The sequence below is a fragment of the Lampetra fluviatilis genome, chromosome 12 (assembly GCF_964198595.1).
Source record: "Lampetra fluviatilis chromosome 12, kcLamFluv1.1, whole genome shotgun sequence".
In the NCBI taxonomy this organism is placed as follows: domain Eukaryota; kingdom Metazoa; phylum Chordata; class Hyperoartia; order Petromyzontiformes; family Petromyzontidae; genus Lampetra; species Lampetra fluviatilis.
The window spans coordinates 5145938-5290116 of NC_136286.1; the positions used below are offsets into that span (position 1 = coordinate 5145938).

At 41.3% G+C, this 144179-nt stretch overlaps 5 protein-coding genes across 7 annotated transcripts in view; 2 read left to right on the plus strand and 3 right to left on the minus strand.

Annotated features, from left to right (window-relative positions):
* Positions 1-19437: 19437 nt before the first annotated feature.
* On the minus strand, positions 19438-24129 carry SUCLG1 (succinate-CoA ligase GDP/ADP-forming subunit alpha). The gene is made up of 9 exons (XM_078861434.1): positions 24007-24129; positions 21933-22033; positions 21571-21687; positions 21238-21450; positions 21012-21069; positions 20743-20826; positions 20450-20601; positions 19764-19952; positions 19438-19608 (listed from the first exon to the last, which is right to left on the minus strand). The coding sequence occupies exons 1-9, from the start codon at positions 24038-24040 to the stop codon at positions 19582-19584; spliced, it is 975 nt and encodes a 324-aa protein (XP_078717560.1). The 5' UTR covers positions 24041-24129; the 3' UTR covers positions 19438-19581.
* Positions 24130-31939: 7810 nt separating this feature from the next.
* On the plus strand, positions 31940-96183 carry LOC144935076 (inositol 1,4,5-trisphosphate receptor-interacting protein-like). Of its 2 annotated transcripts, XM_078861433.1 has the most exons (4): positions 31940-31963; positions 81805-82025; positions 91734-91859; positions 92779-96183. In XM_078861433.1, exon 4 carries the CDS (start codon positions 92827-92829, stop codon positions 94447-94449), a length of 1623 nt encoding a protein of 540 aa, XP_078717559.1. In that variant the 5' UTR covers positions 31940-31963; positions 81805-82025; positions 91734-91859; positions 92779-92826; the 3' UTR covers positions 94450-96183. The 2 variants fall into 2 exon arrangements, with proteins under 2 accessions (XP_078717559.1, XP_078717558.1); XM_078861432.1 differs by lacking the exons at positions 31940-31963; positions 81805-82025 and adding an exon at positions 90427-90559.
* On the minus strand, positions 61063-77895 carry LOC144935075 (PWWP domain-containing protein 2B-like). 2 transcript variants are annotated; one of them, XM_078861429.1, is made up of 5 exons: positions 77663-77895; positions 71456-71700; positions 70176-70424; positions 68776-70022; positions 61063-64088 (listed from the first exon to the last, which is right to left on the minus strand). In XM_078861429.1, exons 1-4 carry the CDS (start codon positions 77812-77814, stop codon positions 68800-68802), a joined length of 1869 nt encoding a protein of 622 aa, XP_078717555.1. In that variant the 5' UTR covers positions 77815-77895; the 3' UTR covers positions 61063-64088; positions 68776-68799. The 2 variants fall into 2 exon arrangements, with proteins under 2 accessions (XP_078717555.1, XP_078717557.1); XM_078861431.1 differs by lacking the exon at positions 77663-77895 and adding an exon at positions 77339-77391.
* Positions 96184-98660: 2477 nt separating the features above from the next.
* Positions 98661-106505, plus strand: PSMD4 (proteasome 26S subunit ubiquitin receptor, non-ATPase 4). Its single transcript, XM_078861435.1, has 10 exons — positions 98661-98769; positions 101821-101961; positions 102276-102390; positions 102605-102691; positions 102993-103061; positions 103182-103397; positions 103525-103633; positions 103879-104022; positions 105147-105214; positions 105672-106505. Exons 1-10 carry the CDS (start codon positions 98744-98746, stop codon positions 105861-105863), a joined length of 1167 nt encoding a protein of 388 aa, XP_078717561.1. The 5' UTR covers positions 98661-98743; the 3' UTR covers positions 105864-106505.
* A 26326-nt stretch (positions 106506-132831) lies between these two features.
* HTR4 (5-hydroxytryptamine receptor 4) overlaps positions 132832-144179 on the minus strand; it is an 18271-nt gene continuing 6923 nt past the window's right edge. Inside the window, exons 4-6 of the mRNA XM_078861189.1 lie at positions 141249-141402; positions 139956-140602; positions 132832-132979 (exon numbers count right to left, since the gene is read on the minus strand). Of these exons, the coding sequence (XP_078717315.1) occupies positions 132865-132979; positions 139956-140602; positions 141249-141402 (916 nt within the window). The 3' untranslated portion in view covers positions 132832-132864. The remainder of the gene's footprint in view (positions 132980-139955; positions 140603-141248; positions 141403-144179) is intronic.

Sequence of the window (144179 nt, forward strand, 5' to 3'; positions counted from 1 at the left end):
GAAAATAAAGATATTGGGATAAATATTTAAACGGACGTTATTTTACTATTATTGAATGCAAACACTTTATCAGTTACTTTATATTTCTATATGTGTGTGATATGTTGCCAAATAGCTGCTATGAGGTATTTATATGCCAATTTAAAAACGTAATCATAAAACATTACAAAAATAAAATATAATTCTCATCAGGCCCCACGGTGTAGAGTGCAGTTTCCAACTCTTATCATTGAGGCTATCCCTCTGGCCTGCCTATTTACATACTATTAAAAAAAAATTACCACTGTCCAAAACGTTTGCCTATTTTATTTTTAAGGCCACGCTGTTATTGACGAATGCGTTGAGTTTGTTGTTGTTTTTCGATTTAAAGCTTTCGTGACTGCAGGGATTCATCTTCTTGGTTCTTTCGGTAAAGTCACGTAGAAGGGAAGTAATATAATAATAAAAATAAAACATAATAAAATTTGTTGTTGTTGTTTGCGATAGCATTGACATTCATTTTGGAGAAAGTCTTTAATGCCCCTCGGCTCATCTGCAGGTGCTAGGCGGATTATTGCATCGCGGGATCATGAGAGATAGAGGCACCTTAGGGATACCTCCATTCACCAGTGGATTGGCCATGGCTGATGATGATTTAACTCGCTTGCGAATACAGCTTCACTTACATATCAATCTATATTTACAATGCAGATAACCGCAAAATGCGTGTCGCCGCCAAATGCCAGATGTGTAAACAGGTTACCGGATAGACCTTGTCCGTAAATATGTGTAAATCAGTAAGCTGAGATGACCCGTAGCTAAACAATGAAGCAGCATTTACTCATGCATAATAATCAGTTTCCCACACACTACAAGATGCAGTGGATGGTGGTCTATGTGCATGTCATGATGGATGTGTACAAACTATCACAGTTGACAGTCCTGTGTATGTGATAGAAATGTGTGTACATGGGTTATTGGGAAGTAATGTGCAGCGCATATAAAAAAAAATCGTGAAACCATACTGCAGTTTCGTGGGATTACAGAAGCAGTTCTGAAAACGTGTACTGTACTAGTAGTGTTGGTTGTAAATAAATAACATTAATTTACTGCCCTTTGTCAATCCGCTGCTGGATGGAGGCCTGCCCCATACTCTGGTAGTCGTGGAAGGTTGCTTGGTTATACTTCACAATGCTCATCATGTGATGATATGGTAAAGAGGGAGTGTTATGTTTCGTTGTTTGGGTGTCATTGTCCGCGGTTCCTAACGTTATCTCACGCTTCGCTAGGAGCTATAAAGGACCGCGGTCCCTGGGGTTTGGGGGGGGCTTCCTGGAGTAGTTCAGTAAAGCACTACTGTAGTTCATGTTGAAGCTTCTCTGCCTCTGGTCTGATTAAGGAGTGAGTCTGGGGTTGACCTGGAGGGTCAAGACACAACAGGGAGGGTCCAGGAGCAGGTCACATCAGATGCCCTTTGCCACTGATGTTGGCTGTGCCCAAGAGTTCAGCTTAAGCTCTCTGGGTTTATAGTGCAATGCGCTAACCAGGGCGGGCTTCATTTCGGCCAGAGCTGTCTGGGGCTGGGGGCATGGAGGCGGGGGGATTTGGGTGCCGCAGAAAGTATTGAATGAAAAATATATCTCTGGTGCTAACTACTACACCACGACACCCACGTTTACAGGCCTACGTCAATGCTTATTTTCAAAAGGGGTGATGAATAGAGGAAAGCGAATTATAATGTATTTATTGTTATCACCTTTGCCAATTAAGATTATATAGATGAACATCATTTGAATGTCATTTTCCAACATTAAGGTAAAAAATAAATTAAATCCATGCAATGGTATGCTTTCAATGGTAATGTTTTTTGTCAAGAATGTTTTATAGCACAACTTAGTATTTTAAGAAGTGTTTATTTCATCCAGAATGTACTAGATAAATTCGTACATTCATGATTTTCAGAGTGTAGAGCAAAATAGATATTTTATAATTCCAATTAAATTATTTGACGATGAGTGGGCTTCCTTCACATGGTGAGGTGAAAATGGCAGTCTGTATATAGGAAGTCGAAATGTTAGTATTTATTTATATATCATCGTTTTTATCATCTGGAAAAGCAAGGAGACATGGGTCCAGGACCAGCTCAAAAGTTACTGTGAACTCAAACAACAATGGATGGCAGAGGAGCGACGCTCCCAGCAACGTGCGGAGCGCGGGGCGGCTAAAATGCAGCAAGTTGGTACAGTAGGGGGCATAGCTGGTGCATCTGCCAGTCATCTCAGTCAACCCATGGCACCTGGGTCTGGCCCGTGACCTCTTGTCAGCGAGCCTTTGACACTTCACATGGCCTCAAAGTGCACCTAGCATGGTACACGCTCCGTGGTGACATCACCGTTACTTCTTGGCAAACGGCAGGTATTGGTATTGGTTGGTACCGGCCACCCACCCCCTCGTGTGCTATTCCGGCCTTCAAAGATTCTCACTAACAGAACTTGCTCCAACAGTCTGTTAAGGGTCTTGTAAACGTGTTCAAATGTGGAACGAATGAAGCGCGCTCACGTTAAATACCAACGTGTCAACGAAATAACAGAAACACAATGCAAAACGTACAACAGAATGCAAACTGAATACATTGACCTCAGTACGCCCGCCCTGTCAACGTTGACACTCCACTCGTTTCTGATTGGTCGTGGGATTCTCTGCGGAATGTGGCTCCACCCATTCCGGATGGTAAATATGGGCAAATGCTCCTTCATAAATTTGCCAATCAATTTTGTGGAGATTCTTTATCATGCCGGAATTCCACTTAAATCATAAAAAAACACTTCATCAGTGGTTCGCAACATTTTTGGACCCTTGGACCACTCTCAAAGCTCAATAATAAATTTGGACCACCATGTACTAGCAACATCATTAATCAAAATTGAGATCACCATAAAAGGGTTGTAAAAAATCTTTATTAAAATGTTATAACATTTTAATCGAAATAGGTATGCAATGGGCAGTAAAAATGTGGTATTCTGTGAGAGAGAGAAAAAGGAAAGTATCTGTAATCGTTCAATAGACCATTTTACATGGCCTTGCAGACCACAGGTACTGCTCTTCATAAATCAGGCCTCCATTGTTGTCTAACGTTGCTAGAGGCCAGCTGAGAAGACAGATAGGAATACCTGATTCTGTAATCACAGGCAAAAGAAGAAGCACAAGCAGATGGGACCATCAATTTGAAGTTGAAACAACCAGAAGGTAAGAAGAAAATGGACTTAAACTGCACCAGGCCAGAGGCAATGATGTCAACAAGAACACACCTTTACCCAGCAGTGGATGGACAATAACTAATTGATAACACATTTCCAAACACATAAATCATTATTCACACTTCAAAAGCAAAGTGCAATATAAAGCCTGGATATCATTATTATTATCATTGGTATTTTATGAAGAACATTCATAACCCCAGCCCACTAATCGAGTGAGAAAAGATAAAAGTATAAACCTCGAAAACAGCTTCAGTGCTATAGAGACTTACCGTGTTTGACAAAACTCTCCTCTCAACCTCTTATTTGCGAATAGCGTCCCAAGAGGTCTATAATTGTATATGGAATTGCTTCACTGTTCATATCTCAGTCATTGCATACATCGTACAACATGCATTTTAACAAGAAAATAAATCACTCTTTACCTTTTCCCCCCAATATATTGCTGAACTTGGTACATGAATGCCAATGTATTTGCAGGAATACATCCACAATAAATGATCTCCTGTACAATTTTTTTCTCTCCAGGAATGTGATGCTCGGTCAAAAATAAATATATATTAAACATAAGCGTTTAGGGTCTTGTTTCATTTAAAATGACGGAATATTATTCAACTTGTAATAACGGCCCTCTGACTTTATGAAATGTATAATTTATCATTGCTCTCCAGCTGCAGTATCTAAAGCGTCACCCATACAGTTGCTACTGTTATCATAACCATTCATCATCAGCAATAGCAGCAGCAGTATAGCACGATTAAATAAAATCCATCTTTTATCGTTAAGAAAATACATTAGCTTTTAGCACTTTTTTTTGCCTTCCAATACAGCTACCACACCAGTGTTATGATTTATTGAACAGAAGGATAACAAGGTTTCATATTTCAAAATGACGACTCTTTAAATATCGACTGTGTACTATTAATGTTGCTGATGTGTGTATGTATTCACATGTCCTGTTACAGGTATACCTTCATTCAGCATTCACAGTTCCACACAATTCTTTAGTTGTTTTACACCATGCTTGTGTACAATCCAGAGAGTACACATAAATGAGTCAAGACTTGAATATGCTGTGTGCTGTATTTCCATTTACTCTCCACGAGGTGTATGTAATGTTGGATATTCATTAGTCTAATGCTTACAAAGCAGATTATTTACAATCATAATAAATTATAACAATGTACAGCCCTTTGCCAATCCATTTCTGGATAAAGGCCTTCACCACGCTGGTCAGTGCAGGTTTGTTCGAGAGAGGTCCATTACCAGTTCAGACATCAACCCACCACAGATATTAGCTGTGGCTAGAATTTAAACTCGGATCACCGTGTTCAAAGCACAGTGATATAACTGTAGATGCACCAAGTGTTTTCTTCCATTTATTCGTATACCAATCATCATATTATCCCTTATACTTCATAGATTTCTGTGGTTTTGGAGTATAACTTTGATGTATTTTCAGGTTGTACCACGTGTTTTCTTCCACATGCTGAGAGCTTCTTCAAGAATTTCATAATTCAGTTCAGCGCAGGAAGAAAAACGTGTGAAATGTCGGATATCATGCAAAACAACACGTGGTAGAAACCCAAAAATACATCGGAACACTATACAGTATCTGCTGGTGCATTCGCGTTGATGATGATGTGGGTAAACCTGTGTTCTTTTCCAAGGCATTGCTCAAAATATTTTTTTTTCTCTTCTTGTAAAGTTGATAGGGCAGAAAAACTGCATTAAGTTTGCCTGCATTGGTTATAAATCAAATGCCATGTATATGGGATGTGATTTACGTTGCATGGGAGACCAACTTATTCAAATGTAATGGCATCAGATAATTATTTGGCAAGAGAACAGTTGGACCAAAGAAAAATCATGTAAAGAATACATTTCGATTTAAAGCTTTCGTGACTGCAGGGATTCATCTTCTTGGTTCTTTTGGTAAAGTCACGTAGAAGGGAAGTAATAAAATAATAAAAATAAAACATAATAAAATAATTCTCACGACGTTTCGGCTACAACGCAAGCAGCCGTCTTCAGTGTCTTCCCTTCTACGTGACTTTACCGAAAGAACCAAGAAGATAAAGAATACATTTTAAAAATCTTGAGGAAAACCCTATTCTTTGGTTTACACAGATCCTGAATATATTTCAAAATGTATATTTCACATACACATTTAAATTGTAATTCATGTATAAAACATTTCCATGGTTTTTGTGTTACTTTACTGTGGCAAAATGTCTCTATTCTTTCAGCCTCTGAAAATATCCTATTTTAAGTGTTTGCTGTAGGTATGTATTTACATGAGTGGTACATTGCATTGAAAACAACACAATAATTGGTCTCCCCTAAGGGCATTCAGATGCTCTCATGGTTTAGCCCATTTGATAAATGTGCTTGGCTTTCATGGTGCTGTTGGGAATAACCTTAGCTGAGCCATGCACACATCCGGGGAGTCGTTCTGCTATCCATTACGTATAAAACCACATCGCGCCGTGTTGGGAAAACACTACTTGTTCCGTTCCTCCGCTGCCTGTTTAACTCATAAAAGCAGTGTCTCATTTCACAACATTGAAAAACAAATGCCATGAAACTGTCTTAAATTAAATTCACTATTTTCATTCCGTCTGGATGGTGAGGGAGAAGAGCAAGTCCACATCGACGTTTAATTTCAACAGGGTAATGTGAAATTCATACATTGCGTGAAATTCATACATTGCGTTAAATCTACATTAGGTTTCAGTAAGTCTCTTTAGTCCTGAGGCCACTTTTCAAATAAGGAGCGAATGAAAAATAAGACTTTGCTCTCTCCAATATTACTCCATCACATTCTAGCATAATTGTATTATTGTCAGGTGTTGAGGGAATTAAAATAATCCCATTATGCTCGTCGCCTTCACTTTGAGGCGCTGAAGTAAACGTATGTTAATCTCGATAAGCGGTTTACCCTAAAATGTATTTCATAAGTCTCCTTGCATTATCTCAAGGTCCGTGCTCTGGGCTAACAAGAAGCCTGGCTCATCCTTCACTAAATCCATGCAGAAAAAAAATGTTTGATAATCTTGTCACCTGCGGCAGATCTTTTGGCTAAACAATTTACGCACGATAACCCCCCCCCCCCCCAAAGTGCTCCAGGGTTGTGACATTAGCAGGAGAGAGGTCTGCTTCAATCATGTGCTGCATTAGATGAAATCTGTGCTGATATAGTATGTGAACCTTCAGAGAGAGAAGTTTTTTTTATATATATAAATCACTGATTCACACGTTAAAAACTACGTAAAGAAATTGCACAAAGACATTCCCTAATTCAGATTGCTTTTTACAACGCATTTTATTTGTTGTTATCTTAGTGATCCTGTGATATGCTAGAAAGAAAGTGGTCTTTATGATAGGACCACATAATTGGTGCCTTCTAAGATTTAAATTTCAGTTTGTCCCTGAAAGAATTTACTATGGCAACCCCTTCCATAATCTCGCTGCTTTTGCCTTCCCATGAAGTGAACATTGTCGCCATGTCAACGACAGGTGAACTACAGTCGAGTGCATGTTACGCCACAGACCGATCCTTGCACAAATGAATTGTGTTGAACAAATTGAAAAAAAAAATATATATAGAACAGCTGCCTCCATTATGGCAAGCATGTGGGGCGGGGGGGGGTGTTGTAATTTCTGGAACACGAAGTGAGAAAGCTGTTGTGTGGCGCTGTCTTCCTCTCCCTGTCTTTGTGTTCGAGCCAATACGTGGCTGTACACGAAACACCATAAACATTCCTGCAGCAAAGAGTACGTTTCAATAAAATATACATTGCGTATTATTTCCAGTACGATGAAGAAATCGCTCTTTTGTGCAATCACTACTCCTTGAGGTAATTTACTATGCATTTTTAGACACTATTTATATTTCCCGCGTGTACACAGAATTAACAAGTCTCATTTATCCCGCGTATAAATAAAATAGGAGTGGTGGGATGGCAGTTAGCGCATTAAGCTGTGACCCCAGTGAGTAAATTAGATTTCCGGCCAGAGCTGTCCAAATCGGTCATGGGCCCCAACTTCCCCAACCCGTACTGACCAGCATGGTGAAGTATGGTTGAAACACTACCTCTGATGACACCACATTATGGGACCTTCATCTAGCAGTGTATTGACAAAGAGATTGTAAATTATAATTATTGTTAAAACGAGTCAATGCCCAATCCACAAATATGAAGGAGACATCACAGCGATAAATTCCGCTGCTCCTGAAGCCGTCATCAGGCATTGACCACCTGAATGTGCAGTTGTTGCTCTGCATCAACATCAGCCGCACGAAAGAAGACAATTAATGTTTCTTTTTTATATACAGTATATGAGAGACCAACTAGTATACTACATATAGGACATTACAGTAATGATGAGAAATTTAAACAATTACTGTTATTTAAAATAATTTAATGACCCATTGATGGCAAAATCTAATTTACACGGGACATCTGGACAGACAAAAAGAAAGAATTGGATGAAAACTGATGGCATCTTGGGGAGGTATTGCCTCGGGTATTGGATAAAAAAAAACTAGAATGCAGATGGTGAGGAGAAATGTAAGGGCATGCTTACGCATGGGCATGCTCATTTCCTGCTCTGTCACATCCCATTCATCATGATACTCAGCCACCCAAGCATCAGATGCCATAGTTTGGCTTTCAATAAGCAGCCAGCTGCTGACAAACACCGGTGACTCACGAAACAGAGCACAATGGCTAAACTGCCGGCTGCTAACTCCTTATTTTAGTCTGGTATTGATCCATTGCTTTTCAATAGTGACAAAGTAAAGTGCTGAATTTGCAGCCAGCTGTACTTTACTGCCATATCGTTTGTGGTGTTTTTCTTCTGGAGTATACTGCATAACAAAATGTGTGGCATTGATGAGTTTTCAGAGTATAGCGTTTTGTCAGGATTTTTTTTATTCATGTCAGATTGGTATACACAGCACTTTTTTTAACGATGCACTGCACATTTGAAACATAGCCATTAACTTAAACAAATTTGTAACAAACATTAAAAGTGTGCAAAGGAGCAGAAAAGAGAGATGTACGTTCGGAATAACATTTAGAGAGAACACGTGGATTATAGAACATATGCAGGTTAAAGATACGATTCAAACTGTTAAGAAAAGTAACTGGGCTTGGCTTCGAAGAGATAATGGCTGGTGGTCATGGAATGGAACGCGTCCCAGAGTACGTACACCGAGGAGAAGGACCAATGAAATCAGGTTGTCTGCAGATGCTATGGGTGCATTACTCCATCTCGTGACAGATGGTGATGGCGTGCAGAGGCCATCATCTCATCAGCCATGGCCAATCCAGCAGCGGATTGACCATGGATAGAAATAATAATGACTGCATATTTAATAATGCTTCTAAAAATAACACATCGGGATAAAATGACAGCATTTTGTAGTTACGTAAAAATGGCATACAATTTGAGCTTTGTTCTTTTTTCATATTACATAGCATCTGCACCTGCAGTGTAAGTGTATCATGGGAATTGCTCGGTTTTAACAAATTAATAGATTGCCCTTCACCACTTTCTGAAAAGTATGGCTCTTTCATGTTTCATTTGTGATGAAAATAGCCACACCTGCCATGCGTAGTTCGTGCAGGAGTAAGCGCAGCCCCACCGCCTTCCGCGCAACCTTGCAGCCAGAGGTAATTTCTGTGTCGAGTCTTCAATCAGAGCATTGCAGTCCATCCAGCTTTCGTGCCACCCATCGCTAACGACCTCTTTGGCCATCAGACGTGTCTCCGCATGAGACCAGAAAGGTTTGGGGGATACTAAGCCGGCTCTGCGGCGCACGTTTGATGTCCTGGTGTATTGTTAGTCGTGGGCCGACCAGAATGTTTTTGTCGTTGGCTGCTCTCACTGGAATTCGGTAAATGTTTTTTCAGCCACTTCTGTGTAACCACGTCAGATTGAAGATTGGAACCCAATGTACCAATCGTACTATCGGGACATGCATTAATTTGTGAATCACCACCGGTCGATGCTGGCTATGAGGGAAGTCCACAAGTACTCATCTTCACGTTAATGGCATTTTGCTGCTGTCATAGTCTCGTGAAATAAAATGAAAGCGATTTTTTTTATTAACATTTTTTTATTGAACCAGGTAAGACCCACTGAGCTATATAGCTCTTGTTCAGAAGCGACCTGGCCACAAATGATAGCTCCACGAAGTGGCTTATCATGTGGATATTTAAAGCAGCCACGTACTTTCAACACATGTTTCTAAATGTGAAGGGAAAAACCGGCGGACCCGGACAAAAAATACACGCAACTACTTGGAGAACATTAAAACCCCAAATAAACAGGCGTCAGGGTCAAAATGAAACTCACGGCTTCCTGCATACTCGGCAAGGTACTTGGCATCTCGCCACCATGGCACCCTGACTAAACCCTAGGTCCAGGGTTTGCAGCTGGCTGAGCAGAAAGGGCCCTTGTCCCTGGCATCGTAGAGCAGGTGTCGATCTTTGGTAGATGCTCAAGATGATAGTTGATCACTTGCTCAGTTGTTAGTGCTGTAGCCCCACAAAGAATAGTGGCTGTTGAAGTCTCCGAAGTGAACCGTCGGGGGGAGTGATGGTGGCAGTTCTGATCAAGACTATCCATGCTTTGCAGCTTGTACACATTAACCACTGTGATGTCGCCGTACTTGATCACGATTGTGTAGCAGTCTTCTGAAAGCACTTGCACAGATGCATTGAGGTTGTCCTTGACAGAAGTGGTGAGTCCAAAGTTAGGGTGACGTTTTTCAGTGACAAGAGTGTATCTGTGTATCTCGAAACGCCACCTTCATTCTTCCATATGAGTTTCTTGGAGCACAATAACGTCAATATTCTTGATCTTCAGCACCTTGGCGAGGTAGTTGCATTTTCAAACCAAATATCACTTAGATGTTTAGGAATCTTATGCGAAGTTATGGTCCGATCGGTATACATTGACTTTGCCGTTATTGAGGCCAGTCGTTTTAAATGTTGCCGTTTTCTTTTCTGACGAGCACGATGAGCATAATTTGGTTGCAAATTTGATGACATTTGTTGTGTTTTCACATGCAATAAGGGGATTCACCTGCTTCCCAAGATAAGTCTCTTTATACTGGTAGAAACCTCCTGGTTACACCAGCCCACAGGGGATTATTGTGTCCGTCCGTCGTGCATCCAAAAATGGGAGGGGTGGGGCTGGGTGGAGAGGGGAGGGTGGGGAGGGGCTGGGTGGGGAGGGCAGGGTGGGGAGGGGCTGGGTGGGGAGGGTAGTGCTGGGTGGGGGGTGGAAGGGAGGGTTGGGGCTGGGTGGGGAGGGGCTGGTCACCCCGTGGTGCCCTTATAAAACTCAACGTTTAACCTACTCATGCCGGCTTGTGCCCGCCCTCACAGTCGGCCATATTTGCGGAATACACCACGCCACCGTTGACCCTGGCCATTGACCGAGCAACCCAATGTTCCTACCAGCTCGCTCCGCAGGAATGTGTTACTGTGGAGCCATCGCAAAGATTGAGTTATAAGGTCTGTTTATATACAAGAGTGGGATTAGTTGTAGCATGCTAAGACGATGAAGGATGACAATGGTATGTAGAGATATTCATCCAGCAGTGAGAAGACAATGGCTAAAGACGATTAAATACATTTTTGTTTGGCGGTTGGAGGATGACATCATCGAAAAGATCCTGTAAATTCAACCATGGTTGGAGAGCTTACAAGAAATGGTTAGAAGGCCACGCTAGCACCTCATACCTAGAACAAGATGATCATGACTAACGATGATAAAGATGATGAATATACAGTGGGAGGGTTTTATACATTGGAGTAAGATTCGATAAAGGGTATAGAGGTGGATTTTTTTTTATAAATAGAGCATACATCCTTAAGGTAGATATTGTGGATTTATTCTTTCGGGAATAATAATACGGATAAATCAATTAATTTTGTATAATTATCTATGCTGCTTATTAAATCATGTTATATTAAACCGCTTATGATATATGGCAGGGTTAGTACTTGGTCAAGGTTAAGGCTTACATTAAGATGCTAATTATCAGCAATGTTATGGCCGCAAGGTGTGATTTTAAAAACAATTAGTCCTCTTCATGTTGCCTAATATTATAACCTGTCAAAATTCACAACGTATATTTCATATGCTGCAAATTACATTGGGGGGGGGGGGGTATATGCTGCCACGGTGCATTAGTTGTGGTGAGGACGCTGGACTTGCAATTTCGAGGCCACCGGTTCAATCTCGTGGCACGGCAATTTAAACAACGGTGCAAGTTTCCTAAATTCCTCGCGCCCTTGTCCACCCAGCAGTTTGCCCGGGCACACCACACTTAGGCAATGGGCAGGTCGCTTGTGTGGGGTAGTCCCACCTCTTGCAAGATGTTTGGCCAGTGTGGACGAGGAGGCCAAATTTCTCTCGAGAAGGGCTCTCTAGAACTCTCCTCTCGTGGAGGTTAATTCAGCAAATAGTGAAAATGACCAAGCAATTGCAGGACTGAATCTTTACCTTTTGCATTATATTTACATTATATTCATTATTCTTTTAGAAATTAACAGCTTTATTTTACGTATATATATTGTTTTTATCATTGTACTCATTATACACATTATTACCAGGTTACATTATTTGTATGATTTTGGGACCCTAACATGAGGAATGTTCAAGCCTAGAACAAACGTCTGCACACTCAGAGATTTTTATGTGATTGTCCCACCTGATGACGGTTGCTTGTGTTGCGATCGAAACGGTCGTGATCTATAATTTTTCTACCTATGTGACTTTACCGAACGAACTAAAGAGTATGGATTACTGTAGTCACGAAAACTTCAAATCTAGATTGAATATACAGTATTAATTTCTCACTATTCTCTGGTTAAATCACATACATGTCTCAAACATTAGGCACACATTGTGACTCTACAGCTGTAGACATTGGGAAAGGTGCACGTTTTGTTTCAGTTCATGATTTACAAGATGCAAAGGTGCAACCCTGCAATATCTTACTCATGCCATTGCTCATGGCAAAAGGGTCTCCACTAGAGGGAGCTCTAAAGAGCTTCTCCCGACGGTAATTTGGCATACACTTCCATGCTGGCCAGACATCATGGAAGAAATAAGAGGGCCCACAATTTTTACCCCACCACGAACGGCTGGCCGATTGACGACAGTAACTGTGGTGTAACCCATTTATACTGCTGGGTAAACACAGGCATGGGGGTATTTTTAAAACTTGGCCATCGTTTCAACTGCCACATCGGGAGGACTCCACTAGTGACCTCTAAATTTCAACAACAGTGTGCTGACCATTGCACCACGGCAGCATCCCATACCTTGTAATTGTGGTAATCTTTTGAGGGCCTATCTTAATTGCAATTGTAAAATTTTGACTTAAAACTTTCGTGACTGCAGGAATTCATATTCTTTCGGTAAAGTCACGTAGATAGAACAAGGAACAATAAAAAATAAACTAATAAAAGTGAGCGTACTGGCAGTCTATAATGTCGACTGTAGCCTGGTAGGCTACATATTCTATGGGTCTTTCGGTAAAGCCACGTAGATAGAAAAATTATTTTAAAAAATATCACGACGTTTCGATCGCAACACAAGCAATCGTCTTCAGGTGAGAGAGCTAGTCTACAGTCTACCAGGCTACAGTTTTTTTTAATCTACGTGATTTTACCGAAAGAACCAAAGAATATGAAATTGTAAAGTGACAAATGGAGCACCCAGTGTGTCATAATTACATGCATTATCCTTTTTTAAACTCAGGTAGTAAGTTATTAAATTAGTTTCTATAAATATTTGCCATTTTCATGTTTACTATGTATCATTGTTTTCTGTGATTCCTGAATCACGGCAAATAAAGTGTTCGATTATAATTTGTAGTCGATTAATCTACAATACTTTTTTGTAATCGTCCTGTTTTTACAAAACAAAAAAAGCCCTTAAGTAAGTTCAACTTGATCCAGGGCCACCACTGATCCCACAAGGTCATGGCTCTCCCAAGGACAGCTTATGTAAGAGCATGCGTCTCCCTTATGAAAGCGAGCTCACGGGTCCACTTACCTAGCCGGTTTGGTGTCCAGACCAAGCATGCAAGCTCATTTCGTGAACGGAACGGCGTCATTGTTCTCTCTCGTGCTCCCTTTGGACTCTGATAAAACCTCCTCCACCATCACCACAGCACGCAGACCAGTCACCACGTCCTTGAAATAGCCAGATCCCAGAACAAATGTCATGTTGACACTCCCACATCTGCCGACCTATACAAGACCAACTGTTATCACCAAACTGGGCAGTTAATCTTTTGTGAATCCCGACAGGCTTGATGCTTTTCTTGACCACAAATTCAATTACACTGCTGTGTGTTCTACAGCAATGGACACTACTCACTGGGCCATTTAGGCGATAATCATACAGCTCTACATAAATGATTACACACCAAAATGTCCAGCATGTCACGATAACCTCCAGGGGAAAAAACCCCGCAAAAAAGAATTTAGCATTGCTTATATATTATGGGAGCTGTTAAAAATAAAGGCTAACTTTTAATAACGGAAAAGAGAAAACACTTTTTGTTCAGGATATTTATTTGCAGCTGACGTTTGAAAATACAAGTTCATGTGAAAATCGTAGAGCGTAGTACAGTATATGTTACATGTTTTGTCTGTTTCTTAAATCAGTGTGAAGTACAAGTTATGGTGGTCTATAAAAAGTTGACATTAAAGAGACGGTTAGCAAGTATTTTTTTTTCACATACCTATTTCTTGTAAAACTGTTTTAGGTTAATTTCAAAGGTCATGACTCTGAGCTAACTTCCCCCTTACTAACAGTTTACCTTTACTGTTATTTAATTTGCTCTTGTTCACCACGAACGTTTTTTTTTTCACCACAAACGTTTAAGTTTGTGGTGAACAAGAGCAAATTAAATTTTACCAAGCCAAAAAGTAAAGGATACTTATCTGGCTTGTTTTAAATGTAACAACTGGAATATGCGATTTTTTTATCAAAGGAACCAATGTTAACAATAATTACTTGGATTACCAAACCATTTTTGCTGTTCTGTGCGGTTATTTATTTCTTTACTTCACAGTACCATGCGTCTGTTTACATTAAAACAAACTGGGAAGGAGCAATTGGTGGCTGGCACACTGCTACGAACCCGGTGACTTGAGTTTGATCACTGGCCACAACTGGTATCAATGACAAAAGCTGAACCGGTACTGGGTGCCCCTTTTCACCAGCCTGCCTGCACTGACCTGGCGTGGAGAAACACAGTACCATCAAACAACCCTCATGACTGCCACGTCACGGGAGAGGACTGCATCCACCAATAGACTGGTAACGTTCTGTAAATTATTGGCGATAAAAAAAACTATCAGAAAAAGATTGCAAATTCATGAACCTCAGATTACAATTTTTTCCACATTGATTTAGTCAATTGTAAGGCATTTTTGGTGAGAGGATGAAGGCGTTCTCTACCATCGTCTATTTTCCAAAGATGTTGTAACTTTATCCATGAGAGATTTTTTGGGGGTTACATCGTGTAAATTATAATGTGTCATTAAACCCGCCACCACCTGACACAGCAAATTAGTAAGATTTGTCACGTTAACCCACAACATTTCCAATTCAAGTACGACTCATATTTACATTTCAGTTTAACGACACATTTATACGTTTATATTTACACGATTAAACCTAAAGCTTACCGCCCCCCCCCCCCATTATGGATATTGGTCGTGAATGCCTATGTGTTCAAACGTTATAAACTTGCTGAATTCGAGCAAAGTTATTACATTTGATCTATTTCAACTTTAATAAAGCCGTTTTATGCCGGTCACTTGGCATTTTGGACCTTTGGTGAGCAACCAAGATGTAAAAAAAAACACATTCCGAGCTTAATGCTGATGAGACGACAGGGATTCGTGAGAGTGGCTCATAAGCCTAATAATTGGCTGAAGTACTATCTCTACAGAAACGCAGCTCTTGCGTTAGGTCTCTCCCACAAGCATGGCACGAACGGTGGCTCGCTGCTGCTCCATCATATTCTACAAAACTGAGCGGAGCCAAGACATATCACCATTAAGGGCTGGTGAAAGAGGTTGTGACGGAATGGCACTGCCAAGAGTGATGGCGCAATGAGATCGGCACATGCGCGGGATCAAGGGATTGTGGCATCACAGGCCCATGAGGTATGGTGACATGGGGGAGGCCTTCGTCCAGCAGTGTATGGATAATGGCTAATGACAAAACAAAAATCTTTTCCAGTTGATTTGTGGCCTTGCCGTGAAGACTGCACGTACAAGCAGGATGGTTGTTGATGAAATGGATGAATTTTTAGCACTGGCCAGTGTACTCGTGACTGGTTCCAAACTGCCGTATGAAGTGCCTCTGAATTATCCGTGGTGTTATTTCATTGGCTGAACGATGCAGTGTGGGCGCTTGCCTGGCTTGTCTACGTACTTGAAGCTCCACGATGTATTTTTCCTGAACTACATGTGCATAATTGACCTTCATCAAAATGCAGGAACATTTATGCCACTTAACATTTATTCTACCTTGACTTTGCTTTGCTCGGGATATTTTCGATGGGAAATAATGAGTATTTTTACTACAACAGTTTAGGCAGTGGTATTTCTTCGTACAAGTGATTTTATAATGGATCAGTCATGTAGCCCACATCTTCTTCTAAATGTCAAAGTTTCTTATAGATTTTTTCAAATAAAAGGAGTATCTGACGAGAACTGGCTGATATAGAGTACACCGTTTCTTTGTCCGTTTTTGTTTAAGCATTCTGAAAATGATAATTGGTTGTTTACCCTTCTATCTGGCAACAAAACTGACACCTTTTTACAAGGAGTCCTGTTTGCATAGACCGCAATACCTGCAGTCATAATACAAACAAAAGTCATACCTCTGATAATGTGCACTGTCCTTGAAGTTGATTGGTCCACACCCGAGACAGCTTTCCTTAGAGCCTAGTCTCACATGGGTTGGACTAGATGACGCGTCATCTGGTCCATGTGAGACTAGGCTCTAAGGAAAGCTGTCTCGGGTGTGGACCAATCAACTTCCAGGACAGTGCACATTATCAGAGTTGTGTTCTTTTGTTTGTATTATGACTGCAGGTATTGCGGTCTATGCAAACATGACACCTTGTAAAAAGGTGTCAGTTTTGTTGCCAGATAGAAGGGTAAACAACCAATTATCATATTTTTACTGGCAAATGAGGTTCCCATAGTGTACATTCTGAAAATGTCTGTATCGGCTTTGTTTTCTAGCAGAGCAGCAACTTGTTCACTGCCTTATTCCATTTTAATGTTCATAACAAGGAAACTACCAGAGGCTATTTGTGTGGTATAATATTGTTTGATTGGCAATTATTCATAACACTTGTGATGGCTCAGTCTTGTGGTGTCAAAAAATATTTTAAGTCAAGTTTTCACAATGTCAAGTTTACATCTGTGGACAATGTGAAACATTTACATTAGGCGTGCAACAATGCATCCCCCGGCAAATTCAAGGTATCCATTACAAGTAGGAATTGAAAAACATGGATATGTATACACCAAATTCAATGCATGTACAGTATTTATGAATCTAGTCATTGATATTAACTGAAAAATGTATGCATGGAAGGCGGCTACAGTACCGCTGGATTGGCAAACTGGGGTTGTGGTTCTCATTTTTAAAAAGGGGACCAGAGGGTGTGCTCCAACTACAGAGGAATCACACTCAACGGCGTCCAAGGTAAAGCTTATGCCAGAGTGCTGGAGAGGAGGCTCCGCCCGGTGGTTGAGCCTCAGATTCAGGAAGAACAATGCGGATTCCATCATGGTCGTCGAACAATGGACCAGCTCTTTTCCCTCTCACGGATATTTGAGGGTCATGAGAGTATCCTTCTCCAGTCGACCTCTGCTCTATATACTTGGAGAAAGCATTTCCCCACAATGTCCTGTGAGAGGTGCTGCGGGAGTATGATGTACCGGTGCCCGTTTTTGTGCACTATCCGGTCCCTCTATTCCCGGAGAGCTGTGTCCGTATTCTTGGTGTGAAATCAAAAACGTTCACTGCGGGTGTTGGACTCCGCCAAGGGCGCATCTTGTCTCCACTACTGTTTATAATTTTCATGGACAGGATATAAAGGCGCAGCTGAGGTATGGAGAGTATCCAGTACGGGGGCATGAAGGTGGCATTGCTGCTTTTTGCTGATGACGTTGTCCTCTGCCTTGTCAGTCTTGCGATCTCCAGTATGCACTTGAACGAGGCTGAAATGAGGATCACCACCTCTAAATATGAGGTGATGGTTCACTCCCGGGAGGCGGTGGATTGTTCTCTCCAGGTGAGGGGGGGGGACAGCTGCCCTTAGTGGAGGAGTTTAAGTACCTCGGGGTATGTTTCGCGAGTGATGGTAAATGGGAGCGGGAGATCGGCCAGCGGATCGGTGCGGTGTCAGCAGTGTTGCGGGCATTGTACCGTTCCGTGGTCGTGGAGCGATAGTTTTCAAACAAACCTCGCGGTTTACCGGTCGATCTACACTACTGCCCTCACCTATTGTCATGAGCTATGGGGAATGACAAAAAGCCGAAATTAGGTTTCTCCCCAGGTTTTCCGGGCTCACTCTCCGTGATCGGGAGAGGAGCTCGGCAATCCGGGAGAACCTCAAAGTCCAGCCGCTGCTCCTCCGGATCGAGAGGCACCAGTTGAGGTGGTTCGCCAACCTGATAAGGATGCCCCCCGGTTGACTCCCCCTGGAATTCTACTGGGCATGTCCCACTGGGCAAAGACTCCAGAACCGGTCCAGGACACGCTGGCGGGACAATGTCGCTCAGCTGGCCTGGGAATTCCCCAGGAAGAGCCAATTTGTCACCAGGGAACGGGAAGTCTGGACCACCCTACTCAACATGCTGCCACCACGATCCCCAACATGGATGCAACGTTACCTCAATTGAATATATATATAGGACTGGTAGATGATCACGCATTGAGTCACCTAGTTACACAAGTTGTACGAGTCAGTAAAGTGTTTTTTTTACCCACCTGCGTCGTTATCCCTTCGTGTGCTTTTTTTTCTCAATTACTGTTTTCTCCTTTAGTTAAACGCATTGAAGGGTTTAACATCCCAATCTGGAGAATCCTGAAATTCGAGCAGTCAGTGAGGTTTTTCCTGGGCTTTAGAAACATATTTAGCTAAATTGATTTCCTTAAATATATGTAAATTTACAGTGTGCTATTTGTCAAGTCTGTGCGCACTCGGCATAATTAAACTGAAGCCATTTTGCAATGGACTTTTATTACCATTGGCAAATGGATCCTCTGCTCCTCCCAAGAAGTGACTGTACTGCATGTTTGTGGTTTGATATTGCCACCTTGTGGACAAAGGTATGGTACAAAAATAGGTATAAAAATATATATTTAGCAAAATGGTCTTAAGTTTGTAATCTTCAATTTGAATACAAGTACATTGACGTATTTGTGGAAGCTAAAAGCAAAGGATGTACATGAAAAAACAAGAGCTATTGTGTCATTTTTCATTTGAATACAAAATCGCATGTTCAGCAAACATTAGTTTAAAGTTTGATTAAAAGGGAAAATATTGCAATATATTCAAGTACGCAAAAAATATCGCAAGGACTTTTTTGTACTTTAAAAAACCTTTTTTCTCTGGTGAAAAAAATATTAAAATGTCAAGTTTATTAACTACACATGAGAAAACAATAATTTATTGAATTAATTTGGGTGATATTTGGAAATTTATTGTTCCTGTTTTTGACCGTTTGTGGCCTGAAAACAAATCTTCATTATATTGCATGTTAAAATACTTGCTGAAAGTTATACATTTTTGCGATACAATTACTCCAATTAGATTTACATTAAAAAAAACTAACCACTCAAGCATTTGCACGTTACATTTTAAAAAATCTCGCTAAATTGTAAGAATGGTCAGGAACAAAATTACATTTCCTGCATTAACATTTTTTGAGAAAAATATTTCACAACTCAAGTATTTGTGGCAGCAGTCTGCCCCCTGCTGTTCATAATACTTCCTCGTCGCACAAATTCCAAGAACACACGACAAATGGATTTAAGAAAAGAGCTCATCTTAATCATGTTAAAATGTGAATTAACGATTTGTGAAAGGGTAGGGGGGGGGAGATTGAAGACTAGAAACACCTCATAACCATTGGGATGTTTATTTGCTTGGATTAAGACATGGCATCTACAAATATAGTTTCAACTGTAATTAACATGTTGTATTGTCGACATAACATGAACGGTTGTGATTACACATCTGGAGAGCACCCTAACACCTCTTTGCAATTCATACCATCTTCCTCTTCTCAAACTCCTGAAAAACACACACAAACATTTACTACGCATTGTTTTGTCATGTCATCATTTTCAATGTCTATTTGCATCCGCATGTTTTCATTTGTGACAAGAGCCTTTGCACGAATATTAAAATGCATGTTTGTATTTTATATACATCTGAAAATATCTCACCTTGTACATGGTGTTGCCAAGCTGTGCAGGAGACATGCTCACTGCAACACCGGCCGCCTGTAACGCGGCGATCTTCTCTTTCGCGCCACCCTTTCCGCCAGCAATGATGGCTCCAGCATGGCCCATGCGGCGACCAGGTGGGGCCGTCAAGCCAGCGATGAACGACACCACAGGCTTAGCATTGGCACCCTGTGATATCACGTTTCGGGAAGGAACAAAAATGTCCATTAATTTAATCATGTACACAATTTAAAAGTTTCAATGGATAAGTAAACACTTCCACTTAAAAGTGGTAATATAGTGTCATAAAATGTAACAAAAAATATTGCATGCGAGTGACCTCATAAATGGGAATAAAATAAATGAGCAATGGCTACTTCATATATCTGTCTCTCCAAACAAAACTAAAAATATAACTCAGCAGCTACACGGCCTTCTGAAAGTGCATAATTTCAGCAGCATTGATTAAAATAAGCAAACTCTGGACAGGTTTTGACACAGACTCTCATCAAGAGTAAGGGTTGCTTGAATCAATATATGGAGACATTATTTGCTTATTTATTTTATGTATTCTCCCAAGTGATGCTTTTGCTTAGTTGGAGTTGTGATAAATGTGATGGTCTTTTCATGATTAAAAATGGAAAAGTACATTAAAATACAGTGATTGTGTTTTTATGTCAACATACTGTGTTGTGCTCTTTCAGATACTCTGCAGCATTCTCCTCTGCACTCCCACCAATTTCTCCAATCAAAATGATGCCTTCCGTCTTTGGATCGTTCAGAAATACTTCAAGGCAGTCAATGAAGTTTGTGCCATTAAATGGATCTCCACCAATTCCTACAGGATACAAGAACAATTTCAAATTTATGAATATAATTACATTATATGCCAGTTTACGTTATTTCAAACAATACAACTATATACGAACTTGTGATTATACTGTTTTCTAAAATGTATGTGAGCCACATTGACACTTACCCACACAGAGGGACTGCCCCAGTCCAACTTGAGTTGTCTGATGTACAGCTTCATAGGTCAATGTCCCTGATCTTGACACAATTCCTTCAAGAAGTTAATTTGCAAAGTTAATTACATACTTTAACATATTTGACTACATCTCTTAATTCACTGTCTTAAAACACATTAATCTGTCAATAACTAATGAAACATATTTCAAATTAATATTCATGAGTGTTAATACTGTTCTGAAATAAAGCAACGTATATAGTTGGGAAACTATGACTTACCTATCCTTCCCTTTTTATGTATATGTCCTGGCATGATACCAATCTTGCACTCCTCTGGCTGAAAATGTCAGTTAAAAATTGTTTCAATTGCATAAAATGCTATTGAAAGAAATAACAATTGATTCAATACAATCTGCTTCCATAAAAAGTAAAAAAAAAGATAAATGTCCTTTATATTTGCTTTATTGTATCAATTTTAAACACAAAGGTTGAAAGGCCAGCTTACATTGATGACACCTGGACAGTTGGGTCCAATGAGGCGTGTCTTGTTCTGCCTCAGCAGGCGATGCTTAACCTTCACCATGTCCAGCTGCGGTATGCCTTCTGTGATGCACACCACCAGTGGGATCTCTGCATCAATTGCCTCATGGATGGCAGCCGCGGCAAATGGTGGTGGAACATAAATCACAGTTGCATTCGCCCCAGTCTTATCTTTGGCCTGAAAAAGACAATATACATCACGATGCTTAATTGCACCATACAGCTTGAGATTTGTCACTAACTGCAATGCAATTTAAAAAAAATAAAACTCAAGCCGTAGATTGAAAACAAATCTTACCTCTTGCACGCTGTTAAAGACAGGAAGCCCTAAATGGGCTTTCCCCCCTTTTCCTGGTGAAACTCCTCCAACCATTTTCGCCCCATATTCCAGGGCCTGCTGGCTATGAAAGGTACCCTGCAAGATGACCAGTGTGACACATCACGTGTTAAAAGTCGAGGTATTGCTTATGTTGTACCAATAATGCCACCCTCACAAAAGCAATACTATACACAAGTGTACTTTTGTGAAAACAGAACTAAGTCGTTAAGAGCTCATATATATTGTAAAACATACTTTAAAAAAAATAATAAACTCTTCTTTGCACTTAAATAAACTCAAGAAACATGTGGTCAACTGGGAGTGTGTCGGTCGGCCTGTACCTGTTTTCCAGTAAAACCTTGGCAAATGACCTTGGTGTCTTTGGTGATGTACAGGTTTGATCGGGTTGCTGTGTAGCAGTATCTCACTCCAGTCCGCTCAGCTGCAGGTGACATGCGGTACCAACTCGTAAAGAGGAATTTACACGGTCTGGCTCAAAACTTTCCAGTGCATGGTGAAATCTCACCTTGAATAACACTAAACCCTTACCTTAAAAGTGAACCACATAACACATATGTTTTACTTAACAATATCACCAAATGGCATGTGCATTGGCAGAATAGAAATGTACACTATCAAGGTTACACTCATTGCAGTGCTAATAAAAAAGCATGGCATAACATGTCACCACCACATTGATAATATCTCAGTAGAGGCACATATCATACAATATGCACTGCTGGTGTGATGACTAAATTCCATTAAATGTCTCAGTAAAGGCAAACATCAATAGTGTGCCTCTACTGAGAATAGTTACAAACCAATGCGAGGACAGTCATCTCCAAGTAAGCATTGCTAAATAATAAAACGTTTAAATGTTTTGTTACTTGAAATTACATGTAAAATACAAAAATGGGCATACTACATAAAACTAATGTTCTAGTCTTGTCAATAATATCAACAAAAGCCGTTCACCACTAAGTGGCGGTGACGTCACAATGTCGCTTGTGCCATGTTAGGTGCACTTTGAGGCCACGTGAAGTGTCGAAGGCCCGATGGCAGGTCACGGACCAAACCCATGTGCCATGGGTTGACTGAGATGACTGGCAGATACATCAACTGTCAATTACATCACACCACCATCAACATACAATTTACAACAGATGGTCAGCCTTGTTAACTTTAGAAACGTCAACTCGTGGCGTCTACACTAGTTACAGTGGTCGACCGTAGGACCACCGCTGTTGTCCATGTTGCATTTAAGCCCATACCAGAAAAGGCAACTTATTTAGCTCAGCAATTGAGTGGCATGGCAAAGTCCACAGAAAAGGTTAACAACCAACCCTGGCCTTTTCTACAATTAAACTGTGCAGGATTTGTATTTATTTACTAAACACAAACATGAATAGGGCTCGACTAAAGCGCACTAATCGCCACATAGATACCCTCCCAGCCACGGACACAGCACAATATTAGCAACGAAAGTTGGCACCACCGCATACCAAAAGGGTTCACACAACCCTGGCAGCGCACACGAATCTACCGCAGTTGGAAATCAGAGACCCGGGGTCAATTATAATTGCGTCATTCGTAATAATTTGAAATGTCAATGTAACTTTATCATTCAGCAAACGGTGTTGTAGCTGTAAAAATAATTACCGTATTCTATCTAAATTGTGCCCGATATCAAGTTATACAAATATCTCATACACAAACATACCGATTAGATGCACCCCCAAAACACACCGGATTATAAGACGGATCTCCCAGCTTTTGCTTTAAAGTACAGGATAAAAGTGCGTCTTTTGTAACATAGACAATTGGGTAGTTCAAATAAACCACAAGCGTAAAAAACAGCATAGTTGAATTAGGCTATTGCAAACAAAATAAGTAGCTAAGTCGGGGTTCATCCAAAACAATCTGACGCGTTTTAATTTGACAATGGAAAAAGTTATTCTATTACAAACACGCCTACCGGATTATAAGACGCATTCCAACGTTGCTTTAAAGTACTTGCAGGGGGTGGGGGGATATCAGTGCGTCATAATCTCGAGAATACGGTAACACATTGACACCAGCTTCCCCGCGTTAGCACGTAGACTGCAGACATTTTAACTGCAACACAACGAAGCCATAACTCGACACAACACGACAGAGCAGCAGCACACATCATCATCCCATCTCTTCTCATCATCATCATAATCCTCCTCCTCCACTTGGCTCCGTGCCGCCACGCAGAGGTCACCGCCCGTCCTCAGGGCCCCCGGGGCTAAGTCGTAGTAGCAGCAAACTTCAACAGCCGCAGCAGCAGTGGCGGCAACGACGCTAATAACCGAGAGTGTGGTTGTGTTTGCAAAGAGAGAGAGACGCGAGCAGAGGCAAGAGACAGGGTGAGTTGATCGGTGTGAGACTCACAGAGCAGGCGGAACGCGAGGCGGACGCTGGACATGGCGACAACAGCTGAGCGGCGACCACAATGCAGCGCGCGCGTCGCTCGGGTGCGCTAGACACGAGTCGGCCGTGACCCAGTGACCCCGCGCGGCAGCCAATCAGCGCGCGCCGTCTCTTAAAGAGGGTGGGGCGGGGAGGCGTTGTGTGTGGCAGTGAAGGAATTTGCCTGGGCGGGTGGGGGGGAAGTGGGGGTAGTCGAAGGGGGGGGGGTTGAGGGGGGGATGGCGGTGAGGGGAAGACGGGGGGGAATGGGGTGGAGGGGAAGGCGGAGGATGGCGGGGGGGGGAAATGGGGTGGGGGTGGAGGGGGTAGTGGGGTGGGGGTGGAGGGGAAGAATGGGTGGGGGCGAGGGGTTACGGGGTGGGGGCGGGGGGGACGAGGGCAGGAAGGGGTCTTAAGGAGGAAATGTGAGAATCCAATACAGTACATGTTACTTTTGACTGAGAATAAAGGTCAAAAATATACTCACTTCTCAGTTCTAAGTGTCTATGTTTTTATTTCTCAATTAGAACGATAATAATCAAGTAGTTTAAGGAGGCGATTACATTCGGGATTGTCTCGTAATGACAAATAAGTGTCAATAACAGTTATTGAGATTTTATAAAAGTAAAAGTTAAGAACTTGGGACACGCGTGTCCAAGCTTTCTACAACAGCAATACAGTCCAGTATGTGTATAGAGGGCAACATGTCATCTCGGTCTGCCGTGCAAAAATCTGTGCATTCGTTACAGACATTCACCCTGGAAGCGATGACCGGTCCCTGACCTTTCGGAACTGGTAAACTGATTTTGAAAACTTATCGGTTTACGGCTTGTGATTTTAACAACCCGAATATTCCAACACAAATAAGTAATATTTTTAAAAACACGCTTTCATGAAATGTACCGTACTGTAATGGAAGAACTCCAGGAAGTGGCCCCAAAATGTACCATAACGTAAAGGACCATAGTGATTTACAGCCAACGTCAGTTGACCGTGGACAATTAGACCCAAGTCGAAACATCTAACCTATAAAAAAGATTGTTTACAAATATATTTATCTACTATTGTCATCAGTATGACATAAGTATACCAAGTGTGCAGTCGATACCACATTGGGAAGTGGGTTAAAATTGAGTTACAAGATTTGAGGATACAACAACAGACAAAGTGAGTTAAATAAAAGCGTGCAATAAAAAAAAACGGAACGCGCATTTACGCAGGAGCACGTTTCTACAGCGAACGTGAAACACATTTTGAGTTGAGCAAAGATCTTGTTCACTCGAATCTGCTCAACAAAGGTCAAAGTGAGATCTTGCTCAAAACATTTGCGTCTATGCGGTGCTCATCTCGCTCCTATAATCACGGCCCTGAACCAGTGGCGGAAATCCCATATTCATATGGCGAGGGTGAAACCCATCGGACATCCACTGTTGACTTCCCCACAAAGTGGTACCCAAGTTTTCGATTTAAAGCTTTCGTGACTGCAGGGATTCATATTCATGGTTCTTTCAGTAAAGTCACGAAGAATGGAAATAATAAAATTAAAATAAAACAATGGCATTCTCACATGTTAAGAAAAAAACGCCACGTAAATAAATTGCACGCAACTCTACGAATTTGAAGCATCTCTGCAAGTCCTTTTTGCAAGTCTTTGCAGAGATTACAATTGACCAGAATTGCTCTTTGTTGAGTTATTGCAGGATGAATGCAGAAGTCAAGCAAGCTGATATTAAAGGTTAACATTAGTATTGATATTCTTCATTCTTTCGGTATAGTCACGTGGAAGGGAAATAATAAAATAAAATAAATAAAATATCGCTGTGGTTTTCACACCTAATGACGATTGCTTGTGTTGCAATCGAAACGTCGTGGAAATGTTATTGTTTTATTTTTATTATTGTATTTCCCTTCTACGTGACTTTTCTGAAAGAACCAAGAATATGGTACGCAATTGTATCAACCTCGGATGGATGATGGGCAGAGTTAACCCACACACAGGATTTTAATTTGCAACCTTCCCCATTGCAATAGGCTCCTGCTAAACCACTGTACCAAGAACATTTACTACAACAAAAATTTGCGGTGTGCAAAGTATGAGCATGAGCAATGTTAATAAGGAAACAATTCACTTCCTATATCTGTCCCTCCACATGAACATAGACATATAAATTAATGTTTACACATCCCATCAGCCGGTAGACGGACTTCTGGGAGAGATAAACTTCACCTACATTGGTTCAATACTAGCAAACTCTGGATCGGTTTCAACATTTATTTACTCATCGGCAGTGGAGTAAACAAGCAAATGCACAATTACAGTATACAATTTGCAGCCATTTACCAATCCACTGCTGGATGAAGGCCTCCACACTGGCGTTAATGGGATTCGTTCGGTTTGAGCAAACTTCACCAGCTGGTCAGTGCCGCTTAGCGAAGAGTGGGCCAAGAACCGGTTCAGATATCACTCCGGATGTTGCTCGTGGTCGGGAAGCGCAAGGTTGCGTATAACCACTAAAGCTAACGACTAAGCCACCGCTTTACTTAACGATAAATAACCCAATTCATTTTTTTGTTTATCTAAATGTACATGTTGCTCTGTTGTTAATCCACTGCTTGATGAGATCCTCCTCGTAGCGTGGTAGTTGTAGGGGTTTAACACATTCCTGCAGAGCGAGCTGGTAGGAACGTTGGGTTGCTCGGTCAATGGTCAGGGTCAACGGCGGCGTGGTCTATTCCACAAATATGCCCGACTGTGAGGGCGGGCACAAGCCGGCGTGAGTAGGTTAAACGTTGAGTTTTATTAGGGCACCACGGGGTGACCAGCCCCTCCCCACCCAGCCCCACCCAGCCCCACCCTCCCCACCCAGCCCCACCCTCCCCACCCAGCACCTCCCCACCCTCCCCTCCCCGCCCAGCCCCTCCCCACCCTCCCCACCCAGCCCCTCCCCACCCTCACCTCTCCACCCAGTCCCACCCCTCCCATTTTTGGATGCACGACGGACGGACGGACACAATAATCCCCTATGGGCTGGTGGAACCAGGTGGTTCCTACCAGTATTACCATACTACCCCATACTCGTCAGCACGGGTTGGTGAAGGCAGGGAACGTACTGTGTGTGGGTTGTAGCACAGCAATGGATTTAACTGTATTGTCCTTTCTTTCCCACCACCTTATATAATTCCACTGCCGAAGAGCATATTTGTGCTTGGTGGTCCTGTAGGCATTCAAAACACAATGTAGGCTAATAATCTCTTGTTTGGCTTCTGAGATATGTATGTTGAACTTCTTTCGCACCGTACGTAGCCAACCGTGCTAATCTGATGACATTGGGCACATTCCAGGACATTTCGTCCGAGACGTTTATCCGATTAAATGCCGTTCAGAGAATGACATTGTTAAAATCGATATAAAGTGTATAAGTCGTTCCAAAAAAAGTATTCTACTTGCAAACAGGATGTAAAAATTTCGATTTAAAGCTTTCGTGACTGCAGGGATTCATATTATTGGATGTAAAATAGGATGTAATAGAATAGGATGTAAAAATGTCTACGATGTGTTTTTCTCTCTCCAATGAATCAATTTAAGAGAGAAGTGTGGGGCTCGCTGTGGTAAACGCTTCTGTCGTAGATTCTATTCCCGACGCTAGTTTGTGCCTTCTCACCCTGTTCTGATTTTCTCCGGGTTCACCGTTTACCCCACCAGAGTACAAAAAACAATGTGACCGGTATTGGCCAACATCCCAATGCTGGATGATTTTTTTTTACTTGCAAAGCACTGCATTAGGGGTTTTACGCATAGCAATCATCGCCGCCTACTGCAAAAACTTGGCAGGGCATATCCGGAGAAAGAAGAGTCTTCCGACTCTGTAGGCTTTTCTGGGTAAATCTACTCCGTCATGAGAAGCGTTTAAAGATGAATAGATATACACTGTACATGTACATAGAGACATTTATGTAAGACTAGGTGAGACAAAGTATATTCGAAGGTAATCAGAGCCAAAAAAATAGCACATCGTGGAGAGTAAAGAAAATAAAGCAACACTGGAAAATTTGGAATGGGGTTAAAGTTACAAACTGCTTGGTTACTGTAGTAATATACTGTAGTTACGGGATTTGGTTAAGCTGAGCCCTAAATCGGATGTAGAGCAGGGAGAAAAGCATTGTAATCATTGGTCGTCATTTGTAAGTGTATTATTAGGTGGAATTTAAGCATCAGCGATACTGAAAGCAAGCAATTGCACATTAACAATGGCAGTAAAATATGAATACTAGTTACATTCGTACTGAAATTCAGTCTGTAACTATCAGATCAAAATATTGTTTTACTCTTCGCGTAATGGATTGTGCTATACACTCTATAGAGTATGCTAAAGCTTTGCAAAGTGTAATATATCTCTGTATTTATAAATATGCCTACATTCTTCCATTACGAGCATTCTTATTGTCAAATTATAATGGGAGTTGGCTCCATGGCCCTGTGTGGGTTGTTCATGGCCAAGTAATTTTCAAATCAATCAATAAGCTTCATTTACAGTACAGTACTTGTAATTTGTAAATCAGATGATGAACATTGCACACGTTTGTCGATTGGATGACGAATCTGAACTGCATTTAGCTTGTACGGCTCTTGTGCGCTAACCCTTGTGACAAAACCACCATGCACGCCTTGTAGATTTTTTTTTATCAACACTAATTTTTCGATTTAAAGCTTTCGTGACTGCAGGGATTAATATTATTGGTTCTTTGGGTAAAGTCACGTAGAAGGGAAATAATAAAAATAAAACAAAATTCTCACGACGTTTCGATTGCAACACAAGCGATCATCATCAGGTGTGAAAACCACAGCAAATTTTATTTTATTTTATTATTTCCCTTCTACGTGACTATACCGAAATAATGAATAATATCAATACTAATGTTAACCTTTAATATCAGCATGCTTGATTTTTGCATTCATCCTGCAATAACTCAACATAGAGCAATTCTAGTCAATTCTAATCTCTGCAAAAGACTTGCAAAAAAGACTTGCAGAGATGCTTCAAATTCGTAGAGTTGCGTGCAATTTATTTACGGTTCACGAACTTCGAAGTGTAGTGATTAGCACGCTGCGCTATGAATCCGGTGGCCCAAGTTCGATTCCCGTTCATGGCCAACACCAGTAACGAATATCTGAACCGTTCCCTGGCCTCCCGTAGGTCGACTCAGCCTCAAATGAGTACCTGGTGCGGTGTGTAAACATCGCCACTAGGGAGACAAAGGCGGCCGGGCGTGGTGCTGGACATCCACTCCCTCGTGTGGCATTACGGCCTTCATGAGTGATCGCTAACATCACTTGCTCCTACAGTCTGTTTAGGCTATACAGGGGATCTTTGTTGTATTCTTGTCACTAACTTTTCTGGGGGACTATGATGGGTGCAATAACCAATGTGTTGACCAACCTGCACCCACCAAAGTGATGTCCAACCTGCACCCACCAACGTAATGAAGTATAAGATGATCAAACCATGTCAGTGGATTGAAAAAGAGCCGTAAAGTATATGATTATTACTACACGTAACTTTCTGTCACGACAGCTAAACAAAGTTGATATTCTCGAAGGCGAAAATAATATATTTAGCGCTATAAGCATCTGATCATTTACAGAAACATGTTTTGCAATTATTTCACGTTTCAGTTCTTTCCTGTCAGTGCCGTTTAAACAAAATTAATGGCACCATTAAGAATATGACCTTCCAAATATGCTGCTTTTAACATTAACATATCATGAAATTGCTTTTTGTTATACTTGTCAAGCTGTTAAACAATTCTCACAATGGCAAGCTTATATTTTGTAACATATACAGTACAAGTTCATAGATGTGAGGGACTAACATCACGGATTATCAAAAATGCTAATTGAGTCAACTTATCCACAAAAAAGCCATGGGATAAAGCAGATAGCGGGAGGAATATTGGCGCAGTTATATGATTTATTTCGAGATTATAACAGCTCCAAGAGATAACAGGAGTTACGGGATTGATAACGCATTTATTTAGAACTGCTTTTTGTGTTTAGTCTGTTGTTCTTTCCCCGCACATATAGTTGGCTACGTACGGTGCGAAAGAAGTTCAACATACATACAGACATACATTTTGTACTTCAGTAGTCTCGAATAAACTACAATACTGCATGTTCGAACAAAAAACACCTGGTCGCTATAACGCTAAGAAATCATACCGCTAGCAATTTACTGTTTTAACATTTCACAATGACTTTACACCATGTGGCTACTGATACTGTAAGTGGTTTCTAACAAAATGAAACCATGTGGTTTCTGAACTCTGACATTTGGTGTCTTTACTGCCATAAACCATACAGCGAGCCAACAGAGGGCACTGTTGCCTTGGCTGTCACCTCCCTTCCCTTATGAGGACGCTGGCAATAAGAAAGAAAACGAGCACGTACTCGGCGAGATCTGAATTTGGAAATAGTTTTACTTTCAGGATGTTCTTCCCCATTGTGCACAGGTGCTGGATGGAATTTTACATGGCAGGATCACGACCGATATCAGCTGGGGGAGACCTTTATCCAGCAGTGCATAGATTTTGGGAAATTATGGGATAATGATGGGGGGAGGGGGGGGTCACAGTGGTTTAACGCACAGCGCATTAAAATTGACCACATTAGTTTGATCCCAAGCCACGACTAACATCAGTTGCAAGAGATTTGTGACCCAGTCCTGGTCCCCCTCTTTGCCAATCATCACAGACCATATAATGGAGTAAGGTCAAAACAACTATCCTGACTGACACGGCATAGAAAGGCGTTTCATGCAGTGGTGGATTAATAACGGCATGTAAACTGTTATAATTGTGTGGTGCACTTCAATCCACTCTTGTGATTGCAGTGTTTATTAATTTCCAATGTTTTAAGTTCTTCAATCACAACCAAATAATTGTATTAAGTTAATACTTTTCATTCAGATAAGAATAAACTTCCTTAAGAATAATGCCATATATATAATGGCACTGGTTAATGCACCACTTACTACAATAATCATTATCAACCATTTTCTACCCACTGCTAGATGAAGGCCTCCCCATGCCACAGCTATCCAGGGCTCTACGACAATATGAATTAAACGTATTGCCCCAACTCCATGGCGGTCATCCTCTCGGGAGTTTTGTCCCATTTGGCTGCTGTTCAGTCACTAGTCTTGTATATCAGCCATAAGCTATAATCACTTAAATCTTGACTCAAAGCTTTCGTGACTGCAGGAATTCATATTCTTTGGTCTTTCGGTAAAGTCACGTAGATAGGTTCAAAGAAAATAATTAAAAATAACAAAAAACTATGACGTTTCGATCGCAACACAAGCGGTCGTTTTTAGGAAAAGGGGGGTTAGCTTCCAAGGCAAACTGTTCATAAGGGTTTGAAAAGGACGTAGCCCAAATATCATTAGCCAATGAAAATGTAAGTGGTGAGCAGCCAACCCGACAGTGGTTGGTTTTCCACCAATAAAAGGGCTGCCAGGTGAAAATTAGCATGTGAAAGAGAGATTAGCATGTTAATGGGAGTCGGCGCACGAAGTGACTGTGAAAGCACAAGTTTTAAATGGGCGTAAAGCACAACTAACATCGGATGGGGACATCATAGCCAATTATGACTTAAACTGGTTGATACCGTCCTTCCAATGATTGCTCAGTTTGTACCCATCTTCTCAGTTGAAATTGTGTCTGTGTCTATATACAGTGATACCTCGGTTCACGAACGCTTCTGTTCACGAACAACTCGGTTCACGAACAGAAAAGTTCATAAAAATATGCTCCTGTTCACGAACTCCGCTTCGGTTCACGAACAGGAGCCGCGCCCATTTTAATGCTATTTCCAGGCTGTCACATGGTCGTGACTTCCTGTAGGAAGATCGTGGAGAGAAGAAGAGACACAGAAAGAAGTACTGTGAGTACTGTGAAGACACTTTCAGTGACTTTTTGCTTTTTGGTGTGCTTTTTAGCACATACAGTACTGTACTGTACAATACTGTACTTACTGTATTGTACAGTTCACCCGTTTGAGTGCTTACTGAAGTCATCTCAAGCAAGGTTAGTGTTCTCTCTTTATACATTACTATACTGTACAGTACTAATGTGTATTGTAATTTGTTTCATATTTTTGTGCTTCAAAAACCAAAAAAAAAGGTCAGAACGGATTAACCGGATTTACATTGAACCCTATGGGAAAATGTGCCTCGGTTCACGACCAATTCGGTTCGCGACCAGAGTCAGTTCACGAATTAAGTTCGTGAACCGAGGTATCACTGTATATGGATGGCTTCATGAACGAATCTTTGTTGATAGCCAGTGAGCTTGCAAAGTACCTTCGTGTGAGCCCACCGCAATAAAACAATGATCAGACATGGCCGAGGTATTGTTCCTACTGTGTTTCAGATCTGCCTTATGTTCATGAACACGGTCCGAGACATGTCGCTTAGTTTCCCCAATGTAACTACTACCGTAGACACAGCTTAGTTTGTAGACGCCGGGGTATTGCATGTCAGGGATCACATCCTTCACAGATGGGATCAGATCACGAATTTTATGTACTGTGTTAAATCGAACCTGGGTCTTGTGTTTGCTCATGATTTTGGAAATATTTTTAGTGACCCTTGCTATGTATGGCAAGGTGATGGTTTTGATTGGGTCTTCAGATGGTTCTTTCCCAACGGTTGGGGTAATAGCTTTACGGATTGTGTAGTCTGAATATCCATTAATCTTGAGAGCTTGGTGTACGTGTTCCAGTTCACTGGCTAGGTGATGACGGTCAGAAATACATCGAGCTCTATGGTGTAGAGTTTTGATGAGGGAATTCTTCTGGGAAGGATGGTGGTGTGAGTCAGGTTTTAGGTAGGCATCCATATGGGTGACTTTCCTGTAGACAGTGTCCCATTGAGCCATCTGGTCTCTTTTCGATTAAAACATCCAAGAATGGTAACTTGCCATCCTTTTCTACCTCCATGGTGAATTTGATGGCTGGGTGTATGGAATTTATGTGGTTGAGGAATTGGTTCAGAGCTGGTCGGCCATGTAGCCAGATGACGAACGTGTCATCTACGTACCTCTTCCACAAGGACGGACGTAAAGCGGATGCCTGGATGGCATCTGTCTCAAATTGTTCCATGAAAACATTGGCTACGAGATAAGGGAAAACCCATTGGGGTACCTTCTTGCAATATGTCAAGGCCCACATCTACGAAGAGTCACGATGGTGTCTCTCACGTTTTTTCCTGAAGCACGTTTTTGAAATTAAAAAAATACCACTGTACTGCGATAATTTAATTTGCAGCACTTTGGAAATTCACTGCTGCATGAAGTTCTCCCCATGCTGCGCCATGCATGGGTTTTTCTCGTGCCATATTTCACCACACCGATCAGTGTGGGTTGGGGAAGAAGGTGGGGTGGACGAAAGTGTGGGGGGGGGGCAGGAACAGTTTAGATATCACTCACCACTGATGTTAGCTGTGGCCAGGAATAGAATTCAGGTCATAGTGAACTTGGGTTCATAGTGCAATGCGCTAAGTAGTGTACCACTGCTCCATCGACTAAATATTATTACTATTGTATATATTGGTAAACATATGTACAAATCGCTCTTTATCAGACTTAATGCAAACACATGCAACTCTGGTTACAACCTAAACGTAGAATATTCTGAATTGAAGTATCCCATTTCAGTACATGGCTGGTACTAAGCATTTACATAAAAACTGGTATGGCAGCCCAAATGCAGTCATGTACAACACAGTATTTTCTATACTGCAGTTTGGAGTGTACCAATACTGTATAAACAGGGTAGAAGCGAGTCAATTACAGTGAAAGGAAGCAATTTAGAAGGCTCTTGAAAAGGAACAGCTTGCTGCTCTTGCTGTACGCAACAAATACCACTGACTCAGGATTCATGGAACAAGCAGGTCATATGCCCAGAGGCAGAGACACTGCCAAGGGTAGAGCAACTGGACACATCCGCTTAACAGCACTGCCAGAGTCACGAGGCCCAGATTAATCTAGACTGTATAATTTGCTTGATGTTTTGACTTGCAGCTATTTTTTTGTCAAGCCACTGCTGGACAAAGGCTTCCCCACTGTCTGGGGATTGTCTGCCCACATTTCACCATACTGGTCAGTCTGGGTTGACGAAGGGGGGAGGGGGAGACCATGACTGGTTCAGATATCCCTCACCACTTAAGTTTGCCATGGCCTGGAATCGAAATCAGATGGCTGGGTTCATAGAGTAGGGTGCGAACCACTGCCTACTGCATCATCTTTCTATGCCATATAGTATAATTTATATACTTGGGGAAACATGGTCAAAACATTTTTTGTAGTCACCGTCGCGACTATCCTGGCCTAATATGATAATGCAATTATCATGGTCAAGCACCCAGAGACTCATGGGATACCCCTGGGTAAACTCAGAGGTAATCCGTGGGTATATTAAGAAACGCAAAGGAAATAATCTTCCGATGGATGTTGCTAAGAAATAAGGGCATTGTGGCCTTGGGAAGTGACGAATGAAGTGATCACAAAAACAAATGTAATCTCAAAAAGGAAAAGCTTTGTTTCTACATTGCACAATGACAGTTTTTCCCGGCTGGTATGTAATGAACATCAATGTAAAGCATACCAAAGTGGAAAGGAAATGTTAGGTGCACCACATGGGCTGCCCAAGAACACACTCTATGGTTTTTGGGTATGAATCAGTGTGTCCGGTGAAGCGTAAACTTTCCATCTGTACACTTGCTATGACCTGTTCTGCTTCCCAGAGGATTGCAAACATAAAAATAATCTTTGCAGCTTGATATAACATCCAGGCATCCGCTCCTGACCTAATCCACAATCTCCCAGCATGGTAAAATTCATTGACAGCTTCACATGTGCTCACATGAGACAATAACTCTTAATCCTGCTTATTGTAGTCTAGTTTCCTGCTTTAAAATAAACCGAGTACAGGATGTAAAATGAGGGCAATGTGACAAAACGTGTTTTATATTAGAGTCATTTGTTTAGCTATTTTAAGGATATATCAAGGCAAATCAAATTCTAAAAGTGATTGCATTAAAAGTCACCCAAGAACAACACAAAGTACTTAGGCACTTAATGAGGGCAAAAATTGCATTGATAAAATTATTAATTTCTGTACAATACTACATGGAGTGATGGTAGTCGTGATTGTGTGCGCCACAGCTTACATCAGTGACAAATGGTATCACCAACCCGTACTGACGAGCGTGGTGAAGTACGGAAATAATAAACTCCATGACCAACATGGTGTGAGATGAATTGATCCATTTGTGTATCGAGAATGGTTGGAAATTACTTTAATACATTTTCGCACGCGTTGTGTAATATTTACCAATGCATTTCATATTTATTGGATACAATGTGGCTCCATACATGTATATTGTACGTCTAAGCAAATTCCAAAAGGATATGAAGTGTCCATCGCACTACATGTGGGATGCTAACCATACAGTATTGTTGAATACTTTCTATACTATGACCCGTAAACTACTTGAACATAAATGTTGCTGTGATATTTAACTGGAGTCTATAGACCCCATACATTTTACTCATATGGTTTACTTAAATCCATTAACTTCACCCATTGTAAATGCTTCGCAATCGGTTGTTTTACTAATTGCCATATTTCCATGCTTGTTTTCATCTCATGCTTTAGTTATAATGTATTTCTTGAGTTATGTGATTGCATTTTACATCTACTGTATGTTTATAACTCTATACACCCCTTGTTTTCCATTGCTGTTATCTCTACATTTTACTTTGCTGGCCATCTTGACCAACCAGGTCAACCTTGTAAAAGGGTCCATGCAGGCTCAAGTTGTTATACCTGGTAAAATCGACTCCCTGGCTCTGACTATTGTTCAACCCCTCTGTGCTTTAGAGACCGCAGGACTTGGTTAAAGTACCACGAAATATGTTGCACACAATACGTCATTATTATTGGAGGGGGGGGGATAAATTCTACAGGCTAATGGAAAATTAACAGCTCGTTATGGCTTAGCTTCAGATTGATAAAGTACTCCGTGCTTTTACAGGTCCCAAGTGTTGCCCTAGTTTACTGCCCACTGTAATCGTTGTACTAAAACGAATGCTCAATGAACTTCAAACATTGTTTTAATGGGCTAAATTATTTCACAACACACTGTACATATAGTCTGTCACGAAAAAATGGCACAAAATGTCAGTTAGCTTTTGTGTCACGTTGGCCTTTCGTGTTGCAACCAGCAGTTGCACTGTTGTATTTTCGCTCTGCTGAGCAATTGAAGCCGATTACCAAATCACACGGAATGTGCCCAATCTCGTCAGATCTTGGAAGCTCTGAGTTGAATTGAGCCTGAGTAGAATTGAGTCTGTATAGTGCTTTGCAGGGGCGACCATCATGCATGATGGCAGGTTGTTGTTGTTGTGGTTATAGATTGCTGGGGGGAGGGGGGTTGTGCACGATGGGTAGAGCAGCACATTCAATCGTTGTTCAGTACTAAGCTTCTCTGCTCCCGAGTCTATGTCACCCCACCTTCACAACACACACTGACCATCGGGGTGAAGTATGGTTAAAAAAAACCTACCACAACTCGCTCGGCACCGATACAAATACCCCCTTATCCAAAAGCGGATTAACAAATGGCTGCACGTGGAATTGTCCATTTTCACTGAAGCGACGCATTACGATGTTATTACAATTAAAATACTTGTGAATATTGGCACGCAAAGCAGTACTAGCGCAGGGTTAGTCACTAAAGTACCCGACGTTTTTTTTTACCCTTCTATCTGGCAAGAAAACTGACACCTTTTTACAAGGAGTCATGTTTGCATAGACCGCAATACCTGCAGTCATAATGCAAACAAAAGACATAACTCTGATAATGTGCATTGTCCTTGAAGTTGATTGGTCCACACCCGAGACAGCTTTCCTTAGAGCCTAGTCTCACATGGATTGGACCAGATGACGCCAAAAGGCGCGCCTTTTGGCGTCATCTGGTCCAATCCATGTGAGACTAGGCTCTAAGGAAAGCTGTCTCGGGTGTGGACCAATCAACTTCAAGGACAATGCACATTATCAGAGTTATGTCTTTTGTTTGCATTATGACTGCAGGTATTGCGGTCTATGCAAACATGACTCCTTGTAAAAAGGTGTCAGTTTTCTTGCCAGATAGAAGGGTAAAAAAAACAATTATCATATTTTTACTGGCAAATGAGGTTCCCATATTACCCGACGTTTGTTAACCAAACTGTCGTCATTACCGTCAGCAAGAGGCATTGTACAGTACAGTACATTGCCCATGCTTATTTGACCAACAGCAAGAACTTAACCTTTGACACAATACAGTATACAACAAACAGCATTACCCTGCTGTATTGTGTATGACCATTCATCATAATTCACAGCCCTTTGTCAATCCACTCGATGGATAAAGGCTCATGCTATGTCGGTCATGGGAATTGTCTGACCATACTTCACCATAGTGAAGGGGGGAGGGGGGGTGGTCGCTGTCCAGCAAATGGTTCCGATATAATTGCCACCGATGATGATAGCCGTGGTCAGGCAGGAATATCGAAGACTACAACATGTTTGTTGTAGTACGGAGTTAGAATGATGGCTTTAATCGAAGTTGTCTTGTGGTTGTTGTTGTTTGACTTGCATCCCACTGGGATTTTTGCACAGCGTTGGTGTACGGTGCTTTTTTCTGGAAGACTTTGCAGTTTTTTCCTGGATTTTTCTGTTTGCGCATAGTCACTTTAAGATGTTTTCTTGTTCATGTTTTTATTTTTTGTTTGTTGCGGTTGCACCCGATTCCAGAGCCGAATGGCTCACATGACGATACCAAATAAATGAAACTGAACTGAACGGGTTCATAGCGCAACGCGCTAGGGGCCATCCATTGAGTTGGTACGCAAAAATCTGTCAAAACTTGAGCGCCCCCCCTCCCTGTACGCACACGGACTTTTTACTCCCCCCCCCCTCACCTGCGTACGTGCGATTGACCCCCCTTCCACCCCGAATCCTATAGAACGGCCGATATTTAATCCACGCAGAAACAATAAAGGATTAATAATATTAACGTGTTTAAGCAAACAGAGAGTCCACCGCCGGCTGCATTAAAGAATTAAGTTGTGGACCTTGGCCACTTATTTTGCTGAGCTGCGTGATAGCTGCAGTCAGGGGGGCACGGTGGCACACAAAGTGACACCTCTCACACAGTCCCACTTCTGGCAGTATTTGTCTGACCGCTGAAGAAACTGAACTGTGGCTCATTTGAAGGCCAATGTAGACAAATTATTGAGGCTTCACCCCCCCCCCCCCCTATTTCCTATGCGTACATACATTGTCAGTAGATCCCCCCATACGCAAGCGTACGCATTTGGGTTAACCCCGTCCCCCCTCGCTACGTACGTACTAAATGGATGGCCCCTAACCACTGTGCCATCACCCCTAACCACATTGACCCGTCATGCCTGCACGTTAAAGATTCAATACCAAGCAAATAATGCAAAGGGCTTTCAGCCCTGGTGAGGGCTAGTAAGTAGTGTGGGGGGGGGTAGAGAGAGTTGGGGATATAAAGGGTGGTAGTGGTGGTGGGTTTTTTTTGTTGTCGTTGTATGCGACATTTTCATCAGGTTCGCTGAGGTGGGCCAAGACTTGAGTGACGCTGAGCTAATTTCCATAAGAAACACGTAACAGCTGTCATGGAGACTGTTAGTAACGTAAGCCAGGATCAGCGATGCACAGTGCAGGGGTTGGGCAAGAGTTGTGCAGCTGACGACACGGAATGCTGACGGACAATGTTTCCCCCACCCCCCCCCCCGTGACAAGCAGCTTCAAAGCATTACGGTCCAAGCTGGTCCTCCTTGTGTGTGTGTGTGCCATCACAGGTGAGACTCTCTTAAACACGGCCCTGGGAACGTTTTTCTCTTGTGAATTACACCACGCCATCTTTGTGAGACTGTGAATAGAATTTTTCAATGGTTTCTTGCACAAGTGAACATTGAGGTTGGTGTTCATCTCCTGTTCACAGCTCTGATCCAATTTGTGGGGGTGAATTTCCCAAAAGGACAAGCACTGTATACTTCCCCACAATGTGGTTTGTATTTTATAGATCATACGGGGATTATTAAACTATTAACTATTTTTTTTCCTTTCACCAGGTAAGCGCCCACTGAGCTATACAGTGTAGCTCTTTTTCGGAAGCGACCTGGCCATAAATGATAGCTCAACGAAGTGGCTTATCACGTGGAAATGTATAGCAACTAAATACTCGAAACGATTATGGGCTGAATCAACTCCCAACCAAGATTTGAACTTGCATCCTTCTGATCCCGAGCCGCTCGCTTTACCGCAGAGCCAGATTATTTTATTTCCAATATTTTATAAGCCATATGTATTTGTCTTGCCATCTGTTTCAACCCAGGCTGTGAGCAGAAAAATATAAAAAAAATACTGAAGTAATTGTAGGAAAAACTATTAATACATACAACTTTGAAAAGCAGTGTGCCGTTAAGACATCAGCCATGTAAAAAATGTAAATGAAATCTTAAAAACACAATAGAATTTCAACCAATAATGCTCATCGGAACATAAACGAAAACCAAAGCACCAATCTTCCTCTACACATGGATGGATGTACTGAACTTTAGTGTTTGATTTTCCTAACATTTAACCATAGCTTTCATTTGGAACTATATATTTTTTTATAATTTGTTTGTAATCATAAAACCATCTGATGTATTCTCAAATCCCAGCCAGACTAAATGTGCTTCCACCACAGCCAACTAAACTCTTCCTCAATGACAGCACAAATTCTCACTTTCCCACATTGGAAGCCTTACATAAATTGACTCACACTGGCTTATCAAAGCCATTTCCGTAAGGTGTTTAACAGTGTCAAGCTGCTTGGATAATGCGCTTTAATACAGGCTGGCGCGGTGATGCGGTGCACCATGAACCTGGTGACCTGACTTTAATTTCCAGCCATGACACAGTGGCGAATGGTATCCATACCAGTTCTGGGCTTCCCCTTCATCAACCGCACCATCCAATGTGGTGAAGTATGGTAAAAACAACAGCCATGACCAACACCAGGTGGGGAGGCCTTCATGCAGCAGCTGATTGACAAAGGGCTCTAAATATTAATATGTTTAATTGTTATTATTCAGTTATACATAATGCTGTACTCAATACGCGTTCTCCTGCAATTTAAAGGTTTACATTCCCATGAGGCGTACAGTAATACTAATTAATCAATATTCACCTGGATAGGCCAATTGTTTTAAAAGCAAATGTCCACTAAAGTGTCCTTTTACTGCTCAGTGGGTGGGAGACGGTACCCTTGTCACAGCCCACCTGTTACACGTCTTCGTGTTACCTTAAACACAGCTAATACCGTCATCTATGTGAAATGGACGTCATTAATTTAAATCCAGATAGGAGAGGCAAATGTAAAACACACGCCATTGTTTGGGATATAACCAATCGGACGAGGTCTACGAGTGTATTAACTAAATATTTGAAGATTCTCAAAACCTACATTTGACGAGCTAAGGGAAAATACCATTTACACTGTCGCCTTACAGGTGACACACGTTGAGGACAGGACGCAGATGGAAAGTTACAAAAGAAATGGATATGTCTTTAAACACGACTTTGTCACCTTCATCAGGCAAAGCCAAAAGGACTGTGCTTTCAAGTCCATCACCACAAGTGCTCATGTGATGGTCATCAATGTATATAAGCCCCTGGACATGGAATGGCAATCACCACTTCTGGCAGCAGCCACTTACCCTGCTACATATGTGGGTGACTTCTATAGCCACCACACTAAATTTAGTCATTCAGAAAATGATGAAGCCAGAGAAATTGTGAGGAATGGTCGTTGGCATAAGATGTATTCCTTACGTAAAAACTCGAAACAGCCAGGGACATTTCACTCAGCCTGATGAACCGAGGACTATAAACTAGACGTATGCTTCATCTCAACAGACAAGAATGAACAGCCATTAATTGCTTCCCAAAAATGTTTAGGCAATTTTCCGAATAACCAAAACAGACCAGCAGTCACGCCTGCGTTGGAACTTTCGAAAGGCTACTTGGCCTGGCTACGACAAATAAACCAAAGCCGAATTGAAGAACTTGGCACCAAAACCTGAAAACTTGAATATATCAATTAAAATGATCACATCTGTCGTAGAAAAAAACCCATCCCGAGGGGGTACTGAAAAAAGCTATACACCATGTTGCAAACAAGAAACAGAACGCTTGAAAGAGTGTAGCAAAACTGGTGACTAAGATAAGGACACCACACTGCTGGAGTCCCTGAACTCTGCACAAAAAAACATTGGAAAGACGTCACTGCAAGTTTGTACGTCACTCACTCCAACCGCAAAAGCCTGGCACCTCCTCGGGAATCTAGGAGCCTCAAAACCCGCAGAGCACAAACCACAAAAAAACAGTGAATGCTGTGGCTTTTCACATGCTGTCCTGTTCAAAAGAGCAATCGGCAAGCTATCCAGAAACAACTCACCATCACCTTGAGTCAATTACATCAAGCAACAGACATAGCAAGACCATACACTGTGACTGAGGCAGAAGTGGTCCTCAAGGCCACAAAGTCCAACAAAACACCGTGATATGATGGCCTGTGTTCTGAGTTCCTAAAGAATCTGGGATTATATGGGCAACAATGGCTTGCAAACCTCTTCACTGTGACTTATACACAGGACAGGCAAAGTCATCACCATTTTGAAACACAGAAAGCCACAAACTCGCCCTCCAGTTACAAACCAATATTCCTTTTGTCTTCCGCCTCCATGCTGATGGATCGTGCAATGCTTTACAGACTTTCCCCCATTATCGACCCCAACTACCTCCAGAACTAGCCACATTTTTAAATGGCCGTAGCTGCTGCGAACAGATAGTTTCCTTCACCAACCTCATAGAAGCTGGTTTCCAGCGTCAACAGAAAACCAGCACAAAGAGACCAAATCAAGAATCACCCTGCTACTGAAACTTGCAAGAACTACCTGCGGTGCCACGTGCTGCATACTGCCGCCCTATCACTGATCTATTTAGTGGCAGAGTACGTATTGTGCTCCAGCTGGTCTGGGAGCTCGTACACAATAATCAGAAAACTGAAACCAATACAAATCCTCTGGCTCTCTGCCCTGGCAAACATTCTGCCACCAAATATTTTCAGACATACAAACCTGCAAGGGGGTTTACACGTTTTCTTGCCAATGACAACCTACCCATCAATCAAGACCTTAACAATGCACCTCACCGCCGACTCCATCCGATAATTTCACCTAGGAATGGAACAACACTGGCGAACAGAGTGGAATAACGCAGACGTTCAGAATAAGCACTTATTTCGAGACCCAAATATCGCACCTCCTGTCTTTAACATTCCTCTAAGACATTGGTGTACCATCAACCGCATCAGAGCATGAACAGACCGATGTGCACATTTCCTCCATAAATGGAACATAAAGACACAAGCCACAGTAGTGTGACTGTGACCATACAACTCCAAATATGGAACATACCATAAACCACTGTAGTCGGTGCTCTTTCATCAGAGAAATACTACACAAACTATCTCCTGAAGCCCTCTCATGACGGGCAGACATCGATATTTCCATTTAGTTCTTGAACATATTGCCATATGCAAGCATAGATGTCCCAATCTACATTGTTTAACTGCTGCATCTTGTCTATTATTTTCAGAAATTTTCACAAACAATAGCAAATGGTCAACACTTGCAATTTCAATTATTTTAGAAAATATATATATATGCAGCGCGACCAATAGTTAACTGTTAGTAGTGTATCTCTGTTGGGAGATAGACTTCACAATGGTCATGTATTGTGTATATTACTTTCGTCTACTCCGGAATAGGATATTGAGATTACTTTAAGCTGTGCAAAATGCACAGTGGATGATGAAAGCTACACGTATCACACCACCAAATTACTTAAGAAATGGCCACTTATCGACACTGCCGTTGCAGCAGCATAGAGTATGGTAACTTTACGGGATATGTCTTTAACACATTACAAATATCATCACTTGTAGTTCCAAATGAAATTGTCAGAGTGATAATCTATAACTTGCCATGTGATTTCATCTTCAGCCGCTTTAGCCAATTTAATCAGACTGCTGTAATGTGTCTTGTATGTAAGCTCACGATAAGACTAGTCTCAGTATAAAGTACAGTATAACTTCTCTTATCGATTACATTATTACCTGCGACTTATATTACTCACGGGACCTATAAGGTCTGTAAAAGCTGCCATTATCCATGCCGCTTATTCAATTATCTGTTTTTCTCAACCCGTGTTATGGAATGGCTTCCTATTATCGGAATTTTTTGTTGTGTGGCAAATTCATTTTATCCAGATTTGTTTGAATAAATAAGTTCACTCAATATACAGATAACGTCACGAATAATCAGTGAAGATTGGCCCCCACACCACCATAGGATATATGAATTGTATATACCAACCCAGCAACATAAGCTTCAAGAATAAGTTGGTTGTAGTTGTATCATCTCCAGTAATCCACAATAGCAATGCCATAGAATTGCAAATAATTGTTGGAGTGTAGCAATGTTTGCAGTGGTAAGCGCACTGCTCTCTGAAGCCCATAAACCTGAGTTCAAGTCCCAGCCATGGTTCACATCAGTAGTGAATGGCATCTAAACTGGTCCTGGGTCCTCCTCTTTCACCAACCTGCACTGAAAAGCAGTCGTGAAGCACTGTCAAACAACGCAATGATCGACACAGCGTGGGGGAAACCGGATCGACAGGTGGTTGTGAATAATTAAAATAAAAACATCGCTGTACAGTATGATTATGCTGCTGTTTAGTGGCCTCTTCACAAAGTGTACCCCGCCAACTTGTCACTTAGCCCCCCCCCCACCCCGTCAAGGCATCAACGACTTGTATAGATGCTCTCACTTATCACACAGTTTCCCTACAGCTTTGCACTAACACATATGTTAATGAACATATAACTACCCCCCGCTGCCTCTCTGTTTTCTCAACCTCAATAGAGAGTCATCAATTGGGGGTTCATGTCATTGACAAGGCAACGCCAGGACTCTGTAGATCTGCCTCGTGGCCCTGAGACGCTCTGCGGATTAATAGCAGCCGGCACTAACAAGATCCGACACGCCCCCATTTTATAGTCAGTACAGCACCAGGGTGCAGCTTCTGGGCTGCCAACAGCTGTGCTTAACTCAAACAAATGCTTACCATCGTCGTCAGTATGTGCACACTTGACTATTCATGATTAAACACTGAAGCATGCCGACCAGAACTTTATACATACCACAGTTAGTATTTACAATAATGACAGTACAGTACCTGGGAGTTTTCAAGGGGGGGGGGGGGTTCCCTTCAAAATGAGTAAGGATAAAAATGAGTATGATTTTTAAGTAAATTGGAAGAAAAAAAGTTATGCTGAGCCTTGCCTAAATTAGAAAATTATATTGTGGAAGGTGAGGTGCTTTATGAGGAGAAAAAAACATTGGAAACACCTACCTCCTCTGTAATTTTGCCACGGAGAGGAAATTGTTTATCACATATATGGGATGTTGGCTATCAACAACAAGGCAACTCCTATGACTAATTGGGCATGGGACGCAAGCGTAGGATTGATCACCCTGTCGCTGGCCGCCTTTGGGGAGGGTGTATAGTGTGAAAGGCCGAAAAACCCTAGGAACCAAAGGTACACTACTGACGATGCGCTCCCCAAATTTCACCAGGCTCACTGTTCATGGACTCTTGGAAGTGCTTGCACAAAGGATAGTAACATCTCATCCTGTGTTCTTGGAATCACAAAACCCAGTAGTCAAACCGATTTTTTTTTAGTCATCAAATTGTATGTGACCAGGCTGAAACCAACTGTCTACACGTGGAAACCCATTTTAATCCCAAGTGGCTTGCGTGTATTTGAACCAAGGATCTCAACGGTGCAAGCTCACTTGTCAATGCTCTGACCTCTGAGCCACCCGGCTACTTTCATTAACATACCATTTTAAAACCACTTGCATGCATGCCAATTTGCTGTCATGGCTAGGGAAGTATAGTTTCCAGTGTTTTGCTAAGATGGATGTAATATAACCTTTATACGTGGACACCATAACCGCGATACAATATGGCTGAATAACTTTGAAGTTTATCATCTCCATAATAGCTGTTTGTAAATACAGCATGTCAAACTTATTTTAGTTGGACGTCACCGACTTATAAAAAAAAAACATTCCAGTTTAACACGTAGGCTTTCGCAACCAATATCCATAAGGAACTAAACAGGTGGACTTCTCCACAAATCTGACTGTCGCCTGATGAAGCTAGTTGTAATTACTGGCGAAACATCATACTCAGATTGTAAATGTTGTGGCTTGGCTCTCCAACACACCGGGCAACACACCGGTGTGCTGTGCTAGTGACGAATTGGCCACGTTCTGTTTACATGACATCCCTTACTAGTTGGCTGTGTCGGGTGGTGGTGAGTTTTAACGACACATTTATATATTTACGCGATCTAACCCAAAAAACCTATATTATGAAAAAAAACACACTCCAGTCCACGATTCGAAAAAGAACCAACATTTTAATTATGATAACTGCCATAAATAATTATAATTACACAGTACTATGAGGTATTTAAGAATTAAATATTATAAATATGGGTTCATGAAGGTATGCGTAATTCAGTGATAGAAAAATAATATAACCTTTTTATGAAATGGCACAAGGCACTGCAGAGGCTGGAAGGTGTACAGTATCCCACTGGATTAACAGCATAGATGACAAAGCAATTATATGTTTGGCAATAACACTTTTGAAGAAACAATAATGCAATTACAACACATTTGGGATTTACATAGCATATACATGCAACTGCATCTCAAGAAGCTGTAGAGAAACATTGACCGGATTTATTTTAGACATGCACAGGTAGTCACAGCTGAAGTGAAGAGTGTAGATTTCACATCACACATAAGACGTGCGTTGCGTGTACGAAAGCTCTCATCAGCCTGATGCAGACGACCAGCTCCAATGAACTGCATGTGGCCATTTTGTTGTTTTAGACCAGGGGTCTGCAACCTTTAAGACATAAAGAGCCACTTGGACCCGTTTCCGAAGGAAAAAATAAACTGGGAGCCGCAAAACCATTGCAACATTTAAAACAAATATAACACTGCATATATTGTTTCTTACCTTATTGCTATATACAGGATCGTGCAGTCAGCTGTCAATCTGAATAAAAAAAGGACTTTTTCACTTAACAATGTAAAATATATTTTTGCAAATTAATAGCTAAATTACCTGGTTAATGGGATTTTTGCTCCTGAACCTCAGTGCACAGTGTCTGCACATCAGGGCTGTAAGACGTCACCTTCATTTTCACACAGGCTTGCAAGCTGTCATCTGTGAGGCGTGATCGATGTTTGTTTTTAATATAGTTCATGTTGGAGAAGACCTGCTCACATACATATGTGGAGCCGAAGATCGACAGGACTCCAAATGCATACTTTTTCATGTTTATATAAGTGTTGGGGATGGCATTCCATGTTTCGAATACAAGTTTGTCCTGTTTGGGAAGGTTTTCAATATCACTCCATTTATGATTCTGAGCCAGAATGGCCTTCTGACGGGCAACATCCTCAAGAGTAGCGGTCAAGCATTTGAACTTGGACACCCATATATCTTTGTCGGCTATATCGGCCAGTTCCATCTCAAGATCAGGTTGACTTACACCTGCAAATGCAGTCATATTCAATAGGGATGGATCGATCGCCAGGGGAGTGACAGGGAAGGATAATGTCGTTTTTTCCTCTCTGAACTCACAGAATCGTTTCCCAAACGAACTTTGCATTGTGGTGATTGCAGACTTGAAATATTCCAAATTTATCGTATCATGACTTTGTTTGAACTCTCTCAAAGAGGGAAAGTGAGACAGTGTACCTCTCTGTAAATCTTTGACAAACACTGTCAACTTGCGCTCGAATGCCAAAACCTCCTCCAGCATGTGCAGGGCTGTGCCTCCTTTCCCCTGAAGGGTTGTATTTAGCGTGTTTAGATGTGCTGTCATGTCTACCATAAAATGTAATTTTTCCAGCCACTCTGGCTGTTCCAGCTCAGCAAAGGTGAGCTCTTTGCTGCCCAGGAAGGTTTTTACTTCTTCCAAACATGTGACAAAGCAACGGCAACGTTATTGCCTGTCACCGGGCGGGCAGTGTGGAGCGGAGCGGCGACCTGTCAGCAGCGGCAACGCCAGAGCAGGTGTCACAGTGCGCCTCCTCCCCTCGCTAGCATCCGCCCCGGAGCCGCGGTCAAGGTTCAAAAGAGCCGCATGCGGCTCCGGAGCCGCAGGTTGCCGACCCCTGTTTTAGACCATCAACTCAACAAATTGAGAAAATGTGGCCAACCAATATCGATTTGTTTTCCGGCCTACACTTATTTTAATGATGTGTTTTTCTTGTAATTTACATATTTTAATTAGTAGAGAATGTGAAATTGATCTGTAATTGGATGGGGAGCCCGTGTAGGGATTGGAGTATTGGTGTGAAGTGGTCTCGTTTATGGTTGTGAGTGACAGGTCTGGCCATGGTATTTTGGGTCATCTGGAGTTTGGAAATTTAGGATTTGGAGAAGTCGTATAGGAGAGAATTGCAGGAGTCAAGATGGGATGTGATGAAGGCGTTGTTAAGGGTCTTAACGGCAGCTGGGGTTAGTAAATCATGAATGCAGCAGACGTGCCGATGAAGGTATGACGTCCTGCAGAGTTGAGATATATGGGAAGAGAATGAGAGCTTGGATTAATGAAAACGCCAAGGTTCCGTACACTCTTTGGCCTTGTGATGTCAGAGTTAAGGGAACGCACGTTCAAACTGAAGTCTTTGCAAAGAGATCATTATTGTTCAAGCCTACATGTTAAACAGATAATTATTGACCTAAAAGAAAATGTACATTCTGACAATAGTTAAAAATACTCTACAGCCGTATAAATACTCTACCTTGCTCTCAGCATGCAACACTTTTTGTAGATTATTCATATTATGTAGATAAGCATTCTGCAAAAATTGTTTACCAAAATATAAGGGGTAGAGTGGTGGTGCAGCAGTTAGTAAACTTCACTGAATGGGTGTTCGATATCCGGTCATGGTTAACGTCGGTGGAAAGAAATATCTGTATCTGTTCTGGCACCCTCTTTACCATCCTGCAATTAAATCAATTCTGTGCCAAATAAAGCATGGGGAAGCTTTTATCTTGGTGAATTATGCAATTACTATTACTTTGAGTAAACTAAATTAGCAACACCAATATTATTTTAATTCTACAATATGAAATGAATACACTTTTATTTTACGTATCATCAAGCATGACAATGTCACAAAATTCTGTGGACTTGACAGGATTAAGTATTTTATGAATAAAATAAGGAAAATGCATAGGCAACAATCGTACCTTTGACAACACAAAATAAACACTGCACTGCACCTTGACTACACACAGCACGTCAGTCGTCAGCAAATAGATCCCAAGTTGAACATACGACTTGAGTGTTGTAATATGAGGTCTTAACACACCCATCAGGGGTTTTACCGAAGCAGTGGGAAAGGACAGTAGCAAGTAACACAAAAAGGAATTTACACGAATCTAGGTTGAGCCCTCAATGTTTGATTCATTAAAGTTAAGTTTCATCTATTGACAATCATGATGGGCTTGGGTAGGATACGTTGCTGGAAGGGATTATGGCTGGTAGTTGATAATGATACTGGTAAAGTAGCAGCTAAAGGAGGGAACACATCCAAGAGGACGTCGACCACGGAGATGGAGTGATTATATATGAAACGTGTGTGTGCTAGGTGGATTGTTACATCGCAAGACTGAAGAATTGTGACAGCTTTGGGAAGTCCTTCATCCAGCAGCGGATGGATGAGGAATTCTAATACACTGTAGTCGAATGCAAGATTGTTTTTTAACAGGATATTTATATACCAAAACCTTATGCAGTTTTGTCAAAAAATGTTACAGTACCGTACAGTATTATATTACCATGAACATGCACCACTCACTGCCCTAACTGCAAACACAGACGGACAAATTTCATGGTGGGGATAAAATATTTTTCACTTCATTCTCAGTGGTATGTTAATCTCGAGGGCCATCAGTTTTCATTTCCTGACCTGCTGTTGGCTACAAAAATGGCAGTATGTGTGGCCGACCATTACTAAACCACACGTACACAATAGACGACCTCCAATACTTATTAAAAGGTCACTCAATGAAGCACGCATCTTTATTGTTTTAATATATCAATTCTACATCGGGTCAATGTGTGCAGTATACGCAGTGGTGGTGCTAACTCATTGAGAGCTCTCGGCAGAAATTATATTTCAGGTTCAACATTTCATGTATTTAGACAAGCTATGGATGTTATGGGCTAAGATAAGAGATATAGACAATATAGAGATGAAAGAGTAATTAGTGTTGTATGTATTTTGTTTTGTTTATTAGGATTTTGATCTGATATTTGATCCACAATTTCTGTTAAAGAATATGGGGCCCTAATAGGGGTTTTTCCCCTTTTTTCTGGCAACAAATCTGACTCCTTTTGCAAGAAATCATGTTTACATTAACCACAATACTTGCAGTCAAAATGCAAACAAAAAACAATACTCTGATAATGTATGCATTGTCCTTGAAACTCATTGGTCCACACCAAAGACAGCTTTTCTTAGAGCCTAGTCTCAAATGGTGATCGACCAAATGACGCCAAAAGGCGCACAGTTCAAAGATCACCATTTGAGACTAGGCTCTAAGAAAAAGCTGTCTCTGGTGTGGACCAATGAGTTTCAAGGACAATGCATAAATTATCAGTGTATTTATTATTTGGTTCTTTCGGTTAAGTCACGTCTAAAGATAAATAATAAATTAAATTAAATAATAGAATACGACGTTTCGATTGCAACACAAGCAATCATCATCAGGTATAATGAAATAGCGACATAAAATCTAACCAGAAAACTATAGACAGACATATTAGCAGACAGATATCACCAAGATACATAGCGGGAGCAACACAGGTAACAGAGAGGGGTGATCGTCTCTGTGGGGTGGCCTTAAATAGACAGAGGGGGGGGCGGAGGCAGAGAGAAGGAAGGGGGGTTAGAGAAAAAATTAGCATATAAATGAGTGGTCAACAGACGTGGTGCTGCACGGCAAGCAAGCCTGAAAATCAGGAGGACACACTAAAATTAAATAACCTAGTAAAATATCGAAATGTAATGTAATACAACACAGAGGGTCGGTAAACACACAATTAACGCATAGCCTGGTTGATTACGTATTTCAAAGATTGCTAAGTTAGAATTTAAGTGTGAACATTCTAAAGAGGACACAGGCAGAGAAAACAAGTCGCCAGAGAGAGAGAAAAAAGATAAGCTTAAAACTTCCCCGTAGAAGTGGTTCAATCTTAATTTTAGAACTTTCGTGACTGCAGGAATTATTATTTGGTTCTTTCGGTTAAGTCACGTCTAAAGATAAAATAATACATTAAATTAAATAATAGAATACGACGTTTCGATTGCAACACAAGCAATCATCATCAGGTATAATGAAATAGCGACATAAAATCTAACCAGAAAGCTATAGACAGACATATTAGCAGACAGATATCACCAAGATACATAGCGGGAGCAACACAGGTAACAGAGAGGGGTGATCGTCTCTGTGGGGTGGCCTTAAATAGACAGAGGGGGGGCGGAGGCAGAGAGAAGGAAGGGGGGTTAGAGAAAAAAATTAGCATATCAATGAGTGGTCAACAGACGTGGTGCTGCACGGCAAGTAAGCCTGAAAATCAGGAGGACACACTAAAATTAAATAACCTAGTAAAATATCGAAATGTAATGTAATACAACACAGAGGGTCGGTAAACACACAATTAACGCATAGCCTGGTTGATTACGTATTTCAAAGATTGCTAAGTTAGAATTTAAGTGTGAACATTCTAAAGAGGACACAGGCAGAGAAAACAAGTCGCCAGAGAGAGAGAAAAAAGATAAGCTTAAAACTTCCCCGTAGAAGTGGCTATTTCATTATACCTGATGATGATTGCTTGTGTTGCAATCGAAACGTCGTATTCTATTATTTAATTTAATTTATTATTTTATCTTTAGACGTGACTTAACCGAAAGAACCAAATAATAATTCCTGCAGTCACGAAAGTTCTAAAATTAAGATTTATCAATGTATTTATTTTTGTTTGCATTTTGACTGCAAGTATTGTGGTTAATGCAAACATGATTCTTTGCAAAAGGAGTCAGTTTTGTTGCCAGAAAAAAGGGGGAAAAAACCCCTATTAGTATATTTTGGCACTAGCAAAAAAGGTCTCATGATGTAATATGGGGCCCCTTGGTTTTTTGACGGGCCCTAAGCTTTTGCTTAGTTTGCTTATGCCTGGTGCGGTGACCAAATAGAAATACAAAATATTGAATTAAAATAATCTAGTGAAGTCATTTTTTCATTGCAGTGGAGATTTAACTGGTCATGCGAAATAGCCACGCTACAATACCGTACACAACACTATTCAATTAAAGCATTGCTTTAAATTGCATATTTCTAAATAAAAATTATACTCATAATACAGGAAATCATTCACAATGACAGGACTGTACTGGTGCATGACTTCAGTAACTAAGATGTGTGGTGCAAGACATTAATATAAAATGTTATGCACTTGATATGGAGATATCCGAAATTACTTCATAACGACTAGGATTTAATTAAAAGCGTTCAAGTACTGTATCGGATTACAACCATGTGGCTGCAATGAGGGCATTTTAGATTATGAGAAAAATGGTCGTTGTTGAGATGAAACGGTTCGCCGAGAAGTATCAATGGGCTGCACTTCATACCACAAAAGCATGCAGTAAATAGCACTATATTTCCTAGTTGATGACTTAACACAAATTTGGCTAAATCAAACCGGTTACACCTACATGTCCACAAAATGAATCATGAAACAATACACTCTGTAAGTGAAGCAATGTTTATAAATGAACAGTAGACAGTACTTGAGAGGTATTTCATGAGGAAATAACCAGATAACAGATTACATCTGTTGTCCTTGAAGTCTTTACAACCTTTAAAGTGCATGTATTTTCAGTGTGAAGAGTATCAGCAAGGTTGTTAAAACCAGCGTGTATATACAGTGAGGGAAAAAAGTATTTGATCCCCTGCTGATTTTGTACGTTTGCCCACTGACAAAGAAATGATCAGTCTATAATTTTAATCGTAGGTTTATTTGAACATTGAGAGACAGTATAACAACAACAAAATAAAAAAAAACGCATGTCAAAAATGTTATGAATTGATTTGCATTTTAATGAGGGAAATAAGTATTTGACCCCTCTGCAAAACATGACTTAGTACTTGGTGGCAAAACCCTTGTTGGCAATCACAGAGGTCAGACGTTTCTTGTAGTTGGCCACCAGGTTTGCACACATCTCAGGAGGGATTTTGTCCCACTCCTCTTTGCAGATCTTCTCCAAGTCATTAATGTTTCGAGGCTGACGTTTGGCAACTCGAACCTTCAGCTCCCTCCACAGATTTTCTATGGGATTAAGGTCTGGAGACTGGCTAGGCCACTCCAGGACCTTAATGTGTTTCTTCTTGAGCCACTCCTTTGTTGCCTTGGCCGTGTGTTTTGGGTCATTGTCATGCTGGAATACCCATCCACAACCCATTTTCAATGCCCTGGCTGAGGGAAGGAGGTTCTCACCCAAGATTTGACGAGACATGGCCCCGTCCATCATCCCTTTGATGCGGTGAAGTTTTCCTGTCCCCTTAGCAGAAAAACACCCCCAAAGCATAATGTTTCCACCTCCATGTTTGACGGTGGGGATGGTGTTCTTGGGGTCATAGGCAGCATTCCTCTTCCTCCAAAAACGGCGAGGTGAGTTGATGCCAAAGAGCTCCATTTTTGTCTCATCTGACCACAACACTTTCACCCAGTTGTCCTCTGAATCATTCAGATGTTCATTGGCAAACTTCAGACGTGCATGTATATGTGCTTTCTTGAGCAGGGGGACCTTGCGGGCGCTGCAGGATTTCAGTCCTTCACGGCGTAGTGTGTTACCAACTGTTTTCTTGGTGACTATGGTCCCAGCTGCCTTGAGATCATTGACAAGATCCTCCCGTGTAGTTCTGGGCTGATTCCTCACCGTTCTCATGATCATTGCAACTCCACGAGGTAAGATCTTGCATGGAGCCCAGGCCGAGGGAGATTGACAGTTATTTTGTGTTTCTTCCATTTGCAAATAATCGCACCAACTGTTGTCACCTTCTCACGAAGCTGCTTGGCGATGGTCTTGTAGCCCATTTCAGCCATGCGCAGGTCTACAATCTTGTCCCTGACATCCTTGGAGAGCTCTTTGGTCTTGGCCATGGTGGAGAGTTTGGAATCTGATTGATTGATTTCTTCTGTGAACAGGTGTCTTTTATACAGGTAACAAGCTGAGATTAGGAGCACTCCCTTTAAGAGTGTGCTCCTAATCTCAGCTCGTTACCTGTATAACATACACCTGGGAGCCAGAAATCTTTCTGATTGAGAGGGGGTCAAATACTTATTTCCCTCATAAAAATGCACATCAATTTATAACATTTTTGACATGCGTTTTTCTGGATTTTGTTGTTGTTATTTTGTCTCTCACTGTTCCAATAAACCTACCATTAAAATTATAGACTGATCATTTCTTTGTCAGTGGGCAAACATACAAAATCAGCAGGGGATCAAATACTTTTTTTCCCTCACTGTATACTGTATATATGCACACTCAATAACTTATTAACCGAAATATTGTTTTACATTCCATATGGTCTACAGGTAGTAGGCAATTTTGAGGCAATTTTTTTCAGTAAAAATTGTTAATGTGGATCAATGTATTGTTGGGTTTTTTTTACAGGAAAGGGGACCTCTTCAGTAAATAGATGGGAAATACATTATTGGTTCCTAAATGTTACGACTTTTGAAAAACATCATGCAATATTTTATTTCATAATGCATTGTAATGTAGTTGTACATTCCTTCTGTCAGCCCACTGCTGGATGAGAGCCTCCCAATGCCGGGCTGGTCATGGAGGTTATACAGTATGTCCATAATTCACTACGTTGGTCGGTGCAGTTGAAGGTGGGCAGCATAGACGTGGGAACATAGTGCGTACAGTATAACTGCGCTGTGGTGTACTGCCCTCTACTACACACAACTCTGCTCCCCAGTAATCTATAACACCTATTTATAGTCATTAGCCACTACCTGCTTAGCTTTTGAGATTTTAAACAACCAGGTGCATTCTGGGTAATTTCTTCACAGGTGCATTATAACTCGCTCGCCTGGTATGCAGAACGCATGGGTTCGATTCCGACACTGACCGCTGGAGTTTGCATGTTCTCCCTGTGGTCGCGTGGATTTTTCTCTGGGTCCTCCGCTTTTTCCTCCACATTTAGAAACATGCACTTAGATTATTTGGCTGCTATAGGTTTCCACGCGATAATCCACTTTGTTGGGCTATGATTTGTGGCCAGATTGCTTCTGACAACAGATATATAGCTCAGTGGGCCTTATTTGGTAAAAATGTTTTTACTAGTTTACAAAGTAGTTGCAAATAATTACTGCAGCTAGTTAAAGGCCAACCTGTACTGTATATTTCAGTCCCTCTTTAGAAGTAATACAAGTATTTTAACATTATTTCTCTTTTTATCACAACTAGAATTTACTTTGTATATTCTCAAGTGGAACACTTGACTTAGGTGTTACCAAATGGCTTAAGACAATGACTACATTTTAATATGTTTAACTCCATCTTATAGTCTTGCCCACATGGAAAGTATTGCACTTATATATACTGCATAAGAGCATGTATACCTTGGAATATGATTCAAGGCAGACCAGGATCAACATGAAATAAAGACACGCGAGAGTAGGTTGAAGTGATTTTGGAATATAGTACTGACATTGATCATGAAAAATACAGTGCCAACGTGCCTAAAGAAGAACGATTTCGTTTGTTCGTTTTTCGACCCGCTTGTCCTGGTGAGGGTCACGACAGCAGCATGTTTAGTAGGGCAGTCCAGACCTCCCTTTCCTTGGCAACAGACTCTAGCTCTTCCAGGGGAATTCCCAGGCGTTCCCAGGCCATCCGAGCAGCATATTCCCCCCAGCATGTTCTAGGCCAGCCCCAGGGTTTTTGCCCAGTGGGACGTGCCTTGTAGAGTTCCAGGGGGAGTCTATCAGGGGGCATCCTTACCAGGTGCCCAAACCATCTCAACTCCTCTCGATTCAGAGGAGTAGCGGCTCGACTCTGAGGCTCTCCCGGTTTACCAAGCTCCTCACCCGATGACGGAGCGTGAGCCCAGCAACCCTGCGGAGAAACCTAATTTCGGCACCTTCTACCCATGATCTCATGCTTTCAGTCATTACCCAAAGCTCATGAGTCCAACACCCACAGTGGACGACTTTGATTTAACACCAAGAACATGGACACAGCTCTCACTCTGGAAATAGAGAGACTGGATCGGCACCGTTACATCATACGCCCGCAGCACCTCTGACAAGACATTGCAGGGAACACGGTCATATGCTTTCTCTAAGTCTACAAAACAGAGGTAAACCGAAGAAGCATACTCCTGAAATGAGAGAGAAAGCCATCCAGGGGTGCCAGAGGGAAACGGGTACAGGCACCATTACGTAATCAGCATCCAATCCTAAGGGGGGATAATATCTGGGCCAGAGACGGGCAGAGTCGCAAAGAAAGGTTCGGGAAGGTTCCACGAGGGGGTGTGGCTAGAGGCGGAGCTTAGCTCCGCCGGGAGGGATATAAGGCAGATCGGAGGAGGACTCTGGGTCGGTGTGGGAAGCCTGGAGTCCGGACCGCGTCGCTGCTCATCCCCTCCTCGCCACGGGCCACGTGGCGGATCCTCCAACGGAGCTCACTTCTCCTTCCGGCACGCCATCAGTCAACGGCGAGGCCGGGAGAGCGGAGTGAGCCTCGTGGGTGCTCGGAGAGGGATGCCTCGTCCACGGTGGTGTGAAGAAGGAAATTACCCAGAGGGGCAAGGAGCAGAGCTGTACTGTACTACCGTTAATTAAAGATGCACTCTAACAGCATTGGTGTGGCAGTCATTTATTACACTCCCATGACCCCTCAAATATCTGTGAGAGGGAAAAGAGCTGGTCCATTGTTTCACAACCATAACGGAATCCGCATTGATCCTCCTGAATCTGAGGCTCGACCACTGGGTGGAGCCTTTTCCCCACCACTCTGGCATCGGCTTTACCAGAAACGTTGAGTGTGATTCCTCTGTGGTTGGAGCACACCCTCTGGTCTGCTTGTTTAAAAATAGGAACCACGACTTCAGTGTGCCAGTCCAAAGGGACTGTACCCACCTTCCATGCAACATTGGAGAAGCATGTTAACCATGCCATTCTGACAGTGCCCAGCGCTTTCAACAATTCTGGGCGAATCTTGTCCACCCCGGCAGCTTTTCCGCTACGAAGGCCCACGACCGCTGCAGCGACTTCAGCAACTGTGAAGGATCCGACCCCCCCAGCTGTTTCCAGGCCTGTCTGCTGAAAATAGGGCATGTCCACTGGGTTGAGGAGCTCCTCAAAGTTTTCCTTCCACCACTCGACTGTCTCCATAGTTGAGGTTAATGTTACACCACCCTTACTGAAAACAGCCTGGGCCACGTCCCGTCGACCCTCCTAAGGCATTCGGATGGTTTGCTAGAACATCTTTGAGGCTGCCGGGTCGTCCCTCTCCATGGCATCTTCAAACTCCTCCAATGTTTTCGCTTCAGCGACTGCCGGTACCTCTCAATCGAGTTGAGAACTTTTTCCGACCATAACTTGGAAAACCTCCTTAAAATTGACAGCTTCTCTCACCACTGATGTCCACAAGCAGGTCCTAGGCTTACCACCAAGACAGGCACCAACTGCTTTCAGGGCACAGCTTTGCACAGCTGCATCCATAATCGATTCAATGTCCACGACCTCCCCAGACATTCACAGAAAACAAGTACTATTCGCTTGGACCTTCCGCATCTATCTGGTCGGTGCCCCATGCACCGGATCCAACTTACCACCAGGTGGTGATCAGTTTACAGCTCTGCCCCTCTCATCACCCGAGTGTCCAGAACATATGGCCTTAGGTCCGATGATATAACTATAAAGTCAATTAATGACCTTCAGCCCAAGGTGCTCTGGTACCAAGCACACTTATGAACATCCTTGTGTTTGAACATAGTGTTTGTTATTGACATTCCGTGATTATCACAGAATTCCAATAACATCTCACCATTTGGGTTCAGATCAGGGGGGCCATTCCTCTCAATCGCGCCTCTCCAGGTATCTCTATCGTTTCCCACGTGAGCATTGAAGTCGCCCAGGAAGACTATGGAGTTGGTAGGCGGCACTCTGCCGAGCACTGCACCCACCATCTCCAAGAAGGCCGAATACTCTGAACTGCTGTTTGGTGCATAAGCACAGACAACAGTCAAGAGTTTTCCTGTCTGAGACCCAAAGTCTCATTGAGGCGACCCTCTCATCCACTGCGACAAACTCCAGCTGAACAGCACCCAGCCGGGGGCTTGTGAGTATTCCCACACCCATCCGGGGCCTCTCACCAGGGGTTACTCCGGATCTGAACTCAAATGGTTCCAGTTCCAATGCTGTGTGTGGAGGGGAGACCAACTATATCTAGTCGGTACCTTTCCTTTCCAGTGACATGACATTCCACATCCAAATAGCTCGTGTCCATCGCCAAGGTCCAGTCCATCTGAGACCATCCCTCTCCCTGCCATACTGGCATCGCAGCCGCCCTCACCTTTCGTTCTGCGGATGGTGGGCCCACAGGACGCCACAAAGCCATTTCAGGCTGGGCCCGACCGGGTTATGGCCACCAGGAGCTTGCCGGCAAACTCCAGCCCCAGGCCTGGCTCCAGGGGTGTGTCCCGGTATCCCTTGTCAGGGCGAGGTTCCCGGATTTTGGTATTTCGTAACCATTCATGAGGGGCTTTATTTTGGATCGTTACTTGTCCGGAATCTCCCCCCAGACCTGTTTGCCAAGGGAGACACTACCAGGAGTACAAGCTTCCAGGCGACATAGATCTGAGGGTCATTAGGACACACAGACCCCACGACCATGATATGGTTACGATCCTTTGGTGGGGAAGAAGAATTTCAACTGTATATCACCTGCGATTACATGGACACTTGACAAAAATAAACTAAACAAAATCTAGAAAGTTTGCAACGCATGTAGAGGTACGTGCTTGGAATTACATAAAGATACAGAAATGGAACACATGGATGAGAGAACAAATGCCAACGAGACATCACATCGAATAGAAACATCTAATAATCTAAAGTGGGCTTGGGCGAGACACTGCTAGAAATGATGATGGCCCGTGGTTAAGACTGACAACGAAGTGGCAACCAAAGGAGGAACCATCATAAGAGGAAGACCATTGTGTAGATAAAACGACGAGATAAGCTCTTGTAAAAAAGCGACATTAGATGGATTTTTTCATCATGAGACTTTGACGGATGGTGACTTGGAGAAGCCTTCATCCAACAATGGGTGCATCATGGCTGCTGATGATATGCTCTGACCAAGGAGGAAAAATTATAAATTACAACCAAACATAAAAAGTGCAGACCGGCTATTGGACAATCATATAAAAACGTGAATTGTTGAGGATAAAATACCTGAAAACACATGACGTTAATAACTTAAGCTTTCATGAGGCCCATGGCACATCATACAGCAAATTATATAGCACACACACACTAATACCCCATTAGGTCAATATATTCAGGCATGCTGTTCTTGTCAAATCCAAAAGCCAGGGAAAGTACACACTGCGGGCCTGAGGTATACTGTACACTTGAGAATGTTTAAAAGTACAAACCCTTAAGTGTTTTTACACTCGTCAGTTGAAGATTACACGTACAGTAATGTAATACAAACAGTATACAAGTATGCAAAGTATAAATAACAAAATGTAATTTAACTGTATAGCCCTGTCAGTCCACTGCGGGATGAAGTCCTCTCCATACTGTTGGTCCTGGGGTTTGTTGGGCCATACTTCACCATGCTGATCAGTGAAGCTTGGTGAAATGGTGGGGGGGGGGGGACAGGACCAGTTCAGATATCACCGAGTGAAATCACGGTTGACAGTGCAGTGAATAAACCACTACATCACGTGATTACTAGAAAGTTCTAAACAATCTGTAAGTAAACTTACCTATCCTCGATGTACACTGTACCTTGCAATTTGTAAAAGAACATTAACAATCACGTTAATACGCTATTTCAGTTATTGAATTAGCATTAACCGGTACTGTATGTGGCGAAATGTTAACTCCCTCGCGTGGTATACAGGTTATGGGTTCGACTTCAACCCGAGGTCGAATATTTGGAGTTTGCATGTTCTTCCTGTGTTCACGTGAATTTTTCTCCGGGTCTTCCCGTTTCTCTCTCCATATTTAGAAACATGTGCTTAGAGTATTTGGCTGCTATAAATTCCCACATGATAAGCCACTTCATTGAGATATCAATTGTGGCCAGGTCGCTTGGGCCTTACCCGGTAACATAAAAAAAGTTTTTAATAGTTTAAAATGTGACCAAAGTACCAGAACAAATTAACGTTTCATCAGATTCCAAAATATTTACTTTGCTCAAAAATATGTAAATACTATTCAGCGTTTTAAGCCACTACATAATTAAAAACAAGACAATGTCAAAACGGCATTAAATACCGCAGTGGATAAACAAACGAAGAGAAATGCAAACACATTTGACGTCGAGCAATTACTAAGAATTACACTGATAATATACGTGCAAAAGTAAAACGTAAATTCAGATATCACAAAAAAAAGATGGTGGAAGCTACATAAACTATGCAAAGCCCCATCCCCAAACTTGGCAACCAAAACCTCACAAAAGACCGTAATCCCAAACTGAGCTGCCAGCTGCACTGGCCAGGGATTTTTTTTTAATCCCATAAAACCTTGGCTTTTCAAACCCAGGTTAGTTCTGGCCACCACCAGTTACCATGTTGATTGAAGCCAAATAATGGAAACAGCTAGAGTAACTGGATATGCAAAATGTGTTCGTGGTGTATATTCTATTTTTTACCAGACTTCTCATACGTCAGTTAAATATATTGTATGGTAAATAAACAGACGATTATCTTCATCAACCATGCCAAATACACGGCTGGATAGTTTCCCCAAACCACCTCTCACAATCCTGCAATGAAATAATCCACCACTCCACCTCGCACCTGCACGAATGATATCACCCATCCATCTCTTTGGTGGGACCCTCGTCTCAGATGCATTATATTACTTTGCATGTTAAAAAATAAGTTTTGTGAATACTGTACTGGATGCATGTTGCAGCTACGCTGAAACTACTGTATATTGCTTCATAATTTAAAAAGTGATAAACAATTAAGATACTTTAAAGTCGTTAATTACATGAACCGCAAAGGTTTATTATAGTACCACTTGTTATATCTGATAGTGTAGTTAATTTCTATACTTAATAAAATACTGCCCTTTCCTGAGCAACAGCAAAATACCAAGAAGTCAAATAAGTACTTTTGACTTTATAATATTCAGTCTACTACAAATTATAATTCACCATTGCTTTGCATATGCATCCTCAATGTCAATATTAATTCATTTAGTTTTGAACAAAACAAATGGATGCAGGTTATACTTTCTGCATGTAATACTGATAGATATGTAATTAAATTAGTGTATTATACTCCAATGTTGGGGATCACCTACCAGCAAAAGTAGAAATGTTATGTTTTATCATCGACCTTATAAATGATCACAAAGCTACACAATTAATAATAGACATGTAACAACAGACCAAAGGGAAAACCCAATTAGCCAGAAGGTGGAAGTGTTTATTCTTGGTTCCCAGTACTTGCAAATGAAGCATTCATTATATGTACAGTTCAACCGAAACAAGATTGATTGGTACGGGAAAAAAAAACATTTTAAACCAGTGTTTTTAGAGAAAAGCTTCTGACAAAAGAAAAAATAGATATTACCATTGCTGCCTTTAGTGCATGTAATGTGTACTGCAGTAGTGTATATTAAAAGCAAAACAGAGGCTTGATAGTGGTATGCGAACACTAGTCATATTCTGCCTTTATAATTGATATACAGTTGTATAACTTAAAATACTTGTAACCATTTACAGATAACAACGCTACAGACAGTGATCCTCCTATGGCCCTATCTGACTTATCAAACGTTGGCATGTTGCATATTACTGAGGATTTTTTTTTACAATGCTTTAGTACTGTCAAGGGCTCTCTTTAAATAGAAACTAGAAAAATATCACAAAGCCATCAATTAACTTGTGCATTGTTTCGTATTTTTAGCTTTGCGTTTAAACCGCCTCCTCCTCCGCACAGCATGTCACACCGTCTGTGATAGCCCTCAGCTTCGTACACCTCGATACCTATGTTTAGATAATTGATGAGCTTTGTCGCCACGGTAACAAAGGTGCTTGTCTTGTCTCAGCATCTATCAGCAAGTACCGCATTCAGCCTGACATCATACCGATGTAGTCGATTCTCACATTGAGAAAGACTAAATAAAAACATACAACACTTGCATCAATACGAACAGCAATGTCAAGGGGAGATTATATTATCGTGAAAAAAATTCACAAAATAAAGCAATGCTTTGGTTGCAGAGTATATAACAGTCCACAATCAGTGGTTGCAACAAACAATAGTAAAGTCTGCCATACAATGGCATATAAATCATATTGGACTTGTACCCTGGCAGTACTTTAATAGTCAATACATTAACATTGCAAATCGCGAAAATTTTACATTATAAACACTTGAACATGAATTTGAAACAAATTATTCAAATTAACATAAAATAACCTCACCGGGTCCCCCCCTCCCCATACACTGTATAGCCAGCCATACATTTCCAATTAACACTGTGACATATATTAATTAAAATGTCCTCAAAAAGATGTTAAATGGGGATACAGTATGTCAGATTAACACACCTTAAAAGGAACACTGTCAAAAAGACTTCAAAAGAATGATGCAAAAATGTACTTAAAAGTGTCAGCTCATTACATTAACTGGAAGATTACAAAGCAGTTGTAACAAAATAATTAAGCACGTAAACATAGTATTCAACTAAAACCAACAACATTGTAGGATACTGCCTTATTACAAACAGCTCAAAATAAAATTAAACACCGTTGGAAAGAGCATACATTGAGAAGTTTTACCATTACAGTATATCACACTGCGAAGAAAATGGTGTGAAACAATTGTTAAACATATACAATAAATGCCACTGTGGTCCTCTACTGTATGTAAAAGTCCAGTCTGAAGTTCCAATCAACAACAGAGTTCAACAACAAAAATCCCCAAATAGTTTTTATTTTATTTGTATCTAGCTCAATGGAGTTCATACGTTCACAACTGCATACTTTACAAAAAAAGCAGTGGGAAGCCAACCAGGCCACTGAAATATTCAGTCGCATAACGATTCACCAGCAATTCGATTGGCAAATGTTTAATCTCCTGCACCAACAGCAACATATATTCAACAAGAAGCTGTCCAGCTCAAGAAATTGACCAATTACCAAATGGTTTCTCACTTAAAAGAGGTGGCATAAATACACTTCACAAATGTACTGCTTTCTGCTGATGATTATTAACACCGCAAACAACTGCTTTTCAGGTCAAAGTTACAGCTTATTAACTTAAAACGTATGTTTTCGTAATCTACTTAATGATGCATATTCGTTTTTTTTGGTGAGGTCACAGTAGTTCTATGGCCAAAATGTTGTTATTAATCCTCTACCAGCCAACAACATTGTCACTTTTATACAAAGGTAGTATTTAAATAAATAACTTCTTATGTTACCGTTGTGAATATATTCATGTTATAAAAAATTACATCTTTGTAAACTTGACAATCTTGTTGGGTGGAGGATTAATGACAAGGATTTGGCATAACATTACATGAACTAAAAAACAAATATGCATCAGCCTATTGACTTTTAGGGATGAAATTAATATATATTACCATTTATTTAGAAAGCACAGCCCAGCAATAGTCGGATAATAAGTCTGAGATGTAGATGTGTTTTTCTGGATGTAATTAGTGGAAATTTAATGGAAGATTAAATCGTCATCCCTTAAATCGGCTCCTTTTTATAGCACAGGATTTAAATATCAAAACATGCCAATAAAATATCACCGAGGTTTCTTATGTGACATCTGAATTCGTATTATTGGTACATACAATACAATTAGCATTTTTCAATTTAAATGCCAAAAAGATCACCACTTTAAACATACATTCTGCAATATCAGTATCTGTACATGATTGTAAAAAAGTGAGAAATGTTTCACTAATTTTATTTTTCCACACTTCCTGTGAAACTGTAATGAAAAAGCACACCATGAGAATTGATGTGCGGCTTAAGATGCCACTCGTAAAAATTTTGATCGTAACATTGCTTCGTCTTTATTGTACGAGCTGTGTTAATAAACTGAACAACAACGTGTACAGTACACTTAAAGCATCACGGACGAATGCTGCAATCAAATTGATTTGGATGTTTTGTCATTGGATGCATCCAACTGGACGACACTTGCCCGTTTGCCAACTGAATTAAGTGTCATCATTTGATTTCTTCTGGGTCCTTCTCACACACAACCAGTGTAGCATGAGCCATCCCTCCACAAGCCTCCAGTGTTTGTGTGAATTAGCAGCATCTCTTTAGCAGCCCCATCGTAATGGAGCAAGCTGGAATTTATAGGAGGTGCTGGGGCTCTAAATTACTTGTGAAATACAAAAATCTCCACAAATGTGACCAAATGAAGTCGAATGTTTCAATCTTGCTTCAATCATTGTCCAAAAGTCTCCATTCTGAAATGACAGTAAGAACACATTAATATTGTGAAATAAAGGTATTCCCTATTGTAAAAAATAGTTGCTTAAGATTAAATTTGCTATACAATTAAATACCAGGTAACATCACAGTCTAAAAATCACCAATGAAAGAACTCATTTTGGCCTGGCAATTTTAAGTGCTTATTAGCTGCACAGAACAGTGCATACACAAAAGACAATCATATTTCATATTGGTCATCTTCAAAAACGGCCATGTGTTTGTGGGATACACTTGTCAATTGTATCAAGTTCTTCTGCAGGTGTTTCCCTTATTCACAATGTAATTAATCATGCGAATGGCCACAAAGTGTGTTGGAAGAAATATAAAAAATATTGCTGAGATTTTAACGTAGGATTTTCGAAGCCAGCTTCGGCAAAACCGATATTTATCACGACTTAGTTTCATATAAATTAAGGCACATACACGTAATCAAGGACATCATATGGAACATGGACTCTTTAGCGCAAAATAACTTTAAGGATTTGTTTAGCTTACATGCCGATTTATATGCATCTAAGTACACTTATAACAATTAAATCTCAATTATTCTCGGGCAAATTAGTCAAGTTGTGGATGAGTCATGTTTGCGAAACAATGTATAAAATATAATTGCACGAGCGCTGGTTTAATTGTTTGCCGCTCCTCACTCGTCCGGGGGTCAGTGGCTCAGTGACCACCTCACCGCAAACACGAATGCCCTGAGAAAGAATGTTTAAGGGTACTTTATACATTTAAATGATTATTTAAGAAAAAAAATCAGGCAATGTATGGTGAACTTCTTTCGCACCGCATGCTTTCTATGCCTTCACTTACTTTTACATAGGAAAATATTAATTAAGATTTTACAGCCGAAATGAAATGTCTGGTATTGTCCGTGCTTTGTTTTATCTTGGCCGCTCCTCCACAACTGAGAGTGGACTGTACACTACAGATTATATTAGAAAATCATTTCTCTTCTGATGAAAGATGACATTTGTCAGCAACTTCACTATCTTTCCAATCACATATTTCTGTCATCGGCCCATTTTGGGTATGTCTATCCTCAAAACTTCACATTAAATGGCATTTTATATAATATGAAGAATATAGCAGCCAAGGCAGATATATAATAGAACCCGATCAAAATGAAAAAAGCGTTTTGACCTTTTCAATTAAAAATAGTGATAACTTCATAATAAAGTCAGTTATTAATAGTTTTATCCCAAGGCAATAACAAGCCAGACTGATTATGTATCACTGAAGGTCATTACTTAACAGATATTACGTCATGGTTGGCAAATTGCCTCCACAGTGATTGACATTTGGCATGTTTTAAGATTAAGTAATACTAGAACATCTTATTCAACATTCTCTAAATGTTGTTGATCTCCTAACAATAAAATGTTAAACTTTCACGAACATTGTATGGGTCTTTCTTAATTACATAAGACATCTCCAGTTATAACCATTGTTTAAAGGTATAAAATGGCATTTCTAATTATAAACAGACATAAAACGGTTCCCATAAACGGAGTCCAATATGAAACAGCTCAAGCCCTTTACACTATTGATTTTCAGGAATGCTGTCTCTAGAATATGCAAAAAAGCCTACCTATTTACCACACATTGGCATGTACCCACAAATGCACACCGAATCAAAGCCACATACTCTCGTCACCATACAAAGAACAAGGTATGCAACCCATCCCCAATGTCAAGAATTTTTCAAGGTTGTGTCAACAGTTGTGTTAACGTCTGACATACAGTACTAATACACCATTTATATGCAGTATTAAAACAAACACCACACGTAAAACTTGAATGAACAATAGAAAAAAATTTCACACAGCTACTAAAAACACGTTAGAAAGGTACAATTCTAGTTCAAGTAACAATGTCTATTCTATGAAACGTAAAAATGTGCTCATACAATACAAACTACTTGGATTCCATGACTTACTTATATTGTTGCTCAGAATCAAACCACGCCTCGGAATTAGTCTGCATGTCAGAATCGTGATTCATCTATAACGCACGATGACCTCATTCTGTATGTCCAATTAATGCCATATGCAGTTATGTTTTATAATCACAGATAACGTTACATATACGTACATTCGAATGATCCATAATGTGCACAGTCTGATACAATAACGAACAAAATGAATATGCATTCTTGATTTGAAGCTTTCGTGACTGCAGGAATCCATACTCTTTCGTTCTTTTAGTAAAGTCACGTAAGTATAAAATAAAATAAATCACGACGTTTCGGGCGCAACATAAGCGTCCATCATCAGGTGGGAAAGCATGGTCTGCTGCTGAGGCAACCTTTTAAAACAGTCTGCCTCAGCAGCAGACCATGCTTTCCCACCTGATGACGGACGCTTGTGTTGCGCATGAAACGTCGTGATTTATTAAATTTTATACCTACGTGACTTTACCGAAAGAACCAAAGAGTATTTATTAATTGTAGTAGCATGGTTCTTTCCCTACCCTTGAAGCGTATTAAACATGTATTGGGGTTGACGATTAATGGATTCAAGAAATATATATACGTCATTACAATGATACCATTCCCATAATTTCCATTTTTGAGCATGCTGACATTTCTAATGAAAATGGTTCAGTTTAGCTGTTTTGTTGTTTTTATGGTGTACAATTAGTAGATTTTCACGGAGTCTGTTTATGAAAGTAAGAGTAATACACTGGGCAATTATTTTAAAATTTTCCACAACTTTTCAACTAGCCTGTAATAATCTGCCCCAATTATTTGAACATCAGATGATGGGTTGGCAAGGTGGGTGTTTTTTTTACCGTCTTAAACATTTCACTACGAGTACAGATAAAGCAAAGTTGACCCCATAATAATTTCCACTCATAAATGCAAGTCTTAACATTCCCATGGTGCCATTAGCAAATTCACATAATGCCCTATGCAGGACTGGCCTATCTGCATACAAATGAAACTTACAAATTTTATTGGTATGAATAAGAAATCTACACTGGTAATATAATTATAAAAATGGACTATTTCAGAATCTTTATTTAAAATATTCAAGACTGAAAGAATCCGATGAGATTTATACTACTCCATAGGTTTTTGCAGTTGCGCTGTACATTATAGTTATCAGATGTGTTTTCAGGTCGCACTACATTATACTGCATATTGTTCGACATTATGCTTCTTCAGGAAACGGCTTGATTATTTACTTACATCACCTCACACGACTCTCTCCAAAAATGACTTTACATTCAAAGTTAAACTTCTCTTATCCATATTGTGGTGCAGCGCTATGGATGGCTCCTATGAGTAATCCTCAACTCCTCTTTGTGCACTTCAATTCAAATATTATTATATTTGCGCCAACCTAAACCACTTCCGGCCAATGCATTTTGTACTAAAGGACAAATAGCCTATGATTTCCACTTGACTCCTCTTATCGATACTTGGTGTATCCTTCATCACTCCGCCTCATCATCAGCCACATCAAAAAATGTCATCAAATGTTGCGAGACATTTTTTATGATGGTTAACTGAAACTTGAAATGATGGGTGAAATCTGCACCAAATATTATTTGCTTATGGATTCCTTGTACCTGTACAGTAGCACTGATAATGATTTCGCACGAATCCAATTGGGGAGAACTGATATAGAAAATAAACTAATATGGAAGAAGGCATTTCGCTGTTGTAATTTGTACAGCTAAACGACCGTGGAGATGATACTCTCTTGGTCCAAATAAATTATTTAAATGTCCAGAAAAAAATCTAGATTAAATTATCTGCATACATCATGGATAAGATCACAAATTTGAATATTTCATGTGCCAGCATTCCTATGGGTTACAGTACTTTTGCATCAGAACATGCTGCTGTATTCTAAATTATGTACAGTACACCTTAAGCCTTAAACGTAAAATAAAACATGCGTATATATTTACACAATTAAACATTGTACGTCCAGGTCCTACTCCAACAACATATCTTATCACAAGGAGACTATACTCCTTCACTCACACGGGAAGTATGGCTTCTATGGCCTTAGCTTAAGAGTTTTGAGTTACAAAGTTGGAATTAAAAGTGATGACGTTAGGCTTAGGTTCGGATACTTATTTGGCTATGTCTCAAACTAGACAACTTTAATGCAATCTTAGTGTAGTTAGGCAAAAGTCTCACTAAAACACTGTTATTGGATTATTGTTGTTGAACTACAATTATAAGAAGCAGTTCAAGCTCGTGGAATTGTAAAAGACGCAACAGACAACTGCACATGATTGTATTCTCAATTGAAAATTAGTTAGAACTGCCCTTGACTATAAATTGTATACATGTTGTCAACTGAAAAGGCTGACGCCTGAATTTGAAACTACAGCACTGCAAAACATTAAATACATTCTTAATTCAGCAAATTTTTAAAAATCACATTCACAATTTTTTACGTAGTTGACCTTGCATAATGCACGATCGTGAGTCGAGACAGAAACACATTGTTTGTGTAGTGCTGTGCAATGTCAAGTTGTCAACATAATTAAAACCAGCAACGATGATGACATTACTCTGTCAAGCAATTCAGCCTTTGACAAAAAATAAAGTTTGATGCAGAAGACTTTGCACCAACTTACCTCTTTACCAGCTGAAGCTATTATACGACATTTAACATATCAGACGTGAACAAATCTTACCCCGTTATTCGACGCTGAAACACGTCATGTCTTGTACTGAGCCAGCCAGGCCTTCACCTCAGCAGTCAGTCGCTTTGTAGCTCTTGCAGCTTCTGCCACGGCCTGCCGGTAGCGACCTTTTCTCTTGCGGTCAAGTCGGGCCCGGAAGCTATCTTGGAAGGGTGCCAGCTTGGCCAGGGAGACAGCCGAGGTGGTGTGCGAGCCAAACCATGAAACAAGTGCCTCGCCGCTCTCCTGCTGTCCGCCTGGCCCAAGCTCTGGGCTTAAGCCCAAAACACAGGCAGGCCACCAGGGAAAGCCATGGATTTTGGCCCAGACAACGTCTCCAACGTGTACCTTTCGTCCATCTGGTGTAAAGCACTCCGTTATGGCTGAATCGGCAGTGCGCACTCTCACCGTGAGTGGTGGCACAGCCCTCTGCTGCCTTCCGCCCTCTCTTTCACCATGTCCAACCATAACACCCTCAGGTGGGAACTCGTCTGACGAACCGCCATCTGAGTGAGATGCCGAATGCGATTCATTCTCACTTTCGTTACCACTTGCAGAGTCCTCAGACAAATCGGAGGCGCCAATTCTGGATGACGTCTCTCTGTCGCTTTCTGTCGCAGCCGATCGTCGCTTTATCCTCAAGTGAATGAACCTCCCTCCATCAGACTCCTCTCCACAAACACTGTCAGATTTAGATCGCACTAATGAATCCACTTCAGAAGGCGGGGAGTCCGTCACAGCAGCTCTGTCGCCAACTAGCTCAGCTGTGTACACTGCTACACTGTCCCCATTCTTGGGACCACGTGGTCTAAGTCTGATTTTTGGCGTTGTTAGCGCAGCATTTGCTGGATGTCGGTGGTGTGTAGGCCTTGTGATTCTCAGTTTAGGAATTGCTGCAGGAACATCAGATGTTGTGGGTGTTGTAGGTCTCCATTTTTCACCCTCATTTGGACTACCCTTACCATTTTGCTGCTGTTGCTGCCCTTTTTTATGTCCAAAAGTGTTAGCACTGTGCACTTTTGAAGGGATTTTTACCACCTCACCTTTTCCTTGTGGGGTATTGTAAGAGATTTTAATTACAGGACTCCTGTGCACTACGTCCGATTCAAAGCCATCATTGTCCGCCTTACAGTCTCTCCGCATTCTCTTGACTGTCGGGTCCATATCTTCTGGTCGGCGTTTCCGCAGCTTATCATCCACAATCAAGTCACATGGAGCACTGTTACGACGCCCAGAGTCTGCTTTGGATTTGCTAGTACCTACACATTAAAAATAAAACATTAACATAACCACATCAAGAAGATTCACTATACAATTTTGCAAACATGAATGTCACAATTTTTTTTATGAAATAGCAAAGCATGTAAGTAAACCTGTTAGGCTTTATTTGTAAGTCTGTTGACACTTCTTACCATGTCCACCACTTGGCTTTTCAGAAGTGATGCAGCTCTTGCACTTTTCACAGAGAACACGACGTGGCCGCAGAGTGATGGAGCTCACAATGAGCTTGCTTGGGTCATTGCGTGCAGTTCGTCGTTTGACACGCTTGATGCGACGTGGAGGTGGCTGAGGCACAAGGAATTGGCCGTACGACTGTCGCAGCATGAGTGGCGAAGGAAGTGGATGGCTCTCATGATATAGCAGAACCCCGTTTCCCACAGCTTGTCAAATGAGACAGGGAGTGAAGAAGAGGGAGAAGACCATAGGTAAATAGCAATGTGCAAAGCAAATGTTGACATTTTCACAATGGTTCCTATATATGTTAACACAAATTCATTCTACTATTAGTTTCAACATTCATTTTATGAAATACAAATCTGTAACTAAGAAGTTTTACTTTTCATTACCAACTACATTAATACATGCAATTAATACATGGCTTGGTAGCATTAGGGCAGAAACATTGTATGCCATTTACACTACAATATTTTTTTAAAAATATAACCATTAAGGTTTGCAAGATTACTTGAAATAACACTTCTGGATATCTAAAAAAATCTAGAAAATATTTCGTATGCCTGCTCCTGTACTTTAACATTTGATAATTCCAACATTGTTTTTAAAATGTTTGTCTACGTCACTGCTCCGCGTTTGTGGAATACCCTTGTTACTAATCTACAGCTTGGTTCCCTCCCCGCACTCACCCTATTTATATCCCTATTAGACCAAAACACAAAGCATACTTGTACCTAAACCTATTTTCTGGCGCCTCTTGCCTCCACGTTTGCACTGTCTTATTAAATTCACGTGTTTATACCACTGTTAGACTAACATTTAAAGCTTACTTGCACTTAGCTTTTTATAGCACCTCTTGCTGTCATTATGTTTGCACTGTTTTTTGCATGCGCGTGTTTAGTTTGTGACCATCAAATACCTTGTTTATTAGTTGTGCAATATTCCTTAAGGACCCTATACTTGTTCTCTGCAATATTGATGTTTTTATCTTTTGTTATTGTTGTTGCTGTGTACATGCACCATGGATATCCCTTGTAAAATGGGTAGGAAACTGGCTAAACAGGATAATCTATTAAAAATCAAATAAACTCAAGCTAAACAAACATGACATGTTCAATGGCTTATACTGCATACCAACATATCTACGTGCACAATGAAATAGGATAACGAGATATAACAAACTAATTATTATGACTTAAACACAAATACAATACCACCATAATACTGCAGCATGTACCATTGGCAGTTGGACACCACGGTAAGGAAGAAGGAAGATTGAATGCATGAGGTTGGCCATGTTTCACCACCGAGTCTTGCAGATGGGTCTGCTCCATTTCGGGTGCCTCTTTGGGTTGAGCTGCATCTGCTCCTGGAGAGTCTGGTGGTTGTGCCGAAGCCTGAGGCTGAGCCAGTAAAATAAGCTCGGATGGGCGCTGCTCACCCTTTGGGAATAATGCATCATACCCTTCACATGGGCCGACCCTGAAAAGATAGATGTGGAAAAAGGCCACAGTTAAGTAATATGACATAAAGGTCATTCACTGTAACGTATAGGGTATGGCACTCGTGATTCAAATAAAATGATATTTTCATGACTTTAACATTTTGCATCCTTACAAATTTCAACCAAATGAAACCACGTTTTTTATTAATGGCAGGACACTGTGCTTTAAATGATTATTACACTTCAGTATTCCCTCGTTTTTAGCGAGGGATACGTTCCGGAGAAGCTCATGAAGAGCAAATTTCACGGATTATAATGGCCTACGGAATCATTTTTAAAATAAATTACTCTAAATAAATCCATAAACAATTAAATACATGAAAATTATCTCATCAGTTCATCTCGTCACTTCATCTCATCACTTTCTCGCATCACATTCTCTTTAATCACTTTATCTCATCACTTTCTTTCCTCTCTCTTGATGCAGTCGTGTAGAGTTCCTGATATGATTAGTGGATAACCAAAATCAGGGATAGCAAGTTCGTGAATAACGAGGGAATACTGTAATGCAGTCTCAACTCTGAGCACCATATTTGTGACTTGCCCTTTACACTCCATTACATGGTGTACGGATAGCAACAGCGGTCAATCATCAGCACTATAGCAACTCTAGCACCATTTACTTCAGCAAAGAATGACAACGCCTATAAGGAAATGGTGACCAGGACCATCATACTTCTGTATTTTAACTCTGCTTACGATGTGTCTGAGTGGGATTATGTTCATACTGTAAATCAGACAAGGAGATAATGCCCAACTTTGCACGGTATTTTGACAAATCAGCAGTATCCTAGAGTATAGAAAAACTGTGATTGAACAGAAACTATGTTAACTTTGCAAAAAATATTGTTTGGTGATTCAATACATGTTGTTGTGAACAATCCCAAGAGTATCGTTCAAAAATATGTACAGATATAGCACAGTATATTGACAGTGCATAAATTATGATACTCTAGAACAAAATTCTATATACAAAAATTTACCAAACATGTAATTTACCACACTATGAAAAGTGATCCAAAGGTCTTCATATGCTTTCTCGTGTTCAACCATTTACTCTTCAAAGCCTACAAATTTGCCGATACAGCCACCTTAGGTTGTCAATGGAGGTCACCCCCCACCATGTTGAAATCAGCCATTTACATTAAACTAGCTGTCAATTGTCCACAAATTAAACTCAAACAATACTAGTGCAGTGTGTGTAAAGCAGCATATTTAAGGGGGTTATAGTGCATGGAATTACAGGCTCAAAATAAAACTAACTCATTATTTAAACTCAAGTTGTGATGGGTTTCCATGGTTTCAGATGGCAAGGATGACTAAAACCAATAATTCTACAATCTTAAGAGAGCAATAAAATCAAGAATGTTAAGACTGATGGAATATATGTAATACAATGAGAAACCGTTTTGGAAATCGTTTTTTGACTGCTATGGTTATAAAACAAACGAAAGACAATATAACTATGTGCCTCAAGTCAAAAGTATTCAATTAGAGCCCACGACTATAGCTACAGCACATGTAGGCCTCGGCAAGGTAAGGTAAAAGTTAAAAGGTAAAAACAACGAGCCTACCTTTACCCTACCTTTTACCTTACCACAATACAATCACTCTACCCTACCTTTTACCCTTCAGCAGGTAAGGTAAAAGGTAAAAAGCAACGAGCCTACCTTTTACTCTTACGCCATACAAATTACCCGATTACAGGGTAATTACTAGGGAACTACACATCAACAAGGTTTATAACGGTAAATGCTAGGTAGAGCCCTTTATTAATATAGAATTATCTCGATGATTCCAATTTTACACGCTTTCTATTAACTCACTGTCTGTTGTTGTCGTCGTTGTTGTCGTCGTCGTTGTTGTCGTTGTATCCTCAAATCTTGCAACTCAATTTTTACCCACTTCCTAATGTGGTATCGACTGCAAACTTCGTATACTTATATCATACTGATGACAATACTATATTCTATCATTAAACAAATATATATTTCTTAACATTCTTTTGTATATGTTATGTTTCGGCTTGGGTCTAATTGTCGACGCTCAACTGGCGTTGGCTGTAAATCACCACGGCCCCTTACGTTGTGGAAAGCCTCGGGGCCACTTCCTGGAGTCGTGGAGTTCTGCCATTATTCGTACATTTAATAAAAGCGTGTTTTTTAAAAAGTAAAAAAAAAATTACTTGTTAAATGGAGGCCACGGACTGCGCCACGGAGCTTCTAGCGGTAAACAAGGTACCGTATTTACCGGGTAATACTGCGCGCTACCTTTACCCTACCGGGTAATTCTTCCGAGCTACCTTTACCCTACCCTTTACCTTACCCCTTGGCATGTCGACACCTTTACCCTTTACCTTTACCCTTTTAGCCGGTAAAAATGGTAAATTACCTTACCTTGCCGAGGCCTAAGCACATGGATGAAAAAAAACTACTTTTAATTAAATAAAAGCTGAAAAGTGTGTAAAGAAGTATGCTTGGAAATACATTGGAATCCATAAAGATGGGCTTATGAATCAGGGAATAAATGCAAAAAGAGAAATAATATAGACCATTATTCATATATAGAGACTGAACATTTTGGCAGGACACACCATGATAACAAATGATGAACGATGGTCCGATAGACAAGACTGGTTAAGAAAACGCAATTAAAGGTTAAACAATTCGACAGAGGATGACCGCTACACAGATGAAGGGATGTGACCACTTCATGTGTTGGAGTGAGACGGATTATGGAATTACTGCCCATGAGGCACACCAACGGTGTGAACAAGCCTTCACTAAATATATAAACATTGGCTTATGATGATGAGCAAGAACAGGGCAAGTCCCAATCCCAAAGAACTGTAACGAGACTAACACATATTTTACGACAACTTTGGGTACAAACTGTTTCATAACAGGAATAACCACTTTATTGTAAAAAAAAATTGGAGGTGGTGCCATGGCACAGTTGTGCACACTTTACTATGAATCTGAGTTTGAATCCCAGCCATACTAACAGGAGTGGCGAGTGATATCTGGACTGGTCCTTGGTCACCTTTCACTAACTCACACTGACCAGCACAATGAAGAATGATCAAACCTCCCCCAACACTAAAGTTTGTCAAAGGGCTGTATTTATATTGAGTGAGGATATGGAAGTCTTGTTTCATCGTAAATATAAAAAAATCAGATTAGATAATTTGAAAAAAAAAATACTGCTTGCTTGTTCCATAGTCACCTAAGAGTCCAAAAACAAATGTAAACATGTTCAAGGTTTTGTGTAACGATCTGACCTTTCAAAGCTCACAAGATTTGGCAATGCCTATACAATGGTAAATTCATGTTCTATACTTAAAGCTTTCGTGACTGCAGGAATTCATATTCTTTGGGTCTTTCGGTAAAGTCAGGTAAATAGGTTGTCGTAGTTTTCCTCCTGATGACGAACGCTTGTGTTGTGTTCAAAACGTCGTAGTTTTTGGTTTATTTAATTTAATTATTTTGAACCTATTTACGTGACTTTACCGAAAAACCCAAAGAATATCATGTTCTATAATTATACAAAATGCTTATGTAAATTGAAGAACTGAATAAGAATTCAAAAACTTGTAAAGCATTTATATTTAAAATGATAAACATATAAATCGATCGTAATCAGTAGCTTTGATCAACCCACTACTAGAGGAAGGCCCCCAAAAGCCATCACTCATCTCTCAATAGTCCTTCGAGCAGCTGTGCACGAACCAATTTCATAATTCCACCTCCGTCGTGATCATCCTCTCATATAAGTTCCCTGCTTTGGCTGCCACACCATGCGTTTACAATATTTGGCTGCTACAAAATTCCACATGTTAAGCCACTTCGTTGAGCTATCATTTGTGACCAGGTCACTTTTAATAAAGAAGCTAATAGCTCTGTGGACTTTACCTGATAAAATAAAAATTGTGTTTTCTTTGGATTTTTTAGTGGTTGCTTCTCTTTTCTATACTTTGCACTCTGGTGTGTTTTTGTATTGTTTGTTGTTGTAACGTTCTGACCTGCCCCTACTGGACATCTGTGAAAAAGAGCTTCATAGCTCATCAAATTCCTCCAGAATAAATATTCTGGTTCTACCATTATCACTTCTAGAAATGTGTCATACCCAGGCCCACACCCACATATTTCTTCACAGTGAAATGTTCATATCTGGTGTTTTATTCTCTAATCTAGGTGTTCCAGCACAACTAGATATTAATGTGTAGATATGAATTGGCTCAAACGTGGCCTAATTTTAACTCTCTAAACGCCAAAAAAAATGTCTACCTGTTATGTTAGACTTAAATTAGTCCTGTTAGCCATACACTGCTGGCATCGTTAAACTGAGTTCTAAACACACAAGCGAGTTGATGAGAGGAAACAATGACAATGGACGAGAAGGCAGCATGTGGCTGTAATCGTTTTAACCTTTAAAAATATTGCTGTTTAAATGGTAAACGGGCCCTGAAATTAAGTCTTGGAACTTCATGAAGTATCAATTAAATACACTAATCAATACTCTCAAACTAGAAAATGTCCAATTCAAAAACATCCCAAAACTATTTAGTTTTGAAAGCTCTTCATTATAGGTAATTACGGATTAATGTTACTGTAAATCACTTTGTAAAATATGCCAACATCACTGATATTTCAAAACCAAGAAATAACTTAAAAAAATTATTAGTGACTGGGATCACATTTAAAGTAAAAAAAATGCAGATCTTTGGATATTTTAACGAATTCAAGTTGTTAAGTTTGTTCTAATAAGGCTTACCTATCAAACATACCAATTATGGCCAGATAATGGTTCACTTTGTGCTGTCATAGCACCAATATTTCTGTTTGGTGGTTTCATAATTCTAAGGACCACACCCAATTTGAGTTATGAATTCACAAGTTGGGCAGGTCACTCATCCTTTTTTAATGTGCTTAAATGGGACAACGTAATTGCAGCACGTATAAGACTACTATGTATATATAGATGATACTTTCCCAAAGGACTGTACTGTAATAACATGAGCCGGTCTCTGAAAGAAGCAGCTTCCAACATTATAAACAGCTGATCATAAACATAAAATGTTTGTGACTCATTGAAATGTATTATATTAAAATTATCAAGTGCACATTATGTAATGTTTTATTGGCCATATTTTAAATGAAGTGATTTGCTGGATGCAAAATAATGACCACGGCACATGATGTATTGAGATTGTCACACAGTGGTAAACCAGACACAGGAATTGTTTACACATTTAACTTTATAAAAAAATAAACCACGTTTTTTTAAACATTCAAAATACACACACCAATATATGCACTTACCAAATATTATGGTTTGCCTTTATTCATGTAATATGTATTGATTTTATCTCGTCAGTCAACTTTAAAAAAAAAATACGTTACCAAGTCAAATTCCAAACAGGATTACATTTAAAAATCAAACACATCGCCCAAGTTACCTTAAAAACCTCACAAAACGCACAAACGAGTATAAAGAAGCTGCTTTCAGATTAATTGTTGTCCATCCTCCAACTTGAGTTTCTTCCCACTTTTATTGACACACAATATAACACCACACCACAAGCATACACACTTCTTCACTGCGACCGAAACTCACCAATGTATCAACATTCATTTAAACGTTACGAAAGAGCATGTATTCGTTCAAAAAAAAGAAAAGCCACGGCTGACGATACTTGTCAAAATGGATTAAAACACAACAGTACCCTGCCTGCGGCCTACAGACTGCGTGCTCACTCGAGGCGCTCCCCACCACCGGCCTCGGATAGCTCACCCTGCCGGCCTCCACGCAACGAAGGCCGGCCAAGGACCTAGGCAAGACCGGGGTTCGTGGGCAGCTTCGCATCGGGAGCCCGTCCCGCCCAGCCGAGGCGGACCCCCCCCCCCCCCGGCTCGCAAATCACCCAGAATGGTCGCTCACCTCTTGGCCACGTCCATAAGTACCCCGGAGAAAGTCCTAGCGCCGAGCGTCACGGACACCACGAGCACCTCGTTCACGATCATCTCCACGGTGGCGGGCAACACGGAGCCCTTGAGGTGCGGGCCCACGTCGCCCTCCTCCGCCTTCGCCATCTTCCCGGGGCTGGAGGCCGAGGCGCGAGCGCGGCCGACATCAGCGGCGGCGTCGTCGGCGTCGGCCAAGGGCCCCGAGCCCCTGGGGCACCGACGGCGGTCGGCAGCGCCGCCTCGCGGTGCTGCTGTTGTCACTGCGACGATTTTTTTTTTTGGGGGGGGGGGGTCTCTCACGGTTGCTGCTGCTGCTTGTTGTTGTTGTCACTGTGTTTTTCTTCTAGCTTTGAAGCTTTCGTGTGACTGCAAGGATTCGTACTCTTAGGTTTTTTTCGGTAAAGTCACGTAGGTAAAAATAAGTAATAAAAATAATAGAAATAATAATAGAACGTCGTGATTTAAAATTGTATTTCTATTATTATTTTTATTATTTATTTTTACCTACGTGACTTTAACCGAAAAAACCTAAGAGTATGTGTTTTTCTTCTTCTTCCCTTGATGTTGTCTTGGTCTGTTGTCACTTCTCGCTGGCGGTGTTCTTCAAACCACCGTTTCAACTGCCCGGTGGCCATGTGCGTGTGTTAGTGCCACCACCACTGCTGTTGTTGTTGTCGTCGTTGGTGGTGTGTCACCGTCTGTGCTTACTGCTGTTGCCACTTTCTGTTGGGACTCTGATGTTGCTGCCACCGACATGGCCACTGAGTTTTCGGATGCCACTTTCAACTGCTGCTGTAGTTGACACCTCGGTGTACTGGTGCCACTTGCTGTCGTCGCTTTTGTGTTGCACTGTTTCTGTTGTTGCCACCGTGTGCCAGCGACACTGGCGTTAACTCAGCCTCAAATGAATAAGTGCCTGGTGCGGTGTGTAAACATCGCAACTAGGGAGACAAAGGCGGCCGGGCGTGGTGCTGGCCACCCACTTCATCGTGTGCCATTCTGGCTTTCGTAGGTGCTCGCTAACAGCACTTGCCCCAACAGTCTATAGAGGCCAAACGGGGGGATCTTTGTCTTTGCAGTAAACACTATCGTTGTGCTGAACTATGGTCCCCACCTTCACCAACCTGCACTGACCAGCATGGTGACACGGTGAAATAACCCGGAAAATCCACTGTGCGGAGAGGCCCTCGTCCAGCAGTGGATTGAAATGTGAAGACGACTGCGTTTTCTTACTGCGTGTGCTGGTGCCAACACTGCATGTGCTGGTACCAACACTGCGTGTGCTGGTGCCAACACTGCAGGTGATCTGGTTCAATCTTAATTTGGGAGCTTTGGTGACTGCAGGAATTATTCTTTGGTTCTTTTCGGTTAAGTCACGTCTAAAAATAAAATAATAAATCAAAATAAAACAACACATTACGACGTTTCGATTGCAACACAAGCAATCATCATCAGGCATAAAAGAAATAGCAACAAAAATCTAACTAGAAAACTATAGACCGACATACAAGCAGACAGACATCACAACGGCACACATAGAGAGGAGTATACAGGCACACGAAAATTAAATAACCTAGTAAAATATTGAAATGTGATGTAATACAACACAGAGAGTCGGTTAACACACAATTAACGCATGGCCTGGTTGACTACGTGTTTCAAAATTTGCTAAGTTAGAATTTTAAGTGTGAGCAACAAATATCTAACTAGAAAACTATAGACAGACATACAAGCAGACAGACATCACAACGGCACACAGAGAGAGGACACAAATCGGCTGTGTGAGCAACAAAAATCTAACTAGAAAACTATAGGCAGACATACAAGCAGACAGACATCACAACGGCACACAGAGAGAGGACACAAATCGGCACAAAGAGATGGTCGTTTCTGTGACGGTCCCTTAAATATAGAGAGGAGGGGGAGGGGACGGGGGGAGGGAGAGGGCGGGGAGATCAATGGGTGCACGCCAACGTACTCCTATTGTAAGTGAGATGATAGACGCGGCACGGGAGGCAAACCTGAAAATTAGGACAAACGCGGCACGGGAGGCAAGCCTGAAAATTAGGAGACAAGCACACGAAAATTAAATAACCTAGTAAATTATCGAAATGTGATGTAATACAACACAGAAAGTCGGTTAACACACAATTAACGCATAGCCTGGTTTATTACGTGTTTCAAAATTTGTTAAGTTAGAATTTTAAGTGTGAAATTTCAAGGAGAGGACACAGGCAGAGAGAACAAATAGCCAGAAAGAAAAAAGGATAAGTTTAAAACTTCCCCGTAGAAGTGGTTCAATCTTAATTTGGGAGCTTTCGTGACTGCAGGAATTATTCTTTGGTTCTTTTCGGTTAAGTCACGTCTAAAAATAAAATAATAAATCAAAATAAAACAACACATTACGACGTTTTGATTGCAACACAAGCAATCATCATCAGGCATAAAAGAAATAGGCTTGCCTCCCGTGCCGCGTTTGTCCTAATTTTCAGGTTTGCCTCCCGTGCCGCGTCTATCATCTCACTTACAATAGGAGTACGTTGGCGTGCACCCATTGATCTCCCCGCCCTCTCCCCCCGTCCCCTCCCCCTCCTCTCTATATTTAAGGGACCGTCACAGAAACGACCATCTCTTTGTGCCGATTTGTGTCCTCTCTCTGTGTGCCGTTGTGATGTCTGTCTGCTTGTATGTCTGCCTATAGTTTTCTAGTTAGATTTTTGTTGCTCACACAGCCGATTTGTGTCCTCTCTCTGTGTGCCGTTGTGATGTCTGTCTGCTTGTATGTCTGTCTATAGTTTTCTAGTTAGATATTTGTTGCTCACACTTAAAATTCTAACTTAGCAAATTTTGAAACACGTAGTCAACCAGGCCATGCGTTAATTGTGTGTTAACCGACTCTCTGTGTTGTATTACATCACATTTCAATATTTTACTAGGTTATTTAATTTTCGTGTGCCTGTATACTCCTCTCTATGTGTGCCGTTGTGATGTCTGTCTGCTTGTATGTCGGTCTATAGTTTTCTAGTTAGATTTTTGTTGCTATTTCTTTTATGCCTGATGATGATTGCTTGTGTTGCAATCAAAACGTCGTAATGTGTTGTTTTATTTTGATTTATTATTTTATTTTTAGACGTGACTTAACCGAAAAGAACCAAAGAATAATTCCTGCAGTCACGAAAGCTCCCAAATTAAGATTGAACCACTTCTACGGGGAAGTTTTAAACTTATCCTTTTTTCTTTCTGGCTATTTGTTCTCTCTGCCTGTGTCCTCTCCTTGAAATTTCACACTTAAAATTCTAACTTAACAAATTTTGAAACACGTAATAAACCAGGCTATGCGTTAATTGTGTGTTAACCGACTTTCTGTGTTGTATTACATCACATTTCGATAATTTACTAGGTTATTTAATTTTCGTGTGCTTGTCTCCTAATTTTCAGGCTTGCCTCCCGTGCCGCGTTTGTCCTAATTTTCAGGTTTGCCTCCCGTGCCGCGTCTATCATCTCACTTACAATAGGAGTACGTTGGCGTGCACCCATTGATCTCCCCGCCCTCTCCCTCCCCCCGTCCCCTCCCCCTCCTCTCTATATTTAAGGGACCGTCACAGAAACGACCATCTCTTTGTGCCGATTTGTGTCCTCTCTCTGTGTGCCGTTGTGATGTCTGTCTGCTTGTATGTCTGCCTATAGTTTTCTAGTTAGATTTTTGTTGCTCACACAGCCGATTTGTGTCCTCTCTCTGTGTGCCGTTGTGATGTCTGTCTGCTTGTATGTCTGTCTATAGTTTTCTAGTTAGATATTTGTTGCTCACACTTAAAATTCTAACTTAGCAAATTTTGAAACACGTAGTCAACCAGGCCATGCGTTAATTGTGTGTTAACCGACTCTCTGTGTTGTATTACATCACATTTCAATATTTTACTAGGTTATTTAATTTTCGTGTGCCTGTATACTCCTCTCTATGTGTGCCGTTGTGATGTCTGTCTGCTTGTATGTCGGTCTATAGTTTTCTAGTTAGATTTTTGTTGCTATTTCTTTTATGCCTGATGATGATTGCTTGTGTTGCAATCGAAACGTCGTAATGTGTTGTTTTATTTTGATTTATTATTTTATTTTTAGACGTGACTTAACCGAAAAGAACCAAAGAAGGTGATCTGGTCCCAGGGCTGCATGTGCTGGTGCCAACACTGCAGGTGCCAACACTGCAGGTGCCAACACTGCAGGTGCCAACACTGCAGGTGCCAACACTGCTTGTGCTGGTCCCAGGGCTGCATGTGCAGGTGCCAACACTGCAGGTGCCAACACTGCAGGTGCCAACACTGCAGGTGCCAACACTGCAGGTGCCAACACTGCAGGTGCTGGTGCCAGGGCAGCGTGTGTTGGTGCCAACACTGCAGGTGCCAACACTGCAGGTGCTGGTGCCAACACTGCGTGTGCTGGTGCCAACACTGCAGGTGCCAACACTGCATGTGCTCTGGTCCCAGGGCAGCCTGTGCTGGTGCCAGGACTGCATGTGCTGGTGCTACTACTGTTACCAGTACAAATACCATTGCGATATGGCATTGTGCTTTTTGAAAACGGATGTAAATTATATGCCTGCTGTTTGCTCAACCGTAAATGTAAGAAGAGGTTTAGTACATTTAAAACATCTCATGTAGGAAGGGCGGGTGATTTGTCAAAAACATATAACCTCACTTTTGAGGTGGGCCATAATTTGTAATAGTTTTAGAAATGTTTTTAATTATGGTTTTAGGCAGGGCCCTATTTTACAATGTTTGGACATTTGGAAGAAAACTAGAATACTTGAAGATACCGATTAGCACAGTTGGCTATGTACGGTGCGAAAAACGTTCAACGTACATGTGTACGAGGAAATACTGTAACGTGCAAAGGTCAGCATAGGTGGTTTCGTGAACCCACCTGATACATTGTCATCTGGCAACCTCAGACTCGAGTAACTAATATGTTCATAATAAACGTTTTTGGGTTATATCGCGTTATTTCTAAATGTGTCGTAACCCTCCACCACCCGACACAGCCAATCAGCAAAAAAGTGTCACGTTGACAAAAGACAAATAGTTCACTGCTTTAGCCCACCGGTGTGTTGAAGCGTGAAACCACAACATTTACCATTTTTGAGTATGACGCTTCGCTGGTAATTGCATCCAGCATCATCGGGCAATTAGCCGATGATGCTGGATGCAATTCGCCCGATGATGCTGGATGCAATTACCAGCGAAACGTCAAAAAATGTAAATGTTGTGGTTTTACTCTTCAACACACCGGTGGGCTAAAGTAGTGAACTATTTGTCTTTTGTCAACGTAACACTTTTTTGCTGATTGGCCGTGTCGGGTGGTGGAGGGTTACGACACATTTAGAAATAACGCGATCTAACCCAAAAACGTTTATTATGAATAATATTGGTCGCGATAGCCTACGTGTTAAACTAACTAATATGTCTATGCAGTTTTTGCATTTGCTCTCTGATCATCTCAGTGTAATTTCATTCATGGATCACAAACATGGACACCGAAAAAGCTTGAAAAAAAGCTGAAAAATGTTGAAAGCATGGAGAGGTGAATATTTGACGAAGTGCCATGATTATGTGCTTGATCTGTGATGTCTATTTACTATTGAAGCTTGAAATACACGTTAGTCTGAAATACATAGCATAGGTATGTGCATTCCGGGGTATCTACAAAATATGACCTTTTTTTTTGTTGTCTATTTACTGTACAGTATTCCCTCGTTATTCACGAACGTGCTATCCACGATTTTGTCTATCCACCAATCGCATCTGGAATTCTACGCGACTGCATCAAGAGAGAGAAAGAAAGTGATGAGATAAAGTTTTGAGAGAGAATGTGATGCAAGAAAGTGATGAGATAAAGTGATGAGAAAATGTTAATATTTAATAGCTTATTTATGTATTTAAGGTCATTCCTTTCGGAGGCCAATATCCGCAAAATGTGATATTCACGAACATCTCCGGAATATATCCCTCGCAAATAACGAGGGAATAATGTCTTTTATGCAACTGGCCAGCAGTCGATTCTTCAAGCCCATTTAATCAACATCTGGGATTTTCCCCCCATTAGAATTTCAGTTTCTTGTGTAATTTCTCCTTGAATAAGTGGCGTTTATTCAGTGTATAAAGTTTGGATAATCGATTGTATCAATTAAACACTATACATCAGTGGGAATAGGACACATTTTTACACGTCCTTTCCAAATTATGTTAGTACATATATTAATATTTCAGAGTTTTTTTTACAGGGGAAAGAAATGTCAAAGTTAAGGGGTGGCAGAAATAGCTATTTCAAATCTCAGGCAATGGGTTATAAGCAAAATAACAGCCAACAAAGTGACCGGATTACACTGAAATGTATTTAGGTTTGACCCGCAGTAAAATGAGATGAATGCAGCAACCATGGAAATCCATACCAAATAATATAAAATACTAGAACACTTATAATTAACATATTTCAAACAAAAACGTGCGTGAACAAGCAACATAAGCATAACATGTAAAACGTGATTGTCTCCATGTGACTTAGGTAGGCATACTTGACAATACAGAATTGTCTATGGTGTGAGAATTTACAAAATATTGAATCCCTGATGGTCAAGTTAAATTGAACCGTCTTCATAATTTTTTATATTTTTAATGATCACAAAAGTAAATTTACAAAACATTACCCTAAGTGCTATCTGAATATCGATAATGCTCTTGGTTGACCTCTAAACCCAGAGGAAAAGGCTTATATTGTATGTTCCACAAACTGGTCAGACTGTGGTGACCTTCCTGACCACTATAAGCAACGAATTAACCCTCCAAATACACAAGTCTGAAAATGGGGAAACCAGTTATCCATGCATAATAAACAATTCTGGATGTTTTCCAAATGAGATGGCTGTCCCTTACCCTATTCAGACAAGTTTATCAGCCTTGTCAACGAGCTCCCCATCTGTCGTCTTACACACACGCCCTGGGCTTCGGAAAACAGGCACATATCTCTGTCAATGCTTGCATAACGTGTATCAACCGCAGTCGTCTTTAGACTTAGGATATTTCAAACATATCCCCAGCAATTAACTTTACTAAGCTGTAAACCTTGTTGATACATCCAAACTAGTGCTCGCGCATCACAGTTCATTCGTGAGTATGCAACCCTATTGTGTTTTGAGTGCCTTAAATGCACGGCTGAAATAGCAGTTGTCAACCAAGCTTCACCATCAGCTCCTGGTGCGCAACAGGCGTACATCACTATGCACCTTTACTGCAGAACATTGATAATTGCATAGAAATGCATTTCAATTGATGCAACGGTTACTACGACTTATACAGTAATTGCAGTCACAGTAACTTCTGGTCTTAAAATGTACTGTTTGGTTACCTTTTGGAAATTGGTCAATCAAGATAGCAAATTACAAATAAACTGCAGAACATATATGTTTGGCTTCAGGTAACCTCCGAGTATTCGGCACAACTAGCAAAAACCACAGTCAGTTTGCATGATGGATTTTGCCTGGTGGTAAGCCGTCTTATTATTGCCCCGGGGCTATAGAAGTAGGCACATCTTTAATGCGACGGATTACGACACCATAAAAAGGCAACAACAAAACTCTAGCAAAACGCTGGGCAAGTAGCCAAGAACGAGTGGGTGTTGAACAGTCGCATGCCTCTAATTCAGTGCTTTGGAGGCGGTGGTGGTTGGTGGATCACAGATTTGTGAAACTCCCAAACATGCTGGCCTCCGATGTTGCCGTGAGATGGCATTACAAAAAGTGGTTTGTATTTGAATCCATGTGCGTGGAGCTTTTAATATTTTTTCACTTGTGTTGGTGGATTTTATTTTCCAGGAACTGTTTTCCTCCCACATGCCACTTAGAAATGGACTTTGTCAAACATCCAAATGTGGCATGACTTCCTGAATATACAAATAAATTACGTAATCATTCATCTTATTAACTTGACAGCATTACACTACCACCGTTGATTGCACTGCAAGGCGTAATTGCAATTTGTGTGCGTGTGGAGGCAACAGGGATTTCTCACGGAGCCTCTCCACATGGCCCTTTTGTGAATCTGATGAGCCAAGGGGTTTTCAATCATGGCTCAAGAATAAAAGAGACAGTAAATCATTCTTTCTGCTTCCCGGGGATAGGGCCCTGTGAAGTGCGATAAGTGCAGCTTCATTAAATAATAAGTGGTCACCCAGGAGCGAACAACACTGACTGGTTACTGTATTTGGTGTCAAATATCCGGTTACATTTTTCTCAAAACGTTCCAGTACAATGATTTTCTAATTTAGTGAGTGCAGCAGTTCAACGCACTTAATTATTCCTTTGTATGGATACTTGCACCATACAATGTATCCAAGCGTTATTTGAAAGGGGCATTTGAGAAACATGCAACTCTCATTAAAATAATGTAATTCCTTCTTGTTGAAATATATTAAGATACATTACAGTCGTTCTAATTACTTAGAGCATCGCAATCAGTTATTATACAGCACAGTGTATCCAATTACAATGTTTTGCATATTATATTAAGATTTTTTATCCTCTCGTGAAATTAGGTGTGCTGTATCACATTACAATAAAGTATACATTGAATTTGTTGTGTCATTTTAGTCAACCAAATAGGTGTCGTGATAAAAGTGTGAACTATGTCCATCCTTTTTTCTGTTGGAAATTGTTAAAACAGCTTTGAGATTTAAAAAAATGGTACCAAATGTGTTGTAAACTAGTTCAAAACGATTGTAGCACCAGATACCAGCTTCTGAACAATAACCTGATGACACATCTAATTTCAAGAGTTCCATGACACGAGAGTGATTAACACTGCCAAGATAACTTTTATTTTTAATGGAACTTTAATTTGTATATACCAGGGGTCGGCAACCAAAATAACAAGAAGAGCCATTTCTTTCCAATTCGGTACAAAATTCAGTATTTCAAGAGCCGCAATGCATCTGAGTACATACTGTACATACGTACATATCGTCAAGAAGCAGCCCGTAAAGAGCCGCATGCGGCTCCGGAGCCGTAGGTTGCCGACCCCTGGTATATACAGTACTGTCTTGTGATTTTTATCAATAATTATTATTTTAGTGATTTGAGTAGGTAACGTAGGTACCACGTAGGTACCTACGTGACTTTACCGAAAGAACCAAAGAGTATGTATGGATCCCTGCAGTCACGAAAACTTCAAATCTAGATTTGCGTATCTTTTCTATACTTTGCACTCCGATCTTTTCTGTATTGTTTATTGTTGTAACTTTCTGACCTGCCGCTACTGGACATCTGTGAAAAAGAGCTTCATGGGTCAGCGGATTTCTCCAGCATAAATATTATGATTCCGATTCACTGGGAAGGTTCTGGTACCGACAAAACACGTCATTACTTTATGTACGTTGTTTATGTGTCCAACCGACAGTGCAGTTCGTGGGGTTAGTTTGACCATACTTCATTACGCTGGTAAGTGCGGGGAACATAAACGTGGCAGTATCGAGGCACATAGCAGAGTACAACAATGAATTATGCTGCACCGCTGCCGAAAGACGTAGCGCAACATTGAAGATGCCTACGACAACCGTGAACATTGGTAACCCATTCAACCACTAACCAGGCTCAAACCTGATAATTGGTTTTTTACCCTTCTATCTGGCAACAAAACTGACACCTTTTTTACAAGGAGTCATGTTTGCATAGACCACAATACCCGCAGTCATAATGCAAACAAAAAACATAACTCTGATAATGTATGCACTGTCCTTGAAGTTGATTGGTCCACACCCGAGACAGCTTTCCTTAGAGCCTAGTCTCACATGGGTTGGACCAGATGTATAACCAACTGAATACGTAATAACTCGTTATTTACAATTATAAATTAACATTAACTATTGTAAACGTTTTGCTCTCACCTGGTTTAGATGTTTTAGAAGATTGCATATACAGGTACCGTATGTGCCATTCATCAAAGTGATGTGTTGATCAAATGAGCATTGGGGACGATGCTCGTCTATTTACAGCCCTGGGCCAGTGGTGCAAATTCCACATTTGTCTGGCGGTGGGGGGGCGAGTTTATCCATAAGACAACGACAGTTGACTTCCCACCCCCCCCCCCCCAGAAAGCGGTTGTCGATTTTATGGACCCCATCAGGGATGATGGGCTGAGTAAGTAGCCATGCGTTCATTACATTCGTGGATGGAGTCAGGATAAAGCTATCCGAACATAGCAAGCGTTGTGACTTGCGTGTGTGTGTTAAAACCTAAAACCAGATTGATCCCGGTGGTCGTTCAGGGTCAATCGGGGGGCAGGAGTGGAGCAGTAAGAGCTACGAACTCGGCGACCCGAGTTAAATTCCCGCTCACGGCCCAACACCAGTGACGATTGTATGAACCGTGTCTGGGCCTCCCCTAGGTCGACTCAGCCTCAAATGAGTACATGGTGTGGTACGTAAAGACAAAGGCGGCCAGGCGTGGTGCTGGCCACCCAACCCCTCGTGTGCTGCGCCGGCCTTCATAGGTGCTACTCGCTAACAGCACTTGCCCCAAGAGTTTGTTTAGGCTACACGGGGGAACTTTATCTTTGTTGAAACCTAAAACCCGATTGACCTTCGTGGTCGTCCCCTAGCCCATTGATCAGGGGTCGGATATTGTGGCTCTGGAGCCGAATGCGGCTCTTTGGCTGCCCCCTTGTGGGCAGCCGTTTAAAAATAAAATCTTAAACACAATTTAACGTAAAGATAATGTATTAAATATGGCATGGAATGGGTCACTATGGAATGTCTTGGTGACAAAATGTAGTCAAGCGGTACTGTTAAAGATTAACTAAGGGGTGTGGGGGTGGGGACTAAACAGACGTAGTTTATTCCATCACCTAAATTGTTGTTTATAAAAGTCAGAATTGAGTTGTGTCATGTTGTATACCCGCTGCTGTGTTTGTGTACAAGTCGCTCTGCGTGTGCGATGATGCTCTCGATCTATTCTGGATCAAAAACAAAACCCCAAACAAAATTCGCTCTCCTTCTTCTTTGAACGGCTGCCGATCCCCCTTGCCCTAATCGAGTAATTGCTCCCATGGGGGGATGGTGGTGGCTTTGATGATTGGGGGGGTTAGATCGCGTAAATATAAATGTGTCGTTAAACCCGCCACCACCCGACACAACCAATTAGTAAGCTTTGTCACGTAGACATAAACACATGCCAAATTCGTTCCGGGCACAGCACCCCCGGGTGTGTTGGAGAGCAAAGCCACGACACTTAGTTAATCTTTAACAGTACAGCTTGAGTATGTATCTCTACAGTCACGAAAACTTCAAATCTAGATTTACAATCTCGGCTCCGACATTTACAATCGACTCGTCCCTTTCGGTTTTTTTTGCTCGTTTCCGTCCGTGAGTCGCAGGAACTCATGCGGAGAGGGCCGCTCACCCCCTTATGATCTGCGTGGAAGTTGAATCACCATCACCACCACCACCCACCCACACCCACCACCACCCACACCCACCACCACCCACACCCACCATCACCACCCACCCACCACCACCACCATCACCAACCCAACCACCACCACCCACCCACCATCGACACCCACCCACCATCACCACCACCCACCCACCATAACCACCACCACCCTCCCACCACCACCCTCCCACCACCACCCACCATCACCAACCCAACTACCACCATCACCACCCACCACCATCCACCCACCACCACCCACCCACCACCACCCTCCCACCACCACCACCCTCCCACCACCACCACCTACCATCACCAACCCAACCACCACCACCCATCCACCCACCACCACCACCCTCCCACCACCACCACCTACCATCACCAACCCAACCACCACCACCCATCCACCCACCACCACCACCCACCTACCATCACCAACCCAACCATCACCACCACCACCACCCTCCCACCACCACCCACCATCACCAACCCACCCACCACCACCCTCCCACCACCACCCACCATCACCAACCCAACCACCACCCAACCACCACCATCACCAACCCACCCACCACCACCCTCCCACCACCACCACCACCCACCATCACCAACCCAACGACCACCATCACCACCCACCCGCCACCATCCACCCAACCACCACCACCACCCTCCCACCACCACCCACCACCACCCACCCACCACCATCCACCCACCACCACCCTTCTCACCACCATCCACCATCACCACCCACCATCACCACCCACCACCACCCACCCACCATCACCACCCACCACCACCCACCCACCACCACCCACCACCACTAACCCAACCACCACCCACCCACCACCACCCACCATCACCACCCACCCACCACCACCACCACCCCCCACCCACCCACCACCACCAACCCAACCACCACCCACCACCACCCACCATCACCACCCACCCACCACTACCACCCACCATCACCACCCACCCATCACCACCACCCACCACCACCCACCAACCACCACCCACCCAACCACCACCCACCCCCCACCCACCCACCATCACCACCCACCACCACCATCCACCCACCCACCACCACCCCCCACCCACCCACCACCACCCCCCACCCACCCACCCACCACCACCACCCCCCACCCACCATCACCACCACCCACCAACCCAACCACAACCCACCCACCACCCACCATCACCACCCACCATCACCAACCCAACCACCACCACCTTTTCACATCAACACCCACCATCACCACCCATCCACCCAACCACTCCCACAACTCCTTTGTCAGGGAAGCGTTGTTAACGAAACAGGAAACTGGGGCCGTCGCCTCTCTCTCTCACTCTTCTAATGGGACGCATCGCCATCCGGCCTACAGCGAGACCGCCGGGGCAAAAGTTTGTTGTTATTATTGTTGTTATTTCCCGTGGTTATTTCGCCTAATTTGGTCCCGTGTAATTTGTTGAGACGAAGAAGAAGAATAAGAACAAAATAACCGCGCAAATTCAAGCGTTATTCGATTTAGTTTTGTCGGAGATCATTTTGAAAATATAATCGTAAGAAGATAAGGCCCCCGTTTCGTTTACGACGCGAGATTGCCTTTTGGGTTGATAATTACATCGTTTACAGCTTGGTTGTTAGGCCCGGATGAGTTTTTAAGTCGTTTAAATAAGTGTCTAATGTAATAACTTTTGAAGAGGTCTATTTAAGTTGGGAAGCGTTTACGTTGTAGGGTTTTTTTTTTGGGTCACTGATAAACGCACGCAGATTCGCGAATCTTCACACTTCCCTATCTGTTGACTACATAATGAAGTGATTCTAACAACGTGTCAATTGTAGTGGTTAAGCTTAACAGTCGGAACTAAAACGCACCAAGCCTAACGTTATAAACCGGGAAGAGATTTTAAAAAGTAGTAACCGTACTGTATGTAAGTGTCCACCATTGTTGATGGGGGCCACATGAGGCCAGGTTTATCCCGTTTTATTCGTGGAAACATTAACATGATAATTGCTTTATTCACTGGAGTTATCTTACGTTTCGGGTATGAACGTTGTTTAGAAAATCCATGAGTGTACAATTTGTCATAAGACATCCATTTATTTTGCTTGTTTTAAAAACATCAGAATCGATTGTGTGATATAACGTGGAAATTACTGCATTGTGCATACTAATTATAAATATGTATAACGTACAACAATTTGCTAATCCACCGCAATTCTGTGTTGATCATGGGGCTATTTGGCCATACTTCACCATGCTGCTCAGTGCAGCTTTGTGAAGTAGGTTCAAGAATGATTCGGATAGCATCATGTTAACCGTGACGGGGAATGAAGCTCAGGTTTTCGAATTCGTAAAACTACGATTATCACTCTGCCCCCCCCCCATCAATGCGCATTCCTCATTTAATTAATGTTACAGGGTGATCAACTTATTTATGAATACCCACGTATTTCTAATGACCCTCTTCTCAACAGGTGATTGAATGTTGTGAAAGTGATGTCGACTTTATAATATAACCGGCTTCGCCCGGGACTTGGATTCACGACGCCCGGCCGCCTTTGTCTCCCCAGTGGCGATGTTCACACACCACAGCAGTTACTCGTTTGAGGCTGAGTCGACCTAGGGGAGGTCCAGGACCAGTTCAAATAATCGTCATCAGTGGTGGCCGTGAGCGGGAATCGAACTCGGGTTGCCGGGTTCGTAGCACAGCACGCTAATCACTACACTACAGCACCCCCCCCACACACACACAGGCGCGTACACATACACGCGCTTGCTGCAGACACGCAACTTTCAGGGTGCGTACGGCAGTAAACGACTGAAATAATAAACCAATGCTGCGCGAAAAACGCCTTAGACCTGCAACACATTTGTATTTCACTTTACCCTCGGAGGGTTGGGGGGGGCATGACATCAGCAGGCACACTGCGTTATGCTTCCGCATACGGGTCACATGACAGATGTGACGTCACAGCTCACTTGCCGTGCAAAATATATGCATTGATGCTGCTAATCCTGCATAATGCACGGGCATAATGACTTTAAACCCCCCGCTAAACCTACGCATTTCACAAGTAGTACTAATCGCATATCTGTATTTCCCATAAATATGTTAAATTCCTCTTGATATGCAAATTATTTTGTCAAGGCGCTCTCCCCCCCTCCATCCCAGCTTAAATTGTCGCTCCAAGCCTGGGGTGTGTCATTCAGACTCTCTTCTCGACAGACCTGTTCTCCACCTGAGGACGGCTGCTTGCGTTGTGGCCGAAACGTCGTGAGAATTATTTTATAATATTTTATTTTTATTATTTTATTATTTCCATTCTACGTGACTTTACCGAAAGAACCAAGAAGATGAATATATGCATTATTGCGCCCCCCCCCCCAAAATACAAAAGTCTATTATAATTTTTGCATGGTGTACAGTCTGGAAAGCACCCACATGGCAAATTTCACGTTTGTTGCATGTCAGGAAGTACGCTAAACATTTTGAACAGACACACATTCACAAATTTCCCTTTTTATATATATAGATGGAGACATCACTTGAACAATAATGAAATCAATTAGTGGGGTAGCTAGTTATACATCGCCCTGTGTCTTGTGTTTTCCCAGCTGCAACGCCGAGAGCTATCATCACATGGACGAAGTTACGAAGTGGCGATGAGGACTACATGGAACCTCTGCGTGCTGCTGGTGATGACCTGCTTTCAGCCCACCTTTTGGGATTGGAGACGAGAGGATCTGGAGGGGAAGATGGATGAGCGAGCCAGGCAGATGGAGCTGCAAATGGAAATTTTCGAACAGGAATTTGCATCCAAATCGTATTCTGTGGATGCCACTGGAAAAGTGGAGAAAAAAATGACGGATATCTATGTTAATATACTTGGCCTTGACAGTAGTTTGTTGAACAGAATACTTCTACTGATATTTTTTCTTATCTATTTGTTCTTTCCAGAAGCTTACAGTGTCCCTCATGATGATGTGCCTTCTTTCGAATCAGATTTAGTGCTGAAGCTAAACGAGGATAATGAAGTTACCCAAATATCAAACCTGCCCAACAGTGACACTTTGCAAACATTTTATGATGATCAAGTGCAGTCTAAATTGGATGAAATTACAAACAATCGAGAGTTCGTGGAGAATTTCCTTGATGACTTGGTAGATGAAATGTCTTTAAAGCATTGCATTAATACAGACTTGCTTATTGGAACATGTGTATCTCTGGCAAATTCTGGAGATTTTCAGAGCCCTCATACTTTCAGGTTTCTTATCCCGCTGTCTCCACCAGAACCATATACATTTCAGATAGATGTGGAAAATGAAAACAAGTCCCTCACACATGTCAGTGTAAAGATTGATTCAAATGACTGTTCTAATTCGGCACAACAAAAATGTGCTTGCTGTTGCCATGATTGCGAAGATGATGATGACACATTGTGCCTTTTAAGCACACACAACAGTCCATCTATGGACAAGGGTGCTAATGGATGTAGCTTAACAGCTGATGAGTCACTTTACAATATGAGAACAAATCGACTGATTGCAGGAAAGGTACTACTTTGGTTCGCATCCTTAATCACACAAGGTTGGAAAAACATTGCACGTAAATACGATTTTGATTTGTCACTGCGAGATATTAATTCTCCCTGCGCACTGAAAATGATCTTCAAATCTGGAAGAAAGGTGTTTTTTGATGCTATTCCAGCTATAAGGTACAATGACTCTGAAATATACCTGGTGCCAAGCATGTATTCAGAGATTGCAATTGACTTCCCACAACTGCACTGGAGTCCTACTTTCTTGAAGTGTGAAGAAGTCTACATGAAATATCTCGTCAAAAGGCTCCCTACAGATTTAGGTCACTTGCAGAGTCTGAACATTTTGTCTTACCTAATTGAGCAGCAGAGGCTGAACACCGCGCATCGTTCATTCCAGCAGGAGGCAGGGCTGAAATTATTCCACCTGCGCACAGCTCTGCTCCACATGTTAGCAGACAATAGCCTGACACCTGAAAACTCTGGAATGGAGCATCTGCGAGAACAGTTAAGCAACTTGCTGTGTCTACTAAAAAGGTGTCTTGAAATTAGGCACCTTAGCCATGCAATTGTTGGAAGTGCAGAGGCTAGCAAGTGCTTGTGTATTCCGGAGGTATACTGTGATGGCCCATCTCCGAATGTATTTGGTAGACTCCTCATTGGGGATCATGTTTTCCAACAAACGCGCACCTTATTTCAAGAGATGATGAACAAATTGTCACTGATTATTCCCGAAGAATGTGACTGAAGCTACTTGGTGATAAAACCGTATTACATTAAGTTAGGATTTTTCAGCAATGTATTATTTGAAGTTCTAACACTTGAGTACAGTATTACATTTTAATGGACCAGAGTACATTATTTTCCACTGAAAGAAGTAAAAATTGGATGTTTTTAATTCTTACATTCCATTATTGACAATTGGTAATTGGCAAATATGCCAGTAAGCATTGAATTGTTGGTCTGGAAACTGCACAATTAAGAGAATAAACAAGATCTTGTAACCTCATTTACATGAAAAAAATAAGTTTTGTATAGATTGTACAACGTAATGGTATCTTATTAACTGGTTTCCCAGGTCTGACAGAAATTATCAAATGACTTCAATAGTTACAGAACTTTAAAGAAAACTACCATATACAGTCATTAATAAAAGTTATATTTCGTTTCGTTCATGGTACTTTTAGAAAACTGAACTTGATAATGAAAAGGAACATAACAATGTGCCTAAAAATAATATAATCATTGTATGTTACCTGTTATGACATGGATAATAAAAAACATGGACTTTGCCAATTGAACAAAGGTTAAAAGATGCACAAAGATGCATGCGCGACTATGTGCTTGACATGTATTGCACTGAAAAATAGAGGAATGCGTAGGATTGGAGAAAATATGCGAATTAGAGACATTGTATTTAATATGGGCTTTGTCAGGAATATTCAACATAGGATGGCTGGTGGTTAAGATTAAGCAATGGTAGCCAAAGGACACTGCTGGTGTGCAGTATATAGTTGCATTGTGACACCTTGGGGGATGAATGATTGGGCAGGCCTTCATCCAGCAGTGGAGGGCTGATGAATGGTACTTTTGCAGCAGATGATACTATACGTGTGTGGTTAAGAACATACTTAAACTTATAATACAATTATGTATATCACTGAAATGGTAAGGTTGAATTTCTTAAGTGGTATGCATGTTTCAAACGTGTATTTTGCTGGTTTTCCACTTAACGTGTTGCACAAGTGACTACTAGTTTTATGTTTTTTTGACATTGTGCTCGTGAGTAAATGTAATGAAGATCAAAATAAAGTAGCACATAAGGCAAACAATACTACAGTATGTATCAGATCATGCGTATTGGCTCTGAGGAAAGCTTGATGCAGTGCCAAGTATTCTATGTCTGCAATTATGTACTACTTTAATTCAATAAGGTTAACTCTATCCGTTGTATTACCTTTCTGATGGTTATATATGGTATTTTAAAATCACAATTTTAACGCTGCTCCATGAATATTGCTACAATGTAATGTAACGCTTTACAATTACCTTTTGTAACGTATGTTTACCTATATTTTACATAAAAGTTTGTGCTGATAAATTACCTTTTTAGAATACGGTTTTCTTTAAAAAAAAAATCAAATGTCAAATTGAAATTATCTTTTCTAGGGGTTTTTTAACTGTATTTTTTTTTAAAATCATGGATTGCTTTCAGTCTGGATTATTTTAGTCAATTAAGTTGGCTTTGAAATGCTGCTTGGTACAATAAATTATACGCAACATACTGGGAAATCCTAACCTAAAAGTACAATACAGTACTGGTATATTAAATAATTGTCTTGTAGTCTTGTAACACTGGTACTTGCAGTAGCTTTTGTGTATAAAACTGCTGTTATTTTACAAAGGCACAACAAATGCTTATGTTATGCATATTGAAATCAAGGGTTTTGCACTGTTTTTATGCCCCAATAAAATAAAAACTATTCAACATGTATTTGTATTGAAGTTTGGAATAAAATACCATTTCATAAATGCATATACTGTTTAAAGCATGGAAGAGTGAATTCAGAACATTGCATTCCCATTACAACATTCGTTAAAAGCATTGGCTTAAAAACGTTTAAGGCAGTGTTTTTGTCAGTGGTGCTTGTGCACCACTGACATGTTGCATGATAAAAAAAATCCAATATTGATTTTAAGCTTTCGTGACTGCAGGAATCCGTACTCTTTGGTTTTTTCGTTAAAGTCACGTAGGTAGAAACATAATAGATAACGACGTTTTGATAGCAATGTACATTTCCTCTTGCCTAAGCAGTCTGCCTGCTGTATTGTTTCACCTGAGGACGATGGCATGTGTTGATATCGAAACATCGTGATCTAGTATTTCTACCTCCGTGACTTTACCGAAAGACCCAGAGAGTAATATACAATATGCCCGTTAGATGGCGCTATGTTATTGCATTGTCCAAATTACTCCCAGCCCGCATTGAGGTCAAGCGCAAACTCAAGTGTCCTCATTCATACTGAGAGCTCTGTGGAGACCAACATGGGACAATGGTAACTTCCCTATCGCGCATTTAATTTCCAACCGCACAGAAGAACCTCGTGGTTTCAATGTATCCCACAAATAATGGTTTGCATTGAATTAAATCACATGACCTGAAGGATTCCGTCATCTCTGATGTATCGTTGGCTTGTACTTCTTTTCAATGCGCCGGAATGTTTCTAAATGTAACTTCGCCTGTAATCGTGTTTAAAACCAAGTTTGCTTGATGTAACATCTGATGTTAACGCAGGGCTACCGCATTTAGAGCGTGTTAGCTCAATGGGAAACAACTGCAGTAATAGCTAAACTAACTACAATACAGTATTCATGAAAACCTAAGAATAGGCTGCAGTGCTTGTGGTCATCAATCTGAAACAATGGATCACGATTTCAGATATTCCAAGAACGGCCATTTACCGAAACGTTGCCTATAACAGTCGTGTATATTCAATGTTTTCTGCAGTCATTGGTGAGAACGCAGCGTAAATCAGAGGCGGCTGGTTGTCTGGATTTAAACCCTGGATTTCAGAGGTGACAAACTCAGAATTGTGATCTTTTATCCACCGATGTAGCAATTGATTTTGCAACCTGTGCATGAGCTGATTTCATCACCCCATCTCTAGGATCACACCCTTGGCTACCATTCGGTCGTCAGTTTTGACCATGTGAGTGTCCATTCTTGTCACCAATTTAATTCCACCTCAGAATCAGAATATTTATACTCTACTGGAGGAATCCGATGAGCAATATAGCTATTTTTCACATATGCCCAGGAGGGGCGGGTCAGAATGTTACAACAACAAGCAATACAAAAACACAATAGGAGTGGAAAGTATAGGAAACGTAAACAAAGCCCTTTGATTTGTGTAGTTGCAGTTGCATGTCTTTTCTCCTACATTAACATTAGCTGCCCCGCCCATGCTGCTGAGTGATGTGGACTCGAGTCATGTGACTTGGACTCGAGTCAGACTCGAGTCATGAATTTGATGACTTGCGACTCGACTTGGACTTGCATAACAATGACTTTGTCCCACCTCTGCTGCTGACACACGGGTTACGCCCATCTCTAAACCTCTATAAACAGTTTTCCTTTAGAGGCTAACCCCCTTTTTCCTGATGACGATCGCTTGTGTTGCGATCGAAACGTCGTGGTTTTTGAGTTTATTTTTATTTTTTCTTTATACCTGAAAGAACCAGAATAAGTCTACATTATAGACTGCCAGTATGCTCACTCAGGTTCAGTTTAATAACCATTGCTACAGTCTACATTATAGACTGCCAATACGCTCACCCAGCTTAATAACCATTGCGATAGTCTATATTATAGACTGCCAGTACACTCACCAAACTTAATCAGGCTACATATTATTGGTTCTTTCGGTAAAGTCACGTAGAAGGGAAATAATAAAGTAATAAAAAATAAATAAAACACCTGATGACGATTGCTTGTGTTACAATCGAAACGTGAGAATTTTATTGTTTAATTTTTTTTATTTTATTATTTCCCTTCTACGTGACTTTACCGAAAGAACCAAGAATATGAATCCCTGCAGTCACGAAAGCTTTAAATCGAAACCAGGCTACAGTCGACATTATAGACTGCCAGTACACTCACCAAACTTAATAACCAGGCTACAGTCCACATTATACACTCACTCCGAGTGTTGATTTATTTTCGTGTAATTTGTATTAACTTTATTTTTTATTCTTATTTTTATATCTACGTGACTTTACCGAAAGAACCAAAGAATAAAACAAGCTCCTTGTTTTCTTTCTCTCACTGCCCTAAATAAATAAATAACCCTAAACCCAATCGATGACGCTCACAAGTCGCCGTTATGACGTCACATCCGCGAGAGCGCGATTCGTGAAACCTCGACCGCTCATTGGTCCGCCGGACGACGTACGACCACGCCCACCCCTCCTCCCGTCCGCCAATCGGCTTCCCGCTTATTAGCTTCGGCCGCTGAAACATTCGCAGAGAGAGGCCGCAACGATGGGGCTGGAGAGCACCATGGTGTGGTGAGTCCGCTTGCGATCTCTTCGCAGGCTCTGCACCGCACGATGTTTCACCCTCCTCACACTCGAGCGACTTCTCTCCCCCCGCCCCCCACCACGTCCGACGGGCTGGTTCGCTCAGGGTTTATCGTGAAGTCAACTAGGCCGAGGTCTTGAGGGGTTAGGCCTCTCTCAAAAGTGCCTTGTAATGGGGGGGCATCTGGCACTGTTGTTGTCATCCCTCCTTTGTTTTAATTCGTTTAATTTTTCTGTGCGCGTGTGTTTGTCCGTCCATGTTTTAAATGACGACTGCTTTTTTATTATTATTGCGTGCACGTATCTGTACATCGACTTGCTTACGAGCGTTTATTTTGGGCGGTGCGGTGGCAGCACCGTTCGCCCTGAAAACCCCCCACGACCATCCGAGTTTGACTCCCGGTCGCGATTCCGACGCTGTCCTCTGTCGAGTGGTGTCCTAATCGGTCCTTCATCACAATCACACGTGTGCTCCAACTAACCACATCACCCCCTGCATGGTGGGTTGGTGGGGAGGCCTTCATCCAACAGGACTGTGAATATGTACACAGTTGTATTTAATAACCTGAGGACCCATAGAAGTCATACGTCACGCCATAATTATACAGGACCGGTACTTTAAAGGCGTTTTGAGATGCAACCGTGCATCCCAATTAGCGTTACTTATGTTGATTGACTTGCATCCTTTATTTACTAGGAAAGGGCCACGTTAGAATATTCAATAGATGTATTACTTCCCCGTATTCAATCAATGTGAGGGCCCACTGAGAGAGGTTATGTTGTTTTGTATCAATTATTTAACCTGGCGAGGGCTCTTTGAAGTACATTTTAAAGATCCTATTATATTTTTTTGTCAATTCACGGCCTCATCACGCCATGTTTGTAATGGGTGTTGTTGTTTGGCTTTCCTTCACGCTGGTCATTGGGGTTGGTGAAGGGTTGAAGCCAATTAATATGCAATACAATATTTTCTGGAATGAGCAGGTGAAATTAAATTTTATTTTTATACATTGATTGCCCTCGTATTTAAGCTACCGATGAGCCATTGATGTGCGGACCCGTTGGTAAAATTAAGTACCTAATTAGATTGCATTCTTCATCCATATTTACTGGACATCTGTAAAGTATAACTTAATAGCTCATCGGATTCCTCCAGTCAATACAGATTCTGATTCAATAAAGTGAGTCAAGTTCCATCACTACTCTTGACTGACATCATTGAGGCATTATTGAGATGCAACACCTGCACTGTATAGTTATTAATTGTCAAGATAGTAAATCTGTTGATTCCTTAGACTAGGTAAAGATCCATTGGAATTAATTATCTGTCTCGATTGACTGACATTTAACCAGGTAAATACTCATTTAGAGGCAGGAATGATATTATTTTAGACTGTTCTACTTCCTTTGACCAGAGGAGGGCCCAATACGACTATCTGTTGGTTGGTTGCAGATTGTATTACACGACGTGAGAGCCCATTTAAATTAATCTTGATATTCTATGCTGAAATGAGCAGTGAGGTTGCATTTGTCACCACCGATGGTCATGAGCCACTGGTGGGAATTGCCTATTCCCCTGGAAGGTTTGGTGTAACTGGAAGAGACCTCCACTGTTGACATTCCGCATTGGTAGTTTATGGCTCCCAAGGGAAATGTCAAGTCGATTGCCAACGAAAATTTAAATTCACTATTTTTTCATTGAAATTTGAAGATTCTGATACAGCGCCTCATGACTGGACTACATCTTCAAATTGGTGCACCCTTTATTTAACCATGAGAGCGCTCGTAATTGTACAACTTTTTTTCATTGGTTGTAGTGGATTTCTAGATGATGATGCATTCTATGAGAAGAACACCTTCATAATAACATTACATTTACTGTAGTTGCAGTGCTCTTGTATAAATACTATGCACTATAATGCTGGATACATCTTTCCTTTTTGTGTTTTCCACTGCTCAGTTTCAACAGTGTTCACTTATTATGGAATGCTATTTAGCGACAGGATGCTTTTCGAATGTTTAAATCCCATCTTCGTGTGCATAGGGGCCATACATTTAGTTCATACGCATGGAGGGGGAAGGGGGGTTTAACCCATATTCGTACGCTTGCGTATTGGGGGTCTACTGACAATGTACGTATGCATAGGAAACGGGGGGGGTGGCGTGGTGAAGCCTCGATAATTATTTGTCTATATTGGCCTTCAAATGAGTTAGATAGTCCGGCGGTGGACTATCTGTTTGCTTTAAACGTTAATATTATTAATCCTTGATCGTTTCTGCGTGGATTAAATATCGGCCGTTCTATAGGATTCGGGGGGGGGGGGGGGGGTGCGTCAAGCGTATGTACGCAGGTGGGGGGGGCGATAAAAAGTACACGTGCGTACAGGGACAGGGAGGGGGAGAAGGGTCAAGTTTTGACATATTTTTGCGTACGTAATAAATGGATGGCCCCATATCGGATTTCAAATTGCAATGAAAGCCAAAACCACATTGCTTCCCAACAAGGATAATTTATAATCTCGGAATTACGTTGGTGCATTGTAGATTCCAATCAGTCCATTATTGAGCAAAGATTTTGCCTATCCACGAATCGCATCTGGAACTCTACACGACTCCATCGAGAGAGAGAAATAAAGTTTTGAGAAAACGTGATGTTATAAATTTATGAGATTTAGTAATGAGATATAGTGATGAGATAAAGTTATACAATGAAGAGATGAGAGAAACATATCTAGGCTTTAGAAGCATCTGCAGATGTTGCGACATTTGGTATTTATGAGCCTCTCCGGAACATATCCCTCGCGAATAATGAGGGAATACTGTATGCAACAATATTACATTTACAGAAGGATCATGTACCTGATGTGCATTGTGTATCATTTAACTACTGCACTTGCTCTTATGTCCAGCATTATTCATTTCTCCGGGTGTTGTCTAACTTATGATCAACATAAATGTGCCTGACCTCACTGTCACATGTTCTCAAAAATGACATTGCTTTTCTGCCACACTCCCCTTTTTTTACATTGAATTGAGCAGCGTCGACAACAGCGAATACATGCGGAATGGGGACTTTGTGCCGACCCGCCTGCAAGCACAGCAGGATGCCGTGAACATCGTGTGCCACTCTAAAACCCGCAGCAACCCGGAAAATAATGTTGGGCTTATCACACTAGCCAAGTAAGCAAGCAGGGGTGCACTCAAATGATACAAGAAACTAACTTAACTTTTTAATTGTGAATTAACGTCAATATATGGCAAAGCTGGGGAGATTACAGTATATCATTAGATGAGAAATAATCGGCACCATTAATAAATCAAAATATAGTGATAGCTGTGTTGCTATTTTTAAAGCCCCCAGGAATAAAAATGTATATTTATTCTAAGTTTCTGACAGTATAAAAAACAAAATTGTCAAAATATTTGAATGTTTTTGCTTTTACAGTAATTTGCGAATATATTCATATCAACTATATTTGCTCACTTTTTGGCAGCAACTGTGAGGTGCTGACAACATTGACCTCGGACACGGGAAAAATTATATCCAAACTTCATTCAGTGCAGCCCAAGGGAGATATTAACTTCTGCACAGGGATTCGTGTGGCTCACGTGAGTGTGCAAAAGTTATTTTGATGGGAGCATCGCCATTACTTGTGTCCAAAGATTCTTAAATGTTATGAAAACACTGGTATGCTCTAATTAATTTAAATTAAATATTGGTTTAACAAAGTGTATTTTTTTGTAAATTATACTACATTCAAATGTATGGATTCATATCGTATGAGTTTGTTTAATTATAAACATTTTCATTATTACTACACAGCTGGCATTGAAACATCGCCAGGGAAAAAACCACAAGATGAGGATTGTAGTTTTTATTGGAAGTCCCATCCTCAATGATGAAAAGGAGGTAAGTGGGTCACATAGCATATGTTTTTTTATGCCTTCTCATCACATTCATTATAAATGGGGGTTACGGCTTCATTTAAAAATGTGGGAAAAACTTTTACCCATTAGCTATAAAACATCTGTGTGGTTATTAATGTGACAATTGCTGCAGACTCTGCTGCTTAAAATAATATATTTCACATGCCATGGCACCGAATTGGTCAGGTGGGACAGCAGCAGCACAATAATTTATGTTAATGGTTCATTGCCTTCTGTCTGTTCCGCACCATTGCTTCCTCGTTTGACCATTGCCTTTTTTCCAGCTCCTGAAGCTAGCAAAGCGTCTAAAAAAGGAAAAAGTTAATGTAGATATCATTAACTTTGGCGAAGAGGTACGTTAAAAGCTTTTTTTTTTTACCAATGTTAAAATATACATACATTGTTTTGCAGTTGTTTCTGGTGAGAAGGCCCTGTCTTTTATTTTAAACTCATACGGATGTGTTTGAAAACAGGGGAGCAACACTGAGAAGCTGACAGCATTTGTGAACACACTGAATGGGAAGGAAGGAACAGGCTCCCATCTCGTGACTGTTCCACCAGGTTCGAGCCTGGCTGATGCTCTGCTTAGCTCTCCCATTTTGGCTGGAGAGGGTGGAGTTGGGTTTGGTCTTGGACCTAGCGACTTTGAATTTGGGGTAGACCCAAATGCCGACCCGGAACTGGCCCTGGTAAAAACAACTTTTCTCCTTTTGCGTCCTACATTAGACATGCAAGTTACTGTATTCTACGTATTATTTTAGTATACTGCTTCATAACTGGCAAACAGAATTGTTAACTCGTGCAATCTTCTTCTAGGCCCTGCGTGTATCTATGGAAGAACAGCGGCAGCGCCAAGAGGAAGAGGCACGCAGAGCAGCAGCTGCCTCTGCTGCTGAGGCCGGAGTGAAACCAGCTGCTGGTGAAGGTGAAACAAAAAAAATTACAATGAAAATATACAAATGCATTACATTCTAGATTTGAAGCTTTCGTGACTGCAAGGATTCATTAATTTTTTTATCTACTTGACTTTACCGAAAAAACCTAAGAAAATGCATTACATCTTCAATTTTTATATATATATGAATAATTATAATCTGAAAGCTTTTATGTATAAATGTGACATCACATATGAATCTCTGCTTGTGTGTGTGTGTGTGTATTTGTGTGCAGACTCTGACCAGGCTTTGCTGGAGCAGGCCCTAGCAATGTCCATGCAGCAGCCGGAAACGGTCAGCCCAGGAATTCCAGATTTTAGCAGCATGTCCGAGGAAGAACAAATTGCTTATGCCATGCAGATGTCTCTTCAGGCATCAGGTACCGTACACATTTTGGCCATTGCAAGCAACTGCTAAGAATACTTGCCATATAAGCCGACTCTTGAGCAATTCCGTGCATTTGGCATCACCAATGCATTTCAATTACGATTATGACCACCTTATATTGGTATAAATCTCCATCTTGGCTGTAATTTATGCTTCCCTAAGCGATATTCAAAATAAAATCCCATTCTATTGGAAATCGCTCTTAGTGTTCACATTTCCTGCATAAATCATTCAGTGTGGAATCATAGGCATTAAATAAGATTCCAAAAACATTCAGTTTTACTTGGTAATAAAGAACGTGCTAGTTTATGCATATAAAGTATAGCACTTTTATCTAAGGCAGTGTAAGTGCCTTGTATGGTTCACCAGTGAAATTTGAAATTCGACATGAATGCATAATCGGTGAGTTATGTTGTAATGGAATGTAATCTCATTGCACTGGCAAAAGTCTGAGCCATTTGAGCCCAGTAACAAAACAAATATAAATGATCATTTTTAAAACACGTTTTATCAATCGATTAATCTGCAATTTGTAGTACAAAATTTATTTTTAAAGGCAAGTATTACAAATGAATCATTAAAGCAATATTTCGCTCGCAAATTGTGCCATTTCATTTGGTTTCTCAAAGGACTTCAAAATGGGCTTTCACATGCAGCTTAATGCGTTTTGGTTATAAGCCATTCAATACCTACAAAATGGCCAGCTGAACCAACTCGCATTAATTCTCCCACGAGTGCAGTCGGTTTTGTTGACTATGGCAGCATTTACAGTTGGGTGTACTTAAAATAATAAATGCACTCTGACACTTAATCACCTTTGTAACACCATTTAGGAAAAATGTTCACAATGGAGTAAGCCCATTGTTCGTTCACAAATAGACTTCTTGATTGCTGTAATGTGGTATTCGTAAGTGGTTTCCAACATTACAGGCTGACTTCATTTTCTTATGTTATTACTTTTTCCATAATAGGCTGTGCATTACATTTTTATCTTCCAATATGCTCTCTTCTAGTTCCCTAAGGTGATACATTGTTGGTTATCCTTAATGGTTTCATTTTGAGGATTTTGGTAGCAAAACTGCATGTCACTGCAATTTCTTTTTTCTCCCTCTGTAGAATTTGGTCGAGAAGGAGCAAGTGAGGCAGAGAGCTCTGCCATGGATACTTCTGAACCACCTGTGAAGGTGAAGATTGTTTTATAAAGGGTTATTTATAAACAAATAATACTCTTATGATAACACGTTCTTAATTTTAAAGGGGACTGCATAAACTTTTAATTGTAAAACAAATTAAAGTGCCACCTCATTTAGTATGCTATATGTTAATTTCTCTTGAATAAATCTTTTACGCATGTCACATGGATATTTTAATAAAATTACTTATGCTTTTGGCTCATCTTGCACAGTATGTATACGCCAGACTGCAGCTGGCATAATCACCGTTGCAAGCATGTCTACGAGCATAGGGAAGACATTCTCTCCTTAAAAAATAAACCACATTGGGAAGTTTATTTTGTCAGTTTCAGGAGTGTTTAAACAGAAGGTCTTTTTTGCTTCGGCAAGGAAATGTTGACAGTTTGACCCATAGAAACAGTCATGTTGATTTGAAATAATAATCATGAATGCATTTCTCCTGTTGCAGGCGGATGAAGAGGATGATTATGATGTGATGCAAGACCCAGAGTTCCTGCAGAGTGTGCTGGAGAACTTGCCAGGAGTAGATCCTTCCAATGAGGCTATTCGCAATGCTATGGGCTCGCTTGCCTCTCAGTCAGGCACTCAGGCCAAAGACACCAAGAAAGACAAGGACAAAAAAGACGAGAGCAAAAAATAAAGCAGATTGCAAAATGCATTTCCAAACCTTGCAATGCCCTGAACGTGAAAGTTTAAAATGTGCTATGTGTAAAGCTTATCTGTGCAAAATAAAGATCTTTAATATTGCACGTTTATCTTAGTGGTGGTCCTACTACTTAAGCGTTTACAATAAACATTGTAAAGGCTTAAAGGTGCTTGAGTGTTTTATACTTAAAATAGCATTTCTCCGAGGTTCCCATTGGCAGATTTATCAAGTATCTAAATGTAGGAAGTGTTGTTCATTGATAGTCTTCATAAATGCCTAACTTTACAATTGTTATGCTTTAAAATTTGTTATCTTAGAGTCGGATACTTTACATTTGACTGGAGAATACTGAAAAACAAGTAATTAAGCAGTCATAGTTATAGCAGTTGTCTTACAAAAAACCTGGACTTGGAAGTTAACTGCTAAACGTTCATTGCAATTTTTCATAATTATTTTTCTTGTTTGGTTGCTACAATAAAATAGTGTACTTTTATTAATTTAACCATTTAAGTGTTTTGTAAGGAAACTTTCACATCACATTACACCTAGGGATCAGGATTTTGATTAAGATTTAACATTTTTATAAAGTGTTTAGTGCATTATAAAAATGTGATTAAATATTTGAACCATGCAAAAGTGTGCAAATTCTTCCCAGGATTTGTATAAACAGCCCTCCTGCTTAGCCGTGAATCAAAATAACTTAAGTAAAAGGCATACAATGTTAGGTCATGTGGAAGTTTGTCAAAAATTTGACCACATGCAGCTTCATTATTCGTGTGGTGTTTCTGCCAGCAATACTTATAAATTGTACAGTTCTACATTTTGTAACAATACAACCAAAACCGAGTCCATTATAGATTTTATTTGCTTACACAATATGTACAAAGGAGTGAAAAACTTAATCCGTTCTGTACAATCACTTTTTTACAAAAAGTCCCCAAACTAAACAAGTACAGTAATGGTCAACTTTCTTTGGTTTGCACCAATTACAAAATGTACATTTGTATAAAGTACGAGTGCCCACCCACGCCTTATGGGGTATGGACCATCTTAATCCCTTATCCAGACTGGAAAGCATACACAAAAAATCCCCACAATGTCACTCGGCTCGTGAAATGTTAGCATTAGCTTGTCGCGATCTGCAAAGAAAATGTATTTTACATGCTTAATCGCACAATGGGTGGCAAGCTTTGGTATAGCCTTCAAAACATGCCTTGAAAATGTTAACACCACCGACGCTAATGCTCTTATGCCTTGAAGCCCAATTTTGCAAAAGTTAAGTCATGCACCACTGTTCACCCTCTTGCCCCCAAGACCCTTTCAATGCCACGAAATCCCAACCTCAAAAGCGCCACAACCTCCACACTCCCGATACATCATTACCAGGAATTTTGGTTGGGCACCTCTGGTATAAAGTGAAATGCAAGAGTGCACAAAAAGGGCATTTCGAGCGTATGTGCTATAATGCAGACTTGCAGCATTATCAACGAGACTAAACACGATTCCACATGGTGTGCTGGGTAAATGCTCAGGCCGGTTTTTGGTTTCCCGGTTATGTATGCACAGAACATGTGCATGATGTTTAAGCTTTTAAGTTTCATAATATTAACAACCCTTTAAACATGTTTTAAATAGTATGTTTTCACGATAGACCCTATGAGTTAACATTCATAAAACTTATTTTAAAAAACACATTGTGGAAATATAACAAAATAACAAAGTGCTGGATGCATTACGAATAAATTTAAATAAAACACTGCTAAGAACTACAGATTTTGATTGATCAATTACATTATTTGGCTGTAAGACATCTTTAATACATTGATGCACTGATAAATAACCACTTACATTCATGTATGATGCTGGAAAAACTTACATTTACAAGATGTTAATACTGTAACCTGGACAAATGTGACAACTAAAAGCATCCTGCTTTATATATTTGGGGGAGCAATATTTTGTGACTATCTTTAGGAATTTAAGACAAACGATAATACACAGCTGGTAAAAAAATAAAACCCAAGTAATGGAAACAAGGCTGAACGGATTAATGTTTTAGCATTCAGCTTTTCACGCAACGTGATGGCCATTAAAAGCGTTTAAATATTCTTTACAAAGTGTAAGAAAATGTGCTCTTTACATTCTCCACTTACTCGCACAGATGAAAGGCATACGAGAGCCATATCAATGTATACAGTGCTTTCACAAATACAACCTCAGCTCAACTGATATCAACACATTGTCTAGCAGCCTATCCATGCCTGGAAGGAAAGATCTTAATATATAAATTAAGTTAAAAGTCCTACAAACATCATACTGCAAACACTGCCAATTGAGACGGCATCGGGCCTCAGTGGCTTTTTAAATAGATTAGTCACATGGTGACAAGTATTTTAAAAAGTAAGTAAATTATTTTAATCAAATAATTCTGAATTTGTGATTGCCGCATTTAAATGTGAGTTATTGGTAAGTACACGTATCCAAACAAACTATTTACACGTGAATTGTTAGCTTTTTCAGGTGGAATATCTACGAACATTTTACTGGATGAAAAAAATAGCTTTTTGCGTTGAAAGTTCTATAAACTTTATAAACATGTACCTTTACATCCATTAAGTAGTGCATGCACTATAAACGTGTACAATAACGTGTATTGTCTTCATCTTCGATCTCAAAAGACATCAATGTTCTTGGACATCAAATCGATGTTCAGTTTTTGTTATAAACATGATTCCCTCTCTTCAGTCCCATTTGTTTTGTTGGAGAGGCTGAATCTTCTGTTGTGGCCATTTTGCCGTACGCCAGCGTTCCTCAATGTAGAATATCTGAAAGGCAATCGCACAAATTACGTTGATATTATAACCGAGATTCAGAGTAAGCAAAGAGTACTCAAAACGAATTAGGACTTGGCCCGCGAATTTATCGAATGAACATTGTCTGCTTTCAGCCGATCTTGATTGTGGGGAAAGTTTGGGATGGTGGTCCATATGGAGAGAAATCAGATTTGTGCAGGAGCCGTACACGGATTATCGCAACACCATATGCGCGAGATGACAACAGTTTGGGGAGACCTGCATTCAACAGTGGATAGATAAATGTCAGACGAAATGATGAATTTTGCTGAAATCATAATGCCTCGCTTGTTAAATATGAAAAGGTCGCTGTGCCCCAAAATTCTTGTTAACTTGCATTCGTATTCCCAACCACTCTCCTCGTGTATTACACTAGGAGTGGATGCTATGGAAAATCCGGTTATGAGAAAATAAACAATTTACACTTTTTCTATTGAAGTAATGTGATCTTAGAAATGCAGACACCAATATTTATTGGCATACAAATACCACGAGATTTGTAGAGTGTGACTTTCAATATCTGTTACATGTCAGTTTCACTATGACGAACAAAGCACCCGAAAGAATGTCTTTATCTTTTTAGCATTCAAAAAATATATATTGTAAAATGCAGACGTAACATAAAAAACACATTTACTCAATTATACTCCTGTAGATGATTGCCATTTTCTGTATGGAAAATTTTTAATATACGTTCATCAATATCTTGCTCAAAAACTAATTAAAAGCTTCATAATTGTTTTCATGTGCGACACTTATTTTCATGCCGTATGGCATTTTTCCTTCAAAGGGTAGATGTGGATTAATATAATGAAAAAAAAGTACCCATGTGGTTGTTTGCATGGAAATACTCAATTACGATTATGTGATCGTCTTTATTATGCCTCATCTGTTCAGAAGGTCTTAAATCTCATGATGTATGCAGAGCATACAAATGTCTACCTAATAACACTTCACACAATATGATTGACATGCATAGCCAGTAGAAAGGTTACTTTCATGTACAAACGTTGATATGAAAGGTATTAAAATACCTGCAATTAAAACCGAGAAAAATAATGAATGACCACGCGTGAACAAATATCAGTTGCAATGATGGACATTTATTTACACGGTCTAATAGTTGTCTAATAGTTGTGCTGAACACTACACTAGGACCGCGATTACTCTTATTAACGTTAGATTTGCATTTCAGGGCAGCACAATAACCTTGTGGGCTACTTGTGATATTAAACTTTGTTCAAATAGCAGAATTGAGACTAAATGGAGCATCTCATGTTAGAAATAACAAGGAATACTTAAGTATATACAATTAAGCGAAATATACCAACCCCAGACTTGAGATACATTTTGTTTCTGAACTTTACACTGCTGGCCCACGCAATGCTTATGTAAATGTTTTACATCATAGCAATTAAAATTAAGTCTCTCCCATTATTTTGGAATTTGAAATAAACATTCAGTGTGCTTAATACATTGACGGTGTTTGCTATTTTTAAATCCTTTATATTAAGTTCGCATGCTTGCTTGCGTGCTTGCTTGCGTGCTTGCTTGCTTACGACCGTGCAAATCTTTCGGTCGTTTTTTAACCCACTTCCCGTGATCCAATCGAGCTGACATTTTCCACAGACTCGTTGTGACAGACAATTAATGTTCGTGAAAAAAAATTCCCAAAATGTTACACTTTTTAGGCAAAAATGTTTTATTTTACATATATTCAAATATAACTCATTCTTGGCTTTGGCTGAACGTCACAGTATAAGAGCCCAGAGCGTAACCCCTCCACAGGCCGTGGCGGAGTAGCGCAGTTGGTAGCGCCCTCGCTTCCCATGCCAAAGGTCGCGGGATCGATCCCCGCGTCCTCCACAGGCGAATATATTTTTAAATCCTTTATATTAAGTTCGCTGCCACGCATATAAAGGATTTATAGTGAAAAACTTTGTTTTTACGGGTTATACTTATTACCTAAATAGATATAATGCATATCCTGGCGCAATGTAATGGTTAGTTCACTTTCGGCGTGATCTCTCGGTATGGAAGTATCGCTGGATAAATTTCGATTTAAAGCTTTCGTGACTGCAGGGATTCATCTTCTTGGTTCTTTCGGTAAAGTCACGTAGAAGGGAAGTAATAAAATAATAAAAATAAAACATAATAAAACAATTCTCACGACGTTTCGGCTACAACGCAAGCAGCCGTCTTCAGGTGAAGAATGAGACACTGCCAAGCTAGGAGCTTATATATAAGCTGAGTTGGAGGTGGAAGAAGAAGAGAGCCTTAACAAAAGAATGTGCATATCAAGAGGAATTTAGCATATTCATGGGAAATGCGTAGGAGGTGGGCGGGGGGGTTTCAAAGTCATATTATGCCCATGCATTATGCAGGATCAGCAGCACCAAAGGGAGGGGGGGGGTAGCATTAACAAAGGGAGGGCATGTTAATAGTATGTAGAAGCAATGAAACATGTGAATGGGAAAACGGTGGCAGGAGATCCGCAGCGGAGCAAATAATGCATTCCCTGTGGAGAACACAAGATACACAGTTAATGCCAGTGAGTGGACTGCGGTCTGAAAGTCACCATAAACGTGAACAACAATCAGTTAAGATCCGAAGTGGTTTATTACGTCCTCCCAATGATTGCTGAGCCAGAATCCATCGTCTCGGTTGAAATTGTCTCTGTGTTTGTATATGTGGATCGCCTCATGAACGAATCTCTCATGGTAGCCAGATGGCTTGCAGAGAACCTCTGTCTTGGAGAAGTCAATGTCATGTGAACCCACTGAATTGTAACAGTGATCTGCCACGGCTGAGGTGTTTGTCCTACCGTGTTTCAGGTCAGCTTTATGTTCACGGATGCGGTCCGAGACATGTCGTTTGGTTTCTCCAATGTAACTGCTACCACAGAGGCAACTTAGTTTGTAGACGCCAGGGTACTGTATGTCTGGAACCACGTCTTTTACAGACGAAACCAGATCACGGATTTTATGTACTGTGTTGAATTGTACCTGAATCTTGTGTTTAATCAGGATTTTGGAGATCTTTTTTGTGACCCCAGCAATGTAGGGTAAGGTGATGGTTTTGAAAGGCTCCTGAGCAGGATCTTTCTTGATGGTTGGAGTGATGGCTTTGCGGATTGTGTTGTCGGAGTAACCATTAGCCTTAAGAGCCTTAAGAGCTTGGCGTACATGTTTGAGTTCACTGGCCAGGAACACATTGCCAGTGAACTCAAACACGTACGCTAAGCTCTTAAGGCTAATGGTTACTCCGACTACACAATCCGCAAGGCCATCACTCCAACCGTCAAGAAGGATCCTGCTGAGGAGCCTTTCAAAACCATCACCTTACCCTACATTGCTGGGGTCACAAAAAAGATCTCCAAAATCCTGATTAAACACAAGATTCAGGTACAATTCAACACAGTACATAAAATCCGTGATCTGGTTCCGTCTGTAAAAGACGTGGTTCCAGACATACAGTACCCTGGCGTCTACAAACTAAGTTGCCTCTGTGGTAGCAGTTACATTGGAGAAACCAAACGACATGTCTCGGACCGCATCCGTGAACATAAAGCTGACCTGAAACACGGTAGGACAAACACCTCAGCCGTGGCAGATCACTGTTACAATTCAGTGGGTTCACATGACATTGACTTCTCCAAGACAGAGGTTCTCTGCAAGCCATCTGGCTACCATGAGAGATTCGTTCATGAGGCGATCCACATATACAAACACAGAGACAATTTCAACCGAGAAGATGGATTCTGGCTCAGCAATCATTGGAAGGACGTAATAAACCACTTCGGATCTTAACTGATTGTTGTTCACGTTTATGGTTACTTTCAGACCGCAGTCCACTCACTGGCATTAACTGTGTATCTTGTGTTCTCCACAGGGAATGCATTATTTGCTCCGCTGCGGATCTCCTGCCACCATTTTCCCATTCACATGTTTCATTGCTTCTACATACTATTAACATGCCCTCCCTTTGTTAATGCTACCCCCCCCCTCCCTTTGGTGCTGCTGATCCTGCATAATGCATGGGCATAATATGACTTTGAAACCCCCCCGCCCACCTCCTACGCATTTCCCATGAATATGCTAAATTCCTCTTGATATGCACATTCTTTTGTTAAGGCTCTCTTCTTCTTCCACCTCCAACTCAGCTCATATATAAGCTCCTAGCTTGGCAGTGTCTCATTCTTCACCTGAAGACGGCTGCTTGCGTTGTAGCCGAAACGTCGTGAGAATTGTTTTATTATGTTTTATTTTTATTATTTTATTACTTCCCTTCTACGTGACTTTACCGAAAGAACCAAGAAAAAGATATCGCTGGATATTTAGTTGATTTCCAGGTCGTGTGTGGTGGCGTAAAGTCTGGCCAGCATGGAAGAGTAGGCCAAAGAATACCCTCGAGAGTGGCTCTCTAGAACCCCCCCCCCCCCACCCCCATAGTGGAGCAATTTCTACCAGCAGTGGAGTAAGCATGAAATTGCAGAGCCCGCATCTTTGACTTTTATAATTCAACCAACAAATCAAGGATAGTATGCCTATCAAAGTTACTAAATTTATCCCGCATCATAGTTACTTTTACATGGCTTACATCAATATATATATAAATAAGGGACATTTGTGAATGTGTCTGTTCAAAATGTTTAGCATACTTCCCGACATGCAACAAACTTGAAATTTGGCATGTGGGTAGTTTCCAGACTGTACACCATGTAAAAAGTATAAAATAGACTTTTGCATTTTGGGGGGGGGGGATATATTTTGCACGGCGATGTGAGCTGTGACGTCACATCCGTGATGTCACCCGCATGCGGAAGCGTTATGCAGTGTGCCTGCTGATGTCACCCCCCAACCCTCTGCGAGTAAAGTGCCATACAAATGTGTTGCAGGTCTAAGGCGTTCTTCGCGCAGCATTGGTTTATTATTTGAGTCTTTTACTGCTGTACGCACCCTGAAAGTTGCGTGTGTCTGCAGCAAGCGCGTTTATGTGTACCTATGGACGCGCGCGTGTGTGTGTGTGGGGGGAGCGGTAGTGTAGTGGTTAGCGCTACGCTGCGCTACGAACCCGGCAACCCGAGTTCGATTCCCGCTCACGGCCACCGGTGACAATTATTTGAACCGGTCCTGGGCCTCCCCTAGGTCGACTCAGCCTCAAACGAGTAACTGGTGTGGTGTGTGAACATCGCCACGGGGGAGACAAAGGCGGCCGGGCGTGGTGAATCCAAGTCCCGGGCGAAGCCGGGAAGTAAAGCTAGTATAATATAAAACGACAATTGTTTTAAGTGTTTCATATTTGCATAGTTATGCTGTGAACAGGCCGTTACCCTTGCCAATGACATTACTACAAGTTGCATAACACTAATGACAGCAGCTGTGAAACAAGTGTCAGTTAAATTCCACCATGGTATGGTATGCCATTTATTTTATAATTACATTTCAGGTGCCCGTAGCCGAGATGTAATTGCAATAATTTTCCAATTTACAACACTACATGCATTTGCATACAATTTATCAAACTTCACAGTAACATTTATGAAGGGCCATTGCTCGAAACGTCACCTGTTAGGTTTCCTTTTAAGGCAGTGCTATTGACAAATGTGTTGAATTATTTGTTAGTTGTGCTTCTGCACTACTGCCAATGCAGTATCTCCAAATCCTTCATATTAAAACATTGTTTTCCTACCACCGATTTGCACGGTTGGCTACGTACGGTCCGAAAGAAGTTGAACGTACATACAGACATAGACACAACCTCTTGCCGCTTGGTTTTTTTAACAACTGTCGTTGAGAAACACTAAAGAAATTAACGCTGCCCTTCAAAATCGTGCAATAAATATACGCGATGAGTAAATGTGCAATAATATCACGACTAAATATGTGCTGCTACATACCACGACCAAACGCAAGTGTCAAAGAGAAGAAAGGTTTAGGGTTACAATTACAGTCATCCAATACAAACAAACTAAAATCATAGCTGACAACCCAATTTCCAAATCTACTCTCATGCCAATTGCTCAAAAGGATTCACAAAATATACGTATTATAATAGTAATAGCTCTGTGGACATTTAGACAGCTCACCGTATAATGTGTCCCTGGCTCTCACTTTTTTAAGTACTCAATCAGCCAGTGCCAAACAGATGGGCATTTGGCACCCAATTATTTTAAGCACTTGTGTAAGCACGAGTTCTGGGAAAAATTAACACCTGAACTCCACCACATGCCGCACTGCAGTGCGGTATAACACATTCATTTTGCATGCAAATATCCCGCAATCACGACCTTATGTTGGCACGCAACCATTTCGTACAACAAATAACTGCTAATGCGATGCTATCAAACATATTCATCTGGGCTTTGCTACACAGTAGCAATCTCCGCGCATTAAATAACATCTCTCAAATACGCAATTGAACAGAAAACGAAATTTGAAGCTCACAGTGACCAATATATAAACATACCAAATCTATGGTCTACAAAGATACAATTTTAGACATAGGTGAACATAAAGTACAATTAAAAGCGGATTCCTCGATCAATTGTATGTATTGCTCACACTGCAAGACTATTTAGGTACTCCAAGTACAGTATTTCCTAAAGGGTATAAATTCTTCGATTTGCTGCTCACGTTTATACGGTTATGTTCCACATTCAGTGGTGGAAGTGGCCCATTAAGCTCCTGGTTTCTTTTTCTCATTGTCCATGGTAATTATGGTTTGTTATTATGCCATTGCAAGCTCTTGACAACCGCAGGAAGTTGACCGGTTCTTAGGAAAAAAAAATTCCCGTCAAGACTTTGACAGTTTACAAAGCCAATAAACCCCCAGCTCTACGTAAACACTATCCTCCACCTTAACTAAATCGTGGCTTTTTTTGGACTCACATTAAGTGCTGTTTGGAATGTTTTTCGAAAGTAAACGCCTATAAAACTGACACGAGAAGGACACGTGTCTTCATTACGTCGTTCTCCCAACGACGAACAAATTTCAAAAAAATAACGAGGATACATTTCGGTTGTCGAGACTAAACCTAACCCCTTGCTTGAACAATGAGAAAAACAACAACCTTATTTGAACCTACAACCGGGACTTTAAAATAGATTGATTTTTTGGATGTTACTGTCAACAGTGCACTGTGGTGTATAAACATAAATTTGACACCCGCTTATTGCGGTTCCCTTGGAGCAGCTGTAAATATAAAGGATGTGTAAACCCTACTTTGACATTTTTAACTGCCTGCTTATTGCACGGACAAAAATAGACGCACAGGTACAGTGTGCGACCATAATTCCTAAAATTTTCATTTTTGGAACAGCTTCGTAGGAAGTGTTCAAAGTTTGCTTCCTGGCCCCGGTAACTGCAGTGTTTGTCACGGTAACGTAGATGTGTTTATTACAAAATTTAAAACACATTTCATTGCTCCCCTAACACAATTTTGCGAATGTTCCCATCAATCATTCAGTTTAACGGTGCCCAGGACAAACACCAACTTGTATTGAGCAAGTGGACATTGGTTGATGTCAGAATCCGGGCAAACTTAATGTAACGTCCAGGAGGATCCATTCAAGTACCGTACACAGGATTGCTGCAGGTTCCTTGCGACTATCAAAATTTGCGTATAGCTGACAGAATACAAGGTTTAATTTGCTCAACACATGAAATGTGTACAGTGCAGTTATTAAACGTTGGGCAAAATGTTCAAGACTAAGTAAAAACTGGAATCTGCCCCAAGAAAATGAGAGCACAAGGTTTATACCGGGACAAGGCAATGTTTCCCCCATGGAATGGTTAGCATTTGCGTGAAGACGTTGATAAAGAACATGTTTTCACATATAAACGGGACAAATATGCATACATTGGTACTGACGCATTCATTTATAGACAGGATTAATGGTAAGCTATGTGCTTAACATGGCCATGCACCACTAATGAGAAATGCGTCATTATTGTCTAAGAACTACCCCTATGTCCAGTTAACACACTGCAGTCCTGTGTATGTTAGGGTCTGGCCTTTTACTTCCCGTCATATAATTTGTAAAAAAATATATACAGTATTCTCTGGATTATAAGACACTCTGGAAAGTAAAATGCATCCCAAACTTGTGCCCGGTGTCATTAAAGTTAAACAAAATCTGGTCGCACACAAAAGACACACCCCTGATAGTTTGTTTTAAAACACAGGGGGTAAAGTGTCTTATAATACAGATAATACAGTATATATATGTATGCAGTGTAGTATATAAATTGAGACATTTCTTCGAAAAAGACAATCCAGAAGATCTATTTTTTGTTATTTTAGTAGTGTTAAACATGCCTAATTTAAATTACATTTGGCAGCATTTACATGACTTAATAAGAATCTGGCTCTGAATAGATCTACAAAAAATAAGCAATGAAACCCACTAACCTTTTAAATGCCAAGTTAGTCACGTACCCATAACAGCTCTTCGGATGTCTCTTCTAGCCTCCTGCATATAAAGTGCTCTATCCTTAAAAGGAAGGATACCCTCCACCGTAAAGATTTTATGAAAGAAGCCACTTTGGGGGTGGGAGCAACATACCTTGAAATCCTAAAGCCAACTTGGAAAAAAAACATCTTGAGAAATCGAACCAAATCTTTTCACATTAGCTTTCAAATAGTGTGTCTAAAATTGAGGTGCCTTACGTACTGGAAACTGATGTCCATTCTACTCGAAAAAGCATGGAGAGATGCATGCTTGGAACAACAGGTACACAGAGACAAAGGAGGAACACTTGAATTGGACAACATATGCAGGCATATTGCTAGAAGGGATGATGGCCAATGGACGTAAAATGTGACAGAATTTCAAGCAAAGGAGGGGAACATGCCCAAAAAGGATGACCACCACGGAGGAGATTGAGCGATGAGATCAACTCATGCGCTGCAGCAAGATGGATTGTGGGATCGCAATACCGAGAGAGAGATGGTGACGGTGTAGAGATGCCTCGTAATAGAAAGACAATGGCCGATAATTTGCCATGAATGAGTGCATACTTTCACAGAAAATGACAGGCATTCACACTTCTGCCTATCTGATTGTCTTCATCAGGAATTAATGTAAAATTCTGAGATGGAATTATTTCTCAACAGTATGTGCTACAGAACTATGGGAGCATTATACGACTATAATAATGCATTTTTAGGAATCTAATATTGCTAATATGATGCTCTGGTGCAAATGTACATGATGACAATTTTTTTCATTTCCAGCCATTCCTAAGCCACTAATGGATGAAGGCCACCCACGCCATGTCGTTCATGTTTTTTTAACCGTACTTCACCACATCAGTTAGTGTAAGTTTGTGAAGTGTGGGAAGGGATGTTAGCCAAGGTTGGAAATAGAGCTCTGGTTGCTGGGTTCACGGTGTAGTGTGCTGACTTGCTGGCCCACCACCACCTCACCTAATTATTGTATATTAGCTATTATAAACATACTTTCTGGACACTGGTATATGACATATTAAGTTCGCAAAAGATACAAGCAATATGTTCTACTGTACATTATTATGGCACAGAGCCTTAGGCACATCAAATGCACAAATTAAGCCATGGCCAATACCTGGTTGCATTGAAACAGGAGCCTATTATTTAAAATAACCTTTAAAATGTAACCTTTTCGATTTTTCGTATGTATAATATTTTAAATTCACAACCCTAAGGACTAAAGTTTAATTACGTCTTACAAATTTCATTTCAATTTGAAATTTTAGATACATGTAAAAACACATTCATATTACACACGCTTCAAACCCTAAAGGCTTAGCATTGACAGGGCTTGCTAAATTATCTCCAACTTTCCTACTCTGCATGATGAGAATTTCAAATTGCAACGCCTTAAGATTATCAGCATCATGGGCATGATCTTTTCACTGCTGGATGAAGGTCTGCCTTCATCATTGTCACGCAACAATCCATGCAGCTCCTTGAAATGAGATGATTTCATGGTCTTCCTATCTGTCTCTCAGCGTAATTATAAGTATGCAACTTTTTTCCCCCAATTTTCTTTGTCAATGTCCACATTTGTGATACATAGCAAGTAGCAGGATTCTGAGGCGAGCCAATCGCATCGGTAAGAAGGGATGTCGGAAAGGTTTATATACAAAAATGTAACAGCGTCTGAGATTGCGAAAATGCATATTGTTCAAATAACTTAATAAATAAGGCTGCAAAGTTGGACTCCGGATAAATATGAACAAAACAAAAAACATGCACAATTTTGCTAAACAACTGGAAATATTTGTTGGATGGACACAACTGACAACCACTAGGGTATGCATGACTATGGCAGTTAATAAAGGTGGACCGAGATCAAAACAATGCATTAAAGAGGCAGACGAGAGCAAGGTGGAGTTCTATTGGAAAACTGAACTTAATAACTAAAAATTGTATCCCAATGTACCTAATTAAAAAGTATTTTTTTTAATCAATTAACAGTAGTTACCAACATTACAGTAGCACAAATTGTGACTCCATCAGGCGGTGTTGGGTCGTAGTTGTAAACTGTATCTTCCAATGCTGCAGTAAAAAAGTTGGCTGCTGTAAGAGTCGTTATTGTATTAGTGAATAATGTATTACAGTATCATATATCAATGAGGACATCCTAAAGCATGTCATGCTACGATGTAATTTTACAACAATAATTAACCCTTTTCAAAAACAGTATAAACTCAAACACAAATACCTCAAGGTCTGTCTCTTGAATTGATTAGGTCGCCCAGAGCTCAAGATGCAATCCTAAGAATCCAACATGAAAGCATGTGTTAGCAAGACGGTTCCAAATCGACTGGATCAATGTGCCGAGATTAAGTTCATGGGGTTCAAAGATGAGCTCATAAAAACGATAAAGAAAAGTAACAGCCTACATTAAATCAACGGATTATTATATATATGCACACTATACCAGGTCATTATTAACTTTTGTCTATCCACTCCTGGATGAAGGCCTACCCACTCTGTCACCATTGCTCACGGTCCAGTACTACTATCATCCTTCTCACTCTGGCACATGGAACTGTTCTCATCGCTCCATCTCTCTGCGATGGTCATCGTCCTCTTGGATAAAAAAAACTATCCCCCGACTCGATTGAAATGTACGCAGAGAAATAAACCTGGGGAGAGGGGGGGGGAGTTATTTTCTGTGCTTGCCAAGTTTCCAGAACCAACGGGCAAACATTGAGAGCGCCGTACCCAAAGCACAGACAGAAGCCCACTGTCTCTATGCTCTATTAGGGACTTCACATGCAGCCAGGAGTTCCACAAGCTCGGCAAACCTTAACATTTCGACCTCAAGTCAAACTAATAACATAATCATCAATGACAGCTTTTTGTCTCTCTAAATAAAGGCCTCGCCATTGCTCTTTCGGTCACTGGGTTTTTATTTTTTTACCAAACTTCATCGTGTCTGTCTTTGTCAAAGGCAGTGCCAAACCAAGTTAGATGTTATTTGCCACTGATAATTATGTACATGGCCAAAAATTAAACTTTCATGACCAGGTTCGTGGTGCTGTGTGCCAACTACTGCACCACCACTCCACCACAATCAAATATACTGTGTGTCATTTGGAAGATAATTACCGCTAGATTAACCAAATATCTGATTTATGAAATAAGTAAATGACTTGACACACAAACGAAAAATAATGCACATACAGCATGGATGAAAATGTTGTTTTGTCCGAGTATGTCTAACACCATGGCATTTATAAAATGTTCTGCCTCATCAAGAAAGGTGGACAAATTATTTATATCTGATTTACATTCCAAATTTATAGACATACTTTACCTAAGTAAAGGGCCACTGTGATTACACTAACGATCATCCACATCATTAAAGTGTCTGATATGTATTTCTGAAAATTTGAAATTGTCCAACTAATGCCACACGAAATGTGAATCTAAGGTAAATCTACATTATGCACGAGCATTCATGCAATACACAGCTGTGCAGTACATATATTTTAAAAAACATCCTCCAAAATATAAAACTGGAATGAATTAAATTTAAACAAGGCTATACAATCTGTCACGGGAAAACCACGATTTTTACATCTGGAGAAAGTGGAGATAGATATTTGCTGGCGTTTCTGAACTCCAGTCGTCACAATCCTCCATGGTACAGCTTTCCGTGATTACCAACCATCAGGTGCATTCAGTGTGCAATTGCTTAATTTGCATATGAATAGACAATAATATATATGTGTATAATCTTGCTCTGCCACTCAGTGATATTTGTGACACAAACCGGCACACTGGATTTGGCCACAAGTGCTGAAGCCGAGAAAGACCGGTGCGTATGATGGGTAGAACCATGCATCGATGAAGATCAAGTCTTAAGCTCATGATACACATAGAGTTGTGTGTGCAATAATCAATATCTTTTCATCCACTGACACCACGAGTCCGGCAACTGAGCAGGACGACTCAAGATCAGATGGTGGTTTACTGCTCGGGGCCGATCGTGGAGGTTACGTGTCTACTGTGAAACAGCTGCGGGATCTGGCATAGGGCAAACATCGTTGACAACGTGTGGTGGTGGCATCAATGGCTTAAGCCATGATGACATCTTTGATCTTTATGAACCGGTTTGTGTCACGCCTGCAGCTACTAGAGGCACTACATTTAGCTGCAACATTGAGACAATTTGTTGAATTCCCTAGGGGGGGTAGCGAGTCATTTATGCCGCGACGGTTCACCAGGGCTCATGGTAATTTTACCAAAACGTCTCCACTCCCTGTATCATAATCGTGCAATAAAAGCAGTCTAATTTAGTATTTACGTTCGTAAATAATTATCCGTGTAAGCACAAACAAGCCATTCCTGAACACATTTTCCTGCTGCACGCGGCCACATATCATGCCTTCTGCTGGACTCACGTCACAATTTAACGAGTAGCATATCTTGATTTACACTGTATACCTTACTGACAGCGTTACACCGCCCTGCTGTTTATATGACCGTAACTACAAGGTCAACACAATGTTGTTGATATCGTGATCAAATTAGACGAATCCCAATTGTGCATTAAAAAAAACACAATTATTACGTCTACGCTCACATCTTACCTATATATTATCACGCCAAATCAGCGTCGCGCCATTCCCACTAATTCACCGTAATTGAGGCATGGTTCATAATAATGAGATATGTACAAATTACTGCCGTGCGAGAAAAAATCTGCTCGGCGACAGATATAGCACTGCGGCGATTTGCGTCACATTTCGGCAAGGACTGCAATTTCTTGCGGTAATGTCTCCTTAAATTACTTACGCAGACACCCACTACAACGCTTCTCAACACGCATAATTAGGCATGCTAATTATAAACCGGCGAGCAGCTTGTATGCTCTGTAACGACACGCGCCACGCTAATGAAAGTGGAAACCGAGCTACAACCCCGAGCCAATGGTGCTGTCACCATACCGCTTTCTGCTGCCCACAGACTTCATTGACCCTCAATGAGCAATGGGAAAATTTAGTTAAAGCCATGTACGGAATGACAATAGCCATCAAAAACAGGTCCAATATTTACATGCAATAAAATAAATGTTCGCACACATAGCAACGGTTGAGCCCACCTTACCATTTCCCAATGCGTATATTACCTCCTATGAAATATCGGATCCGAAAAGTGGACTGTGATTTAAGTAAATCATGGAACAATTGAGGTTCATTACGAATTGTGAATTCGTGTTCATGGTACAAAAAAGCATTGAGAGAACCACGCTTGGGAATTACACTGAGTGAACAGAAGAGATCACTTGGATTGGAAAAAAATATTCAAGTTGGAAACATCTTATTGGCCATCAAGAATAGTAAATGGGCTTGGGCAGGACATGTGCCTATACAGGGAAGATGACCGGTGGTCGAGCTTGGTGACAACAATGACTCAATCATATTTTGTCTGCCTTTACGGATTAATTAATTCACTTATGCATTATACGGGGGGGGGGCGGTTAATTATTTGTTCTCATCAGATTCTTTAAAATATTTACCCTCAAACCCAGCATTAAATCGACAAGAATCTTAAAACAATAAATGATTCCGTTTGTAAAGGAGGCCTAATGGCTTTTGGTATAAATGTTTCTCGAAAATCTTTGCCACAGTTTACAAGGATCGTGCGTAGGTAAGTGCGCGCTGTTCGTCCCCTCGCCAGAGAGCATTCCAATGCCTGCTGCATCCACTGGCATCACCCCAGCGCTCAGCCCCACACAGCAGTTCATTATTCCAGAGCAGTGGCCTCGAGACACACAATCTACCGTTATTGTTGTTGGGTTCTAAAAAAAATGCTCACGGTTTGAATCTCGCACCAAGGGATCGTAACAAGACGCAATGACAAGCCTGTGATTCGCAAAATGGCACTGAGTTTGTATATGCACTCAATTCTCTATGGAGCATGTTACCCAGAGGCCTTTTCAGTCACAGTGTGTAAAAAAAAACATCGCAATGTAATCTAAAAGCAGTTGGAAACCAAATTACAGCCCCTGTACCTGAATGGGCAATACATGTCGGCTTTCATAACTCATTCAAGGAAAGCCTCGAGTAGGTTATAATGATGATAACAATAACGTTATTTACAGCCCCGTGCCAATTCACTGCTGGAGTAAGGCCGACTCATGCCATGTCAGGTTCTTTGACTATACTTCATTTTACTGTTGGTGGGGGGGGGGGGGGTGAAGGAGGCGGGAGGGGGACCCAAGATTTAGCAGTTTCATGATCCTGCGAATTAAGAACGAGAGTTGTTAATCGATAACCGGTAACCGTTTTCGGTAATCGATTACCATTTCGAATGCGAAAAATCCGGGAATTGTTTTCAATGGAACGTTGATCATGAATGCACCAATTGTTAGACACGAACGTACAAAACCGCAGAGGCACAAGTCACTGCGTTGTATATTTTCCCTCGTTTCTCAGTTGAAAGATAAAGGTGCAGCCCTGCAATTGCTTTCTTGCTCACATCACTGCTGGAGGAAGCGGCCTTCACGAGAAAGAGCTATGCAGGATTTTTGGTGCACTCTTTGAAGGAGGTGGGCGAACCGACACTTTATCCCACCTCACATGACCTGCCGAACGACTGCTGCGCACACATTCATGCTGCTGGGTGGACAGAGGCCGTGGGAAAAAATATAAGAAACTTGCACCGTTGTTTCCACTGCTGCACCGGGAGATGGAATCGAACAAGCGACCACTGCACGTCCAGTGTGCTGACCATTACACCACGGAAGACTACCTTCCTTTCTCAGTTAAAAAGGGTAAAGCCGTGCCAGACATTTCAATGTGTGTGGCAAAACCAGCAACTGCCCCCCCCCCCGCCTTAATTTAATGCAATCAGAAACGATTTTAACAACTCTCGTTCCAAGCCATCTCGCTTCAACTCCATCTCTGAGGAGGAAGTCCTCTCAAGTGTTGTCTCTACTTTGGCTGACACTTTGTCACCAAGCTCGACCACCGGTCATCTTCCCTGTATAGTCACATGTCCTGCCCAAGCCCATTTACTATTCTTGATGGCCAGTAAGATATTTCCAACTTGAATATTTTTTTCCAATCCAAGTGATCTCTTCTGTTCACTCAGTGTAATTCCCAAGCGTGGTTCTCTCAATGCTTTTTTGTACCATGAACACGAGTTCACAATTCGTAATGAACCTCAATTGTTCCATAGATTTACTTAAATCACGGTCTACTTTTCGGATCCGATATTTCATGAGGTAATATACGCATTGGGAAATGGTAAGGTGTGCTCAACCACTGTTCTCATAACAGCAGATGTCACTGGAACACGTTCGATCAGCCTCACTAACCACAAACAGCCGAAAGATTTCTATTTAGATTCAATTGGTGCTTCTGTTACGAGTCGACAGCTTATTCATGTAATCCTGCTTAATCTCAAATTAAAGGTTCTCCCACATCAATTCACTTCACAGCCAATGACATCCACGTGGGCAGCAGTGATTAGTCGTGGACATAAAAAAGATAAAAGTACAACTAAAAAGAAGTAGCATTACATTTTTAATTAAATCCCTTTCATTCTCCGCCTTTAATTTTCCCATTTGACCCAAACGTTGACAATGCAGCAGTGATTTTTTTTAAAATTGGGAACACACGTGCAATAATAGAGGGAAAGAAAAAAAAATCTAATTATAAGGTTTCCTGCCACACAATGCACCGAGAGATGCTGCCATGGTGTATTGCACAGCACACTGGACTTGAAATGTAGAGGTCACAGGTTCGTTTTTGGTCGTTGCAATAAATGGTCAAGTTTCTTAAATCCCCCCACCTCTCTTCCACCCATAAGTGTAAATGTATACACCACAGTGAGTCAATCGGCAGGTCGCGTGTGTTAGAGATAAAGTGTGGGTTCTCGCATTTCTTCTAAGATGTCTGGCCAACGTGAACAAGTAGACCATAATATCCTTTAGAGATCCCCTCAAGTGGCCCCTCCACCAGCAGTGGCACGAAAAAGTAATCGCAGGGCTGCACTTTTTCCTTTTACATGGCACGGTGGTAGGGATTGGCATTGTGCCATCCCAACGCGATTTGAATAATTGTCACTATCCAGAGTCACTACTCAAATCAAGAATCATTGCATTGTCTTGTTTCCCTGTCATTTATATGCATTCGTCCCATTTGCAAGTATTATTCATTCATTTGCATTAAACCAAACATCTTATAATATGCACCGAATTGTCATGGATTATAAATAATCGATTTTTCTCACACTCTCTGATGCCGAGTGTATCATTCTATTCTACTCTCGATTGTGGCAATATGTTAAGGAACTAAATGCCAATGTCGAGGTCTTTGCCACGAGATGGCCTCAGGAGGTAGAGTTCGTGTAATTTTGCTATTCCTCCATTGAAGGAGCGCAGAATACAGTGGGTCTGCTCTATGGTCCACAGTTTGGCAGTGTATCATGAATCATGAGAACACTTTTAGTCGGTGAATTGATGCATCATTTCATGCCAAGTGGGCATGCTCACCCCGTAGGCATTAATGGAGGTTTCTTATATATATATTTTTTGCTGCATGAATACCCGTACGAGATTGGCTCGAGTGAGCCACTGTCCGAGCTGAGCAGGAGCAGGCTGCGGCGGTGGCCGAGCAAAAGGAAGAAACGTTTAGAATACTGAAGCCATCATTCTGGCAGTCAGCTGACAGAGATATGCACTGGCAGCTCATGTGTCCCGCATTGGCCTGCTGCCTAGCTGCCCACTGTTATTTTGGTACAAGCGTTTGAATTCCTTTGGTTTTGTCGAGACTTTTTTTGCCTACACATGGACAACTGACGCAAAGGATTAGACCTGATATGAAGACAAAAATACGAAGAAAGAAAAGTCGATTTATTTACCCTTAAAAAAAATTCAAGACAGGTGCAGGATTTATTCCAGTGTCTCATAAATGGCTCCATCTCAAAATAAAAATGGAAAAACACTACACAGAATGCTGCTCTACCACAGCATTTCAGCCACTCTGTCTCCAAATGTCATAAATCCCAATCAAATCCCTCCATAATGTGCAGATGAAAGCAATACCAAGCCCATATTTTTAAGGACTTATCTTAAATCAATTTGATTTTTGTAAAATCGCATTAAAAGGTCGATGCTTCTAGTATATAATAGATGCCACTGATAGATCTTGGCTTGCCAGTAATCTAGCCTACTGTTTATTGGATAACACCCACTTTCCTCACCCGATATTGTGTGTGCTATACAGTTCGTCTCATGTAAAATGAATAAAATGATATCCTCACCATGCATGATAAAACCTCATTTTCATGGTGTTTTCGCTATAATTTTGTATGCTACTGTACTGGTGTTTAAACAGGCCATTGTTATTCAGTCAACCCTAAAAAAACGATGAATTATATTAGCTTGCATCCATCCAACTCTTCTTTAAAATAAGGCCTTGGTAATTAATTTCAGCAGTTTCCTTTGCATTTGCTTCTATAATTAATTGTTATTGGTAACTTTCAATTGGTGACCATTAATAATTTGACAAAGTATTTAATTTGAGAATACAAATGCTTCAAACTGTTTAAAGAGGAGGGCCAATATTTTAATCCAAGGTGGCATTAAACAAAGTTTTTGCACCCATTTATGTTGAACTTATTTCACACCGTACACAGCCAACCGTGCTAATCAGAGGTGCAGGGAAGGACAAAACTAAACACAAAAAGCAGTTCTAAAGAAATTCGTTTTCAATCTAGATTAAAAGGAAGAGCATTCCAGATGGCTGGAGAAGCGCATCTGAAAGCGCGCAATGCAGTAACCGTCTTTGTTCGATAGTTAGCCAAAAACCGCTGTGAGGATGCCCGGAGTTTGTGTGCTGTCACTTGTAATGCTGTGCCACAGAAGTTAAACAACAGTGAACACAAACACACAGAAGTGAACACAATACTTCCCACTCCAAAATATATAATGTAAAGAGTGGTCATGGCCACTAACCTGCCATCCACCGAGGCGCTACTACTCACACGATCTTTTGCAAGAACCAACTGAACACAAGAGATAGCTCCCCAATTAAGTTGCCACCAAAGCTTGGTTTCAGGCAGAGCTACCTGGGAGAGAGAGTCCAGGAAAATATTCCATGGAAAAATGTAACCTCCGTTTACCACCTTAGTAAAAATTCAAAATTAACAAGTGCAACAATTGTCTGATTATCTTACCGATACATTTGACAATAAAAGAATATCAGAGTTATGTTTTTTGTTTGCATTATGGCTGCAGGTATTGTGGTCTATGCAAACATGACTCCTTGTAAAACAAGGTGTCAGTTTTGTTGCCAGATAGAAGGGTAAAAAAACCAATTATCAATGTCAGAGTAGTTTCTTGCTCAAGTAAATATTGAGGCAGTGTTCATCTCTCGTTTACAGCCCCAAGACAGTGATGGGAATTCCACATTACTATGGTGTAGGAGTCTATACATAGGACAACCACTGTTGACTTTCCCCCAAAAGCAGTACTCTTTTTATCGACCTCCAGAGGGATGATGGGCTGAGTCAACCCCCCCCCCCCCAATCAGGCATTCGAACTCGCAACCTTCTCATTGTGAGCTGCTCGCTCTATTGCCGAGCCACCTGGAAGGATAGAATGAACGTGACACATGAAGTGCTGTATATGGAATTCCAAAATGTGCGCAACATTTAACTACGGCGCAGGCAAAGGATGAATACCCGTTAACCAATCACTTGATATTAACCACGCAGAGTGCGATCTGCAAGCCAGAGCTCACCATAAGGACCTTGGACTGCTACAAAAAAACAATACCATATTTAAACATGCATAAAAAAAATAACATCAATAAGATGTATAGTAATATAATAGGCCTTCTCTATACGTACACGTGTACATACGATTATTACTTATCATTACTTGTTTATTGCTTTCAAACAGTTACTCAAAAAACATAAGATACGGTTGCCAGCGGCCGTGTTTTTGGCAAAGTGTTTGGCGCGACTTCCGCTATGGCTTGACTAATGAGTTTGAGAGACGAGGTATGGCAGCCAACGCTGCTGCAAGTCGACTTTATGAGGGGCTGCAACCAAAGTGCTCGCCAATCTGGAGGGCTTTAGAGACTTTCAATGCGGCACGACGCTCGAATTAATTAGTAGCGGCGGACATTCCCACGAGGAAATCAAGAAGAGGAAAAGTCAATGTTTGGCTTTGAAAGATGCCTTGTATTGATTGTACAGCGGTCATTAGCTACGTGATATTTAAGACGGAAAATCTATTTGCAATTGTGCTGAAACACATGCAAAGTATTAAGTACTATTTTTTTGATACTCGAGACCTATAATAGCGGACAAAACATTTATTATGTTGTTTGAAGGATTTTGTTATTACATAAAATTAGGTGAAGTATATTGGTTATTTTCTAATCTAAAAAAGATTAAGCACGTAAAAAATACAAAAACAGATGGCATGAAGGTGACGTGTTCATCGAGGTTTAGTATCTAATGTGCACAGATTGTTTGCCGCTAATGCGTTCAACAAATGTTATTGTTGAAAAATAACTAATTTAAAAAGTAAAAAGCGTAGAAGCGCAGCCCTGCTATTTCTTACTTACGCCACTTCTGGCCGAAGGGACCCAACTAGACAGACCACTCGAGGGGTAATTTGGCACAAATTTTGTTTTCACACTCGCTAGACATCCTGGGAGAGGTAGGAGTCCCTACACATTACTCCACCACACGAGGGCTGCCGGTCGATTAACTATGGGTGTACCCATTGACACTTCTGAGCAGACAGGAGTGGGGAGATATATAAAAATAACAATAATAACTTGCAGCTCTGTTCTGGGAGATCGAACCCATGTATCTAGATTGCAAGTGCAGTGTGCTAACCATTGCTCACATAACACAGATCAAAGGATTAACTGATAATGGTTTGTGTTTACATTTTAACAATGTGGAATCTTTTACGCATAAACCATCTTGACAAAATAACATGTGTGTCAAATGGGTAGACGCATTCCACAGCCAGTGTAAGCCACGTGTTTTAAAGTTTATGTTTGTATGCTTACGTCATTGCTGCAAATGATTAAAGCTTTCCCAGTGCTCCTGAAGACATGTACCATAGATATTTCCAAATTACTTACCAAAATATACAATTTTACTTCACCATGATAATGCGAATGGGCTGGTGACATGGCCTAGCTGTAGCCACTTTTGCATCGGTTCACGGTTTGAATCCAGCGGCCACCCTGATGAATACTGCGCATGTCAACTATAAAAAGAAATATTCACAATTTTCTTCACAGTGGACGTTAGAGATCAGGTGACATCTTTTGCAAGAGTAAGCCATTTCTATGCTGGCATCGTGCTCGAAATTTGAAATCTCTGAAAATGTACTTGCATAAATTAATTGGGATTATCCATATAGATCATCGCCCCATACTGTCAGACCACAGAGGATAATTGTCGTGCCCGAATGAGTTGGATCTACCGAATGGCCCCTCTCATTAGTAACCTTTCTGATGTTCTGATGTTTAATAATTTCTGATCTCTGCGGATCTAGATGCTGAATAAAGGCAATATGTCGTGTCAGTCAGTGGGGTTGTTTGACCATACATCACCATTCTGGTTAGTGTGTCGGTCAAGGGGGGGGGAAGGCAGGAGCAGTAAAAATATCACTTGCCAATGAAGTTAGGCATGGCCAGAAATCGAATTCTGTGTTTATAGCGCAGTTAAATTACCACTGCACCACCACCCAAATTTGGTGGTTCTTGTTTGGGGGATTGTAACATATATATTTTCATTTCAGGTTGTACAATACCTTTTTTTAAATAAGATAATTAATCACTCAATATTTTTCGAGAATTGTTATTCTCTGTTCCTTATCATAAAATAATAATTTTGAAAGCTTAAGGAACATTAGCTGGCCGGTGGTGTAATGGTTACAATGAGTGCAGCCTGCAATCGGAAATGTACTTGGGTTCAGAACCCGAGGTGGAGATTCTTTTAACCTCTCTCTCCAGCATCAATAAAGTAAGAACGTCGCTTTGTGTGGATGTCAATTGTGGTTGTCCTCAGGATTCGCGACCCCACCATCGAAAGGAATGTGGAATTTCAACCACCGGCTCAGAGCAAATAGGAGATTAATACTGCCCAATTTTTAAAGAAAGCAGGAAACCACTTTGACTTTGAAAATAACTATATTTAAAATATATATATACACAATTAAATTGTAAAAAAAAAGCATTACTTCACACAAAGCTTTAACATGGCCTATTCATACAGGATAACATCTAAATTATGCGTAATTACTTCTGCTCTCTACATACCCACATGTGCACATGGGTCTTGTGACTACCCCCATAGCCACATAAACACACAGTGCACCCACAGCAGCACTGAGAGCATCTGCCAGTTCATATCCCAAAAGCCTCATATTTAACACCGATGTGTAACTGTTGCTCATCTATTCAGTCCCGTTGGCAAGTTTCAGAAATGTCAAACGTAATAGCACACAACTAATTATTGAATTATATTCGTACGAATTTTCAGATTTCACGTTTTCTAAGTTTTATGTGGAAACGTGTTCCTATTTTTTTTCGCTTCAACCAATTTTAATACTTTGATAGTTTGGACAACATGCAGTACACAAGAGGAATTACAGGCATTGCAATGTTTCCGTTGTTGTTTGTATAACTGTACATTTTGTTTATTAGTTGTAAGTGTCCTCATTTCATCCTTTGTAAAAAAAAGGCTAATAGTTACAAATGGTACCCAGAACAACTGGGAGCACTTAAACTAATTCATCATTTGTACTCACATAACAGTAAACAATTTAGTCCTTCAATAATTTATTGTAGTTCGTTTCAATTGGTTATTATAACGAATATCTTGTCGGCCAATCTAGTGTGATGTTACAAAGACGGGTGCAATTTTTGGCACAAAATAAACATGAGAAACAATATGCAACAAGTTTGCTGAGCAAAAGAAGTTCATTTTCGAGAGATAAATCAACTGAATGTGTCACGTGGGTGATCTATCGGAGGAGGATAGAGATCAAAATGAAGAAATAAAGCAGGGTGAAGTGTATTCTTGGTTCTTTCGGTAAAGTAACGTAGAAGGGAAATAATAAAATAATAAAAATAAAACATAATATAATAAAATTATCACGACGTTTCGGCCACAACACAAGCAGCCGTCCTCAGGTGAAGAAACAGAGCTGTCGGAAAGACAGCGTCCTAATGTGTCTCGCTGTCTTTCCGACAGCCCTGTTTCTTCACCTGAGGACGATTGCTTGCGTTGCGATCGAAACGTCGTGAGAATTTTATTATATTATGTTTTATTTGTATTATTTTATTATTTCCCTTCTACGTGATTTTACCGAAAGAACCAAGAATATAAATCCCTGCAGTCACGAAAGCTTTAAATCGAAACAGGATGAAGTGCTTTTAGAAAACTGAAATTCTTAAACAAAAAACAACATACAAACATATTTCATAGAAATACATTGCTGTGATAAATGTGCCTGAAAAATAAAATTTTCAATCAGTGCATATAACAGGACATGACATATCAGTGAGAAACATGGAGATTGGCAAACAGCATGCAACAAAAGCGAACAAGTGTGCCAATAAGCATGGAGAGATACATGCTGGGAATTAAACATGCATCAGGGAACAAACATAATTGAGGCATTATTTTGACTGTTAAGTGTGCGGAACGATGGCCAATGGAAAAAGACCCATGATGGAATGACAACCAAAGGAAATAACACACCCAAGAGATGGAGTGGAGAGATCAGCTCGTGCAGGAATGGGATGCATTGTTTCTTCGTAGGGCCATGAGGATGGTTAAGGAAAGGGGAGGGCTTCATCCAGCAGTGGATAGGTTATGGTGGATGATGAACCAATTGGTTACTGTAAATATAATACTGAATGTCATCTGCCATACATTTTCCGCAGAAATATTGCTTAAATATATGGCACCTAATGTAAAAAAAAAATCTGTGCTATTGGAGTATTGTAAAGCGAACACATTATTATCATTGATCCATTACGTATATCCAGGTACAAAAACCATCTAGGACACATTTTCATGGTGGACTAAGGATAGCAGTGAAATTAAACTGCATTGCATATGCTGCACGCTTAATAGCATTTGTACAACAAAAACATTAGTGGTGTGCAGACATTCATGCTATAAATAGTATTCAAAAGAATATTCCCATAAAAATCAGAATAAGTTGCATGCACGTTGTTTTGTATGCAAACGCGTATTTGTAACACTGACCTGCAACTACTTAAGAGCCAGTAGTTGCAAACTCACATTCAGGCATATGCATGCACGAAGCGTCAAACAAAAACAAAAGTGGAATAAATTTACAAAAAATAATGTAAAAATGTATCCATTCACAAAGCACAGCCCCATGCAAAGCAAAAGAAAACACTGTCCAACTGCAATGGGAAAAGTCGCAAATGCGAGCGGTAACAACATCAGCTTGAGACAAAAACAAAGCGAATCCATTTGCATGTCATTTTCTGGCATGGCCGAGGAGCAGAAAGATTGGAATTAATGGAGCAGCTAACTCTGTTATTAAATCACTGCAGCCCACAGCCAATGTGCAGCAGACACTTACAGTGCAGGGCAGGTGCCCAGAAGCTTTAGCAGCGGGTTAGACTGGACTGGGCGCCCCACAGAAATGTGTCACCAGTTTGGAGACAGCGGGGCAGGCCGCTGCCCGAGTCCGCGGGCGGCTGGTGAGGCGTGCGCGAGCTCGCACGCGCGCGCTGTGTAGAGGCACACGCGCGCACGCACACACACACACGTGGAAGCACGCACATGCGCGCGTACCACACGGCGTACATTCACGCACGGCACACGCGCAGCACAGGAGGACAGGGAGAGGTGCGAGAGGAGGAGAGGGAGTGCAGAGAAGGGACAAAAGCCTCTTAAACTCGAGGACACCGCAGTACAGCCGTAAAGGATTTGCGCTTCTGCTGCAGTGTGTTAGTATTAACAATGCAATGATATAACAGCCAGACTGTCCATTTTACAAAAAGTACAATTACGTTTCCAAAGATCATTTCGGGTGGCACCCCACGTTGTTTTGCATGATGTCCAATGTTTCTGACTTTTCACCCGCTGCAACATGACGCGAAACATCGGACATACTGCTGAACAACGTACAGCATAACGAGAAAACACACGGGAGAGCTGTACATCACAACTAAGACACGCTACGCGGTAACCCTACACTCACTCGGTCATAATCTTACTTTAATCCTTGGTGCTTGCCACCATCTAGGTATTTAACCATTATCGTCATTGTACAGCTATGAGCTTTACACCTGTAAACTCAGAGGGCAGTTTTAGTCCACATCACCGTCAGTAAATGCTCAACATCAATGTAAATTGAACAAGCATGTCGGTTCTTCATATTGCATCAAAGCGTGTTCATGCGAAGCCTATAAATAAGGGGACAACTACACCTACATCATCACGGTCCTGCACTTGCTGATCTCTCAGTGGAATAGCTGGACCAATAGTGCAGCGGTTTACTCTTTATGGAGTGCAAACACTTTACTATGTCATGCCTGGCCTTACACAAAAAGCTAGCCGGAGATTTGTAGCTTGAATTAAAGGTCAACAAGAGGACCAACAGTCATTTTCCAAAAAATCATCGACCCTGAGATAAAGAAAATGGAAGAGGCGCACTGTGGGGGCCACCCAGCCCCAGGTGAATTCTGCAGTGCCTTGCCCAGCACACAAAAGCAGATCGCTTTTGATAGGCACTGTCGAAAAAAAAGATGAAATACTAATGGAGTGTGATAATAACCGCAAATATTAGAATGTTTCTCACTGAACGTCCTCTGGAAGAAAAGTAATTTGAAGTATACATTCAAAGTTTGTAATTACGTGAACATTTTTTTTCCATTATATTTTACTTTCAGGTCATACAAATTTGCCCCGAAAAATATATTGTTTAAATATTAAACGAATATTCAAAATCAACTCATGCATGAAATAAATTCAATCACGTTGCATTTCAACAATGCCACAGTGATATTAAAGCTTGGAGCTCTTGCTGTGTCCATCGCATGTGCTGTCTGAATATTGCTGAAAACATGACTTTTTCATAAGTCCATTCAGCTTCACATGGCCAAAGAAAGCATGCTATAGTAATCTGGGTCTATAATGTTAACCAGAACTGTGGGTAGAAACACTGGGAGGGCATTTTTATAACCGGGGTTCATTTTCACAACACTTCACAGCTCATAAAATTCTGTTTTAATACAGCAACGGCGCATCATGAAGTTAGGTGAAATATCTCTCGGTGCAACAGTCCAAGCATTCACCAAATGTCGGTGCGTGGTAAGGTCACATTCGTCCCTCCAGGGTGCCCACGCTTTCTGGAAAAAATGTCGAGCTTGTAAGAAGGTTGCAACATATATCTAACTTTACTCACACGATCATCGATTCCTCCACCCACTTGGACGACTCGGTCCAACAGGCCAACTGTTTCGTCCGATTCTTACCATGTTCCAACACCACACCGCAGGTCAGACCACTTCTCTTTATGCTTTTTATTTGCTCCTGCTCGTGCTGCTCAATTTTGGCATTCGCTCCCATGGGATATTTTCCCAAGGACTTATAACATGGCTCAAATCAAGGAACATATTGAGTTGTATCTATTACATCCTCAATAGTCCTCTTCTGTTTGTTGATGGTCGCTTGGCATTTTGGGCCTGTGCTCAGAAAATGCGATAAAAATAGCACTAAGGGCTTCCAGCATTCGACTCCCCGCATGCACCGTGTTTAAATTCACATTATTACGTCAGCTGGCTGACAAGTCACCAATTTCACGAAAACACTCACATTCATCAATAACACTGCCATGAAAGGAAAAAAACATGTAGCAGGTGACGTTTCGGCAAATGATCCTTATAGCTGTACTCCGGGGTACCAAATAATACAAAATGGCCGAGGCAATTAAATATTTTATTTCTGGGACGCTATTTTTTCCAGGGGTGTACTTAACTCCGCAACTGGGCTGCCAATCAATCTGAAATCAGTGCCACGCTCCACGATGTCGAAACGCAGCGAGGACGATTGCGCTGAAACCCTGAACGCTCGTATGCACCGTAGTGGTACATCGTGTACAGTTCGTCGAGATGAGTCGATTGCCGGATCGCCGACCATCAACAGACTAAAAATGACTGCATCACGGACATTATTCGAGAGCCGGGGTACTATTGTACCCCCGGGGTATCGCCATGATGTTCAAATGGCCCTTCTCCACCAGCGGCAGCGGTAGCAGCAGCAGCGACAGCGGCCATTACCTGAAAAGTCACCTATAATAATACACTTGTCCATTCAAGGCAGTGTTATTGACGAATGTGTCGAGTCCTTTTTAAATCCTTTATATTAAGTTCACTTGCTTGCTTGCTTAGGACCGTGCAAATCTTTCGGTCGTTTTTTAACCCACTTCCCGCGATCCAATCGAGCTGACATTTTCCACACAGACTCGTTGTGCGTGACAATTAATGTTCGTGAAAAAATTTTCCCAAAATTTTACACTGTTTAGGGAACATTTTTAAAATATTTAATTACCAATTGCTTAATGCTGGCAGACAATCATCTGACCCATAGGTGGCAGCCATCTCAAGCCAGAGGACGAGAGGACTCTAGTCGCCACGCATATAAAGGATTTATAGTGAAAAACTTTGTTTTTACGGGTTATACTTGTTGTTATTCGTGCTCATGCGCCATTGACAATGCAGCATCGGCAAATAAGTAATCTGTTTCCCCAATTTCATGGATCACATTGAAAATAGTTGAGAACAGCCCTCAAACAACCCACCGCTTAATGAATGCCTCCCCACGCAGCATCAATCGTGGGGGGAGGCAGGCAGGGCCAGTTTAAATATCGTCTCACCACTGACATTAACCACGGCTGGGAACCGAACCGAGGTAGCAGGGTTTTGGCGCAGTGCACATACCATTGTACCTCCGATTAGCACGGTTGGCTACGTATGGTGCAAAATAAATTAAACATGAGCAATACGCTCCACCCCTAGATTGAGAAGGGAGCCCCCTAAAACATAAATTGATTTCAGAAAAACATGTTTGTTGTTTGTTTGTTTCTTTAACCTTTAAGTTCTGTGCGATTAAATCTACAGTGGTGCTATGCCATTGTCTTGACATTGCAACTTCAACCTGCCCCACGTTGTTAAACATTATCTGCAACAAGAAGAGATACTGTGTCTCACAAACACACAATACATATTTAACAATCGTCTTTTCAGGTAGCAGTAGTCTTTGCAAAGAGCACTGCAAAAAACACGGTCACGTATGTTTGTTGAACTTATTTTGCACCGGACGGAGCCAACAGTGCACGGTAATAGCTTTTGCACCTGGAATCATTTGTTCTATTTCACATTACACTGGTGCTAAACTTTTTCAATTAAAAAGACATGCAGTATGAAGTAATTGCTTGGGAAATGGCAGAAGTTTCAAATAAATTACGGACCAGGTGGCTCAGTGGTCGAGTGAACGGTTCACAAGAGGAATGTTTTGGGAGTTCAAATCCTGTTTTGGGGGGGGGAATTGACTCAGCCCATCATCCCTCCGAGGTGAATAAAGTGAGTACCGTGTTTTGTCGAGAAGCCAACAGTGGTTGTAAAATGGTGGACATTTTCACCACTGGATCCGGGGCTGCAAACGGGGCATGAGCACTGCCTACATAACAAGCTGGTTAGCACGCTTCAACTGTTAACCGCAGAGGAACCAGAGCTCCATTCCAGCCACGGCTAACACCATGGCCAAATAATATCAAAACCTAGACCTGCCCCCCCCATCTCCCCTTCAGCGGGGGCAGCAGGGGGAGGGGCCGTCCTGGTCCGCCCTTTGCCAACCCACACCTAGCAGCAGCGTGATGTATGGTAAGTAAAAAAAAACCTATGAGCAATATTCAGTGCCGGATTATCCTAGTAGCAAAACTAGCATATTCTACGGGCCTCGCACTTTCAAGGGCCCCGCGCTAAATGCATTCAAGCTATCAATGCCGGTTCAGTGATTATGCACTTTCTTTATTACTATAGTACTATAGTGCCTTCAACTTTTATGAACGACTGGGTGTTTAAGGTTAGCGATTTGTCGTATTATCTGGCTGTATAAAAATAACTTACTTTACTACACAAGTAAAACATTTGTATTCTTTGGGTCTTTCGGTAAAGTCACGTAGATAGTTAAAAAGCGTTAAGTCAAGATTTAAAAATTTGTGTTTTAATATTTACTTTTTTTTATCTTTGGGCCCCTTTATAATATATGCTACAGGCCCCACACTAGCTTAATCTGGCACTGCCAATATCGTGTGGGGTGGCCCTTCATCTAGCATTGGATTGAGAATGGCTAGAATTTATGAAAATATATTTGTAGAAAATTATGTCTGGCTGGGAGGTACAGCGGTAGAGCGTGCAGTTCACAATCGGGAGGTCGCAAGTTAAAATGCCATTTGGTGCTCGATTCAATCCACTAATATTTTGGTGTTGAAAGGATGAGCACAAGCTCTGTAGGCAAGTGATTGATAATTGTCCTAAGGATGGACTCACTCTGTCATAAAAATGTGGAATTTCCACCACTGGATTAAATGCTGTAAACAGCAGATGTGTACTTGCTTCAACGCTCATTAGAGCAGGAAATCCCTTTGACTTGATGTTAATAAATGAAGGCACCTGCAGGTAAACTTCGAAAGGCAAATAAGTCATGCAGCTGAGCAACAACCTTCCACAATTACTTAGCATGAGGAAGTGGGGCAAAAAAAACATCAAAGACTGCAAATCCTGTGTACACCAAATATTTGGTTTTACAAAACTAAATATCCGTAGAAACATCACAGCTAATAGCCCTTTTTAAAATATTCAAAACAACGCTACATGCACGTAGGAGTGGACTTGCACATGTGCATCCAACATGCAGGATAACATGAGCTAGAGCTCATCAAACTGTATTCCGATTAATTTAAGAGTGGTGGAAGAGATTTCATTACAAGCATATTATAGCCATCTTGCTGGGAATCGGAGAGAGAGACGTTTGCGAATCGGAGCGATGTCTGCACGTCTTCTTCCTCCATAAAAAAAACTATTTTTGTTACCGACAATAAGTCACCAATTGCCATTCTGAACGTATATATATGTGCCACCAGTTGTGAAATTCCAGCCAAAGACAGGTTGAAAACTAATTAAGCGCTCAATTGCATCTAACTGGCTTTCCTAGTAAAGTGCAAGGAGGGGGAAAAAGATCTTAAATCAAACCGATGATATACCCTCGTTTTAAAAATGATGCTGAATAAGTAACGCAGCACCAAATGCCATGCTTCACGCACACCTTCAGCATTTTACAACTTGCGAGAGACCTGCAATAGAGCTTATCGCCTTCAGTTACAACGAACCTTTGTACCTTAACCCAGATCAAAAGTTACATAAAGCATTTTATCTAAAAACAAAAGAGGTTGTGCTAAAAATAAGGTGGCTGATAAGCCACGACGCTGTTGCTTGTTGCCCATGTGGCTTCAATGGACATCCATCTCTTGGCAACAAAACAACATTCCAACAGCGCCACAACACAGAATATTGAATTATTCTTGTGAGCCATTTGAAGTCTGCTTCATATTAAAAAAAAATCCACGATTCGCCAGCAAGCAAAATGCAATGTGACATAGCACCCAGAGGCATTCTGTTTACCGTGGAATACGTACCACTTAAAGTAATGTAACAAGTGAAGGAATTGCTATCACATACTATGCAAGTATTTGTTTAACGACCTATAAACACACACTTGGACCCTGAACTACCAACCGTGTTACAATAAAACAATAAAATCAGGCGAGTGCCCGACTGGTAAGAACTGGATATTGACACTGTTTCCTCAATTGGGAACAGAAGGATTTTTTTTCACGTATTAAATTTTGCAACTCCCCCCCCACCCCTCATCCAAAACACCGATTAAATAATTGTCAATTGGCTAAGGTGTGGTGGGTCAGAGTGCTGAGCCAGCACCACTGAGAACCTGGGTTTGAATCCTGGCAACCAGTTATGGTTCGAAAACCGGGGCATCAAGTAGAGCGAGTTGATGTTCTCAGCTCAGTGACTAATGACTGTACACACGTGAAAAAACACATCGTATTTAAATTTGGTTTGAACTTTATTAACTAAATTCCAGTTCTGAAAATTGAAAATAATGGTTTGACTGCCAAGCGGCAAACCATCTCACTGCAGAGGGCATGGGAAAGGCCACTGGAAGGATTTTTTGAGAGACATTCTCTGACACATCAGGTGTGTTTGCTCTGTGAGATCCTAAACTAAGTCTTCGCCTCGAGACATTAGCACAATTGGAATACACTGGGGGGGGGAAGAAAAAACGAATGTTTTAAAATTTTTAGTCACGTGGGATTGTTTGACCATACTTCCCTATGCTGATCAGCACGACTTGGTGAAGTGGGGGTTAAAGGCCAGCTGGAATATATAACTCGCGTAATATATTATCTGTGGTCAAGGATCAAACCCAGGCCGTGAAGTTCATACCGCAGCGCGCTGACCACTGCACCACCGCTCCCACCCTATTGGCAAAGTGTTCGGCAAATAGATATAATAAGACACCAGTGCTTCTACACTTCTTACCGGTAAACATCTCTCCAAGCAGCTAAATACTGAAAAGGGAGAAACCATGCACGTACGCGAGCATGCCAAAGCCAGGACAGCTCACCTGGGCACCGGCTGGACAGTGCTGCCGTTGGTGCTGACGGAGTAGCGCACGGAGTGGCCGCTGAAGGACGAGCGGCGGTAACGAGCCGCGTCCCAGCAGCACAGGATGGCGAGGAAAGCGCGGCGGAACGAGCGGTTGAGGAACGCGTAGAGGAGTGGATTGAGCGCCGAGTTGGCATAGCCCAACCACAGCCACGCGTCCCACAGCTGTGGCGGCGTGTCATAGTTCACGAACGGGTCGATCACATTGTTGATGAAGAACGGCGCCCAGCACAGGCAGAAGCAGCCCATGATGATCGCCAGAGTCTTGGCCGCCTTCGTCTCGTGACGGAAGCGCGTCGACTGCGTTTGCACCATCGTGGCCTGGGCCACCGGCACCAGATGCTGGGCCCTCAGTGGCGACGCGGCGCCCGAGGTCACCATTGTCACTTCGTCACCCGTGGTGTCCTTCGAGACGGCGCGCTGCAGCGAGCCGATCTGGCGCGCGTGGGCGCGGGCCGTCACGTAGATGCGCTGGTACGCGGCCGCCATGAGCCCCAGGGGGATGTAGAAGGCAACGAGAGAGCAGGCCACCGCGTACACCTTGTTCACCATGAAGATGCAGTGCGTCTGGTTCGCCTCCTTCGCCTGACCTAGCCGGAGCTCAAGCTGTGGCGCACGCGACTCGTAGGTTAGGTTACCGCAGCGAAGCCACAGAAAATCGTGAAATAGCTCGCACAAAACAAGTCACACTTTTTAATATTTACATCACGCAGCGTGTAAAAAAAACCCAGCGTTAACATCGCTATGTTACTGATGTATAGAGACTTATATCATCTGTATAACCTACCTAGGCTGATGGGGCAATTGCTGTTAGCGAGAACCGATGAAAGCTGGCACAATACACGGGGGGGAGGGGGTGGTTTGGCCAGCACCACGTCCAATCAACCGCTTTTTTCTCCCCAATGCCGATGTACACGTACCCCACCAGCTACCCATTTAAAGCCGAGTCAAGCTAAGGGACGGCCCAGGACCATTTCAGATATACCTCCAACGATGTTAGCCAAAGCCTGGAATCAAACTCAGGTTACCGGGGTTCGTAGCGCAGTGCGCTAACCACTACACTACCACTCAGACACATGCATATATCCTACTGTCAGACGCATAGAGACACATTCACGCAGTATATAAACACAGTCGCCGACAAATTAATAATATATTTGACATGGCTGAAATGAGGCCACCGCAAATGTGAGTCTTATCAGAGATATGGCGGCGACCGAGCGAGGGGCTGGCAGGCATCCAAGAGAAACACCTGTTGTTCTATGCCGATGATGTTCCAGCCGTTGGCTATGGGGATGAACGAGATGAGGGAAGGGACGACCCAACACGCCCCCAGCATCAGCCCCACTCTCAGCGGCGTCATTTTATTTTGGTAGACCAGGGGCTTGCAGCAAATGGCGTAGAACCTGCACACGGACACACGTTTGCGTTGAAGCTTCCCGAGTGTACACACACGGGCAACTTTGTGCACATATAAGGGGCGGCAAGTGGAGAAGCAGAGTAATCACCATTGAGAGTTGTCAATCACCAAGGATAAATCCACGAAACGTTTAAATGGACTTTTGCATGAAATGGCTTTCCCATAAATTACAGCGACAATGAAACGAAACTTCTGCTGGCCTGCAGTCGGTTTTGAGTACACAAAGTGTTTCGCAGTTGAATGCAAAAGTTTGGCAATTGCACGCACAACAGAAGTGAGAGCTCTTAGTCTTTTTCTAATCTATCACTAATTCAATTATAATGATGAATATTGGCGATTTTTTCTCAAAAAAAGTTTCAACACGATGCCATTTGTTTGTAAATGAAGCACGATATAAATAATTATTTCCTATCAAAGTCCATTACAAATGGGGCACAACCACAGAGCGTTCTTCAACGCAGAGTGATATATTGCCGCAATTATTCTGCAAGATTCCTCACGTGGCTGCCAGAGTGGGTTATGGATAGGCACACGGGTGGCACACTTTGTTGAGCAACGTTGTGCTTGCATCAGTTCATGCCAATAAAGTTATCCTCATTGAATACGCAGTGGGGATGGACGAACTCGAGGATCGCAGAAATAAAAGTGTGCTCGCTGAGAGCAGGCGGTTGGTTTGGAGGTGCAACACATTTGGAGGCTGTTAGCTATTGGCAATATGCGGTGTCTTTCATCTCCACCGTGCGCCAAGTGCAGAACTGAGCGCTAATATTAGAACGAGATGACTTGAGTCAAGGCCTATTGGCACAGGCACAAAGTCAAAGTCCAAATTAAGATTTACGCACATATATATAAAAAAAATATCTCAGAGACCAGAATAGTTGTGCATGCCTAGACAATATAATGGCACAGCGTTCTAAGCTGGTGCACATTTTTTTTTACACTAGGTGTGGTCAATAGCAGTAATGGCAGTCATTGTATCCATATTGACTCCCGATATGTTTAAAGTAGCGTGTAATTACCCATTAATGGTTACCCCCAGTGCACACAAATTGAGAATTCCGTTGCAAATTGGTGAACTGTGAGACATTAGAGTTGAGTTTAGTCACTGCTGGATTTGAATCCCAATTGCTTGGGAAGGAGGACTCATCACTAACCTGTACCATATGTGCTAGTGAATTCAACCTCACTGACACCGTGTATGATAATTGGTTCTTTACCCTGCTATCTGGCAACAAAACTGACACCTTTTTACAAGGAGTCATGTTTGCATAGACCGCAATACCTGCAGTCATAATACAAACAAAAGAACATAACTCTGATAATGTGCACTGTCCTTGAAGTTGATTGGTCCACACCCGAGACAGCTTTCCTTAGAGCCTAGTCTCATATGGGTTGGACCAGATGACGCCAAAAGGCGCACAACTCAAGGACAATGCACCATCAGAGTATGAGAGCTCGGGGCAAGCATCTACACTATGGGAACCTCATTTGCCAGTAAAAATATGATAATTGGTTCTTTACCCTGCTATCTGGCAACAAAACTGACACCTTTTTACAAGGAGTCATGTTTGCATAGACCGCAATACCTGCAGTCATAATACAAACAAAAGAACATAACTCTGATAATGTGCACTGTCCTTGAAGTTGATTGGTCCACACCCGAGACAGCTTTCCTTAGAGCCTAGTCTCATATGGGTTGGACCAGATGACGCCAAAAGGCGCACAACTCAAGGACAATGCACCATCAGAGTATGAGAGCTCGGGGCAAGCATCTACACTATGGGAACCTCATTTGCCAGTAAAAATATGATAATTGGTTCTTTACCCTGCTATCTGGCAACAAAACTGACACCTTTTTACAAGGAGTCATGTTTGCATAGACCGCAATACCTGCAGTCATAATACAAACAAAAGAACATAACTCTGATAATGTGCACTGTCCTTGAAGTTGATTGGTCCACACCCGAGACAGCTTTCCTTAGAGCCTAGTCTCATATGGGTTGGACCAGATGACGCCAAAAGGCGCACAACTCAAGGACAATGCACCATCAGAGTATGAGAGCTCGGGGCAAGCATCTACACTATGGGAACCTCATTTGCCAGTAAAAATATGATAATTGGTTCTTTACCCTGCTATCTGGCAACAAAACTGACACCTTTTTACAAGGAGTCATGTTTGCATAGACCGCAATACCTGCAGTCATAATACAAACAAAAGAACATAACTCTGATGGTTCCCATAGTGTAGATGCTTGCCCCGAGCTCTCATACTCTGATGGTGCATTGTCCTTGAGTTGTGCGCCTTTTGGCGTCATCTGGTCCAACCCATATGAGACTAGGCTCTAAGGAAAGCTGTCTCGGGTGTGGACCAATCAACTTCAAGGACAGTGCACATTATCAGAGTTATGTTCTTTTGTTTGTATTATGACTGCAAGTATTGCGGTCTATGCAAACATGACTCCTTGTAAAAAGGTGTCAGTTTTGTTGCCAGATAGCAGGGTAAAGAACCAATTATCATATTTTTACTGGCAAATGAGGTTCCCATAGTGTAGATGCTTGCCCCGAGCTCTCATACTCTGATGGTGCATTGTCCTTGAGTTGTGCGCCTTTTGGCGTCATCTGGTCCAACCCATATGAGACTAGGCTCTAAGGAAAGCTGTCTCGGGTGTGGACCAATCAACTTCAAGGACAGTGCACATTATCAGAGTTATGTTCTTTTGTTTGTATTATGACTGCAGGTATTGCGGTCTATGCAAACATGAC

Bases quoted from the DNA above. Each gene is read 5' to 3' on its own strand.
- SUCLG1 (XM_078861434.1), bottom strand. From the start codon at position 24,040: ATGTCCAGCGTCCGCCTCGCGTTCCGCCTGCTCT. The intron at 20,827-21,011 runs GTAAGTCATAGT...AACTTCTTGAAG, and splicing joins ACATAAAAAGGGAAGGATAG to GAATTGTGTCAAGATCAGGG. The intron at 20,602-20,742 runs GTAAGTGTCAAT...TGTATCCTGTAG, and splicing joins GGGGCAGTCCCTCTGTGTGG to GAATTGGTGGAGATCCATTT.
- LOC144935075 (XM_078861429.1), bottom strand. From the start codon at position 77,814: ATGGCGAAGGCGGAGGAGGGCGACGTGGGCCCGCACCTCAAGGGCTCC. The intron at 71,701-77,662 runs GTGAGCGACCAT...CTATCTTTTCAG, and splicing joins CTTATGGACGTGGCCAAGAG to GGTCGGCCCATGTGAAGGGT. The intron at 70,425-71,455 runs GTACATGCTGCA...TCATTTGACAAG, and splicing joins GTGGTGTCCAACTGCCAATG to CTGTGGGAAACGGGGTTCTG.
- LOC144935076 (XM_078861433.1), top strand. From the start codon at position 92,827: ATGAGGACTACATGGAACCTCTGCGTGCTGCTGGTGATGACCTGCTTT.
- PSMD4 (XM_078861435.1), top strand. From the start codon at position 98,744: ATGGGGCTGGAGAGCACCATGGTGTG. The intron at 103,634-103,878 runs GTGAAACAAAAA...ATTTGTGTGCAG, and splicing joins GAAACCAGCTGCTGGTGAAG to ACTCTGACCAGGCTTTGCTG. The intron at 105,215-105,671 runs GTGAAGATTGTT...CTCCTGTTGCAG, and splicing joins CTTCTGAACCACCTGTGAAG to GCGGATGAAGAGGATGATTA.